This window comes from Blennius ocellaris (genome assembly GCF_963422515.1).
Source record: "Blennius ocellaris genome assembly, chromosome: 13".
In the NCBI taxonomy this organism is placed as follows: Eukaryota; Metazoa; Chordata; class Actinopteri; order Blenniiformes; family Blenniidae; genus Blennius; species Blennius ocellaris.
Window position 1 is genome coordinate 18,639,633 of NC_137662.1, and position 116,541 is coordinate 18,756,173.

At 39.3% G+C, this 116,541-nt stretch overlaps 1 protein-coding gene across 1 annotated transcript; it reads left to right on the plus strand.

Moving 5' to 3' along the window:
* Nucleotides 1–58,735: 58,735 nt before the first annotated feature.
* Nucleotides 58,736–112,032, plus strand: LOC308138140 (VPS10 domain-containing receptor SorCS3-like; the record flags this gene model as incomplete). Its single annotated transcript, XM_080507122.1, has 27 exons — nucleotides 58,736–59,431; nucleotides 79,144–79,211; nucleotides 84,156–84,255; nucleotides 84,431–84,589; nucleotides 84,779–84,852; nucleotides 85,728–85,792; nucleotides 87,351–87,469; nucleotides 90,276–90,365; nucleotides 90,580–90,759; nucleotides 91,641–91,787; nucleotides 92,692–92,794; nucleotides 94,303–94,379; nucleotides 94,474–94,565; nucleotides 95,395–95,502; nucleotides 95,777–95,894; nucleotides 96,031–96,164; nucleotides 96,778–96,891; nucleotides 98,367–98,538; nucleotides 100,414–100,600; nucleotides 100,955–101,088; nucleotides 101,475–101,598; nucleotides 101,914–102,026; nucleotides 102,286–102,420; nucleotides 104,247–104,346; nucleotides 105,274–105,379; nucleotides 105,473–105,633; nucleotides 111,968–112,032. 27 exons carry the CDS (start codon nucleotides 58,736–58,738, stop codon nucleotides 112,030–112,032), a joined length of 3,741 nt encoding a protein of 1,246 aa, XP_080363248.1.
* Between the last annotated feature and the right edge of the window lie 4,509 nt (nucleotides 112,033–116,541).

Sequence of the window (116,541 nt, forward strand, 5' to 3'; positions counted from 1 at the left end):
ATAGGACACACACTGTATACTCCAACAGAACAGACTGACACCTCCTCCTACAGTAGATTATTTGTAGATGGGCGCCTGGCAGGCAGCAGCTGCCTGGTGGGGTGGGCTGGCGTGGGGCCTCCGCGGACATCTTGACAGCCTGGTTTCAGGCAGCCATGTGCACTCTTGCTCTCTTCGGCGATGATCCATGTTGAACAAAAACACCATTCAACTCAGAGATTGGATCCTGGCCCCAGAGCCATATGCAAAACATTACAAAGCAACACAAGAGCATCATATGATCCTCAAACAGGGGAGGGGGTGTTAGCAGGGAAGGAACCCCACCCAGCGGGCACGTATCTGAGGTGAAATCAAGTTGTCACATAGTATTACTAAGTGACAGTGAGTGATATAAGCGCAATGCCAGAGAGGGGTTTATTGATCATGAGTTTGTTATTAGGTAAGCTGTACTGATAAGGGATGACCGCCGTTTATCAAATAATGCTTGAATCTATTTTTTTGTGTGCATACAAAGAGATTTATTTTGAGTTACATATATATTTGCAATGAGCTGTCAGTGTGCATTTATGCATTGCCAAACATGACAACATAAACAGACCTTGAGCTGTTAAACAAGTCAAATCTGTATCCCGTGTTTCCTCTATGGTTCATTATTGTTTTCACAAGTAGAGCTTATCAGGTCATATTGATCTTTTTTTTTTTTTTTTGCTCTTTTATGCAGAGTTGTCCAGAAGCCTCAGCTGTATAAAAGCTAGGGGTTGTATATCTAACAAGAGAAGCATCATAGAATTACGAACTTGGTTTTGCTCTCATTTAGTCCGACATTCAGCAGTGTGCAGCGATCCAGAGACTGTGGAACTGAAGGCTCATCATCACCGAGATGATGATGTGTTCAGGGCCCTGTGAGACTATAGATCAACTCTGTAAGTAGTAACCATCTTATTGTAGCCTGTAATAAAAACAAGCGCAGCATTCATTCAGCGCTCTCCTTATAAAATAGCAACCGACTTCAAATGAAATATTAAAAGCAGTTATAAGTATTATCAAATATCTACTTTTCCCATAAAGCTCCGGGTGGCTGAGGAAGAATGTCACGTGTGCAAAATGATAAATATATATACAGTATATATTAAAAAAAAATGCTCAGTAGGTTAATTTAGACAGTTGTGCCAATACACAAAGTGTATTCCATGCCACTGAGGGTAGAAGTATACATATAACCTCAGGACAGATATAGGTAATACCTTCAAAATAATGAGAGCAAATATATTTCTCAAAACAAGATCATTATGTTGATCATGCTCATCACTTTTTCTGCCTGCTGACATGCTAAGAGATTGTCACTCTTAAAAGTATCAGTGCTCTCCCCACTGCACGATGCCAGACATGTCTGAGTTGGTCTCTATTATGACTTCAGTCTGATTTCCAGTGAGGGGCAGTTTGGCTGTTTCTTCTGTATGATATGTCCAATCCTTATTCATTGTGGATGGCGGCCATGCTGTTTTTCAATCAAATGAAGTTGATGATGTTTGGCCATGGCATTGGGCCCTGGGACAAGGGTTGTGGACAAGCGCATTGCCAGGATGATCCCCACACTATACAATCTTCTAAGCAGCTCCCTTATGCTGGACTTTGTGGTTGGCAGGCACACGCAGCCCCCCAGTACCTCCACCATCAGTTTACTTGCCAGCTGAGCGCACTCAGTCTGGCAAAGTGATGTGAGCTACCATGCCACTAGGACTGGGAATGCAACGACCAGGCCTAAATCCAGGGGTGGGACTTGGTAATCCCACTTGGGCCGGGGTAGACCTTCTGTTGTGTTCCAATAGAGTGAGGCATTTGAGAATTGTGTCAGTCCCCTCCTTGACTGCTGACCTTGGAAGATCCAACCAGGAGCACATGGGTCTGAAGAGCATATCTCTGGAAATCCCTCAACTTACCATATCCCAACTGCAAAAGCAGAGCAGTTTGTTGACTTTGTTTTATTTTGTGCTTTTGTGTTTCTGACGTCTGCCTTGTGTATTGCAATCAATTTTCAACACGATTCACTGCTAAATTCACTCTTATTATTGTTGTCAATCAACTTGCACATCTGCAGAAGAGCTATTGAATGCAACCACAGCGCACATGTGTCAGTACTACATTTCAAAAAGCTTTTGTTTTTCTTGTTGGCAAAGAGATACAAATATGCTAAAATCATTGTATTCTGGAGGCTGTTTTCAAAGTGGCCTTTTCAGAGAATCATAAAACATTTCTTATCTAAACAAACGTACATGCAACAAACCTCCTGTTTGAAAATATTGCATAAACAGAGCCTTAGAGATCAGATTTTTCTCACTTGCCTGAGTCTCAAGCTTTTGACAACAAGTTTACAATATATTGCACACTCCTTGACTGGACCACTCAACGTTTCCCCCCTTCAGAAGTCCATAAGAGGACCCAACATGTTCAGAGATTATATTTGTTGAAGAGGTTTTGAGTGCCTGAGATGAGCAGGGTACAGAAATACCTGGACTTTTCTCTCCATGTTGCCTATTCTACACCATGATGACCAAACAGGAAAGTCAATGGCACTGAGGCTGATTATTCAGAGTTTTTTTTATCATTTAAGTGACTCTATTGTTCACTGTTATGTTCACTAGTATTAGTATCCATGTTTGTTTTTTTCTTAAAGTTCTGATTTTACAATGGCTGTTTCCTTGGAAACATCTTTTATGTGTATGCAATTTTAATCTCAAATAAAAATAGAATGTGACAGGATGATTTCAGTTGTACATTAAAGACCAGCATTGGCTTGTCATTCTGTTTTGGGTTGGTCTTATTAAGTTAAACATTGAGTTCAGGTAAGTGAAGAAGAAATGAGCCAGCGACTCACTCACTTAACAGGGTTAGATTTCAAATGGCAATTTCAATTCTAATTTTGATATAAAAGGCAGTTTATGTCATGGATTGTTATACAGAGTCCTACTCCTGCAATATCAACTATACGTGACTAGGCATACAATTTTGAGACAATGTAGAAGGAATGAGAATGATAGTGAGATCGACCTTGTGTAATGATAGAGCCATTCATTTGAAGTTTGCAGAAGATGGATTTTCTTTTAAATAAAAGACCATCTGAAGTCTTTCAGTCCAATCTTGAAATAAAGAAACCCTGGCCGCCTCTTCAAAGCAGGAACATTTTGTTACCTGTGAGTATTATTGAGTGCGTAGAGTGTCTGATGACGCTTTCAGGATTTCAAGTAATTTTCTGGGCGAATAACAATTAACATGACTGCATCGGGACCAATCTGGACAAAGTGCTGGAATTCCAGTGAGGACGCAGCTACACCAAAATGACAGTGTTTTGTTTTGTTTTATTCCATTGTCAACAGGCATTGGTGCACTCAGTAGGATTCTCACTCCTTTGTGTGGGATGTGAAGTAGTGCATTTTATCAATTTGAGTGCGTCTCCAACATCACTTCTATTTGTAGAAGTGTATCATTGTTTGTCTTCTAAAAACACTAAATATTGCTTGGATGATTTCTCCTAAGGCTTCTAATTTGTACATTCAGCACATGTGGAGTTAAGGAAAGTTGCTGAAAATCATTGAAGAGTTCACAAATGATCTGTGGCCTTAAGTACTTCGGTTCTTTATTGCAATCCTTTTGTTAATTGTCAGTGGTTAATAGCATATATTTTAAGGGCTCATCACAGCTACAATCAAAGGATGAGGCTTAACCTGGTGTTCTAGTGGGTGCAAATCGAGATTTGAACAGTTGCTGCCAACTTTAGGAAACACTTTATCTTCTTTATCATGTTGGGAATAATTGTTTAACAAGAAATCTGTGATCATGTGCTCATCCACGACTTAATTTGTACTTCACAGACTTTAAAAAAATATCTGACCTTTTTGATTCAGGACTCAGCTTCCCTCAGGGTGAATGAACAGAGGATGGCACAATTTACCAACACAAAGCGACAAAAAAAGCCCATCACATTCCTCCAACAACCTGGTGCATTTTTTTAATTGCACTTAAGAAAATATTCTCTCTGTTTTCCTTGGGGAATTTGTTGGGAATGGCACCACTCGCCAGACCAGAATAAGGCAATGGAGTGCTGTAAGAGAGGAAATAATGACAAACTCAGGAAAAATATTTTGCTCCGCCTAATGAATTATTCCATTCAGTAAATTGTGAGACAGCAGGGCTAAGTCACTCGGTCACAGTCCAAAGTTATATTTCTGCATGTGTAGTGACAGTAAATATATTTTCCTGAAAGCTGGACTTGAAGGGAATAAAAAAGATAAATAACAGTGCCTGCACATTCACAGTTGCAATAATTGGATTTTTTTTTTATTATAATAAGGTCCCTCTTTTGACTTTACGCTCTTCAACATTATTATTTACTTCGTTTCCAGGACTGTCTTTTAGCCAATGTTTGTTACTGCTCCCTGTAGTAAATAGAAGCCACCATGCCAGACAGCCGGCTCTATAAATCCTGAAAATGGAAACGCATATTTGAAAGTAAGACATAAATCAAACACATTTTCTGAGCTGTTAATAAGCAGATGTTGAAAAAAAGTTAACTTAGATTTATTTTATTAGTACATGCTTTGAGCCTGTTTGTCATGTGATGGCAGAATAGCATAATTTTCACCATGTGAAAAATTAGAGGACCAACGTCCCAAATGTTTGTGGGAGTTAGCTGACGACAGCCTCTGAATTCTGTGTTCACACCTGAACTAAAGTAAAGTAAAGTAAAGTAAAGTAAAGTAAACTAACTAGCTAAAATAGACAGTGACACACGCATATTCACACCTACATGCAATCTATAGTCACCCCTTAATATCAACAAATGTTCTTGGGCTATAAAAAGGAATCAAACCTCAATAAGACAGTCATAAATCAGGGATATTCTGTTCGTGAGGGGAAGGCACCACAATGTCACGTTGTTGTTCATGCTTAAAAATAATATAACTATTCTTCTTTTCAAGCGACAATTTCTAGCCGTAAGGAGTCATATGAAACTCTTTTTTTTTTTGTGAATGCACAACGGCTTTGTTATACATTGAGCTTTTCTCATGTGTCTTGTCTGTGAGTTCATCTGTGTTGGTTGTGTTCCTGTGTTCTTCTAAGCCCCTCGTGCTCCAGACCTTTCTCTGTTTGGATTTTTGCTTCGATGGCATGGTGTTGTTGGCTGCTTGCTCCATTTCCCCTTTCACCAGTGATTCTAACAAAGAAAGCTCCTCAGTGATCCCTGACATTCTACTTGATTAGTCAGCCATTTGCTGCTACATCTGATGTGTTTTCTATGTTCAATCCAGTCTTTTCGATTAAATTTTATTTTTATAGTGTAAGATTCAACACGGTTATCTCAAGACGCTTTTGGAGAGAAAAACACAATTAGTCCATGACCTAGATTGTATTTTTCTGAACATCCATGATGGAATCTGATCCCTGTGACATCAAAAACAAATACAGGAATAAGCAAATAATATGAACAATATATCCCTTGAAAGAAAAAAAACATTTGTTTTAAATTGAAAGTTTTGATTATATTTTCTTTTACATTCACAAGATTCAATTTTATCAAGCTAAGTTGTTTACTGTTTCATAAAAGTTACACCAATGCATATTAATCCTAGTATGTCTGTATGACACACATTTATATTCCTCCAGTATCTCCTGACTGTGAGCGTTTAGAATGATTACTTGTTTTTTTTGTTTTTTTCAAGCCATGCATGTTTGCTATCATGTGATAATCAATAACCCAATACACTCGTTATGGAGCATTTATTGAAGCTTGTGAAAACAGCATTTGAAAGCAGGTCTTCCATCATTTTCATTACTATGGAGAGTTCAGATGATTACAATTGATCTTCCTCCAGGGAGGATAAAATCCAACCGCATGGAGAGGGAAAAATAGAATCCTTATAATTACAGAGCCAGGATTTCCATGGCTCAAGCTTTGGGCCGGGTTGATTTTCATCACTTTTCCATTGTTCAATCCTGTACAGTTTCCCACACAAATATGAAAGAATTCATGCAGGGGGAAAATCTTGTATAATGTATGCTGACCTAGAAAACATGCATATTAAAATGGCAACTAATTTCTCAGTAACAGATAATGGAAGAGCTCAGCAGACAGTGCTGAAGAACAGAGCGTTAACTAATTAGTCCTATATATTTCTGAGAATGTTCTTTTTTTTCTTCTTCCTGCCACTTCCGATATCTGCTGGAGCTGTGGTTTGAATTCAAGCACATCCACCCTACAGATGTTCCCATCTGCTCAGTTTGTGCTTCACTTGGTGCAACAAAGCAAATCAGATGAATTCAGTACAGCATTTCTTTTTCTTTTTTCTTCTTTCCATTGTTCTCCTCAAACAGCGTCTACACGGCTGAGAAGGTATACTGAGTAGGTGCGCTAATAATGCAAGGCCAGGTAAAGTCTCACGGCCCATTATTCCTGCTGCTTGCTGTTGTGGTTTAATTGCATAATGAGGGTAAGGCCTCATATAACCTTTGTGGAGTGCAAAAATTACATTTCCTAAGCGCCTTTTTCCTGCTTGGGATCCAAACCACTGAACATACGAGTCTTGCTTCAGTATGAAGAAAATGGTGTTGTGCTGCACAGCTGTTTATAGTATTTCAGCCATTGTTAACCCCGTATTGTAAACTGTTTAAACCTTTGTTAATATAGAGCCTGTAAAGCATAGCTCAGCCTGCAAACATGCTGGAATGTCAACTGAAGCATAAATACAGCAAGTTTATAATGAAATATGACATTTACGTATAATCAATAATTATTTAAGGGGTCCCTCCAGCTTTGGCCTCATGCATAATTAAAGCACTTTACATAAATTCTTAAAGACATAATGACAATAAAGGACACTCCATGGACACTCTCTATCTCCATATGCTTATGAGGTGCAACGTATTGATCTTCTAGTGCTGCTCAGGGTGTGTTTTATGGAGGCGCGAGCATATGGTGCATTGGAGAGCTTACGGCTGCAATTCACTGAGGAATTTCCCCCGCAAAAGTAAACTGAAACTGAGCTTATGTTTTGTTTATTGCACAAGTAAAATGACAGCTATTGAGGGCGGGAAAAACATTCAGTCACATAATCCAGCACAGTTCAGTGTCTGGACAGCACAAATGAACTCAGTAAAAATTCAGGAAAATGTCTCATTAGATTTTTGTCATTTCTTGTGTATGAGTGGATATTGTAGCCTGAGGGTGATTGGAGATTGAAAATACTTTGTCGTGATGTCATCTCAAGAGGATATAAATATTGGGAAATATTAAACAGAATTTAATTTGCCATTAGTCATTGATTTACTGAGTACACAATAAATCTCAGGTTTTTGTCCTTCAAATAGCACTTGCCAAAGCTGTAACATTGTTGGAGCTCCTCTTTATCCTACTCCAGATATTTATTACTGCTTTTTTGCAGCTTTTATTAAGATTTTAATCTGTTCTAGTTTTGTGTTGTTGAGGCATCTTTCACATGCATATGGATTCTTTCCATCACAAAGTCATTTTGAAGAGTGGTGTGGTTCGAATCCTCCAAAACAATGAGAGTATTATGAGCTTTACTGAAATGTGTTTAATGTGAACTATAAAATACATTTTAAGCTGTAAATTAAAATTTCTGGTGTAACATGTTTTTATGACTCAAAGCTAAACAGATTCATCTACTCAATCGATTTAATAAATATTTTTGCAACAAATTTGAAAATACTAAAATTAGACAATAGAGCCTTCATGGAAGAGACATGTTTCACACTGAATTTTTTTATTTTTTTTAAAAACCCAGCCTGAGAGATTGACTTCAAAGTTAGAGTCTGCAGAAGTTCCTCGTGAGAATTAAGGTGAGACCTGTAAAGCCTGTTTGATCTGGCCCAGAAACCGATGGTGTTTATTGAATTTTTCATAGAGTACATGCCTCACTGGTGAGGGCAAGTGCTGACACAGTTTGGTCCTCTTTTATCGAACCAGCCAGAGATTAACTTTGGGGACCAGGGGTCTCTGTTTGTCAGTTTTCAATTTTTTTAAAATTCTTACATAGAAATGTATGAAAAGGCACTAATAGATTTTCAGGTGTTCAACTAAACAAAAGATGATCACTTGAGTATGAAGAAACTACTGCAGCATTTATTTCATCAGCCCCATATTGTATATACCAGTATATAAAACTTGGATGAATCAACGCTCCGAAAGTGAAAGAAGGTGTTGTACTAAGAGCAAAAAGTGTGTTTGTGTTGTACTCTGGCTTCTTATAACCAACTCAAATCTGATTGAATTATCAGTGGTGTAGTAGTTTACATTTTCAGCTCACATTGAATTATAGTCCCAGTTGGAGTCTCTGTTTATGTAGAGGGTTTTTTTTCTAGGTCATTTGTTTTTCTCTCCCCGAGTTCTAAAACATGTGTTTGAGGTTATTTGGTGACTCTAAATTACGTGTAGGTGTGAATGGATTTCTGTCTCTCTGTTTGTTTGCCTGCGATAGTCTTGCCACCTGTCATTCATAGTTGGCGAGAATCCGCTGTATCAAACAAATTAAATCAGCTTTAATGAATTGGATAAAGTAATCCAGTAACCAAGTCCAACTGACCTGCTTCATTTACTTTGAGACTCATTGACGATATGTGATTGTTTCTTCACAAATACACAATTCTCAAATATTTTCAGATCTCATTATGCTAAACTAAAAGTTAGAACAACTCAAAGTCTATTGCCACAATTACCTTTCTTTTTCATTGCAAGTTAAAACGTGCACATAGATTTAGGACTCAATCTCAGTCTTTTTTGTTCATTGTATAGAATGTATAGCTGATTATTTGTAGAAGAAAATGTGAATGTTTCATGGTAATCAGGTGTGCTTGTTAGTACTGTAGCAGCACTGTCCAGATTAAATTTACAATGGGATATTTGTGTCCAACATTTATATGTTCTCCATGTGTCTGTTCAGTGACATTCTTCCTCCATAATTAGAGACAGGCCTATTAGATTTGATTGTAGACTTTAAATGAATTAAGTCTTTCTGTTCCAGCGTTTTGGGGCCTATCTTTTACCCACTGTAAGCTGGGGTCAATTCCAGCCGTTGAGATACTTCTATTACTTGTGATGTTTCTATTCTAATAATTCATATTTCTTTTAGACATAATGCTGATGTATTTCAGCAGAAACGGTGCTAAAACTTTGAGTTCCTTTTCAAATTCTCAGGGAAACACCCGAGAGCGTGAAGCTTCGCCGTGCTGTGCTGTTCTGAGTAATGCAGTGAATTTCACTGAGACTTTCAGTAATTCCTCTTGAGGTAATCCCCAGATTTAATGCCATCTGGTGAGAATCTCAGAGGTTTGGCAGCAAGATGTAACTCGGAAAACCTTTTGAATTTTTGACCTTCCCTTTTTTCAGATTTATTGTTCAGTTTACGTTCATTTCTGAGGAAAACAAGCCGCAGTTTGCCAGATAATGTTCTTGACTACGGCTGCGGAGTGATGGTTGGCAGAACATTTTCTGTCACAACAGTTTATTTTTGACACAGAAAAACCAAAAGATTTTGGAAATGAAAAAGGCATTGAGTGTTGTCTTAAGTGTCCCAGTAGAGGAAATGCAAGATTTCCACATTTGGCTTAATTTATTTCAACAATTTGACAAACATTCTAAACCAAGGACAAAAAAGCAAACCCAGCATTTCTCCTAGAGTATAATGACATTTCCATCAAATGTATAGTTTTACAGTAGTACAGAATGATAAATCGGGAATTGTTAAACATTTCTGAACAGTGTTAACACAAAAAGTGTTTTTTTTTTGCATATAGCGAGCATTTATAGAAGAAAGACTCCCGCTTTGTTTTTCCCCGTGAATAAATGCAGCAACAGTCAGCTTGTGTAACAGGTAAACAAATGCAACAGCAGCCTGTAAACGTACAGAGCGGCTCTCAGGCGGTAGCATCTTATTTCACAGATGGTTTAAATAGTAAGACCACTCGGGTGACATACTGAGAGGACACAAATTGCAGCACCGCAGTCTTTCCGCTCCCCCATAAATCACAGCGGGACTGAGCGGGGAGGGAGAGCAATGACGGAGAGGCTAATGGAGCAAGAAGCACAGACATGTCATCTTTCAGACAGGTTTACAAAGCATTTGGTATACAAAGTTGAGACTTCCGTCCACACACACTTTTCTGGAACTTGCTGGCAAACCTACCTGGACAAACTGACTGGAAACTAACTTTGTGAGTTTAAAATGTCTACTTGTTGGGAAGGGGAGGATACTGAAAATGCTGCAGCAGGAAATCTCTTGATGACTTGGACAGTTATAGCTCAACAATGTTTGATCACTGTTACCAGTTCTTTCACTTAAACTGTAAATTATTTATTATTAATTATTATTTATTTATTGAAAATAGGTTAAAACAGAAAGATTTGAAATCCATGGAAGTGTGTTTTTTCCTAAGAAATGCAAAGCTGATTATCAGCACTAAAAAGGTAATTCTATTCTATTCTATTCTATTCTATTCTATTCTATTCTATTCTATTCTATTCTATAAACTATTCTCGAGATGTTATTGTTCGTTTGCTCTGTACCAACATAATATTGTCGTCGTGGCAGCTCTCTTATTTAGTAAAATATAGCATCTGACAACACAAGCTGGAAAACAAAATGTTGAACATTTAACAAAATACTTCTACTTTGCCGGTAAATTGTTGCTCAATGCTGTGCTAGTTAACACTCTAGTCGAGGTTAATTGGTGTCTATAAAATTGCCTGGAGGTGTGAATGTCTGTGTGTGAGATTGTTTGTCTCTCTCTGTGATGGACTGGCAACATGTCCAGGGTGTATCCATCTTCATCCTGAGTCAGTTGGGGTCGGCTCCAGTTGGATGGATGAATCTTCATTAAATCTCACTTTACACTTCTTCTTTGTCTTCAACTGCTCCTTTCATACTTGCATTTCTTTACTCGAGTTACTTCTACTTTTTACATGCCATATTAGATGCTGGTTGCATTATATTGATATTATAGGATATCAGCACACCGCAAACAATTAAACCTCCATATTTAAAGTTCTGAGAAAGAAAAGATGGAATTTTGTTGCTATAGAAATCTCTAAAGCGTCTTTTAAATCCAAAGCATCCTTCATGACTGCACTCCTCTATTATTACACTTTCCTGCAGATCCAGGATGAACTGATGCTTATATTTTCAAAGTCACTGCGTAACAAGATGAATGACACTTCACTCCAGAGTATTGATTCCTCCGCGCCACAAACAGATGCTCCGTCATTGGCTGTGACTCACAATCATATTAGGCTGACAACAAGGCGAAGGCCACAATGCAACTGAATGACAGTTCTTCTCTTGATACAAATTACTTCACTTTTCTTTACTGTCATCCTCTTCCTCTGTTGGAACACACACACACACACACACACACACACACACACACACACACACACACACACACACACACACACACACACACACACACACCTCAACAACTGACAACTTTTGCAAAATATTAAATTGTCAGTTAATAATTAAAAATGCGATAAGGAAAAAATATTCATACTGCATGATGTGTTGATTTGTATTATGTGTGTCCCGTATGTGGGCATGTGACGTTCCACTGTTGTGTCTATTATGGGTGATAATTTGAAGCCGCATGACGGCGTGCAGACTGCCTGATCCAGATTTCCACTTTTGTTCCGCCTGTTGTTTCGATGCTCTCCAAACAGATGCTCCATCAAATCTCTTCATACTTGGCTGAGCAATGGGAGTTACGCACTGTCACTTCATGGCCTCTATTCAGAGACACCCAACGTATAGACTGTCATTCACTATGATAGCTTTCAGGGGTGCCTGTAATGTGTGTGTGTGTGTGTGTGTGTGTGTGTGTGTGTGTGTGTGTGTGTGCGCGCACGCTCGTTTGCCCATGAACAGATGCCAGTAAGCTTTCTTCTTTTTTTTCTTTCTTTTAATTTGCATGTCCCAGAACAACTCTTTATTTGGAAGTTTATTGTAAATCCAGCCTGCCAGTTTGTGTATGTTTATTCACATCTGGTCTTTATCCGAAAGTGACGGCAGGGCAGAGCATTAAGCTCATATTGAAGTGTTCTGTGACCTCACCTGCATTTGTCAAAAATGCTGCTGTACTTCAGCCGGTCATTAGGCTCAGGGTGGGCTTTGCTGATCAATGCCCGTCACTTTACAAGACAGGCCAGCAGCTGCCGTGAAATGTGATCGCCTTTGTGGGTTGCTTGGCTCTCGCTAATAAGGCTAATAAGAGGCTGAGCTGACGAGCATCTGAGCGTCATGTGGAAAGTCAGGATCTTTGCTCGGAGGAGTTGCATGAACATGTAAAGACTCTCACTGGGGGAGGCCACAAGCTCTGCTCCAGATCCCACCTGATCCCACCATCCCACCTGAGATGAACAGCCTTTAATGAAAGCAGGTCAGAGCTCCTACTGTGTTTACATGAAAACTTCCTGTTGCGTGAAGAGTAGTCCAAGTGCCTGTTCATCGTCATCCTTACCTCACAGTTTGCAAATGTTTCTGGCCAAGTGACCTCCCTTTCAATCTTCCATTATTTACATGCTCTGTACATTACATGTGGGAACGGGAAGCATGCGCATCTGCTCAGCAGTCTGTAAAACAGATTTTAATGTAAAGTGGACTAAAAGCAACATTATGTACGGTTCACTGAGAGGAGTAACGTCTCACCGTGGTCTCCTGTGAGGATGTCGCAGAAGTCCTCTTACTTTATATCAGCTTGTTCCAGGCTTTCATCCAAAATATATGATAGGGGCACTGCAGGGAACAGCGGGACGGGAAGTCTTTATCAAACAAGAGACCTGATTTGTCACAGAATCCATGATAAGATAATTGTGCTGAACATTAAAATAGGTGCAGCTTGTTTAGAGGTTCTTGTACGACAATTCCACTTTACGTCTCTTGTAGCAACAAAAACCTATATGTTTTAAAGATGCTTTTAACTTGATTTTATGACACCATAGTTGTTAATACATGACCTTCTGCTTGGCACGAATGATGCATTTTGACATTCAAGAGCAGTAAAGAAAATAAAAACTTATCTGTAATTTTTTTTGCCAGGATATTTGATGAGTTTCCCTAAAGTTACCCCAAAATGCATGCAAATTAAACCATGTTAAATGGAGTCCAAGTCTCCATGAAGCTTCCACAGAATTATTTTGAAATAAGCTTTTTTTCCCCCCTAATTTATATCCAACAAAGTGGGTAGTTTTAGCCTAGGTGCATGAAAGCATTTAATATGAATTATAGACAGAGTTTAACGTGTACGTCATATGTTGTGTGAGTCAAATAATGAGTAAAAGAGATTTATCCCCTGTTGAGAGAAAAATTGAACTGAAAATAAGACATTTTTAGGATTATTTTTTTACAAATTTCAACAAATTTGACTGAAAATAAATTTCATATTCAAGAGTTTATAGTCCCCCTTATATAATTTCCCTTGTTTACATGCTTCAATAACACCACAGGTTTAAAATGTTCTCTTTTAAATGTTTTTTCATGAGGGACCTTTGAGGCAGATTCAGCAGAAGAACTCATGTGGGAGCCAGTTGGAGTCATATGATCCCACATTATTGTTTATATTAAAAAAAAACAAAACAAGAATATTGTAGAAAGAAATATGTGGAAGATAAAATTATTATTTAAGATAATAAAAGGCATGTTTTTATTACTGATGTCATTGTGAGAGTTATACAGAAAGTTGATTAAAAAAAAAAAAAATTACGGTAAGTTGAATAAAAACAACGTAAAACTTGTGACTATTTGAAAAAGAATTCAGATTCGAAGCACAAGAAGAGTTGTGCTTTGTATTGCTTATGGATCCCAACAGCTGTTAACAATAATATTTTATATTAGCGGGAAAATATGAGAAAGTCTGGCATTGAACCAAAATTACTTCTTGCTGTGACACAAACCAACATGTGTGCAGGGAATATTAAAAACCCCTGATCTGACGGGTTCAACCCACAAGCTTTTTGTAGTCTCCTTTGAAAACTGATGCATGTTTTTGCACCTGAGCCCCACGTTTTCCATCAGGATCCCACACACTCTGTTCTTTGGATTTAAACCTCAGAATAACATTATTTCTGTTTTCATTTTTCATGAGCGTATCCTCGTGATCGCCGCACATATTCAAAGGTTTATTTGTTTTTACATTCAGTTCAGAGGGGGTTGAACTTTTAGAAGCACTGCAGACATTTGTAATGACTCAGTGACTCACTTACCAGCAGGCAACTGCTTGTTAAAAGATTAATACATTATGAGACGATGATAAACCCTGAAACATTTAACAGTACATGTAGTAGAAGTGGAAAAGAGTCATGAAATAAGAATTTCAGCAGTCTGTTACTACAAAGAGTGAAGTCTTCCATGAGGACACAATTTTATACCCAAGTCATAAAGGTTTTGTGGTATATTACAAGGTTTTAAGGCTTTTTTCCCTCTGTTTTCCTATGAACAGGTGGTGGACGGGAAGAAGACATGTTGTAAATCTGGGCACCAATGTGAATTTAGCCACATTTTAGATTAAAGTCGGATAACTGTGAGGCTATTCCAGTTAGCCATATGTCACACAGAGTCTGAGAGTGTTGAAGCCTTAAAGGGGCACTATGTAAAATGTAGTCGGTCCCCCTCCTGTGCACTGGGTGGTAGTGTTGAATTACTTAAGCACCAGCCTGTTCTTGGCTTCTGGAGTTTTGGCTCTTCTTCAGGTGCCGTGGTCCAGATTGGGTCCAGTGGTTGGTCTCAGCCAAAGGACTTTCAGTTCGTGTCTGGTCTGCATGTTCTCCCCATACATGCATGGGCCTTTGTCACATACTCTGGTTTTAATGTCATGGCAGCATGGTGGTGTTGTGTCAGCAATCTTACAAGACTGGGCTTGGTGTCCTGTCTGTGCGATTTTCATGTTCTCCCCGTGCATGTGTGAACTTTCAGAGGCTAGTTTGTGACTCTAAATTGCATGTCGGTGTAACTGTCTGTCCGTGTGATGGACTGGTGGCCAGTCCAGGATGTACAGTACCTGCCTTCAATCATTGCCAGTTTGGATCGACTCCAACGTCCCACAACCCTAAATTGGGTGAGGCAGTGTTGAAGATGGATGGATGGATGACATTGTGACTGTTGCTTTGACTCATTCTGCTTATTGTTTGAAGCTACATTGATTCACAATAAAGTATTGCATATTGAACCATTACACTAAATTAATCCCCTGACCTTATGTTTGCCATTAAAATTTTCAATACAATTCAATGTGACGAATATATTTTCTCTCATAAACAGTTGTCTCACAGATAACAATAACAGCTAGCTTGAGTATGAACCAAACCACGAAAGGCAAACCTCCTGGAGCTTTGAGAGTTGAGCAAGAGTGCGCTTTACTTTCTTTTCTCCCCCCCCCCCCCAACTCTCTAATCTAATGAACAAAAGCTGCATTATATTCTGAGAGTTAATTCACAGGGCAATGAATATATTTTGATTTGACAATCCTTTAATGACGCAAAATGAAAAAAATCGTACTATATCATAAGTCTGAGCAGCGGCCAAATGAATTAGTAGGAAAAATGCACAGCGGGAAGGACGCCTGCCTTACATTTCTCTCCACTGCGTCTGCACTCATGACACAGTCTGTCTTCAACACATCTGTCTTTACTCACACTGTAAAGCTGACATCATCTCCACACATGCAAACCCACACAGACACATACACACACGCACGCACGCACACACGCACGCACGCGCGCACACACACACGCACACACACACACACACACACACACACGGCCTCTACCTCACAGAGCCAGCAGAGGCTTCTCAAGCACTGGGATCTGATATAAGAGGGTAAATAAATCAAAATCAACAACAGGCATCTGCTTAGGACAACTGACAGGATCCAGGATGCAGCCCCAAAGCAGACACAGTGAAGGTCAGTGAAAAAAAAAAGAAAAAAAGAAAGTGAAATACAATATTGTCTCTATCTTTCGGGACCATTTTTTTTTTTTTTAGCCTTGCTGGGTTTTTTTTTTTTTTTTTTGTTCCTTCATACATGAATCACACTAATTAGCGTTATAGGCTAGATCACCAAGGACGCAGAGGAGATCATGGTTGAGATATTGCACTCTGTTGTCAAGGAAACTGGTCAGCATCCAGGCAGCCTTGGAAGCTCAGAGTAAAGTGCTGACCACCACATACAGACAGAGAGACACAGAGGCAGAGTCCTCAACCTCTGCTTCATATCATTTGTTTCCGGGCGTAGCTCTTTAAATCCCGCCCATTTTTCATTTCTGCCGCCTCTGTACCATTATAACCCAGATGAAAGATGAAGACAGTGCTGATATAACAATGATATGCAGATTTTGTTGTATTTTGAAGGAAATCTTCATAACATACAATAACTTCCATTGGCATTCTTCATTGTCAGAGGAACAAAACTCATAAATAGGGATTTTTTTTGCACCCTAAGAATAGCCTCAGGCTGAGAATATATTAACCCGATGGACTGAAAGCAACAAGACAAAGGACAAACGGTGTGAAAGAGATCTGATGACTTTAAATCGTGAAAATGAGCACAACTCAATATACTCAAATATATAGACCAAAATTACAAACTCCACCCAAACTAAGGGAAATCAATTTAGCAAGAAAACATAAAGCTATATTTTAATGGCTTAGAGATGGAAAAAAGTGGCGTGAAAGAGGGTCAACTGACATTAATTTTTGCTCGCTCATCGAATTTGTTGATTTCCATTGTACAGCACACTGTGATTGTAGCAGCTGAGTCAGAATTTTGAAAGTCATGCAAAACCTATGAAATCTTGAAATCGGAATCGATAGCGAAATGAAAGTGAACGAAGTGAATTGAATGAAAACCAAGTAGCACACTGCTTAAAATCATGATAAACAATGTAAAAGCAAAACACATTAAAGCATGATTCAAATCAAAAAAGGGTAGGAGTGGGCTGCAACCGATCACGTTTGACTGTGAGTAAAAGGCAGAGTGCATCCTGGAGAGCCCCCCTCCACAGGACAAACACCGAGAGACACTCGTCTGCACTCACATTTACACCTCCGGGCAATTTTACATGCCATTAACTAACCTCAAACACATGTTTTTGGCCTGTGGAAACAAACCTGAGATCACCTGGAGAAAACCCATGCATGCACAGGGGGAATATGGAAATATCCACTCATAAAGTTCATACTAGATCCTGGGATATTTTCCCACTAAATAATCACAACTTCACCATACAGCTACTCAAATGCAAAGCAAAGCAATCTAAAATCAAACTGCAAAGCACTCGTCAGTCACAATGCTAAATCAATACATTAGCAAATACAACAGTTGTATTACCTGTTGCAAGAATCTGGGGATGATGGTGCTTTGTTTTCCCTGCAAAAGAACATTGTCTGTTACATGTGTGACAGGGAGTGTAAGAAATGGTCTTTTTCCCGGGGAAAATGGACGCCGCTGTGATATTCCTGCCATTATGCAGCCACTTTAAGGATAAGATACTGCTGAGAGGAGAGTGGGTCTATAGAATTATTCATGATTGCTGCATGTGTCTTCACAGGCTCACATCTGTGAAAGAAACTGCGACACATAATAATGTCAGCCGAGTAAACACACCACAATAAGGGTGATTAGTTTCCTCGCACTGGAATCGAGCCTCTGCTTTAAATCTCTTTTTGAGGGGGGGATGTGTATTTAGGATCTGAAAAGTGTGTCAGAGTGTTGAGTCTTTGTAGGTGGAATTCATAATTGACTCCAATTTCACTGTGTCAGTGAATGAGATTTTGCTCCCTCTGGAAGGCAATTAAACAATGGACCCTGCATTCCCGGGCCTGCCAATATTCTGACAGTTCTCCTCTATCAACATGCAACTATCTAATACCAATTAGTTTCTGTCCTTTCAAATACATGCAAATTAAAGTTGCAGCAAATTAACTGGCTTTCCAGCTTATCCCAGGCACTGAAGTGTGGACCCACTGTGCTATATCTTTTAGTTTGTCATTAATTCAACCTGCCGTCAATGTCAGTTCATTCTCAGGGGTAATATGATGGGAAGGGGATTAACCTGACCCAAGTCGTAATATCTGATTCAGCTGACACTGATGTAGCTGTTTATCTTTTTCTATGCGACTGGAAAAAATACAAATTTCTCTCCATCAGCAGAGGAGGAAGCAGGTGAGACAGCCACAGAGAAAGAGAGAGAGAGAGAGAGGGAGAGATGGACAGAGGCAGAGTCTTGCTGTGAATGCTACAATATAGTAAAGCATCTTCTGTGATAATAATCAGTTTGTATTTAATGTAACTTGCTCCCAATGATCTAGCCCCCTCTAGTGTGTGAAGAAATGATCACGTAGGAGCCTCCTGCCTCAAAGGTCCTCCTCATCCATGTCCCACACAGATACACTGTTTCAGTGTGTTATCCACATATTGCAGCATGTTTAAACGGCAACCAAAATGAATAAAACCTTGTCTTGATATCAGATTGCATCTTAGCATCGTGCTTCCCCATCTCCCTTCCTGCCCAGTCATATTCTGCCCTCAGCACCTAGAAGTCTCTGCTGGACCCCCCCCCCCCCTCCATGTTGCATACATTCAGGCCTTTTGATCAGCCACTTTTTCCTCTTTCATCACAAAAAATAGACTCCCTTTAAACCACTAGGGGGCACTATGAAACAACTCAGCCATTAGCGAATTAGCAGGGGAGTCATGAGGGGTGGTTATGTCTCAGGCAGTTGCTGTTTATGGCTGTGTTACTGAAAATGAAATCCAAAACAAACAGGTCTGTTTGGTACATTTCCCCCACCCCTCCCTCATTCTCCCCCTGCCAATTTGCCCTCATACCACTTTCTATTCCGTTCTTTTTTCTTTCTCCCTCTTTTATTTCATTTTTTCACCCCCCTCAACCAACCAGTGGTTATGTTGTCTGAAATATGCTAATCTGCTATGCACCGGCAACTCCCTGGGTGAAGATCACTTATTAAAAGCATAGTTGGGAGGGTTTATGCAAATTGAGTCAAATCAAAGCAAGCTTTCCCCTGGTTGGTTACCCCTCCGCATACATTGTGAATTTGAAACCAATATCTCATTCCTGATATTTCTTTTTTTTTTGTGTGAAGCCTGTGCCACTTCCACATCAACTCTGAGCTCTCATCTTTGAGTGTTTAATGTTGAATTCATGTTTCTTCGTTGTTTTTCGGAGGGGTTTATTCTGCAAAAGGCTTTGCAGCAGACAAACAGTTTCCTTGTCTGCAAAAAGGGAGAAGTTTCATTTCCGTTGAGTGGATTGACAGATTTGTTAGAAGGAAAAGATGGATAATATCCGCTGCGGCCAAAGGCTGCCGTGAAGTAGTCTGACACAGACACTGATTAAGCCTCTTGAGATCTGAGGGGATTGTGGGTCTTAGTTGAGAAAGAAAAAGAGGAAGAGAGGAGCGAGCAGCCTAAAGAACAAAACTGCAAATTGGATGAGATGCAAGTGTCCTGTGGGTGCGTGCAATGTGGCTTTTTGTGTAACTTGTTGTTCAGGTTAGGCCGACAATCAGTCTTGCTTCCTTAAGTCCCGACCATTAGGTGAAGGAGCGAAGGGATAAGCAGATCTCAGATCAACAAGCAGCACTGATGTCTGATTCCTCAACGACAGTCAGGAGGAGCCATATTTTCAGAATCAGCTGGGCACAGTTTTGTCTACAGTGATGAAGTACCTAATTGGACCTCTTGACATGCATGTGGGTATATGTTTATGGCACTGTAATGCAAACACCCCTGGTCTTTAAAATAACCCCTGGCCTTTAGCTCACCTTGTGCTCTGCTCATTTACAGTGCAGAGATGAGTGCTCGATGTTCCATATTTATAATTTGTCAGTAAATTAAGTAAAAAAGAGCAGAAGTCTTGACCTCAGCTCCAGGTAAATATGCACACTGTGCAGTCTTGTGTTGGGTGCTAAATATAATCAGCAAGTGTCCCTATTATGGGTTGGTGGTGGTCGCCTCACAGGGAATTTTCAGCTTAAAGAGGCAAATAAAAAGGTTATTAGGAACATCAATGATTACTCAACTGTTCACTGCATCCAAGCAGCAAGATTGATTAAATAGATTGAATGTTTTTCCATGCTTTGAGAGGCACCGCTGCACATTTTGCTGGTGTTTCCTGATGACTCCGTATAGAGCAGACAGTAAGGATTTTTATTTTTTTACATTTTTCAAATCATCTTTTGTCCTGTCATCTTGAATGTAATCTGTGAAGAGGACAACCTGTGAAAACACATGTGGCTCAGTAACAACTGTAACATCCATAATTCCCCTGCCAGGTGTATTTTACATGGTTTTTGAACAGATATGTGATGTTTTTAATGAGGTATACCTTGAATGATATCATGCCAAATCATATTAGAAGTGAAGCATGCTTCCTTGAGAGCACATCAAAACTCTTTTCCACAATATACATTTGTGCGATATCTGAAATCATTTAGAAAAAAATCGACATAATAGTAACTTCTAGGTCTTTTTTTATTGTCTGCTGTAGCAATACAAAGAAAACACAGGCAGTAGTAGCATGTGTGTGATGTCTCTAGAAGTTGCTTCTGTGCAGACGTATTCAGTGAGACAGCTGCGTTCCTCCATGTCTTTGTGGGTCAGTTCAATAAGGGTTGGACTATAAGGGAATCACTTGAGCACATTTCAGCATTTAACCCGAGCATAAACCCCATCAGCGCTGCAGAAGCAGCTGTGGATGATTCCTTAATCCAAGCAGACACTGAGAGAGGGATTCATAAAGACAGAAAGGCTTCCAACGGCATCCTCCCTACTGCTCACCAGCAGGGATGAAATTCCCTAATGTCAATGCAGAGGGGTTTGTCGGCTGCAAAGTCTAATTGCAATATTAATCAATTATGGAGAATAAAAAGCTAATTTTTATGCCTACCATGTGCGGCTGGCACGCCGGTTTCCTGTATTCTTTATTCACTGGATCGTGTGAGGGTTTGTGCTTCATTGTACAGCGGAATGAAATTATTCCACTTTACTTTGATATTTGCATATTCACTCAAAAACACTTACGCCATACCACAGTGAATGCACCATACAAGTATAGTTTATTGAATGTTTGCTGGACTCCTGTTGATATAGTTACACAGAATCAGCCCTGCATTAATGGTGAGCACAGTTCAATAATGTCTCAGTCTGGATGAAAGCAGGCCCCCATAAAAAACCATCAGAGGGCAATCGATGTGCTTTCATCCCCAGGACGGAAATTGCACTCATATGGCTCAGACTCTATGAAGGTCCCCCCATCCAAAGCCAAATCATTAACATCAAACTTGCAGGAAAGAAATCAAAATGTCACTCCGCTCTGCAATCTCTAGGCAGATGAGTATTGCTTCTATTTCTTATACAATTTCACTCTCCCCATATCTACCCCTAGCATAGCCTACTGTAGGCCTATTTCCTCCAGCATGATTTGACTATATTGAATATTGAAGAGTGGGAGAACGTTTTCTGAAGAATTATAGAACAAACACTGCCACAAATACAATACTAAACCTTCAGACTTCATGAATTAAATGAAGTGTTCTTCAAAATTCTTTCTTAGGGTCAATTCTTTATCAGGCAAGTGAACGTACCTTGACCTGGTTTCTTCTTTAGTCCTTAAAATGAAGTGTTATTAGCAATTTATAGCACATATGACTCATTGCAAATAATGTGGGGCACTAGTATACAGCACTGTATAGGATGACGTTACGGGCTTGTGAAAGCCTGTAAGAATGTAAGAATTTGATCCTATTTAGAAACTGTACATAATAAAAATGCAATTTGGTTAAACTTTTTTTTCCATAAATATTTTAGCATATATAAATAACAAGCATTGGTGTTTATTGACTTGTCTGAAAAGAAAATCTTGCAAAAGCATCTAAGGGTGAATATTGTACATTCTTGTTTGAAGTTTAGTTATTCAAGAGTTTTGATATCGAGAATAAAAAAACATTCATGGAGCTATATTGCACATAGAATCGACAACGCAACGTCACAAGTCAAACACATATGGAAAGATCTTTTAAAATCTGACTACACACTTTTGCATTTATCACACTTGAATCAATTTTTTCACTATCAGCTGGGCCAATGTTTTCCTGGTTTTTTTTCTCCTTACCAAAATGGAGAAACTGTCGAGTTTTAATGTAGCACTATCTGTACTCATATTGGTTTAGCGCAGTGATGGAAACATAAAGTACAATGTTTATCACAATGTACACACTCAGTCAGATTATGGGAAACATGCCAAATTGATCTTTTAATGCAACAAAATGATCAGGAATCATTGTAATTAGTAGTTATAATTAAAACTGAGTGATGCTCCTCGAGAGACAAGCTGGACAAATAACACTACGAGTTGGGCAATCCTGATTTATTTAATGTAGTTAAGCAATGTACAATTAGCCATAATTAAAGTGTTATTATATCTTCATTTTATCCTCATGTTGATATTGAATGATGCTTATTGACCCTGGCAGCCACACCTAGCAAGTGATGCCATCGTACACACACACACACACACACACACACACACCACACATGCACGGCTGATTTCTCCACTGCTGCTTAAAGAAAACTGAGAAATATCCCCAGAAAGATTTAACACACATTAGAAAAAAAAAACTTTTCTTCAGAAAAACAGAAGAAAAGTAGAAGCAGAAGAATTTCAATCTAATTGGGATGTTTTTAATGGTGTGAACTGTCCATTTCACTGGGCTTGGTGGTAGAAATCCTGTCTGCAAATATTTGCAAACTGAAGCGCGGGGTGGAAACCAGTAGAGGCAATTAAGTGTGTGTTTGAGCCTTGATCATTATGTAACACTGGAGTTGATTTCAATATTTGTTTAAAACATTAGGCGAAGCTGGTTTTGTGAAGAACTAAAGTAGCATGTTACTTTAAAGCTCAATTCATGACTTTTGGCATCGCCATGCGAGTGACTGAATACTAACATGGATTTAATTAGGCAGTTACTCACAACTTCTGTCACACTTGTTAAACAATTATAAAGCTGATGTTTCCCTTTATCTTTCTCATTGAGTCTTTGCTTTGGTATTAACCAAATCGGTTATTAGTTCAACAAAATCTTGTTTGCTGGCAAGAAATTATTCTAGATTTACCTTAATCCTGACAGAAAACGGCGCAAAACCTGTTCTATTTGTCGGCACAATGAGTAGCGGAAGCTCTGAACAGGAGTCAACAGTAAAGCCACGACCCATATACTCTGATGTTCATCCCACAAATGCATGTGCCTTACAAATGTGGCAAAGTTAAAATGGGAATAATCTGGGGTTATAACAGCATAACATTCATTTCTAAGAAGCATTGTTGCAACAAGAGAAATGAGTGCTATTTCTGTGAGTTAGCCATTGTCAATGAGCTGCCAGCTTTTTCAAGTTTTTCTTCAAGATGCTCATAGAAAAATCTTGCAAAAGTAACCTGTCAACAGACAAAATGGTGGTAACCGTCAAAGTTGGATTGTTTTTGTTTCTACTCATAAACAATTCTCTGAGCACTGAAATTGTTTACAGTCAGATCTTTAATTGTACCGCAATACATTTATGAGGTCATTGTCTGCTGATTCAAAGCACAGGCAGACCAAAGAATATGCAAATATACTGGAAACGCTGTGATATGTTCAAACGGTGCATTAAAGCACAGAAGCTTCACTTTTGCCTTCATCCTTTTGATCATCTGGAACTCGTGTTTCGTCTCAATGTAAGCCAAGGCCCTCCACGATACACCCTGCAAAACACAAAAATATATGCTACATTCTCTCTTCCATCCTCTCATTCTTACTATTTCCATCTCTGCAGCATCGAGATGATTTCAACCCCCTGAAACTCATTTCACCGCCTGCTTATGGAGAAAATGCTCGGTGCGTGTTTGAAAGACAATTGCTTGCATTTATCGACGCTCGCAGTGGTGACATCGTACACGTTGCAGAGCCAATAGGAACGTGATATTGTTGCAAAAGCAATTAGGGACCCAGAAACAATACTGGTTCACTGTAGTACTAAATTGAAATAATGCAAGGCAGATGACGTGTAATTGCTGTAATTACATTTTAATGACACTTCTGTAATCATGCTATAGCTGGGCTTTTTTTTCTTTCAGCATTATCGATCATGATTGCCATAAGCCCTTGTCCTCAGCCCAAACATGCATCCCACTGAAGGTTTTTGTGAAAATTGTTGTTATGGTAGTTTCAGCTTTAGAACTCGACAAAATGAGGGATTGAACATAGATCACTCGCTATTACTAAAATCTGTGAAATTTTGCAAAGGCCAAAAGAGCCACTTTTCCTAGACGGTTACCTAGACCGCTGCCACTGCCGACCTTTCTGTTTGCCAATTTCTACAAGTCATAGCAGGAAAAACACGAGTGCATTAATGATGGCCGGGCTCCCCAGAGAGGAAGGTTCAGCAATTGTGCATGTTGGTTTGCTGTCATGTTGTATTGGGACACTTAATGGAACTGCGCCATCATTAATTCTCCCCCGTGCTCTCCCCACTTTGACAAGCCGAAAGGTCTGCGGGTAAAAAAACGTGTGCAGCTCAGGCTTGACCCTGGCTTCTTTAAGAACGGCAGGACAGTTCAGTGTGGAAGGTGAGCCTTGATTCATGGCAAAGAAGCAGACAGATAAAAGTCAGACGGATGTAGGATACACATTATATAAATGGAGGGCCCTTTTTTTTTTTTTTTTTTTCTAATGACAGGCACATTTTCAAAGAGTAGTTTGGATTATTTGAAGTGGGCTTGTGTGAGACACCTATTGATCGTCACGGTCCTACATTTGGTATATCGAGGTCAGCCCATTCTCTTTCTGAAGAAACAGGAACCTGGAGGGCTGAATAAAAGCAAAGATATCCATTTCTGAGCACATACATTTTCGACAAAAAAAAAAGAAACACACAATGTAGAATATACATATAGCCATAGGTAGCTATATAGATATATAGATATATAGATACAGATGCATTTTGTGCATGTTTATATGAAAATATCCTGCTGCTTGCACTACTGCTGTGTATTCTATATTTGCACATTTTCCCATCATGTTCTTCAATGTATTGCACTAAATGAAAGAAATTTGACAATGAGGAGGGTTCGAAGAATTATGCTCCTAAATGTGTAACACTATTCAATCACATGTTTGATTTGTCGTAAGCCTAACATTGCTTATTTGAAAGAAATTTACCAATGTTAGTTACTTGCTCAGATAAAGGGGTCATAACATGTTTTAGCTGTCATACAAACAATTGTATGTTTAGAAATGGACTGAGACCCCAGGAGGAGCAAGTTTCCATCAGCTAACAAACGAATTCTGGTGAGGTTTTGATTGAAATCGCAGACCGGTGTGCTGTGACAGGTGTCGCCTCTGCTGGCTCCTGTCTTTGGTGCCGAGCGCACAGGAGGAATTTCTGCAGCTGCTGTAACGCTGTTATACATTTTATAAGTGATCCTGATGGTAAAAATAACACCCGGAGTGTGCTGGTGTGGAGGTTGTGGGACTCCTGCTGTATCATGAAAACAGAAAAAAAAAAGTTTGAGTTGTCTTTGGACTGTTTACATCATTTCACAATCACAATCTGATTGATTTTTATTTTTTATCAAGAAAATAAAGACTGTTGAGCTGTTATTCTTGGCTTTGCAGAATGTATAAACATATTTCTAAAGAATAAATGAAATGTAACAATAGATAAGGGATTTGAGCTGTAATTGCACATAGAGCCTTGTGTAGATTGGATGGGCAGCTTGAGATTGAGATTGAGGCACCTTGACAATAGAAGCTTTTTTTTTTTGTCTCTTTGTTAATGAATTTTGTTGAGTGTGTGTCTCTTTCCGGACGTCACATGATGTGTGGGGTTAGGAGAGTCTATTAAGATACAGCTGCTCTGCTCGAGCAGTGAAAAAGTCTCTGAGGTGAGTGGGTGTGGTCTGTGGAAGCCATCTTCACCCCTCCACTGCAGCTCTTTCTCATCGTCTAATTTGACCTTTATTTCAATGATAAACGTGTCCAGTTTAAAGTAATGCAAAATAGTGAAGACCAATCACCATTCCTAAAATGTGAATGAAGCTGAAGTGTTTCTATGGGGCTTGTAATATTTCACATTGGGATAGCACAGCCCTTATTGTGGGGGAAATGCAACAGTTTAAATAACAACAGTTTAAATAATGCGTCATTTTAGTTCACAGCATCCTGATATTGCTGTTACCTTGAGCTAATAACATATCTTTTTATATTAGATGTTTGTTTGTTCGTCTACATTTCCCCCCCCAACATGTGAGAGTACCAGTGTTTTATAGTGGTGTTTGTAACAGCCATGTAACAATGATAAATAACATAATAATGCCCAATAGTGTGATAATTCGGGCCTTTTTTAATGTAATAAAGTCCTTAATGTAATAACTTACAGTGTAATCAGATATTATCAATCAATTGTTGAAGTGGCATTTTAAAAAATACATTAAAAAGAAATAACAACAAGAATTAATGTTATAATACATAAATAGGGCAGTGGTTCAATAAAATAAAAAAAAAAACATTTTTGGCAGGCTTTATGAAGTTATACTAATAAAAAATAGGTATGGTGAATAAAATAGTCATCATATCCTTTCATTAATGACCATACTATGCATGGTTGTTGAAAAAATGCATTATTTTATGATTTACTGGCCAGTTATGTAATTTATTATAAAGTCACATGAAGATGACAATAAACTGTGGCAGACATAGAAAATGGGGAAAAAAACAACAACTATTCATTTGTTTTTGTTTTTTTTCGTTTCAAATTCGCATTTGATTGGATAAAGTTGTCATTCTTGTCTCAGGTTTCTTCCGATTTGTTGTTGGAACTTCTGAATGTTGAATTTCTGAGTGTCATCCGTATTGATCTCAACACATTACTCGCAAATCACCTATTATCTATTCTCAAACATTGTCAGATTTTTAATCTGCTTGTCAACACACGTGTTTCGCTTCCAGTAACAGGGAATCATCTCAGAAAGGCGTCTTTTTCAGAAATCCAATTTCCTTAGCTTCTAAATTTAGCCTGCTTTGCTCTGAAACTGTATGAAAAATATGGGGTGGGGGTGTAAAGGCAAAGTAAGGCAGGTTTCTCCATTTTATGTTGTAACAAATGAAAGTGAAATATACCTTTGAGCACCCAGAACTCATATGATTAGTCTGCAATCTATTGGCCGTGGTTTGTGTATTTCAGTTTTAAATGACTCAAGTTGAGATTTGTCATTCTAACGGTGCCTATCAATTCAACAGTACCAAAGAAAGAAATCATAGAAAAGAAACCACACAAAAAAAAAAAACAGGAGCTTTTTTGTGTTGCTACAGTGAGAATACATTTCATAACATAACTGCATTAGTTTACAGTTTAATTGAGTGCATATCAGACAAATACAGCAAAGGGAACAACAAATATAAAATGTTTTTTTCTATGAATGACAGTGGAACAAATGTACAAAGTGAAATAAAACACAATCACTTAAAGTGTGTCACAACAGTACTTAATCTCTGGAGAAAGGTATAGCAAGTCTACATACACGGCCTGAACCCATCAAGAAACTTTTCCAGTGTAGAGAAATGCTGAGAAAGTGCTCAGTACATTAATTTTGAAGCTTTGCTGATAGTGGATGTTTCTGTGAGAAATCTGGCTTCACTGCAATGTTTTGGGAAAACAAACATTAAGGAAGGGGCCTAAAGCTTTCTTTAGAATCAATCAAGAGGTCTCCAAGAAAAAAAAAAGAGTTTGGAAACCTCTTGTTTACTGTAATCTTAACTTGTTTTACTATACTTTAATATAATTAAAGTATAGTAGAAGCATATAGAAGCATTCTGGGGGAAAGCCTCCAAGTGCCCCATTTCACAGTTATTATTTACATGTATTTACAAATCACACCTTAAATGATGCATGAGTGTGAACGCACCTCTTTATTTAATTTTCAGAACTGCGTCATGTTGGGAAGTTCCCTTTAATCTGAGGTAGAATTTGCAGCTTTTATCATGCCAGGGACATGGCTCTCAAGGCTCATGGATAGAAATTTCAAGTGAGTTTAAGCTCATGTGTTACTGCAATACTAGCCCCTGTCGTATATAAAAGGAGTGGTTCAATATCAACACAACTTGGACACACACACACACACACACACACACACACACACACACACACACACACACACACACACACACACACACACACACACACACACACACACACACACACACACAGAAAACACACATATTGTCTCACAAACACACAAGCTCATCAGGGACCGGGACACAATCGCTTTTTGACATGAATGGGTGGTGACATGTCCTTATTTCCAGAGCTGAAGCTTTCCCCCAAACTGTGAGATGAACCGAATGGAAATGGCGCGGCGTCGGCTGGTGCAGGCGACACAGCTGCCTCGGTCAATAGGCCAGAGCTGCTCAGGAGCGGACGGCACAGGCAATGGAGCCGGATCAAACGGCTTGATCTGTAAAGGGCCTGACTCGAGACACAAATTGACTATGGGTGCAGGAGAGAGCACCTCTCGGCCAGTCGGATAACTTTCACAGTTCATAGACACAGCGTGAGGGACGTATTTTTGGAAGCCTGCCACAGTCATTAAACGTGGGCTATTTCTGTATTCTTCCCATGTATCTGTTGAAGATCTGTCACTGTGGCTCTGATAACATGAGAGGCAGAATCACCTTTGCCCCCGACGCTCGCCCATGTTGGCGACGGAGGGACTTATGCTATTAGACACCACAGGAAAGGGTTTCACTCTTGTTACACTCCTGACTGCTGATTGAACACCCCGGCGCTATCTGTTACCAGGAGAGTGGTCTGCTGCCTGCGGTGCTTCTTGTGGTAGTAGATTATTTGCTTTCTCTCAGATGGATGTACTTTACATGACATTAAACAGAAGCAATATGAGATCTGCCCGGTACAAACTCATGCAGGCTCCCTCCCTCCCTTTTGAATAGCGTGGGAGAGTTTCATGCGTGATTAATCTCGTAAATCTAACATCTTATAATCAGTGATTTTTATTTTAAGGAGATATGATGTGGAATTAATGGTTGCATGCACTTAAATAAAAACAGATAATGTTGTTTACACATGTTTCAAATTGGCAATCATGTCATTGGAAATGAAAATTAGACCCGCTTCCAGATCTGGCTGGCACTCTGGGCCGCAAAGTGTTTGTTATGTCTTGAGAGGGAGTAAATAAAGAGCCTAATGTGTTCTGGTGCGCACATCTAAATAAGACTTGTCAAGAGAACATAATCTTCTTCCCATGATGCCTTGTATATTGTGATGCCTTGGCTTGTTTGTTTTGCATTCAAAGAACTGCTTTGAGAGGGAAATGATAGTGATATTTTCTCGTCAAATGTAATGACTCCCCATTTGAAAATCTTAAAAGTCTGCAACGGCGGCACTTTGTGCATCCAAATAAGCTTCAAGGGCCTGGACTGCCTTTATTCACCAGAGGCATATGCTGTTCATGATTGCAAAATAATGTGAAGTATAGATCAGTTCAGCATCAAAGACAAAGACCCAGATCTAATATACGCAAGCATTTTTATATGCCGTTCCCTAAACATATTGAAATTTCATAAAATGATGAAGGACATATAAAAGTATGTATAAAAAGACCTGAATTTTTCATGTGAGAGAAAGGTTATGCAGTCTGATGATAATAATTAAGAGGAGGGCTAAACATGTTTATCCTTGATTCTGATTTCATTACCTGCGGACATCTAGTTGGTCGTCGACTATTTGAGCAATGGTCTGAGAATCAAGCTGCCGATACTGAGAGAGCACAGCAGAGGCAATTTGTTCATCAACCTCTTCACCCCATTTCTCAGGATGGATGAAGAGGAGTGTGATTGATTAGGTCTGAATTGTGAAAGAAATAGCGGGGGCGCAAAGAAAGTAGAACATAATTTGGGATCTAAGAAATCAGTTGTGTCATGAAAAAGACAGTGAACCAGTGCAGGAGAAATTAATGCAAACGCACTGAGACAGGCTGTTGTGTACACAGACACTGCAAACCTGTATCATCCCACAACTGAAAGTCAATCTTTTTTTTTTGGGGGGGGGGGGGGGGGGGGTGCAGCTTTTCACAGGAAAACTGTATTGAATGGAATTGTCTTGTGTTACAATACATTTTCCCTCCTGAGTCAGGTGTTGCAGCAACAGCCCAATAACTTATCATTAAAACCACCTCAAGTATAAGGAAACACAATAATCAAATTAAAAGCATCAGCCAACATTCAGCTATGCAGTCATGGAGTCATTGATAGAAAATACTTTTTAATTTACAAATGAGCATGTAACTTTGATTCAGAAAGGTCAGATAAAGTCTGCACTGCAGTTTAAGGGTCACAGTTACATGATGGTGAAACAAAGAGCTCAATGATAAAAAATAAAAAAAATGGATGCTTTAATATAAGTAAGAGACAGATAAGAGGAAAAATTAAATATGAACAAAGATAGATAATTCATCTTTAATTGCAGTTTATTGTATGAAGTGTTACCCGTAATGTTGCGTATTATAAAGGTGGTTTTGAGAGAAACAAATACATGAAAGGTTTTAGCTTCTGTTAGCTTGAATCAATACACATAATTTTATACTGAATCGTTTTAATGTCAAATGAATTAATAAACAGTGGAACAAAAATCTAAAATGTCCCTGCATTATCTTAAAGGATTCTTAATATTTTTTATATTTTTTCCCCCTGATATTTAAACCTCAATATGTTTTATCAAGTTAGTGATAAAAGTTTACTTTTTGGTTCAAAATGCATCTCGCTGGTTAAAATTATGGTCAGTGTCTTCCCATTTTGTTGATTCTTTCGCTTCTTTTTTAAAGAAATCTTTTCCTCTCTATCTTGTTCCGCTCCAGCCATAATTACACTTGCTGGAAATCCAATTTGAGGCTGTATTTCACACACTGCAGTTTAGTGTTTTTGCTCTCTATGTAATTACTGGCACCTCCAACACCTGTATTGAAAACATCTTACGTCGCTACAATTCTGTTGTATTAATGTGGGGACGATTAAAACGTAGTCATCTCACGGCACTTATAGCATTAATGTGTAATGTAAAGGAAAAAAATTGTATGTGCATTTGCTTTAATATTTAGCTTAATTTGGATTGTGTCTTTACATTCTTAAGACGCTTGTGCGCTTGGCGGCCAGACGACTTGCTGGAAACACGATGCAGGTACATTGAATGAAGTTGATATGCAGCACATGGTGGCAAATAGTGTTTACGCATACTTCAGGTACAGGGTGACATCAACACTCATTTGGATTGGCTTTACAGGCAACCTGATGGCAGCAAGTCCAATATTTATTCTGCTTATAGTTCAGCTTTGCTTTGCAGTAAGTCCTGTGGGAAATATCAGGTTCTTTAGCTGCTAACTGCCTCGCCGGCAAGAGGCAAACTTTGTCTCTCAGTTGTGCAGGGCTGCACCCGTAGTGTACAATGAGTTTATCAGAGCTTCGGCTCTGACGCGGCTGCAGCAGAAAGAAACTAATCAACAATGAAGCAAAGTGTAGAAACTTAAAAGAGTGAGGTTAAATATACCTTTCGGATTACTTTGCAAGCTTTTCTTTTAGGCCACGTCACTGGTCAAGGTGCTAATGAGAGGCTCAAAAATAAAAACATGCACCACCAAGTTTGGTTTGAATTTAGATTTTTATGACTATTTAATCCATCCATCTTCTTTACCCCATTATAAGATTTAGAGTCGCCAAAGTCCATCCCAGCTGATACATTCACACAGTGTTTAGAGTTATGGTTGAACTTAAAACCCATACGTGTAAGAACATGCAAACTCTGCTCAAACCCACCGTGAGCAAAGAATGTAAACAGATACCCCTCCATGAAGTCCTGGCATCGTTAGGTGCAGCACCAGATTAAAAAACACATTGTGCGAGTTCCAAAACCGTGGTTACAGCTGCAGAAGTTATTCTGAACATCTGACAGTAAGTAGACATCACTTATTTAAGTAACATTTGTTTTATTAAACAAAGTGTAACACATATAAACTTTATTGTTTGCAGACAGATTCTTGCTGTGCTTTTTCCGAGGTGAATTTGTCTCCTCAAATGTAAAATTCATAGGATGCTGTGTGCGGTGTTCTTTGTGCCGTGTCACATGGGTCCAAAGTACCTGCAGAGTCACCGTATAGCATGCTGGCTGTGAGAGTACCCCATGCAGCTCTTGTTGAGTGTGTGAACTTCTTTCTTTCATGTAGAGGAGGCATTACAAACACTTTACCATTTTAAAGTGGCAGCCTGTATTTTGACCAAAGTAAGACAGACCAGTGTGCAGCAATGCAATGCAACAGATTTGCGTCTCGCAGTGACAAAAGGCGACAGATTTTCTTGTTATCCGTGGTTGTTTTGTGTTTGTTTCATTCCAGACAATGAGTTCATCTGTTTCCGTGTTTAAATGAAAACCAAACTTAATTGTGTTTTTGATGAATTCAGATTCGGCCTAGCAAGCTACTCCAAGGTGACTAAAGATTAAAAATAAAAAAAAGAGCAGAAAGCAAAACGCACACCTACTGTATTGCAATAAGCTGAAGACCCGGAGGCAATAAATCAATAAAAGAAAGCTTCTGATAAATTTACTCCAACTTTCAGCTGCCGTTTATTCCAAGTGTCTAAGCTCAAAATGAAGATATAAACTCAAAGCCATAAGAACCCAGAGGAGAATTTGAGGGCTTCACAACAATCCTTCCTCATTAGTCGTATAAATCAGTTTCTTACTCGGAGATTACTGGATTCTGACCTGTTTGTCCCAAATTCCCCCTTAAGTGAAATGATGAGCAAATGAGAAATTGATCTGAGACAAATGATCTCCCCCAGTTTGAACCGGCCACGCACCGCTCATGTCATGTGAGAGCAGCTCACCACTTGGCTGTTGTAAATGAGCTGAACCCACCACATTCCCTTTTAAATCTTGTGTTTTGTTGTTTTGTTTTGTGAGCAGTGGCATATTGTTTTTGGAGTGTATTAACACCATTGTGAAATATTAGACTGTATTAATGTTTGCTACGTATGGGTTCCGTGTCCAATAGTCATGTCTAATCAATTTTTAAGATTTCCAAGGTTCCTGTTTTGAAAGGTTTTGGAATTTATACCAAATAGCTTGACAATGTGCAGTTTACCAGATGGGTTTGATAAAAATCCAGTTGATACCAGTGACAAAGTTTAGTAGTTTTGATATTTTAGATATATTAGATATGTTTAGATATATATAGATATTTTGGGATATCTGTGGTTTTTCAGATGATCTTTTTTATCACTTTTACTTGCTACGCTGACACTTTTCAACTCTTCACATGCTGACAATTGACGCATTACTTGTTTCTTCCACGTATAGGGAGATTACCATGAAAGGATCAAGCCTCAATACTTAAGCTGCAGAAGATGACAATTTAAAGTTTCAGATTACATCAATGATTGAATGCCAAGCTCTCCTGTTTCTGTTTCCACAATAGTGTTTCATATACAATCCAGCTATGTTACAACATTTTTCTGTAGAATATAGAAACTTATTTGGTTTTTGACTTAAAACTGTGATCCAAGTTGAAATATTGACGGTAATGAAAATGGTCTATAATCCATGATGACACGGTAAAGTGTAACAAACTCAATTGTTATACTTTGTTATTGTTATACTGGTACTGTCTTCCTTATACCCAAGTATAGACATTTAATTTGTACTTTTATTGAATACCCACGTAAAGCAAAGAAACATTTTATTTATATTAATAAGTTAACAAAAATACGTATCCAGATAATTTGATGTATATGTGAGCAAGAAAAAAAACATCTGACTTTACTTACACAAATCTGATCTATGGTGATGCAAGCACAAACAGAATGTGAAATGCGTGCTTAAGAGAATAGAAACATCTTTTTTATTTGTTAAATGTTGATTAATGTTACGAAACCAGAAAATCATACAAAAAACTCAAAATAAATGTAATTTGAAATGCAAGTAAAGTGCTGCAGTTTAAGAACAGTTGTGGATTTGTACACTGCACTGGAGCAAAATGCAATGTGCAACAACAAACCCAAAAAATTCACATGTTGGAAAAATAAGACTGCTAGTAATACTAAGTCTTTTCTTCTGTAATCCAATATCTCCCAATTTCAGAATTGCACAAGTAACACCAAAAAACATACATATGTATATAAAAAAAAAGAAAGTAAATGGAAGAAAAAGTTAAACCAGAACTTTCAAATCCGATAAACAATCATTTTACGTCTTGGATTTTTGGTTTAGCTTTTCTTCTAATATGAATTTTCCAGTTATTCATTTATTTATTCAGGGTATTATCAACATGCACCTCTGTGCCGGCAGCCAGTTCAAGTGAAGTGAACTTTGCCTTGTGAATTTCTGCTGCAACAAGACATTTCAGCATTGACCTCTGACTGTGCAGTGGGGAGACTGTCATGTGACTTTGATTTCACCTTCGTGTGCTGCTAATAAAAAAACAAAAAATGAAAAGCGGATTGCACACAGCAATGAGCCAGAAGTGGATGTGGCACACATGCCTCCTGTCCCATCAGCTTAAATGAAACAAAGCTTTCCGAGCTAACGAGCATGTTAACTGACCGTTAGCTACGCTCGTTAGCCCTCTGAGCATTATTTTCCCATTTCTATAACTTTTTATCGACAAAATTTTGGAGCAGAATGAGAGAGAGAGAGAGAGAGAGAGAGAGAGAGAGAGAGAGAGAGAGAGAGAGAGAGAGAGAGAACAGTATTTTTCCAGGAGCTGTTGAATTTGTGTGGCTTTAGCTGATTTCACCAGTGTAACCACAGTATTACTGCTATGACAGCCACCTCGAAAGAAATAAGTGTGCAGAATGTTATGTGTCACTGTTCTGCTTTCTATTATTAAACAAATCTGTCTTAACAAAATAAAAGAGCATCATACTTTTAAAGTGCATGGTTTTTTTATTTTCTTCTTTTTTTCCACTGTGTTACCTGAAGATCTGGAAACTGTTCCATAATTTATCAGGTCAGGGGGCTTTTTATTACGATTTCTTTTTTTTTTTTTTTCATATTATTATTATTATTCCTGGCTACATCTGTGACAGAAAGCAGCAGACTGTGAAAAATAAAGTCAAAGAGTTTGACAAAGTGCAGGCACTGTTTAATAACTTTTCTCCTTTCTTTTAATCTGAACGTGAATTTTTATGTTGTGAGCATCTCATATTCGAAGAGGGGATTGTTAATGACTCGTTAGGCACTCTGAGGAGTAAAAACTCTAAAAAAAAATAAATAAACGAGAGCCGTCATTGTGTGACGATGATGAATGGTTCCAAACAGGATTTTTAAAAGGTTTTGGTTAAACACTGTGACTCCATTTCTATAAGGTCTGTGAGCTTCTGTTGCACGTAATTAAAAGACCCTGACAGAGACCAACAGCTAATAAAAAAAAGAAAAGAAAACAACAATACTGTATTTTTTACTTTTAATAATTAAATTTCCCCGTACCCCTTTTTTTTTTTTTCCTGAAATTGGCAGGGCATGTGAATGAAATGACCAGGTTTGGTCGCAGCCACTCAATGATGAAAGGCGAAAAAAAAAAAAAAATCATTAATATAGCTGGTAAAGCAATTATGAAATATGTATGTGGAACACATTGCATCAGTGTGATGAAAGTCTGTCATTGTCCTCACTGCTGGTTTTAGCATTGACATTTTAATTGGTGATTTTCAGCTCTCATTCTGCACCAAAAATACTCTGACGACGGAGAAAGTTTCTAGGACATTTCAGAGAGAATGTTCGCTTCTAAGCCGGTCACATACACACCCATGCACACTGACACAAACACACACACTCACACTCTCACACGCGCACACACACACACACACACACAGCAGAGTCATTGAAATTGAGTAGTCTGACTGCGCCTTGTGTGGGCTCAGTGACAGCGTTGATTAAACATTAAGGAAGAGATATAATGCCATTTTACCATTGTGAGTTATCCAACCCCTTTGTACTATCATTTCATCTTTGCCCTTGAACTCAAACACATTGCCGACTGACAGGAAAGAAAGAATAATGATAATGAATTATGCATAAATGAGAACTTGAATTCATCTTTATCCAACTTCGGAAACTTGGTGCATTTGAGGACCCCTGAGTGTTATTTGTCATGCAGCTGACAGGAAACACCGCGGTTGGTGCGTGTAAAATGGTTCAGTGTCTCTGGCAAAATGAACAGTTTTGTGCAGCGTCGTGGACAGTAATCCTGATCCCTCCCATCTTTGGTGGGCATTAGTAGGTAAGAGATGGAAAAAAGAAAGTGAGCAATACTGGCGCTTCTTTTTCTTTCAGCTCCTTTTTCTTTTGGAGTAAAAGGACGGCATCAAATTATCTGCACATTGGTGTTGAAATACCTGGTCTGGTCGCATCCAGCATCTGTTTTGCTCAATATATGAAATGCAACAACATCCGGACACTTCCTTTCTTCCTTTTTGCCGAGTACTGTATGTCTCATATCTAATACTCTCAGATGCAGCAGCCGCTGAATTTTCTTTTCCTGCGAAACAGTAAAGTGACAACAGAGCCTGTGATTCCAGATGAAGTGTCTACTGAGATACAGAGGAGCAGCACACATTCAGAGAGCGGATAGGATTTCCAGCAGCAGAGGCGTCTCACCGATTGTTGTTTTGTCATAAGCTTGTCTGATCCATCTCAGTGTAGTCATAGTTAGTAAATAGAGGTCATAGACATCTTCTCCTATATATATCAATAATGCCGAAAGCATGAGCTTTAGATATACTTGGACAATCAGTAAAAAATTGCAGCCAAATACACTGATATATTCATAGCTTTATTCCCACCTAGGTTACACACTTATCACTTTCATTTTGGACAAGATATTGCTGTTGGGATATGTGTAATTTTCTCTGCAGGCCTTCACATTTCCTGGATATCTTATCATCAGCCAGTGCCCTTTGATATTATGAACTTTTGAGCATGATATGAAAGGCGGTTTTTGTTTTGTTTCTCATGAAGGTGCGCTGCGTAATTTGTGGGGTTTTCAGCGTGGTTTTTTGTTTTTTTTGTTTTTTTTTTTTTTTTACTGAATCCCTGCAAATGATTTCTGGGAAACTGTGCAGGGGCGACACGTGTACGGTTGGTTTGCAAGTTACAGATGAAGTGCTGTTATTCAGACATGTTGAGTTCTTCTTACATCTGCTCCCTGCAGTGTAATAGACTACCCGAGGCGGCTCTCAGCTAACCTGCCAAACTTGAGGTGAGAAAGTACAACTTTTTGGCTGTACCATTTACTTTGAAACAATCTGCTATTTGAGTCCCTTTCTGCTTTTTATTATTACAGAAACCACAAGCTTGTACTTGTCTTGTGTCCAGAATGGAGACAAGCAGATAATACACGGATACCATAACACCACTACTTTTTTAGGAAAGCTTCAGTAACTTTTCTTATTGGTAAAGCATAGTGAGACTTACTGTACTTAACTTGACCTCACATGTTACTCATACTCATATCGCATAAACAGGCACAGAGCTCCCATGCTGCACTCTCTCTCTCTCTCTCTCTCTCTCTCTCTCTCTCTCTCTCTCTCTCTCTCTCTCTCTCTCTCTCTGTCTCTCTCTCTCGCTCTCTCTTTCTATGAAACTTTTGTTGTATTAAAAAAAAAAGATCTACCTGTTACCATTTCGCGAAGCTCCTGTCCTGTAGAAACACTACAATAACACAGATCCCAGAGTCTACTAAAAAGAGTAACTACTAATTGTAATGTTTTACTATTTTTTATCAACATTGTTGGGCTCATCTTGCATTATATTCTTAACCCTCTACCTTCAATATCGGAATGATCACTTTCTAACTTGATAATCAGCATGCTGAGATGCTTTCCGGGTGTTCAGAGGTCATTCTTACTTCTTTGTTAAAGCCAGCAGGTTTTAATTTTTTTAAATGAGTGTTTTTCTTTCCCCCTTTCATTATTCTGAAATCCAAGCCATGACTTTAGCTTTGTAAATAAACCAAACAACGCCTTAAGAGCTTTCCTGCCTCCATGTGCGTGTTTTCGGAACCACTTAGCCGGTCATTACAGTTGTTAAGAATGGGGATGAACAAACATCCTGAGAACTTAATTGTCTCCGGGCCACTGGAATCTATTTTTTTCTACATTAGAAAATAAAAGCTTCATAAAAAAAAAGCAAATCCATCAATACTGTACTCCTCAACATCAGGTAAAATTATGACTATAATTGTATCTGTTCTCAGATATATGTGTGTTTTTCAATGTTGGATCAGTGTACTGTAGCTTTCAGAAAACTGCTAAATATATTGTTAACAGTATCGTCTCTGTCTTTGGTGTTCGTGCTGTTTACAAGTGGGAAACTGGTAATTGTGGTCACTCCACCTTGAGATTAAGAGCTGTCACATTTTGATTACACTTTTGTGAAATCCTATTTGTAGCACAGAAAAAAAAAGTTTTCTCTCCAAGAAAAATAAGCCAAACAAGAGCGGGATGAAATTATCACAGGCTAAATGTTCAGCTTTGGTAAATGGGACGCTCTCGTTTTTGTAATTGCACCTGCACACGCGCACAAACAAAACCCATGAATCTTGTTAGTTAAGAATCTGTGTTATTCTCCCTGATGCTGTAGCAAATTGTCCCTCTGACCCAGTATTGTTTTAAGTGGCATCATTAGCCTAAATGCCCTGTGTATTTATCTGTGTTGTAAAGTTACGGATCCTTTAATAGAAAACAGCCATTTCATAACTTTGAAAGTGATTATACTTTTAAGTATTTTGTTGAAGCATATGCAGCTATTTTAATTCACTTGCGCACGGGGAGGTACTCTGCATCCAAGCTGCACTTGATGAAGGTGCTATCACCATCAATGAAAGCAATAATTATCACAACAACACATACATAAGTCCTCTATTAGATTAGGACCCACTTTAATAGACTCCCTGCAAGTGTGGGAGTGGCGGTTTAATGTAATTGGTAACGAGATGACACGGCGAGGTAGGAGTCACAAAGAATGAACCAGATTTATACTGTAGCTCAGCCATTTTTTCTCTCCCTCCCTGTCTCCTGCTGAAGCTTTATTTGACCACTCTAATCGCTCCTGTCCTGTGATCTCACAAGTGTGTCATATAAATGGCTGGCGCATTCTGTTTATTTTTCCCATCCATAATACATAGGGTATCTAAATCCTGCTGGCGTGTGCAGGAAATGGTGGGAGAGGGTGAGAAAGAAGGGGGGAAGATCAAGATAGAGAGCGAGAGAGGGAGAGAGAGAGAGAGACAGAGAGAGAGAGAGAGGGAGAGAGGGAGAGAGGTGGCTTTCTCTTGGTGCGAGGCATAAAGGCTCAGAACAAAGTGGCAGAAATACATACACATAAGCCGACAAGAGCCGGAGAGGCCACGCACTGTGGTCCGCTGGTTGAGAAGTGGTGATTTGAGAGTTTGGAGCTTAGAAAAGCTTCAGGCCGAGTTTTATCCGCTCCTCTTTCAGTCGGTATTCAGAATCAGCCCCCTAACTATTGACTGATGCTCACCTGACTGCAAGGTCACCCCCCCAAAATAAAATAAGAAAAAAAACCCCACAAAAAACCCAAAACAACATATTTTAATTTGGCTGTCTGGAAAGAACAAATTGCTCTCTTGTGTAACCTTTATCTTTCTTTATCCAACAGACGTGGAACGATTGCTTTCTTTGTCCGGCACAATTCGGAGAATGGCACCGACATTTCCATACACTCACTGGTTCATTTGCACAGCAGATCTTCGAGCTGGAGTCGTTTAGAGGCATAGCACAGTGTATCAGATGAAAATAAACAAGGGGAAGAATATGTTGTCCCGGCGTACAATCAGCAGACACAGCCCCCGCCATTTCTGTTTAGCTAGGATTTATAGATTGAAGTCAGTAAATTCAGTGACGGGTGTTGCACATAAATCTGTCTCCCAATCATACATACATACATACATACATACACCAAGGCTTTTCCCTATACATCCATTACTTTAACTGCAAGTAACCGAATCAATAAAAATGCAGGCATTTTTGTAATTACTGTATCAACATTTTTATGAGATTTTAAAACATTAAACAAGGTTATTTCTGTTTTTCTACCTTCTGTGTACCTCCAGTATTAGACAAAAGCCAAGTAAGTCAGGTCTTCAACACGAAGATGGTTTTACTGTATTACTGGAAGAGATATTACTGTTCTCTTTTATTTACACAGGCATTGGGAATCAGCTGCCGACCGCTTGTTATGAAGCAAAATTGGTTCTAAATATTGCAGCTTTAATAACATACAGAAACTACACAAACAAAACACAAGATGTGATGAGCAAAATGTTCCCCAGTCCTTAAAGCCGATTTACACAATTGACTTATTCCTCTATTTATTTTGTTTTGACTGATAGCCAAAGCTGCTAAACATTTTCCTTCTTGTTTCTGATCTATTCTCTTCTGCTGCTCCTCTTTACGGGGGTCGCCACAAGTAATTGTGCAAGTAATTGCAACTTACACAATGAATTTCCATAGTTTTTACACCAGGTCCTGCTTTAGAACCTGAATCCTCTCAACTCAAAGTCAAGCCTCAACCCAATGAAGCACCAAGGGATTTATTTCATTTCATTTTATTTTATTCAGCTCTTTTCTATTCTACCCACAGGAAAACAGATAGATTAAAAAGACTGAAAGAAATACTACTTCTTTTCCCTGCACATTCAAACCACTTTATGTTCATTGATAGTTTTAAGAATTAGGGTCAAATCCTGTGTGTAGTTTGCTTATAATGCTAACAACAGAATAAACTTTGAATTGGAGCCTTGTTGCAGACTGTGCAGGGGACCCATGCTTCTTCTGTATGTGATTAATATTTGACCAGTGCACATTATCATGCCTTGTAGTGGGTGCATACTGTTGGTTATCATGTTAAACATGTGCGTTAAGCTTTTTTCTTTTTTTCATTGGCTGAAAACAAATCCCCTCTCTTTCCACAAACTAGCCGACAGCCTGACGAACTGCCCTGCAGTTGATTGTTTAGCTGCCTACTTCTTCACTCATCTGCACTCATATATATATATATGCAGCAGCCCATGAATATTTCAGCCTTTAACCCACAGCTAGACAATATCAGTGGAACATGAGTGTCATCTGTTTCAGAGAGATTATTAAAAGAAAAATTTGCCTTGCGTCCTCCGAATGACTCACAACAAATACAAACAAAATCCTATTCTATTGTTTTCTGGGCCTCTTTTTTTTCCCCAGAAGGATTTTAATTTATTTTTTTCCCTTAATTTATTTTACATTCTGTGTCTTGCAGCAGAGCTTTATGCATAAGCTGCTGCTCAGAAAATGTGTCTCCTCTTGGTTCACTGCTGGTATTGCAGAGCAAAGCCAGGATAAACAGGTGCCCGTTTTGAGATTATTCAGTGTCGGGGAAACATTTGGAGCTGAACTGCACACTTCTCTACCTTCTACAGAGTTCATAGAAAGTACAAAACATGTATTTTTACCCAGCGCATCAAATTAAACGCCGTACAGTGGCATGAACTGAAAAGAAACAGCCAAACACACAAAAAAGTAATTTTGCTTTTCTGATCCCAGGTTTGTCCAAAGGTATTATCCTTGATTTGATAAAGCTGTCAAAAGTGTCATGAAACGATGGTTCGAGACAGCAGAAGATCAAAGCACGTCTTTCTAATATCTGCCTTTAAGTAGTACAAGCATTCAGGAACTGCGTTCCGCAGAACTAAGTAATTACACCTGCCAAGTGTTATTCAAAAAAAGTAATGCTTTCCACCAGTTTCTCAGCCCCCTAAAACCCAATCTAGGCTGCTTGAATGACAGCAGTGCAAAAACTGTGGAAAAAGGAAAAATGAGAGTGACTGAACTGGAATAGAAGTGTCGTGGGGAGAAGATGGATTCCTGTGCTCTCAGTGGAAAGCTGTCATAACAGTCCTCAGCAGCTGTTCTGGGAGCAGCTAGGAGTCGCTGGAAATATGTCACACACACCTCCACTCCTCTGTACAGGCCCAGGCAGTAGTCCCACCTAACTGTGCCACATTTCCATCTCATTGTGGTGAAAGCCACCCAACAGAGAGCGAGGGGAACCGGGGCACGGGGGGCGGGGGGGTGGGGGGTAGGGGGGATCCTTTAATTTAGTCTCACAAGAAAGCTTTATGCCCCCATCCGTCCCATCCCACAAGAGAAGGAGTGCTCAGCGTGAAGACCTGCAGACGTACATCGGCCTCTCGCATCGCTCCCCTCCGTGTCTCCATCAGATCTGCCGTGATGCAGAGTGACTGCGTAATGGGAATGAACATACACCCTCGTTGCTGGTATCCTGCTCTGGAACCATCGAGTGCTGTAACCGGTATGTTTCCCTCTCAAAACAGAGTAGAAAAAATGTACAGCATTAGAGTTAACAGCAGCGAGCAGTCAGGGGATCCGGAGAGTAAAAGTCATGTCATGGCTGATAAGACTCAGCCCCTGGCCCTACAGGAGGCAGTTTAAACTTTGGAAATTATGAATGCCCACCAGACTCTTATATCATGTTTGTACTCTCAGCCTGGAAAGCTCTGTGCCACTAATTCTTTTTGCTCTAGTGGTTTGCAATGACAATGTTGGCACTTTTGTTGAAACACCAAATTAAATGTGATCCTTCGCTTATTCATGAGGGTTTGTTTTTATTAATTTATTTTTACTGTTATCTCACTGGTTAAGGTTTTAAGTTCAACATATTCAAGAGGAGGATCCAAATAGGTGTCTAATGAAGCCGTTACAGATGCTTCAGGCAAATAAGCTGCAGACAAGAAATAATAGCGCTGGATTCTTGCAGGGCACGCTGGTGATGCTGAAGTCTTGTGAAGCGATGGTTTTCAGTGTTGATGTGCCTCTGTGTGGTGGCACCACATATAATTGTTTCATGTAACTCACTATTAAATGTATTGTTGGCAAAATGGAAGAGTTAAAACTACGAAATACATTTTCACACTAAATATTAAGACATAGATGATATTTGAGCTTAAAGACCTCATTTACTCATGCATCCCAGATGTATATAAAAGCTTCCAACTTTCACCTAGAAATACAGCTTGAGACAAGTTGACAGTGGCACAATGTGAGAAAAAAAAAGCGTCACGATGTGGTTAAACCTCAATGAAGTTGTACCTGGTTAATTCCTGTTGTAAAAGTTAAGACCACGAGTTGCAGAACTCTCCCAATTTGAGTATATTGATTACTCTGTTTTTCCTGTGATGAACTGGTGACTTGTACAATGTATAATCTGCCCGGCCCTAAGTGTAACAAAGCAGTATAAATGATGGATGTATAGAAGAAGACCCTGGCGGCGTGTTCTCTGTGTGTGCAAGTGTGACGTTCCCTCAGTCATTCTGTCTTTCCTCCACAACCCAAAGACGTGTTGATTGGTAACCTGACTTGCCTGCAGATTTGAAAGACTTTTGTATGACTCTTTGTCTTTGCGGTTACCCTGTGATGGACTGGCTACTTGTCCAGGGTTGAACCCCACCATTATCCAGTTGTCAGTTGTGATGAAGAGTGAATATGAATTGATAAGTGGAAGTAAGTGTTGGCACTCTCCATTTCTCCTCAAGGAAATACCAGACCGCTCCTTTGTATCACCATGTTTATCACTTCCTTTGTCCTCACGCTGTTTGTCACTGGATGGATCTTCAAACACCTCAGTGAAATTATATCACATTGTCAGAGCTACGTGACTGAATCAAAACAACCTAAAATACAATAAGTTGGTCTGTAAAGCTGAATCACATGGTAAATATATATTTTAATTGGCTGTAATCATTTGAGCCTCATTATAAGTACAATGATGAAAAGCCTCTTTGTACAAGTCTGTAAGGGAATTAAGGATTTCTTTGCATCAGGATTTTTTTTTTGATTCTCAGATATTATTCAGCATTTTTACAACTTATTTAATAAGTAAATGTGGCACCACAAATAAATACACAAATATAACTTCAATAATCTTTATGTATTTGGTCCTTCAGGCTATAGAGCAAGAAAATTATGTTACATTTGTCACTTATAATCAATAAACTCAATAAAATCTCTCATTATACTTCCCACCACGTAGTTTGTTATAATCACTCTAATATTTTACAGACTGTTAAACTAACTCAGCAGTATTGTAAATCAGACAGATTAGTTGAATCATTATGCTGGAAATTATCACACAAAACAATGTTTAATCCTTCTACAAAGTCTGTATTCTGTGTGTTGACAAAACATTTGGAGTTTGAACTTTAGGTAGAATTTCACATAATCTACCTCATATTAGGTGTTTCCAATGAGAATTATTATGACTCCGCTGGAGGACACACGCACACTGTTTCTCCACATTCTAATTAAAGGCCTTGCATCCATTGAAGGACACTGCTGTGTCCTTCCAAAGACCTGAAGGCGAGCCAGAACCTGTTTCCTCTCCCAAATGAAGCATTTCTAGCAGATACTAAACTAATGGTGCATCCGGGCGACGCTCACCAAGTGGAAAAGGTGAAAGATTGTCCCGAGCAGGTGTCCTTGAGTGAAGCCATGATCCCAGACTGCCCAGTGTGAATTGACAGTTCTTGATTTTTACTGACTTTACAAGTGAACAAGAATTGCAGCAATGTGTTACCTGACACTTACAAGTGCATCCTAAACAATTAGAAAATCAATGCAAAGTAAATCGTTTCTTCCATTTTTTTTAATCAACAGAAACATAGAATGCTAAAATGACTAATAAGCAAACATCACAATGTTTTGTAATTAATCTAAAATAATGAAAGTTTAATGGTTTTCCAATTAACTGAATTGTGTTTTATTGTGTCAACATTTATTTGAGGTGCACCTGTATTGTAGCTGCAGTAGCATACAATCCCTTGAGTCTGAGCTGACTATAGATTAAGAAGATAATACAAGGTTGTTTTTTCATATGAGAGCAGTCCTCACTTGTTTTATTCAACACAATTTGTTGCAAACATGAATATAAGGTCAACTTCTATGAACAGGCTTGTGATTTCATGAGCATCAGGCTGCCCTAATGCTGTTATTTTATCAGTCACTCACTCAGTTCCATGAGTTAACTCTGATCTTAATGTAGAGGAGTAAGATGAATACGAATCATAATGTAAAAGGTCATTTACCAAAATATTTTATTAGCTGCAGAGTATAGAAACCTCCCAAATGCAGAGTAACTTTGCAGTTGATACATTTTCACGGGAAGAGAACAGGATAGAATTGAATATGAAAACACGCCACAATTCATTCCTTGAGGCCACACAGTGTTTGGAGAACCCCGGTTTGTTTTTGTACAGACGCGTGACTGCTGATAATCAAAGTGTCAGCAAAATGCTGTGCTTAATATTCAGAAGTAATAATGTATCTGTTTGTGTTTGCTGCCCGCTTTTGAAAAGTACCTGTCCAAAACAAGTCAGGCATGGTGAACCGCTTGCATGCTTTTTCTGCTTGGCTAAGTTTACGGAACGACTGTGATTTGAGTTTGATGTTGCAGGAGACAACTGGGACTTGGACGTAAACCTTCGTAGCATATACCTTGAACCAGCACTATATACTGTTAAAAAAAAATTTTTTTTTGTTTTTTCTTTCCAGGCCCCACAGCTTCTCCTATCCTCACACAAACATTGCATTTCTTTGACTGTGAGCGTAATCCAAGCAGCAATTACATTTCTCAGGACATAAACAGCAAAACAAATTAACTCCTGAACATCAGACTGACATATAATTGTCAGTCATTCTCGAAACAATTACCAGTCTGCAATAATTGCCTCAAATGCTCTGGAAGGGTTTTTCATCAGAATTTAGACTCTGGCTGCAGGGATTTTAGTGAATGAGCTTCACAACTGATGCTGGGAGATGCAATCTGATACATGTTCATCGACCAATTCTTCCCAAAGATGGTAAAGGGACCCAGCCATCTAAGCGTTTACGGAAACGCAGATCATGTTAAGTTACCAATGCAATAATATGCCTTGAACAACTTTTAATAATCTAAACCCCCATATCCCAACTATGACTGTTATAATGTTGTAAAATGAACAGGGTAATGTTAAGTTTTTGTGCAGCCTATTCTCAGTTTGCATTGTTTATTTATTCATGTGGCAGCCATATCGCTTTTGTTCCTCAGAGCCTGGCAGCCTCTTTTACTTTGATTTCAATTCAGACCTTGTGATATCTGAGACTATATCAGCAGTTCGAGGCACAGGGGAAGGTGTTAGAAATGTGCTTGTTATAGTCCATTTTCGGAAGTATTTAGTTATTTCACCATGCCAGACGTCACTGACCTGTGCCGCCGGTGGTTTATTATTACGTCATCCGCAGTTCTACTGTCACAATGTGATTGCCTTTCCCTAACTGCTTTAGTAAGTCTCCTAATACCGTTCCTGAACACTGTAGCGTCATCCACGAGGTTAAGGAAAAGTGGATAGGAAAGGCGACAGGAGGGACTTTTTGGAAGCACCCAGAGTGTGTTTAAACCACTGGGTTGAGTAGTATTTGTGTTTAGCACTGTATATAGAGCAGTTTAACTTTAGCAGTTGAAGTTTTTTTTCTGTTCTAAAAAGTAGGAATGTAGGTTAGAAAATTGTCTCTTGTTTCCCTTTTTCCTTTCTTTGTTGGGTAAATTTAGCGACAATTGGTGTATTTTTGTGTGCTGTTTTGGGCACATCTCACATCAAAAGAAAAATAAAATGCTTTCTTTGTATCAAAAACCATGTGACTGGCCTTTCTTGGGAGTGGGACGAGCAGAGAGTCAAATCATAGACAAAACAACAGAGATAAGCCCACTACCACACGAAAGTCAACATCTCAGCTATAATTTAGTCATTCAATATACCAGTAATAAATACTTTGTCAGGAAACATGATATCAGTGATTTCTTTTATATTTCTGGTGACTCATGCAGTCCTGTATCATAATTTGCAAATTAACATTTCAGCCTGAACTGACCAGTCTCCATCATTACATGCCTGCTTTGTTTTTTTTTTTGTTGTTTTTTTTAGATTTACTCTGGGAGAAACACTGTTAAAAGTGAGAAGGTTTAGTACAACCTCCTCACCCCTTATATCTGCATGGTTTCATTGTGAGATTTATGGCAGAGCCTGTAAATGCGACAGCGCGGTATTCCAATTGAAAAGCAACACAAAAATAAATAAATAAACAACATAAAGCAACAGCAGTGACTATTAAGTGAGTCCCACGGCATGCAGTTGCATATGCCAGATGGGATAATGATGGAGATGCAACAAGTTAAAGTGATGACTGCTGGATTAACACTGACACGTTAATTTATTGTTATATATTTCCTGAAACACTTCAATTACATAAAAAACATAAAACAATATTTTTGTGCCTGATTTTAGTGTTTCGCTGCCTTTAAACGAATCATGTCATGTTACCAAGCTGGTGAATTACTGACCATGACGTGAACAAATAAACATGCATGCAATAGAGGGCAGGCATGCATGTGCTGATTACACAGGCTTTGGAACGAGGGGCATATATGACTTTATTAGCACCAGAGGTCAGATTATACAGTGTTATTGTTTAACATGCCCACATCCTTTACTTAGCAATAGATGTCATCATCTTCTATTGCTTCCATTAACATTGTTGTCGTCAAAGTCATTGCTGATATCAAAGAACGTGGTGACATCTTTATAGCTGCTGCCCACAGCTACAAAGCAACGAGGATTTAGAAAAGCATTATTTCTGGAGACGCCAATACATGAAGCCTTCGCTGAGCTTAGTGCGGTGGAAAGATCCGGATGTAAAGTTTCATATAGAGCAAGATGGCAAGTGAACAAAATCCTCAAATAAATCAATATAGAAGAAATATTGATAATTTATTAACAAATGTTTGGCCCAAATTAAGAATGTAATTAACTGAACTGGCTCATAGACCTGCAGAAAAAAAACATGGGACAACAGCCATTGTTAATGCAGAGTCCTTCAAAGAACAAGTACTTTAGTAACCTGACGAGGAAGTCGTAGCACCCTTGTGACAAGCCCCGTAAAAAAGAACTACACTTCTGATTGTGGAAGGTTGTTGAGCTTGAGAATCGCAGCAATTAGAAACCGATTTTTACAAGTTTTGATGTGTAATTACAATAACCCAATGTCAAAAGCTAATAACCCTCAAGTGCCCCTCAAGTACAGACCTTTAGCATGATTATCAACTCCAATCTGTTATCTTGATTTCTGAGTTTTAAGTGGGACTTTATGCAAACCCCTTTGAGTCAAGATCATTTGCGAAACTGTGACTAGAAATACCACAAAAAGGGGTTGTTTTTGTGTACTTAATGACATGTTTTACATCATACATAAAACTGTGAACATTCATTCAGCCTAATGTTAACTACAGACCTTTTTTAGGCTTTTAACTGAAGATCCTTTTAAACAACTCATCGACTTCAGAATGAGGCAAATTGAAGTGCTGAAATACAAAGTTATTTTCAGGTTATACGACTCATTGCTCCACACTTTCTTCAGGCAGAAGTAACACAGTCAGGAAGTGTAATCTGACACTGCTGGAAAACCACAAATATAGTAAGTCTGCAAAAGAGACTGCACAACAAAAGTGGAAAAAAATGCAACTAAATGACCGTCGGTTTCATTTTCATTCATTCATTCGCGTTAATTTCTGGTTTTCTCGTTTTTAAAAGATTGAGTTCAAATTTGATCCAGTTTCATTTTACTTTTAAAGGGTTCAACATATAGTTAACGGAACCATCGGTGATAGTTTTATACGGGTAGCTTTTGGTGAGAAGAAAGTGAGTTTCTAAGTTAAGACTATGAACGTTTTTTTGTATTCTCCTCAATATTGAAAATGTTTTTTTCTTCTTGTTGTTAATTTATTATTGAAGAGAATGCTTTCATCTACAATTAATCTGTTGTGAGGCAACCTGTTTCAGTCAGTGGCTGAAAATGTCAGTCTTTCCAGGATGTTGTGGCCTTTCTCTGTAATAATTTCCATCAAGAAATCAAGAGTTTACAGTCATTTTCTCCAAAATTGCAATGTAATTTTCTCAGCTTAATGGGATTCTCAGGGGAACATTTCAAGGCAGGGAGTGAACATTTCAAAAAGGCCTTTTGTTATTTCAACTACTGCTAAAAAGTGAGCCATGTAATCACTTGTGCTCCTTCTTTTTTGAAGATCATATAATGCATTGTATAATTACATTGTCCTTAAAAAGGGAAGGCAATTTGTAATAATCACAACAGTATGTAACCATTGCATTACAACTCCAATTTAAACAATTATAATAACGTCAGAATTACCAAACTGTCTTGAAATCTCACACATCCTGGACAATTCAGACCTTCTAGAAAAATGACACTTTCGAAAATTTGGATCTCTGAAGGCCATTGTTGAGCTAGTCTGTGTCTTTATAAAACCAAATATTTCACTTAAGAACATGCTTTTTTTTTTTTTTTACTTCCCGGCCGCAATTTTAAAGTAAGTCATATAAATGGGAATCATCTATCTGGAGAAAAACACTGTCGTCTAACTGGTGATCGTCTATCTGGGATGACACCTTCCCACAAGCCTAGAACTCAAAATTATATAGAATATAGAAAAAAATTCTATAAGTCACAAACTTTTGCATCTCGCATAACTTCGAGGTTTTAGGAATGGCGTTTTGATGGGGAGAAATTTGGAAAATTGCAAGTCCCACAAATGTTGCATCATTTGAATATTCTATCGAGTACACTATGGTTGAATAATAAATGTAACCCACTCATCAGCAGTCTAATAAACTCCTGGCCCATCCGCTCCTCTTTTGCAGACTGTAGTGCGGCTGTGTGGCGGGTTACTTCAATTCTGTAAAAGTTTGCTGCGCTTACTCCCACATGTTCGCAGCTACAATTCAACTTGTGCTCTCAGCAAACTGCAGCAGCTTGCCGCTACCGCGCTGCTTTTTCGCCTGAAAATGCGCAATCAAGAGTGATTTGTTGGCTGATCCTGGCTTCATGGTTAAATCGTTACTTCAAGCGGTGATCATTTCACAATGTGACTGACACGGATGCTTTTTTGCATGTATTTTCTAGCACATTAAACTGGTTTTTAGTGATGTGGTTGTTTGAGGGATTGTGATCTGACTTTGAAACATTAATGTTGAGTGAGTTTTTGCTCTCAGATTTTAAAGATGGGATTGCTAAATATCTCTTGTACCGCCCACCTGTTGCAGAGGAGCTTCTTGAAAGAACAAGCGGACTTGTTTTTATTCCTGGTCGCCTTTGTATCTGTTTAACGATTGATGGAGATGAGGTGAGAGAATAAAGTGAAGTGGTGAGTGAGACAACCAATTACTTGTCGTGTAATTACTTTTCCAATGAGACATTTTTCAAAAAACACTCATAATTATGCCCAATTGGAATGATGTGCAAAATAGAGATAAAACTCAAAAGTAAAGGACATTATGCTTGAAAATCACCACTGTCGAGGTTCAAAATGATTCAAATTGCCACACAGGAGTTGGATTTATAAAGTAATGTGGAAGAAAATGACATGCTGTGAGCTGCATGTCTCCACCGAGATTGCATAATTTGTCAAAAAACAAAAACATGTCATTGGAATGATTTGAAAATGTAATAATCCCATCACAAAATGAGCAGGCTGAGAGTGAATGTTCAATAGCATGAACTGAACATAATCCAAGACTCACGCAGCCATATTTTATCTGTGTGGGGAATGACTCGCATTGTGCCACAGAAGATACAGAAGCTTGAGCAGGGATATTTTCAGGAGGGAGTGTATTTGTTCAGTTTTCATTTTCATTTGTCCCCTCTTGCATATCTTCACGGGTGTGTGTTTAGCGCAGTCCTGGCCGTGCTGTGTGTGTGTGTGTGTGTGTGTGTGTGTGTGTGTGTGTGTGTGTGTGTGTGTGTGTGTGTGTGTGTGTGTGTGTGTGTGTGTGTGTGTGTGTGTGTGTGTGTGTGTGTGTGCACAATACATCTTCATATAGGCCTCTGCATGCAACATAGAGGTTTTGACAGATCGAAAACCAAAATCATTTCTCACATCACGCCACACTGGGCAGTGTAGATTTTTGATTAACAGCTGTAATCGAACTTGAGCCCCTCTCTCTGAGCTATTTCCCCTTGGCTGTCCAAAAAAGAACCACGTTGGATTTCGAGCTGTCTCAGACTTCAAAAGGGGGTGAGATGGGAAAGAAGCGAGGAAGTGCAAGCGGAGGCACATAGACACAGAGAGGGTGGGGTTGGTTCGAAGGGTGGGAATGTACTTGAAAGGGAGACAGGGAAACAAAAAGATGTGTGATTATATGTGCGTGTGTCTGTGTGTGTGCGTGCATGGGTGCTTTGTTTTTGTGCAGTGAGAGGAAAAGGGCTGTTGGTGGTAAGCAATTGTCAGCCAATAGACCTCCCCAAAAAGTAGGAGAGCAGAGGACGTATCACCTTTGGCCAAGTTCTAAAGCGCCCATTTAAAAAAATCTCAGAAAAGTTGCAGAGGGTTTTAAGCAGTATCGACTTTCCTCTCAGTCTGCGAGGAAAGCCTAAAGGAAAACCCGCTCAAAGTCCAAGTGAGCCCACACAGCTGATGTGCAAATGTGGGACAAAAATCCATAGCGGAGAAGACATTTCTTTCCCCTGGCTTCTCTGTTGTCAGCATAAAATATAACAGGACAGTAAACTGATACTACTTGTTTACGATGCTGGAGCAGAGAAGATGCCAAGGATAAGTGTGTGTGTGTGTGTGTGTGTGTGTGTGTGTGTGTGTGTGTGTGTGTGTGTGTGTGTGTGTGTGTGTGTGTGTGTGTGTGTGTGTGTGTGTGTGTGTGTGTGTGTGTGTGTGTGTGTGTGTGTGCGTGTGTGTGTGTGTGTTTGTTTTTTTTTATCAGTTGTCATTCCAAACACGTACGGGTGCTGTTTAATTTGCCATGTTACACCACAATAAATCTGCCCCAACATCATACTAATGCTAACAAGAGAGAGGGGGATTTGGATGAACTTGTGTCAAGCTGATTTTTATCACTTTTCTGATCTAATCTACTTCTCTTGCTGTTGTTGTATGCCATCCAGTCATGCTGGAACTAACTTAAACAACAACAACAACAAAATCCCACTCGATATTCAACTCCACCCAAGTGAGCAGTATGTTACTCCCACAAGACCATCTGACATAAAAACGCCTGGAAGCCAGGAACCACAAAACCCAGCTTGGGAGCATGTGATGATGTCTTTCCTTAACTCCAACATCAAAAATGATGTTCATATAAAAATTAAATCAGCTGTACTCAAACTTCTGCACCAAGACAGATTAAAAAAAAAAAAAACCTTCTGAAAAACCTTCTGAACTTTAGGAAGAGGAGTTAATTTGACTTCTCAATACATTATGATGCAAATAACCATAATTTGGCTCCACTGTCTATAGAAGTCTTCATTACATATGACCATGCATATGTATAAAGGCTGTCATTTTATTTCTTTCTGTCTGATATTAACAGCAAAGGAGACCCCACTGTCACCTCACGCTGTCAGCTCACTGTGAACCCAAGGTCAAATGTGGGTGTGATTTACTCTGATCCCTCATCATAATCAAATTTTTATGTTATGTCTGCACTTTGTGGCCCTCAACTACAGGAAATGTTGGTATCATGGATTGTATACTCTTTGAGAGGTGCTTGGTTGTGAAGTAGGGAACTGGGTGTGTCTGTAATTGATAAAGATATTGGAGAGCAAGTCACTTGCTCTCCTGATGTAATGGTGCTCAGATCACCATCACAGTTGCGTTATTTGTCAGTTGTACTACACATTTTCACTCATAGAGAACTGAAATGGCAGTTCCCTCTCACACAACAGTTTAAAAAATAGAAATTCCACTTATTATACAGATTTAGAAATCTGTTTTCTATTGAATAAACAATTTATACACATCCCGTGTACATTCTTTAATTTTGAGTTTTCTATAGATCACTGTTGAATGTAGTTGGCGTCTTTTTATTCATCAAACACGTGGTACAATGTATGGCTCAGCAGCGTAAATATTTAATTATTTGACCAAGTGTGTGTCAGCAATTCACTGTCGTGCTTAGTCTGCAGCCGTCTTTTATGGATGGATCAACAGCAATAGACACAAATAGGAGGGGAATTATTCAGAAGGGTGTGACCCCATGGGACCGAACAGACTCTACCCTTGTGGCTTCTGCATTTACCTGTTCAGCTTATATAATAAATGCATCAGTCTTCTACAAGCATTTTATCTCTGTTTGGGTAGCAGGGTTCCTACACAGTCCAAACACTAGGACACAATCATGCTGATAATTTAGAGTCACTAACTTATTGACAACAATACTTGTTTGGAGAAAGCGGCAGTACCTAGAGAAAACCCACACAGGCACGGAAGAACATGCAAACTCAACTGAAAAACACTGGCTTCGAGGTGAGTCCTTGTATTCATGCTGTTTATTTGTTTTTGTGATACAGATTTATGGGAATCATTTTTAATTAAATTAATCTGCTGGTTTGAAAAGCATCAAAAGCACATCTGAAAGAGTTCAGATGTAAATTTGTCTTGCTCAATTCACCTTTTGATAATAATAATATTTTAAAAAAAAATTGCCTAGTTTTCTCGAGGAGAAAGATCAGGTATTTTCAAAGTGGGTGAAAGAATTTCTGTTTTAGTGTTTTGCTCCCTGGTGGCAATAAACAAACATGTTCATTAAGAATGAACAGAGCGGCTTCATAATTGTATAATTATAATTGTTGACCATAATTGCTGGACAGAGTATGTTGACATATTCAAGCCAAGAGGATTCAAAACATTACTTGGAACCCATACAGTTCGCTAACACATATTCGCCGAGAAGTAGTTCAATAGAGAACAGAATTCATTTATTCATATTTCCTAACATCTTGTGTCTGTTCAGGGTTTGTTTGAAGGTTGTCACTCCAACACATGGCTGACAGAGACAGACAGTCACACGGGCTCGGGATGTCAGTTTCAAGCAATGGATTCTACCAAGGCTGGATGTGGGAGCAGAAGTGAGACATGCAAACCCAGTGCAGAAAACTGGAGACAGAAATGACAGCACCATTCACCCAGGCACTGTGCACTTCTTGTTAACGGATCATCCTATTATTTTAATGACATGGGTATCAATTTTTGTGGTTTTTGTCATTAATTCTAATGGTGATCTTAACTTTGTGCTCAGTGACATAATTGATTGGCTGTGATAACATTGCTCAGGGCTAAAAACACTATCAGGTTTATTCAACTTTTAAAGATATATTAGGATAAACAGGAGAGAACAACTCTTTAATGTCAAACTAAGAGAACAGAGTTAGCAGGGTTGAACAACCCTGTCTCCTGGAAATTATCTGTATGCGGGAATAATTTGTTTCCCCAATTTTGTTTTAAGAAGAAACACAACAGCTGCAGGGGTTTTGTGTCATGGCAACCTTCCTTCCCCATTAGTTTTATTATTTTTCCTGCAGCTACAGTCGTTCACACATGTGAGAAGGAGTTCAGGGTTGATGACAGGTATGTAAAGCTTTCACATAATAGACTAGGGTTTGTAGCATTTTAAAAACATTTGAAGAAATATGTGAAGGACTTTTGCCATTATGCACATTTTCTATATGAGTTTTATCAAAGTTTGGATCACAAGTAACTTCAGCTGTTCCCAGTCTCTCACTGAGCTAACACACAGGGAGATAACCTCAAATTTTTGCCTCTAATTACATAGAACTGCAGTTTTTCTTTTCCAACCCATTGCTGTTAGCATGTAAAACATATCAGAGAATATCGTTATCATATGTGCCACTGTTGTCAATGTTCTTAGGGTTTATAATGAATAAACAACAATTAAAATGCCTTATTACTGATATCAGCTCAACACCTCAGAGTTTTAAATATGTTCATTCATATTTCAACTTGATTTGGGGAATTAAAAGTCCAATTTTTCCCCCCCTCATGCTATATTTGTATGGTCATCAAATTGTATGGAGGACATCCTCTAGGAGTACAACAGGTCACAAGTGATGCCTTGTTCCTCTAAATGTTTGAGAAAGAAAAATCAGGATAAAAGAAATAGGTGGAAATGGGTATTATAGAGTATTTTCTACTAAATCCATAAGTGTAACTGTTGTAATAGTGCCAGCATGAAAAGACTTGCCAGATCTCAAAGGCTGATAACTCTAATATCTTATGAAGTGGAAAAACATCAACAAATCTCGCATTCAAGCACAAATTACTTCTTGGCGAGGCAACCTGGGCTGGAGGTTTGCAATGTGGTTCAAGCTTTGAAAAGGGGGATTTATCCTGCTACACTACTCCAGCTACAAATCATGGGAATTACTGAATATTACTGCGAGTTTCTAAACCAGCCTCACACCCCGAGGTAGCCAGTTTACCATCTCCATAAATATACCAAGTAGGTAAACTATGGTGATTTGCACTGTGTTGAGTTGGAAGCACCCTCTGTTCGTGAATGTTGGTCAAAGATTTGCAGGAAGGACGAAAGAGATTAGAATTGGCCCAGGACATTTGAGAGATCCCTGCAAAGCAAAACATCTCTGCTGTGTGTTACAGATGAACCTACAGCTTGAAGAGATCAAGTAGATTGTATTGATATCCTGACAGGCTTGTTGCTGCCTCCATCCTGTACAGAAGACGAGTGAAGAACAAAGACATCAAAGAGGTAATAGCAATACAGGGATTCACCAATGAGGAGAGCTGTGTTTTCGGTGACAGGGTGCAGTTTATTGCACTAGCAAACTGTCCTAAACTACTCCTCCCACTGTGATTTTAAAATGCCTTTCTTTCATCTAGACGATGAAGGAGGTACAAAATAAGTGTTTTGCCATCTGCAATAAAAAGGAAGTTTCTCGTTTTAATGGCATGGGTATAGCCGAGCGGGGAGTGCACCTTGCTGTTCATCTCCTGCATACGAGTGTGAGCTGTCTGGGTGATGGCCATTATGGTTCCTACTACTGCCTGTGCGTCCTCTCCGCCGGGATCACTGAAGTGTTGGAACTAACAAGCTTGGGATGCAGACAGCGGATGCACAAATGGGATTTTGTCCTGAAAGCTTTTGAGTTTGCTCCCTGTCTTCGGAAGACGCAGGAGAGAGGGTGGCAACGTTTGCGGGGACTGTCTTGAGTTATGCGCCAACAGAAATGAGATGATTACATCTGATAATCTCGCTAATGATCTACACTGGGGAGGGGAGCACATAAAATTGAATGAGCTACATCGATGTACACAGTTTCAGCCTCATCCTCTCATCTGTTTTTTTCCCTCTCATTCTCTTTCATTGGAGCTCCGATTTAAGCAGACTGCGAGATGTTCTCCACCCAGGAAGATATGCAATATTCCTTGTCATAGTTTAAGCACACGCACAGGATGTGGGGCAGAGACACAAACAGACAGACACTTTAAAACTGTGCCCCAAGATATTTCTTCATATAAACACAAATGCCTGTCTCTTCTTCTGTCTTATCCACCCCCCCTCTGCCATCCAGATACACATGCACACACAGAAAGCAGCAGAGAGTGAATCCGCACATTGCTCGCGGCCCCAAGGTTAGTACAGATTAAAAGATGTGTCATTGATGGAAAAGGCTCCTCCTCCCTCCCTGGCCTGTCACAGTGTGTTTAGGAACAACCCACTTCATTTTCGCAGCATAATGGGTAAACAGAGTGTGATCAGTCCAATTACCCCCTCATTGCAGAGGCGTTCTGGCGGGAATGGCCTGTAGAGCGAGTTAGCTTTCTGGCACGCGCGGTAGAGTTGCAACAGTAACACCTGCTGCCCGGAGCCCTCACTTGTATGAATCTCAATTTGTTTGTACAGCCATGCCAAAATACGGTGACCAAGAAGCGAAACCTTTGAGGAGGATGGCATTGATGGTCAAACTCATGATTCCTGTTTTATTTTTGTTTTTGCTGTCTGCACATGTGTGCAAGCAGGTTCAGAAGGGGGTGTTCTTGTGTCATCATCACGCCTTCAACTGGATTGTTTTATTCTTTACTGTGCAGCTTTCAAGGACTGAAAATTTTCTTATTCCCCCTCTGCACTACATTTTACAGCTGAGGAGATGCATGATTTTGCCATGGAGACCTAAACTACAGTACAGAAACAAGCAGTAGCCCTGAACATGAATTCTGAATAATGTCCATAATATAATTCTACCTGTTTTTAAGTGATATCCACCCTCAGAAACAGAAAGGTTGGATTTTTACAGTTTGTTTTATAGCCAACAGGACTGTTTGACATATTAGTGCAAGTATAAATGTCAGTGAATATTTTCAGGATCTACAATAATTTTACCTGCACAAGAAGCAGTAATTGTTTTCATTTTTTCCAGTATAGAACATACAATGCCATATCTGCTGATTGTCATTGTACTAATTAGTCTTTGAGACTGGAGAAGTTCTTTTGTTCATTGTTTGCCCCTTTGGCAGCTATTTGACTTTTTTGTATTAGTTTATTCTAATAACTTTCTGAAAAGCTTAAAAAATATTGACACAGAGTTTTTAGCAAGAACTGACAGAGAGCTCTGTCAGCAGGAAGTAGGAATTGCCTTTTGGGATTCATTTGGCTCTACTAATTGAAACTTATACCTTTGAAATGGCATATTGATTTGGCTGAAGCTCAATTTTTCCAAATATGCGCTGTAAAAATGAATGAATAACAGAAATTGTGGCAGTGCATACAGTTTCTTCTTTTCTAAAGGAGTTTGCGAATTGTTGCCTCTGTGGCGCCACAAAGTCATGAAGATGATGCCAAACATATTATTGTGGGACTTCAAAGTATCTTTGTTTCCTGGCCTATTGTGCAGTAGAATGCCTGAGGCAGTTTGTGTTGGTGGCCTAATTAAAAAAAAAAAAAAAAGCTCAGTGTCACTAGGTATACAGTGTTTTGTTTTGTTTTGTTTTGTTGTTTTTTTTCTGTTTTCAAAGAAGTCAACATCACTACAGTACAGCACTCCACCTTGAAATAATATCTGTTTGAAATCTATGTCTTTATCAGTAAGTGCAGGTGACTTTTCTACCTGATGGGCGCACGCGTGTGCGCGACTGTGCAGATGACAGGTGAACCCAGCGTTGATTGATGCAGGTAAATGATGTTTACCCTGAGGTTTCAGAGGAAAGGAAGAAAAAGAAAAACCTTGCCACATAGTGAACACAGTAGTGCAAAGCACAAATTACTTTTGCTGTCAGCGGTTCCGACTCAATCAAGCGCTGTTTTCGGACAACTTTTTTATAGGTTTACATAAACACCCTGTGTTACTTAATAAAAAACCTCCGTCGCGTCAGACACAAAAATGAAAATCCTGAAATATGTCAGAATGATTTCGAGTATTTATTTATTTATTTATTTTCCCCCCCATTCCAGGCGTCCTCATGAACAATGAGCTCTCACCGCTCCTGCAGTCACTCTCCGTCGCGCGTTTTCCTGATGCGCAGCGCCTCTCCAACTGCTCCCTCACTTTGACAAATTCCTGGACGTGAGCGGGTCTGCTGAACGGCTGCTTGCTGCTGAAGATGATCCCCTGAATATTTTAGAAGTTGAGCAGCCCTGCCACACTTCCCCCCCGCTGGTTGACGATCAGATTGGAAGAACACAATGGGACTTTTCTCATTTTGGAGTTTTTCTCTTTTGGCTTTCGTGTCGCTCTTCCCCTTTCACCCCAAGTTTGTGGCTCAAGCGGAAATAACTTTTCCCAGAACAATAGACAGATTTTATCGCCTGGAGGTAACGCCATTGGAGGCAGATGTCACCCCAGTGACAAAGGAGTTGAAAATCTCACACGAAGCCGACAATAACACGAAAGTTTTACGCGCGTTTGAGAAGAGGGTGTCCGGTGCTCTGAAAACGAACAATGGCCAGCAAGTGGGGAATGAAACACAGAGTGGAAGTGATGCACCGATCAACATCGAACCAAACATCCGTGGCGATATCCAGATACCCGTTCAAAAGTATGGCACCATATTTGAGGAGAGCCGAGAACGACCCACAGCCAAGATAGTATCAGAAAACACATTTTCTGTCAGAGGGAAAAGGGAGGAAAGGAGTGTGAGCGCAACATACAACGATAACGTGGAAAGGAGTATAAGTGGAGAAGCGCAGTCCAGGGAGATGTTTGTGGAGACTGTCCAGGGTGTTTCCAACCCCCGAGCCGAGTATCGGCGCTCTGGGGAGGAAGCCCGAGGGTCTAACCAGAGACAAAGTGAACCACACCTGGACACTTCTACTTTTGCTCTTTCGGGAGACTCGGCACACAACCAGGCAATGGTGCACTGGTCCGGGCACAACAGCAGTGTGAGTTTCAGTTTAAACATACCTTCTTCAAGATTCCACAGAACACGAATATGTCCCACAGAGTAATCCTTTTTTATTTTTTTCTTTGCTTGAGATGCAAATTTGAAACGTGATACGGATTTCCATGACACATTTTTACGCACAGCTGTTTCAGTGCGCACGGAGGTATTTCTATACCGCAAATGAATAATTATGGTCTAAAACACGATTTAAGTTAATCGTACATTTGTTCTTTTTAGATTTATATTTTTTTTTCTCTGGTTGCCTTGCAAATGTCGCGAATGTATGCGCACTGTGCGCCTTTTGGATCGTACGCCTGATGGATGTGACTGCGCACTTGCAGGATTCCCTCTCACCTACTTCAGCTAGAATAGAGTCACTAATTTCAACAAACTGTTAGTCTCTTGAACTTTCAATTAAGAGCCCCCCCCCCCCCCCCCCCCCCAGGTAAATTTGATGCGACACTGAGCTGTGAGAAGGGGCAAGCATTTTGGCAGCTATCACAAGGCATAAATTATTTATGGGGTAATCAAGTAATGCCTCACAGGAAGGTGTAGTGGCCACAACTTAAAACGAATTCTGTCCAACTTGGCCCTTAATGTAATGCAGAGGTGACACTAAGTGACCTTTCAGCAAATTAAACAAGCTTTTGTCATTGACATTTAGCTCACACTTAGCAGTTGTCCAATTTTCTGGGTGAATGCAATGTTGCAGTATGCTTGTTTTTGAATATGATTCCAAGCTTTATACTCTGAAATTGCCTAATGAGAATGTGCACAACTTAAATGGGTGACTGGACATAGCAGTAACCATCCAGGCTTGTTCATTGTTCATCTAAAACACACACACACACACACACACACACACACACACACACACACACACACACACACACACACACACACACACACACACACACACACACACACACACACACACACACACACACACACACACACACACACACACACACACACACACACACACACACACACACACAGCTGCATGCTCAGGTTGTGGTTGCACAACATTTTACCATCACAAAGACAAAACCATGGAGATTTTATCTTATTTTACATACACAGCATGCACAAATGTTTGCAAGCAGCAGCATTTATCAGGTACAGAGATCTTAAAACTACAAAGAGCCCCTTTCAAAAAAAAAAAAAAAAAAGCTGCTCTGCATTTTTACTTCAGGTAATTTAGATCACCTTAGTTCACTGGGCAAAAGGGTGTGAGGCAGGAACATTAATCTCCGGCCACATCTAAAGATTTCAGTGTCCCAGAAAACCTGCAAATATTCTTTTATTACGCAGAAATGCAGGTATATTGTACCAGGTGAATTATATAATAGAGCCTCTAATTGTATGTTACATACTCTGATTTGCGCTGCTTGTCATAGTTATAGAGGCATCACAGATGAGAGCCATGTGGATCAGTCCAGAAATGCACCTTGTAAAATCTTATTTGGGAGATGTATCGTGAAATATGCCTTTGGTATGAGACGTCTTCACCAACGATGGCCTTTTGTACTGCAGGACACTGTTCACTGGATCATCACTGATGGGCTTGTCACTGCAGCCAGTCAACATTTGAGATTTATACAGTCTGAACTCCTGTCCGTGCTCCCAAAAGTACGAGTGAAACTGCAGAGCATAAATTGATGGCATTTTACGACTAGATGTTAGAGCTTCGGCTGTATTAGATGTAAATGACTGATAATAAATCCAATCTTAAAGGGACATTTGAAGGGAAATTACTTCATTCTTGTGGTGTAGGGTAGTTCTATCAAATATTCACTTCAAGACTTTGCCTGCGATCTGGCCAAGATGTAGAATCCCACAGGGAGTAAAATGAGGAAAGAGGTAGAAGGTGACGGTGAAACTGCCAGTGGAGGAACTCCTGAGTTTGGATTTGATAAAGAAATGAATTGGGTAAAACCTCAAATCTGTTTAAAGATCCATCCCTCAACTATTATTCAATTTTGGTGATTGTCAGAGACATCAAAGCCTCAAGTCATAGCTCTCTGATCTGACGGCAGGAGAGATAACATTGATTGGACTTGACCATGGGAATAAAACATACATGCTACACAAATTCATTTTTAAATCCATGCTTCTTAACTACATGTGGTATTGATTTGCTGTGCATGTCTCTTGCTCCTCCAATCTGTTGTGAATCTGAATGGGCATGGTAATATGAAGTGGCCTGCTTTGTCATAATGTGTGCTCTGAATATGTGCAAAACAGAAATTAAAGTGATTAAAATACTTCTAAATATTGGCTGGGGGGTGTCCTGTCATGGCAAAATAATATTTAATTCAATTTTTTTTTTGCCTCACATGGGCGCTCAAGCTGTGGTATGACTATGCCGGTAATCTTTTTAGGCAGATATTGCGGCATGTCGTAGACTCAAGGGATGCAGAAACACCCCACCCCCCTGGAGGCAAAAGTCTTAGTGTGCAAGCCAGCTGGTGGTCAGGGAGCTATCGGCAGCCAAATGATTTTTAGACTCCTGACTGACCATTTTCACAAGCTCCTCACACACGACTGACCAAAACTGGGACAGTGTGTTGAAGCTGAGGACGGTAATGAGGTCTTTATCGACTACACATCTCATGAGGTTCCAGTGCAGAATGACACTGTGATTTGTGTAAATAAAGCCTGCATACCACGAAGTAATGTCTGCCCATCCTCACTGGCCTGCTATTAGTAGAGGGGGAAGACACTGATGAGGCCAGATGTTCTTCTTGGCCACACAGTCAATCTACTTGTTTTTTGTTTTTTTGTTATTTCTTCCAGTGTGGCAATAGTCAAACCAATAAGTCAGCTTGGTATAACGTTGTCTTTTTTGCCGTGACGGACTGGAAACGAGAAAGACCCTCTGGGCCATGTTGTTGGCGTGCTTAATCAGAATGAGGCCATTATTGTTGCACATAATCTCATTGGTATAAATAGATAATAAAAAAGAGGAAATGGCACTGCCCTGGGGGACACCTGTGTTAAAAACCGGTTCATTAGACAGACAGTCTTTCCATTTAACATGCCAGAGCTGGCTGCACAGAAACTCCTTGATCCATAAAATCAAATGGAATTTGTTCCCAATTCACAAAGGCATTTGACCAGAGTTTGAGGCGAATTACAGGATGATGAAAAGTACATTAAAAAGCTGTCACCGTTCTAGTGCTTTGAATGCAACAAATGAGAACATTGCAATATGTGGTTTCTTTACTTGTGGGGTCCCTCCTTTGACATTTACTAACATGCATGCATTATATTTACTGTATACATTTTTTTTAAATTTCACCATCATGATTTATGATAAAGTCACAGAAATTAAACCAACCATGTCACTTTCAGTCAAAGGTGCACCCATGTGACCATGTGAAGCTCTCTGTATGTTTTATCCACCCCATAGTTGCAACCCCAAGGGATTCTGATCCATGCTACGTTTCATTTTCTCTCATTGTGAACAAATTACTTGTTGCTGTGCCAGAATTTTTGGAGACTTTTGAGCATTAGGGAATTTCTCTATTTTTATTTAGTGACTTGTCTCCTAATGTTTTTGTTTGTTGTTTTTGTATACCGATATGGATGTAAAAGTTGCAGCCCCAAACCACAAATGAACAGCAAAATATATCTTTTACTTCTTCCTACCAAGAGCTTTTTCGGTGTCTACCTGTTTGTTCCTGGAGGTGTCAGTACCACTCGCCTCTTCATTAATCCAGCCCGTCTCAAGCCTTTAGGGGTGCACTGTCCACTGATGTGATTGTAAGTTGCTGATTGAAACTGCAGCAATCCTTTGTACTGCATAAGAGGGCTTGAGTCAAGCTCCCAGAGCAGGCAGAGTTAATGGTGCTGACCATAAGCCTGAGTGAGTGACGCGTTTTCTCATGTGTTGCAGTTAACCGCAGTTTGAAATGTATTGCTGGCACAGGTTGTTCTGGTTCACTGGAGATTGTTGTGGTTGTGTAGTCTTCACGTTCAGCCATCCGTCATGTTACTTTTGCAATGGGAGTGGCATGAGATGGGGGCTGTGACAGGCCAGAGGCTTTAACAGCTCCTGGTATTGTAACTTTGGCTAAAACAGTAAAGCCAGAGGTTCAGGACTTTATTCTGGTGCCTCTGTCAGATATAATGAACTTAGGAAGCCAAGAATAGCTTCATCATCAACGCGAGGCAATACATTCAGTTCACACCAACATGTGGTTTGGTTAGCCACAATCAGAGTTGTGATCACATAAGCAGGAGTGAATCTCCACAGCTCTTTAAACCACTGAATCAAACACCATGATCACTGATAAAGCCAAAAAACACATCTTATCTCATAACAAACGCTCATGTTTGGCTCCTGAGAGTGCACTCAATATGTGGGATGCATAAGAAAGGGGTTGTTGTGTAAACTAGAGCAGCTTTGCCAACAGTTGAATTATTGTGGCCACTTGACTTATTCGGTGTCAGGTTTGCAGGGTGTTCCTAGTCTGCAGTGTGAGATAGAACGAACTGTCTGATCTGAGGTGATTCCACTGAGCAGTGTACAGCACTTACAGGCTCTGTTGTCAACACCTTGGTGCCAGATAACACACAGCACGTTCAGATGTCTTGGTAAGTCAACGACCTGGCGAACCACTGCTGATGTAATAGCACACAAACAAATGACGCCATGCAAAGGTGGGACGTACGCTGCAATGGTTTCCTCTCCAACAATCACTAGAAAAGCAAAAATGTGAATTATGCAAATTCCTATGAAGGTAACATACTGGATCATGTGTGTAGTCTCTGTCTACTTCCAAACCAAGTAATAATAGCTGGACAGCAGCTGCCAGTCATTAAAAAACAGTCAAGTTATTTCATTAAAGGTGTGTCTTCAAATCAATTTCAGCTCACGACTGATGTACGAAATCTGCTTTGTGTTCTCAGTTATGCATAAAAATTCCATGTCCTCACGTACTCACATTTGTATGTAAGTGAAGCCAAATTATCTCAAATCCGCTGCCGCCTGAGTATGTGTGGTAGTGACAGGGGTCATAGAGCCGTAACATTAAGGTCACATCCATAACTCGTACTTAACGCAGCTGTCAATCAGAGCCACAACACTTTTTGTATTATTCAATAACGACTCTCAGGTGAAGGCATAAGGAATGACCAGTATGTTAATAAAATAGCTAAACTCAGCTAGTGTCTAGAAAATAGTTTAGTAGAAGGACTATTTACTTAAGATATGTTATTTGCGATTGATAATTATCAGTACAACAAACTACAGAAGGTGACAACATGTTTGGAATTCACACCCTGAGTCCCGTCTTTTACTACATGATCTGAACAGTAACTTCGCCATAGCATTGACTAAGTGAGTTTTCATATCAGTGGTCAAATAGCAAACATGAACATTTATTGCCGTTACTATCAGAAAAAGTAGATAAATTCCAGCCAAAATATATTAAACCTTTGATAATGGACTTGATATTAACCAAACATAATGTACCAGAACTGTTCAAAGTAACTTATACATACCAAACTGTGATGTATTTACATTTAGTTGTTATTTATTACATTTAGTTGTTATTACTACCCTCACCAGCAGTATGACGTGCTTTGATTTCACGACTATGTACTCTTCTTTCACATTCAACTTATTCTCTGAAAGCCACACACTAACTATCCATTATTTAATGACATATATATCAACATCCCTGCATATCAACACTTGTTACCATAGCTATTGGTTGATCACTAAATATATCCTATACAGGGCTATGAATGTCTTATTTTCAGCTTCAGACCTGTAACCATGCAGCAGGCAGGAGTTTGTTGAAGAAATATTCTGGATTGGCCATTTTTGATCATATGCCAAGAAAGAAGTGCTCACATTGTTATTTAATTTTTCTCTTTGCCTTAGTTTTATTTTATGGCACACAGGATACAAGTTCCACCCTCTATGAAGTAATAATTCAGTGAAATCCCAGTTTTTACTCCTCAAATGACATGCATATGTGCCCTTTTTGTCATGAATCATTTGTGCTTGGGGACCATAATGCATCACACCAACATATCCTCTCAGCTCTTCCTCAGCACTTCCACTTCCTCTCAGATTGCATTTTAAGCAGCAAATAAAGGCCCACCATCCACTGTATGTACAAGCCCACTACCACTCCTTTATTTCTTTCACTTTATCTCTCAGACCTTTTAACATGCACGCACGCACACACACACACACACACACACACACACACACACACACACACACACACACACACACACACACACACACACACACACACACGCACACACACACACACACACACACACACACACACACACACGCACACAGAGTGATATTTCAACTTTAATCAAAGAGACGAAGCGGGTGCAGAGTTGTATTTGACAGGTTTGCATGTGATTAATTAGTTTAATAAGTGTCGCAGTGAGGTAGACACATACTATAACTGTGATTAGGTTATGAAAACAAATTTATGCATTTTTTGATTGGGAAAATAATAAAATTGAAATTCAGATTGGGAGGCAAGTTTATTAATCATCATGGAGATACAAGCAATACCACTACATGAAACAAGTTTTGATTCCTAAAGGTCACCGCTAATTTTATCTTCATTTTCATCACTGTTAATGTTAGTCAAAACCGAGAGATTCCAATTTGGTAATGTTGAATTCAGAGACTTGCTCCGCCTTTGTTCGCAGCAGCACAGCGCCGACTATCATGTTTAAGGATGACTGGTATCGCTCGGGTGGCAGTCGGCTTAAATAATGGTTCGACTTGGCACTTTACAGTGACAGAAATGTATTAGTAGCGGGGGGAAAATGGTTTTTGCTATCTAGCGAGATACAAAAGACCCAACCTAAAGCACCACACGCACTGTGCAATCAATGGAGATGATGGAAAACTTCCAAACGCAAAATGACACATTTGGAAAAAAAAGGAGAATACTCACTCAGTGGGTATCCTCTAACAAATCCTCTAAAATGACTGGCTGCTTTCACTCTGTATGACAACAAGCACACATAAAAAAATTAAAAAAAACACCCCAAAAGAATGACAACAGATTATTTTCACAATTGAACACAGTGTAAACAATCAAATAAATTGAGATTGAGATATAACGACATTAAAATTCAAATCCTGGCCAAAGTTAGACTTTGGCCAGACAAACCCCACAGAAGTACTTTTCACATTTTTTACTTCACTAAAAGTAGAAGTACTAAACTAACTTTTACAATCGTAAAGTTCTGAAAAGGAAAAACTCCAAATTATTTTTTTCCCATCTTCATTTAAACTCAATCAAGTCTAAATTCTTGCTCTGCTGTTATCTTTTCAAATTTTACAACAGTCAGCTTAGTTAAGGTACTACTTTGATATATTCAAGAAGAAAACACACCGGTAAAATTATTTACGGATGAAAGTAGAAAAAAGGTTGTCAGGAAGAAGGAAGAATTTGACTTGGAAGTGAATCAGCATTTTGTATCATGTCTGCTTTTAATTTCAGAGGAGTTGGTCATGACAGATGGGTTAAACTTTAAAATTTAATTTCCATTAGAAAACACAGTCGTTGCATTATGTTTGATCAAAAATAAAGATTAAAAGATTAATTAAAAGCATCCAAATAGACTGTGATATATGACTGCAAGTGTAGGGGATAATTATACGCAATAAATACAGAGCATTCATTGACACACCTGAGGTTATCCCAGGATGCTTATCTTAAAGTCAGTTTAAAACACTCCTGTGTGCCCTTAACCCATGATGAAACCTGTTGAAGAGCATCACACTCTTCTAAATCATATATAATTCACAATTTATAGCTTAAGAAGGTTTGTTGGATACATTTGTGACTGAATCTCTATAAAAGATTGGCGCTATGTTATTTATCATCTCTGTCCTGCTACATAATCCAGAAAGTACCTTCAATAGAGCTAAAAGCATTGCTCATATGTTTTTAAATGTACTATTGTTCACTCATGCACAGTTTTCCACAGTTAAACCTATTTTTGGAATGAATTGGCTAAACTAACTGGAAAGACAAGAAGCTTTATGAGAGCATACAACAATGGCAACTTTGTCAATATTTTGCAAAAATAAAAGTAATCATGCAATACCTGATCATCATAAATGTGTAGTTTTTAACCAAAAAAATACAACAGGAAAACACGTAGAAGAGACCAAATGGAGTTTTGTTACTTTCCCGATAAGGGCTTAACAAGGCATAAAGCTTTATTATACACAGCTTGATTTTCAAGCCCATTTGGAATTAGTCTCCTATTGTGAAACTGTAGAAGTTCATCTATGTTGCTGGTGTTTTTCTCTCTCTTTACTCAAGGCCTTTTCTCCACGACTGAGAGGATTTTCGAGGTGTGAGGCATGAAAAATTAGAGCTATACAGTTAAAGGCCGAGTCATTAATTCTACTAAGTTCTGCTCTGTATGATATAGTCCTTGAAAAATGTGAGTTGGGGGGGGGGGGGGGATCTGCATGTTATACGGTTTAAGATAAACTAATGTTCCTGTTCTGCTTCAGCCGGGTTCCTGCACTTCTTTATGCCTGATAATAGTGATTCTTTCAACACAGTGATAATGGGTAAAGGTAAAAAGGCTGAATTATATACACAGGCAAAATAAAGCTGCCACATTTAAAATAAAAGAGAACTATGTGCACTCGTTTACATTTAATTTAGCCCTTGTGGGTCACTCATCCGAGTTTTAAAGAGCAGGAAATAAAGATATTTGGTTTTACATTTTGGGAGTAAAAGTAAAGGATACATGAAAAGTCTTCTGCCAAGTCTTTGTGCTCACTGACAGCATGCTGATTATATTGAAAACCCGTGCAAATTGTCATCATTGGGATTATCATGAGAAAATAAATTATACCAGCAACTAAATGAAATCTCATTACAGTAACCATTTCACACATCCTCTAAAGCCAAAGCCAGTAGATTTTAATTCCTGATTTCACACTGTGAAATCACACTTTTCTGATCGACGCACTCTTATTTGTCAAACTGTGATGATCACAATATTAAAATGAGCATCTTAACAGTTTTTATTTGATTTGATTTGATTATTTTTTTTTTTTAACTGAATATATGTTTAACCCACCCTTTCCACACTGGGCTAATTTAATTCCCCTCACATCAGATTGTGCTTCTGTTGCCCACAAAACATGACTCTTTATGACATGCAGATGTTCTGCAGACAGCCACCATTAGGATGCTGCAACACGAATCAGCCACTCGCCGTAATTAGCATGTTTGAAAAGTGGGTCCCCATACATGAGTTTAAACACCGTTAAATTTGATTGTTTTTAAGAAGCAAATAAATAATTAACCAGTGCAAACAACCAAATCGCTCAGATTGTCACATTATCCACAATTCATGTTGAAGGACGTCATCGCAGCCGCAATTATTCAATCAGCTCAAATTGAGTCAACGCGAGAAACAAAATGGTTAATGGTGTTGGCGGAACTATCAACCATGTGCTCTGGAAATTATATTTGATGAGGAATAATTTGTAGGAACATGTTTTAAAGGAATCACAGGGTTGTTTTGATCATGTCTTTATCATATACCGGTAATGCCTGCAATGAGGAAAACTCAGGACATAATTTGATGCTCTACATGTGTTTTCATACAGTTCCCACATATACAGGGATTTATGTATTCAACTGAATCACACTAAAATGGAGGCTGTTGTGTTTGGGAGATGACGGTCCGGCTTAAACATGATAAAGTGCTCTCTTCCAAACCTTCACTAAAAAACAAAACAAAAAAAAGCTAATTGTATGGGCGACTAAAGGATGTAAAGCTCAGCTCGTTAAAATATCCACCATGACTTTTGCAAAGCATTTTCCATTCAATGCAGCAATAAACCTTGTCTTTCTCTCACATTCCAGCTCCGTTTTTAAATATGAATGCAATGTTTAAACGAGCTCTTAATTCAGTTATCCATTTTTTATGTAGCAAAACTCTTTCAAGTCGTAGAAAGCTATCTCTATAATTACATTCACTCTAACAGGTGAGTTCTAATTTGAGCATTCGTAAGCTCTCGCAAAGATTTAATCATGAAACTAGAACTTTCAGTCACATTTATCTCGGGGACTAAATTTAGCAACTTCACAGTTTGTCTAAAGATACCAACTTAATGACAGTCACATAATATATGGGTGAGTATCTCTATTAAACATGAATGTTTTTGTCAGCTTCACTTCTGCAAACACGATTGTATTTAATCTCTTTATTCCCACTCAGTACTTCTGTTGAATTGAACTTGATAGGATTTAGAAAAAAAAAAATATGATACCATGTTTGAACATTTGCAATGTACACATGAAAATGTGGCCAGAGACTAGTAGGGGGGAGGATCACACTCACAGCCGCTTTTGTATATTGCTGAGAGTGGGTGTGTCCGCTAGGGTTTGAATTCACTGCAATAATTTGATAAATCAGGTTGGGAACTGCTGAAAGAGTATGACTCAGGTACTTCAATGCAAACAGCACATTATTATAGGACGGTAGGCGTCTGAAGGACAGTAATAACTGCACAGTGTATTTATTTTCAAGTAAATTCAGTTATATTTTTCATTATTTTGGAGATTACCAAGCTTAGTGAAATACATTTGTGCTCAGTTTTACACTTAGCAACAGATTTCACAATGTAGAATTGACAAATTCTGGAATCTGTGATGCACATAGGTGGTTTGAATTCTTGTCTTTATTGAGAAAATGTTCCTAGTTGAAGTTTGGGTTGGATTTGGATGATTTTGCTATTGGTGTACACGTTTTCTGTGAGCCCTATCGTTGTGTGTCACAGTCCAAAAACATACATCTGAGGCTAATTACGGAGTCTAAATTGCCTGTAGGTGTGTGTGTGTGTGGTTGTGTGTCTGTGTGTGCCTGGATGGTGAACTGGCCAGGGTGTAACCTATTATCAGCTTGAAGTATCTCCACCGTCCAGCAAATGTCCTGCAAATCATGCTGGATAAGGATACAGAGAAGACAAATATATGATTTTAACTATCTATTTCTGTGATTTGAAAATGCAAAATACCATTAATAAAAATATCTATTTTTGCATGATTTTGTCCTATATAGGGTTAATGCACTGACATGTTATATATCCAGTTAGTTTCCTGTCATAGGTGCGGTTAATAAATGAAGAGGGACATGGCCTGTTTCACTCGACTGCTTGTAAAACTTTTTACTTCAAAAATGATTCAAGAAAAAAACAAAAAACAAACAGAATATGGCAGAACATCCCAAAACAAAACTTACCCTTAATTAAATTAGAAGTAACCCAACTGTGCAGAAAACCGCCGACCGCCACTCTCCAACCGCCTCGCCATCGCTTCAGTTTAGTGCAGGAACGTCGCACCGAACGCAGTCGCAGTTCCCTCAGACGCATTCCCGCTAAAACAAACATATCATATATAAAAGTGATTTCCATGTCAAACAAACCTTAACAAGTTGCCAGACGCTGCCTGTATGAAAAATGCAAATAAGTGACGGGGAAGAAAGACGAAATGAGGATATGTGGGACACATTTAGCTTGTGATCTGAGTCTCACAGCATTGTTGGCAGTGAAGGGGGTCATTTTAGGTGGAGGGCTTCTCGCTTCCAAAATCTCAATTTGGACTCACTACCGCCTTTGGCTGCGACTCAGACCACCCCGGGCAGAAGCCAAGCCATTAGGAGCCAAAGCTGTGAAGGAACAGAGGAGACGAGAAGAAATGTCTCAATGACATTAGCTTGAGACTTACTTCTCTAAAATGGAAGCCAGTTTCCAAACTCATCAAAAAAAAAAAGAATTATACGCAATTAGATTTCATAATTATTCACTCTGCCACATTTTCAATCTTGGTTGTGCTTCATGTCTTAATGAAACACAGGATTTATCACCAACAAGAGAAGTGTAGTCATGCTATTGTACCTCCAACCTCTGAACTCCAAATATGAGTAATCACTAAAGCACAGCTCCAAAAAAAAAGAAGGAAGAAAAAAAGGCTGCCAGGGAAAAATGTTAATGTTGTATTTTTGGCTCTCCACACTACTTACAATGCATCAAATTAATTTCAAATTGCAATGAATGTGACTAAAACTTTGTCAGATGTGTCAAAACATTTAAATGTCGTCTAAAATTGCCATCAAATTTGTCCTTGAATGCTGCGTTTCTTGTTTTCCACCTTTTTAGGAGGCACAACAACATGAAAACAAAAGAACGGAAGAGAAAACGGCCAGGCAGCACTTTATATTTCCATACCGACTCCATCAAAGAATGTTTCCTGACTTTTTACTGCATGTTTCTTTAAAAACAAAACAAACATAAAGCAGACCAATCAAAATCCTATTTCTTACTGAGGGCAAACAGATTATTCTGTCTTGTTGGTTGCAGGAAAACGCACATGGTCCCACAAAAAAAAAAAAAAAATCCTCACAATAGAGCTGTATTTGAACTGAAACCCCTTTTATATTCAGTCCATTTCATTAATTTCCTCTCCATAATGGCCTGAATTGATTGGTGAAACCTCTCAAGCTCGGAAGCATCAGGGTTATATGACCAAAGCTCAGGACTCGGGTGGATAGGCAAACATACAGAGAGCAGACTAATGCACAAGGGACATTTCGCTGGGATTTACTTGATGAAAGCAGCGTCCCCCGGAGTATGTTTTCACCTGCAAAAGTACAAACAATCAATTGGGTCCACAGATAAGATGGGGACGGAGTAAGGCCTCTCTTTGACCGCACCATTTCTCTTAAAAGACATTTGTCTCTCTGCTAAGTGCTCTGCTTGGGAGACGTCCTCACAGAGCCACAATCAAGATGTTGTGTTTTTCTCCCTCCACCCACTTGCAGTGCATCTTGATTTTGCCCTCGCTGCTGTCAAGCCTTAAAGAAATTTATGCAAATTTGGAACCAATACTGTGTTTCTTTTCTCTGCAGGTGTTTGCGTCAGATAATTTCTAATGGATGCATGAATATATTAATCTTTAATCTTAGGGAGGAAAAGTGGAATAACAATTTATGACTATCATGCTGGAGATGTTGTGACACTTAAGTGTTCAGCTCATTTCGATATACAGATTACTTCCTGCATCTGCATCGGTACGAGATTTTAAGCATGTTTGTCTGAATCCCACTTGGCTCAACAGAGGAGACAATACAATCAGTTTTTATCTGACTTGAATGGCGATCTTTTCCCCTCATGGCACAGGAGATGAACATTAACGTTGATAGTCGGGCGACAGACCTGAAATGTGTTTCGGCGTGGGAAGGAGATCTGAGACATTAATTAGATAGTTGACTTAAGGAAAGCACAGTGTTTGTCAAATTGCTCAAATGACTCTTTCTTGCCCTTGGCTTCTGTCTCCCTTCCCTTAATGAAGTTGAGAATGTAATGAGCTTAACGACAAATGAAACAGGTTTTTATTTTTGTGTCCTCAGGATTGCATCTGCGTTAACAGGCCAGTGAATCGCAGTGTAGTGAGGTGAACAATGGCATTCCAGCTTGCTCCTCCCGCACTGATATGCCAGCTTTTGGTGCCTGGTAATGGCCAGGATGCATTAGTGGGTGTCCATGGATCAGTGTTATTAGGTAGACTTGGCTCATCCGATCCCGTTCTACTTTTTTTTTTTTTTATCCCGCCTCTCATCTCTCAGACCACATCCTCTACTTTATATGTAAAACTGTAATGGTGGGCAGTAAATTTGTGGGTAACTCTTGTACACTGACAAGTTAAATATGAATATATTATGTAAAAAGTGGATATTATCTGAAGAAAATAATAGTCTTTCATATACAGAATCTAGAAATCTCTTATTTTGCGAAGTGTTTGTGTGAATGCGTCTTTCCTGTTCATCATATCTGCGAGAATGTATTTCTGACCTTTTTTTCACATTGTTTCATTGCACACTTTTCTGAATGTAGTTTTTAAAGGTAGTCCATAGGTAGGACCTGCAAGAGCAAATAAATAGTCATCCTGCAATTCAAAGACTGTGTGTGAAATCATTATAGTCCTTTATAGCACCCTTTTGCAACATTAGCAAATAATGTGCTTTTAAAAGTTGCAATAAGCATAAGTGCTTACAGTGTTTTAAATTTAGTGGTCCTCTGTGAAAAATGTTGCATTTTTTTGAGTTGTTACAGCTTTACTGAAGACCTGTTACTTACTTTATGAAAGGATCTTCACACCTATAATTTTACTGTAACTCTGCTTTTGATTGTGGCAGTTTGGCAGTTTGATTGTAGATGAAGACTTTGTTGGAACTCTCAGAAGGAATTAAAGTTCAAAGAAGAAAAGTGAAAAGAGGGGCAAAAATATCTAAATCTTTTCCATTATATTTTATTATAACTGTATTTTAAACTTAGCTTTAAGATAAAACCTTCCCCTCATACCTCCATATGTGTCTGAAATTACCTAATTGTCAACTAAGAAAGTAAAACCTGTTGATGGAGTTTGATTAATATTGACCCTGATATCAGTTATACCATTCTGCAGTATCTGTTTTTATTGGTTAGTCTTGTCTAAAATTAACATTTAAGACATTTTACAACAACATCGTGCCAAAAGGCACTTTGGTTACCTTTTGGTTTTTTAAATGTGCTTTATAAATAAAGCTTGATTGATTGATTGATTGCTATTTATGACACTATACTTTTATTGGCTCTGTAATTTGAGCAGTGCAAAAGTAAATGATTACAAACTGTTGATTCAACAACAAAAAACATTGTAATTTACTCCAGTGGTGGAAGATACACAAGGGTTGTACTTAAGTACAAATACTGCTGCCATTAACATTTTTTAATGGTACTCAATCATGAGTTCAGTGACTACTGTTAAATACTCAAGTAAAAATTATAGTAATAGAAATTACTTTTTAAGCAAATTAGATTTACTCTGAACCCCTATAGTGTGATAACCTGCATGTTGCTTTTCGTTTGCTCATGCTTTGAATGAACAAGTAGCTTGTTGAGTGATTGAATGGAGGTGGCGATTCCCCAAAAGCACAAAAATGAATGATGCCATGCAAGTTATCAAATCTATCGAAACTTTACAGCAAACTAGTTTACATTTGGATAAAAAACAAAGGAAAATAAAATCTGGAATTAAAAATCTAATCTGTTGGAAAAACAACAAAAGAGAGCCAAAAACGACCGCAAGATTGTTGAACAAGATTGTTGAAACAGTTAAAACAAGCACAACGCAAACATTTCCAGAAGTTGTGAATCACAATGCTCATTGAATATTAATTATTCTTATAAACTCTCTGGAAGACACGCCTGATATTCCATATATTCCATATCTGATATTCCATATCTGCCTCGACATGTGGGCGCACACCATGTCAAGTTTGTGCTTGCTTTTATAATGTCAAGTCTTTTGTCGATCAAGAATTTGATTTTAAAGTATATAGAAAGGAAACTACTTATTTCGGAAACAAATGTAGATACAAAGCATTGGTTTTATATTTATATATTTCTAATTATAAAAGTCGATCACCTGGAGTTAGTTATGTTTGTGGTCTTAATTATAGGTGACATTGAATAATACACAAAGTGCCACTAGTAAATTATTTCTTGATTAGAGTGATGAGATTATGTGTGATTCACTGCCACTCCTCAGGAAAAACAACACAATAAGAATGAAGGAAGGAAGTCTGTATTTGATAGAGATATTCGAAACATTGCAATTTGGAAGTAAATCAGTGATTAGAACACTTGATTATCCCATTTTAAATAGTGCCACATTTGAAAGAATGTTTCAGCTCCACTGTTGATCCCGCAAATGCATGTAGAAGCAACATTACAACAACAGAAATCATCCACCAAACAAAAATGTCCTCCCTTTTTCCTCTCACACTTTAACAAGCTTTTGTTGGAAACATTTGTATTCCAGCTTTGAACTGTAAACAGTTCGGTGAGATCTGCAGGTACAGAAAAAAAAGAAAAGCTGTCACACAAAAGCTTGTCGAATTACATTTGACTGAACCACTTGATGGATTCAAAGCCTTCCTACATCCTCCTTTTCTCTTTTTCTACTCTGATAAGATCGCAGATGTGACCTCCTCACAGCTGCCAGAGAAAGGTGGCACATTTGGTCAAAAACAGGTTAGAAAAGTTAAGTTTCTCTCTCTCTCTATGTCTCTCTCTCTCTCTCTCTCTCTCTCTCTCTCTCTCTCTCTCTCTCTCTCTCTCTCTCTCGCTCTCTCTCTCTCTCTCTCTCTCTCTCTCTCTGTCTTCTCAAGAAATGTCTTTAATTAGTGAAGTCACATTTCAGCGGGTTGTCATAAATTTTGATAGTGTGGTTAGACTCAGAGGAACGAACATAGACGGGTTAATCCCGGGAGACGGCTCTCTCTGTGTAAGCATGTGTTTACCCCACAGTACTACACACAAAAGCGTATGTGTATTCATGAGAATGTAAATGCGTATCATTTTTGGTGGTGAACTTCTCACAGGTTAAAGGTAAGTACGGTAAAACAGAGTCAAGGCTTCTCAGCTTCAGCCATTTTATTGTTTGGAGCCTTACATCATTCACTGCTATCAACTTTGGTGGTCCCTTGGAAATTAATTTAGCTCATTCTGTCATCCCCTCTGGTTAAGTTCAAAAACAGAGGCAGATCGACATGAAAGTGGCTGCATTCTTCACGTTGCTTAAGATTGTTCCTGCTTGCCGTGATGTGTCGCTCGTTCGTGGGAAAAAGAAACATTGTGGAGGTGTGATGTTTAGAGCACGGGTTCATTTTCTTCCCTTGGCTACCCAATTAAACAGAGCCAATATTTGAGGGGTGCCGTCTTAACGATGCCATACTGGGGGGTGAATAAGCAACAGGTTTCATTTGAAGCCGGGTACTAGAAAGCACAATATCACTCGGCCCATGTGCAGCAACAGTGTATTCCATTTTATTAATAACCATATTGCAGTACAGTATGCGGAGATGATTCATATCTAAATTGCGAGCCGTGTTGAAAATCTCCTGCCCACCATCACGCCGTTGAGATGCCTCTCACGTCCCACAGAGACACCCTAAAATTTGAGCTTTTTTCTCTAAAATTAAAAAAAAAAAAATCGAATTGATATGGGCTTTGTGCAGACATGATCTGGCCCAACAGCTTGTGTCTGTGACCATATGCGCCGCATGGCTGAGCGCCTGTGCAAGTGGAGTGCGCAGACCTGACACATTTGCGTCGAGCTGATACAGTACATCACGTTGACATTATGGTTTTAACACCTGTGTTGCCATGGAGGCAGGTTTTATTTTTTTCCCCCTCAGCTGTCGGAAGGGGTCAAAGTCTTAACACAATCCAAACAGCCCTGCATGCGATGTCTGTTAACATTTTCTTCTATAGCGCGTGAAATACGCTTGATTTAAAACAAAATACCTGGAAAGCTGGTTCTAGAAGGACGGCATGCTGAATAGCGTGATCGAGTGCAAGTAAAGAAGAAGTGAAAAAGAAAAAAGAAAGGGACAAGAATAGAACGTTAGGATAAAAGGATGACTAAACCCAACTCCTCTGAGGGTGAGAGCCAATCTGAAAAATGATTGGTTGACTTTCCCGGGGCAAAGCTCTCTTTGCTCACATCAATAAAACATAAACATGAATAAATGCACTGCTTTTGGCCTTCCAGGGCCCTTACTTAATTTCATGTATGCAAGTGAGCGATGATATGCATGGAGAATTGTATTTACCTAGAAGGCTCAAAATAATTCTGGAAGCCATTTTGTGTTTGTTTGTTCCCAGTATTTACATAAAAGCAAGGCTGCACCATAAACTCTTAGACTTTTGCGTCGAACGCGGCTTTTATTTGTTGGGATCTCGCTGGGTAAGTCACACATCTGGCGTGCTCTGCCTACCGGTGTCTGCATTTCCATGTATAGTAGCTGCTCCCTTTCGACTTGAGCCAGAAATGCACATCCTATCAATAATGTTGAAGACGTGGGGGCACATTGTCTCCAGTGATGTACTCTTGATGTATCCACTTAGGGACAAATCATCCAAACAGTCATCTGCCTCACTAGTCTGTTGGTCCCCGAGGTGGATCATCACTGACCCGATTCACTGGGTCAGCTTTTGTTAATGAGCCAACCACACAAACACGTTGACAACAGTTAAAGGGAAAGCTCCTCGTGGCAATAACAGCTCGAATGCCGAGAGGCATTTGCGTCCAACTTTTGTTAGTTGGGGCTACTTTTCCAGCTTAAAAAACCCCCAAACAAAACATATTTAGCTCAATTTGTGTGCACTTGATGAAATGGGGGTGCACATGCAAATTGGTATAAGTGATTGAAACCCACAAAACTGTTCACTCATTCAATTAATTTGCTGCGGTGGATATTTGAATCCCTCTGGTAACAAATGAACTACCTCTAGTTTGACACTGATAAAATCAATTCAAGATTCAATTTACCTCTTAGTATTTATAATGTCCCATGACACAGAGCCATTGTTGGTACCAAACGAGAACCGAGGAGACAAACGATCAACAGTTTGGCAGAGTTTTTCTCTCGTATCTATTTTTCAAAGCAGGCAATTAGGCCGAACATCACAGCCATTTAACTAAGTCTGTACTCCAAATTGATTCCGACTCTAGCGTTGGACCTTGCAGACATGGTGCATTTAGTTATGCAAATGCTTATCTCTCTGTGTGATTGGTTAATTAACCTGTAATGCAGATAGTCCCAGCCATGCACAGTGGCCGTTTGATGGCTAAATTGTGGGTCAATTGGGTTTTTAACATTTTCAAAGCAGACTTACAGGCGTGTCTTTGTTCCACCGAGTCTTGTGTGGCTTTTCACGGTTTAATGACTCGTTCCACGGGTCCCCTAAGGTTAATGTGTTTAAACTGACTGTAATTGAGCTTTTGACCCATCTTTCACTGTTTTCTTTTTTGAAAATCATCATATTATGTCATGTTTCTGCTCCTTGATTGTTATTCTCCACTCTTCCTTCTTCCTTTCTTCATGCATTGCCCCAAACTCTCCACCCTGCCCCTCTTTCCATCATGAGTTATGAGCGTCCCCATGGGAAGTCATTTATAATGCCATTGGAGTGACAATAATGCGTTTGCACACGATTTCACTCTGCCCTCTGTGTCTTGGCAGGCTTTTATTGGCCACTTTTTTTGTTCCCCAAGAAGCACATTGTCCAAGCATCTACAGCGAACATGCAAAATCATTCAGCCCAAAACCAGAGCTGCAGTCTCCTGCCATTATCAAAATAAGAGATGTGACATGTGCCATTAAAGCCATTTAAATATAGATTTGTTGATGCCGTTACAGCAAACAAGTTCATTATTGTGAGTGTGAAATCAATAGAGAAAGAAAAGAGGAAATTGAGATAGTGGTGCAAAGTAGCTTCTGACTGCATTTCTTTTCATTGTTCACTGAACAATTATGTTCATATTTTTGCTGTCAAGTAGGTATCATTCCACATGAGATACAGACACAACTCTTGACAGCCCACATGGATTTTTAAAGAAAAATCCTCCCACCAGTAGACTGACATCCCCCTGACAACATGAGGATCACTTGTCACTGGGATAACATACTGTACGAGGCTTATTTTCGTATTTGTAAAGAAATAAAGCAGACATGTTGTACTCATTCCACGTCATTAGGTGTAGACAGGTAATGTGTGCACTTATGCACAAGCTTTTTGATGCAGACTTTAGCACCTAATGAAATGTGTCTGTTGCTGTTATGTTGCAGGTGATCTTGATTTTGACAAAGCTGTATGACTTCAACCTGGGGGCCGTTACCGAGAGCTCGCTCTGGAGGTGAGTCCCCCCCCCCCCCCCCCCCCATTGCACCTAAATTAGGGCAACTATGAGGGCCATGGATATGTCATCCACATTACCAGGGCCACATTTTGACCATGCACTTTGACCAGTATGAAGTTACAAGAGAATTATACCTCCTTATTTAATGTAAAGATCTGACCTCATGTTTCAGAATTAGACATTTCCACCCTAATGTGTATTTAGATTTAGACTGAATATGTAGTGTAAATCTGATAATATTGCACCTTGTCCTACCATCACCTGTTTGATGATTGATTTTTGAACATTGGCCTGCAAGCCGCCGGCTTCATGTCTTTAATATAAGTAGAAAGGTTACCACATCACTGTGCGAACTTTATAAAAATGCAAAAGCACAAGCCCAAAAACAATAAGAGTAATATATTCATAGATGGTGCTGTATACTGTAAGTGTGATTTATAGTGCTCTCTCTGGCTGGGATATGAACAATCAAGTTTCAGTGGAAACCAATATGAAGTATGTTTAATAAAGCGATCTGAAAGTAGTTTAGATTGAACCCTCCCCGTGCCCATAAATAACAAAAATAACACCACGACAACTTTTTTTTTAGAACTCCAACCTATTTTCTGTCTATCAACACATAAAAAAGCTTTTCAAGAGCTTTTCTTAAAGAAAAACCGGAAGGCAGTTTTAAGGGATTCTTTTTTTGGACCTGTTACATTTTTCCTTCTGACCTAGAAACTTTTTGATGGACTTTTTGATTGATTGTCATCTGTAACCTTTTGTTTCAGAAGCAATTGACATGCAATTGCCACTATATAGCTGTAGTTATTTGCTTCAGTATGTATTGAGAGATGACTTACAGTGCGCTGTCAGGTCATAAATAAGAATAGAATTCATTAAGGGTTATACCATAGAGCCTAATCCAGCTACTGATATGCCTTTTCTCTCACCTCTTCCATTGCCTGCAAAGAACTCATTTCACTCCGAAATGCACGTGAAAGGGAGACCATCAGTCCACCAAGCATGGAGTTTCAAATTAATATCAGTTTCACCAGAGGCGCCACCGAGATTTACACCCGACTTGACACATTTTGAAATCCCATATTGTGTACAGGAGGTCTTCCATCATCAAGGTGTCTGCTTAACAATGGCACCAGGAGTAAATTAGAGTATACCTCAGGGGGGAGTGCAAAGGCTCTTAGCACGAGTATTAGAAAAGCAGAGATTTGAATGTTATGAAAAGGAAAAGGAGTAAATGATTTCTGTGATAATGTAATAAATGATTTATGGCTACAGCTGCTGGGCCTCTGTTGGTGGCAAAATGCAGCGAGCCGATCAATGAGTGACTTGCAGAAGCAATCTAAACACATCAAGTCTCTTTTGTGTTTCCAGATGACTACACCCCCCCCCCCAAAAAAAAAAAATCTCTACAATATAATAACGTCCTTTAAGAGGCTTTTAAATCTGCTCCACAATAGGAGACAGATCTGCCAACCAAACGGTGTGTTTAAGCATACATACAAATGTGTTTAAGGGGAAGTCTTTGAAAACAATGTCAACAGCAATTGGGATGATTCAAGTTAATGCACAGACAATGATCGCAGACACTGGGTGCCTATCCAATTATACAGGGAAATTACATTTGGAGGCACTCGGATAGAACTGAGAGCGAGGACTAGGTGTTGGTGGTGAGGTGAAATATGAAGATTGAGATGACAAACACATCTACCCTTGTCACGGGAGGCAGCTATGTGGAGTGCAGGTACTTTACCATGTTATGACACGTCCACATGTCTTGTTTTATTTAAACACGAGTCCCTTAATTAATGACACCAAGGAGAGGATGAATTACTGTCATATATTTTTCCTATTTTCAATGTCTTTTATAACATATTTCACCTTAAATTCCATTTAGATAATTTGTTGCACTGCAGCAAATGTACACTGCACTTCAGTCTTTTCCCGCTGAGAGGGAAGCCGACTAAAAAAGGATGACACTAAATATCTAAATCAGTTGAAAGCAGAGAGAACAAAAGTCTATTCTCGCTGTAATTTAAGATAAAAAGCTATATGAAAGGGGATTTCACCCTGCACTTAAAAGGATGTCTTCAAAATTCTTCGCTCACAGCCTTGAATGTATGAACATCTTTCCACATGAAAGCGGAGTAATTCCTTATATACTGAAAGCTTATAATATTTTCATCCCTCCAAAGGATGTTATATTCAACCACGATGGACATGCTTAACGATTTTATCCCTTTGACTACAAATTCACTTGATTCACTTATGTTGCTGTTGACCATTTTGCCAAAAAGACCTCACCAGACCTTAATTTTCTTCCTCAGAGGTAGCCACTGGTTTCATTGCATATCGGTGTAGCATGAAAATCAGCCTGCAAACACTAGTAGGGTCTCAGCTGACATGTGAAGAATGAATGTTTGGTGTGTGTGCACGATGTGTTTCTGGCAGCTGCGGTTGCTGCTGTTGTTGAAGCAGGAACGACATAATTAATATGCCAACCTTTAAAATGCGAAAATTGAACAAACTTGGCTTATGCGTCTCCTGATAGCAATAATTTCTTGTCTTGTGAGCATTAGAGCTTGTTACACTTTCGACGCAGCAGCAGGGCTTTGAATTAGCCCCAGTGCGAAAATAAGCACGCTTAAATCTTTGCTAAATGCTAAAGGTACCTTGTGGAGTTTTTTGTAAACATTCTCGGCACGAGGCGTGACGTACCTTCCTGAAGCATGAAAAGCCAATTGCAAGCTTCATCTACTCCGTGAAGTATTTGCAGAGGTTCTTTTTTTAGATGTGTTTCCAAAGTTGGACTCATCCTGCAAACATAACATTGATAAGCAGGCTTCTTACTATCCATTTCTTTCTTTTTTTTTTTTTTTTGGGTGGGGAGGTGGGGTGGGGGGCAACAGCTGGGAATATCCCAGAGATTTTGTACCGAGAGGGAAACTCATCACTGAGGAAAATGCATTAATCTATCATTATTACTGCACCGCGACAAGTGGTGTACATGCGCACCACAACTGTATCGTCTATAATCAGTTACAGTGACATGTGCCCACCCCATTTATTCATATGCATGTACGCCCTCTGGCTAGTCATGTGTCACATGACAACAGTGAATGGACTGATCTTATGTAGCTTACTTTCACCAATTCAGCCGCCTAAAAGTGCTTTAAACTGGTCCTCACACTACTGAAGCCAGCTACAGTGCAATGTGCTTGAGCTCCACTGGGAGGAATTCGGGGTTCGGTGTCCAAACACACGCCGACACGGGGACAGAAGGGGTTAAACATGAACGGCGGACCTGCATGACATTAGGTAAATGTGCGATAATCTGGCGCATTGTGGTAACAATGGGATTTGCAATAAATTTAAACACTTATGTCCACAATGTCATTCTCTGTGCTTTGGGATTTGTTCTTCCAATTAACAGTGATCCTTCTCTTGCAACTAATTCACACTGGTTGCAGACTGGACCATGGTTTTTTTTGTCTATTTTTTAACAACAACCTGTTGCTTTTCTTGCTTTTGAACTTTTTTCTTTTTCTTTTTTTGTGCTTTTGGCTTCCCTGCCCTGTAGCCTTCAGACAAGAAATAATTAAAGCTGTTAGTTTTGTAATGATAATGGTTTGTTTCTAATCTGTTAATGACACAATTTCTTTTATTTAACCATGATTAAGCCTACTTTTGTTGATCATGAATGCAAAAGTGCAAGGAAACAATATCCATCACATTTCAATCAGCATTATATAATATGTTTTTTGCACATGTTGATATTATGATAATTGTAAATTTGTGGGATTGAAGCAAATTAATTTTTTTTTAATGTCGTACAACAACCTAAAACAACCTCAAATGTATTCATTAATCCCAGAGGGAAAACCTTTTCATGTGGCTCAGAATAATTGAGCATTGAGCAGTGATTTGCATATTTATTTGTTCATGAAGACATCATTTTTAATAGTAATTTGATGTCATTTCTATGCACATTTTATTTATTTCCATGCTATCTATTGAAGTGAATCACTGTTTATTCTGGGAATAGGCAACTTGGATCATGGTCGTCACCAGATACATTTCATTTTCCTAATTATGACCAAGCACCTCCAGCCAAGGGATATACTGAACATATGGCTGCAAATATTTATTTAAACTTTATGTGAATGCTGTAATTTATAATTTAGCATAGTGTTTACTTTAGAAATGATGTTGAAATTTGGATCTTTCAAAATTTGACAGACCACCAGTTGCCTATGTGTGGTTTGGACTGTGGCATAACTTCACAATTTGCTGAGTTTTTCTCTTTATATTTTGATTTTCACTAAGATTGGCATGTATTACTGGTTCAATACTGTTTTTTCAAAATGTGCATAGATTCCTTTCACATCAGAGTCAAGCTTTAGTGAGCCAAATGAGGACTCATGAAAAGATTTCTCTGTAGTGGTCAGTCAGAATTTCTCTTTGACAGTGATGGTTTTTATCCAACTGTTTATAAAACACATTTCAGCTCTGCCACGCTGACTGCTTAAAAGGTCTGCTTCTTTATCCATCTGCCACCCACTGCCTATTTTACACATTTGCTCCTTTTTTTAATAATTTGATCACATACTGGAGACAGACTAATGGACTAATGATGACACACTTTTTTTTAATTCTTCCAGTGTAACACATTTCTTAACACAGTCACAAGAGCAACAGAAACACATTAGCATGAGGCTAGTGTCTGAGTTGTTTTTCATCCCTTAAAGCAAAAGGCAGCCTGAATGGTAGAAAATCAATCTGAAAATGTATGATATGCTCCGGAGAGGCAGTCTTGTAAAGAAGAAGTGATCAGCAGTTAATGGGCTAAAACATGCCAAGGCCGCTGCTATGGTGCTTAAAAATCTGTCTCTAATGGATTTTTGTCTTCCAACATGCCACGATGTTTTGTTTTGTGTCTAGATCAACGGATTACGGCAGTACCTACAGCAAGCTCAATGACAAAGTGGGTTCAAGGACGGTTTTAAGCTACCTGTACGTCTGTCCTACCAACAAACAGAAGGTTGGCATTTCTCTGCTGCTTTTGTCCCCCCGTCTGATCTCTCAGAAGTTTAGTCCTGACATCAAATTACAGTTTCTTAAAATTGCAGCCAAATGACAGTATCGCTGTCTCTCAGCGTCGCTCTTTCCTTTCCTCTTCTAATACTATATCCCTCGTCTGGCCCTCTGTACTTTAGATAATGATGCTTAGCGACCCAGAGGTAGAGAGCGCTGTTCTCATCAGTTCAGATGAAGGGGCAAGCTTTGAGAAGCATCCCATTAACTTCAACATCCTGAGCCTGCTCTTCCACCCTGCACAGGAGAACTGGATACTGGCATACAGTCATGACAGCAAGGTAACTTCTGAGTGAATGCTCAATGAAATGAACTTTTTGAGTGAAAATAACTTCACATATGACCCTGAATACATTAGCGCTTCTTGATTTTGCGTTTTCCATGTGGTTCAGATGTGAATCTGCTCGTTACCAATGTCTCCCTCCTGAAACTTTAACCGTGATGAAGACTGTCCTAATTTTGTCTTGCAGCTGTACAGTTCAATGGACTTTGGGAGGAAATGGCAGCTCGTTCACGACAACGTGATGCCAGGCCGATTCTACTGGTAGGATCACATGCGTCATACTTCCGAGCCGTTTGCTGTGATTGATTGTAATTTGCATAATGATAGTGTTCATGACCCTTTGCTGTCACAGGGAAACTCTGACCTCTTGTCAAAAGCAGATCCCTCCCTCAGTGGCAGTCAAGCAGAAAAATGATTACATGCACATCACGTACACCTGAAGGAATATTGTGTGTTATTTTTTCTTTTTTTCTCTTCATAACACTAACATGACATGCTGTTTTTGTTGTCGCTGTCATTTAGTAATCTTGACTGCATGGGCAGAAGGCTTGAATATTGATGCAAACCCGTTTATCCCTGTTTGTCATGGTATGTGTCAAACCAAGTGTGCTTTTCAGCTGGAAAGGAAAGGACAATGGTTCTAGGACACTCTCTCCACATGCACGGACAGTGTGACGCTCGATGAATAAGATAAGCGCAGTGGGTATAGCAGCACCCGAAACAATGAATTATCTGTGCTCCTGAATACGCTTCCTTCATGCACATTATACCAAATAGTTATTTTTCAAACTGTTGTTGCAGCCACCTACAATTTCATAACAACACACATTTGCCATGGTAGATATTTATGGGGACAGCGGATGTTTTGTCACCCCCTCTCCTTTGTTGTTTCCCTTGTTGATGCCTTGGTGAATTGAGATTAATTGCTGCTGGTGGCGCAGATTCCACACTGACTGATTTACAGGATGATAAAAACATATTGTTACGTGTTTCTCAGGACAGGGACGTCCATCTGCAGCTGTGAAACTGCCTCCCTCTCTTTTCTGTTTTAATCTCTTTTCTTCTTCTTCTTCTTCCCCACCACCCTCCTTTTGTTTCTGCCCCACTCCTCCTCCCCTCCCCCCCGTACTTTCAAGGGCGGTGATGGGACTGGACAGAGAATCAGATGTTGTGCACATCGAGACGCGCATCGCGAAAGGCCGTGAGTGCAGCACTCCTCTCTGTTACAGTAGCAGGACCCACAGGACCCCTTTGCCTCTCATTTAGAGTGAGGTCACGGGCAAGATGAGACTTGTTCTGCTGTTCATATCGGTCCCTGATGTCTAGTAAAGCAGCAAAGGTGTCTACTGGCAAAAATGGAGAGTTTTAGCGAGCTGATAGATGGTTCCTCCCCTTAATCTATCCCCTGTGCTTCATAGACAAACCTCCACTCTCCCTTTCCAAACGGCATGGTGCGTTCTGTCAAACCAATTACAGGAGATTCTGTTGCTGGAAAAAGATACTCGTATTCCTCCTGTGGTGAGAAAATCTGTGTCTGAATTAGCATACAAACTTGCACAATGACATGTTGAACTTTTTGTCGCAGCTTTAGTCTGGAATCTGAACTCATTTTGATTTTAAAAGTGCTGGCTGAGTAGCACCAGTGGTTGAATATTCCTGAAGATTAAAGCAGTAGTAACAGTGAACCTGGTGTGGATTTAGCAAATATACTGTTCTGCTGCTCCAATAAATTGTTGTACTTTGATCAATAGTGGGGAGTAACAAAATATTTACTTTTCCTTACAGTATTTAAGTTGACTTTGAAGAGATGTGTACTTTATTCATGTGGCATCAGTGGTTGACTCGTTTATTATTTTACTATTATTTACTATGTATTCATAAATTACTCAAATGGCAGAAGCCACCTTTATAGTTCTGAAATACAGCTGTACAACAAATTACCATGTATTTATCACAAAAAAACACAGATTCAGATCAGGCTTGTCAGAGTAAGGCAATGCTTCTTCTGTTTAGACGGACATAGTAATTGCTCTCTTTTCAAGTCTCTCAAATTACGGTAATGAGAAAATATGAAATCATTTTCTAAAGGTGTGATTCCAGATTTGACTACATATCAGATTGTAGTTGTGAAAAGCAATAAAACAGTAGCAAATAACACTCGTCCAATTTAAATACATGTTAATAGTCACTTGAAAACCAATGAAAATAAGTCATTTTTATAACGTTATGAAGCTACAGAAGACACTCACTTTAATGATGTTGTACTTTTTACTCCTGAAATGTTTATAACACTTGTCACTTCGTCCAACTTCAACAGATAATAATTCTTATTATAGTAAAGGATCAAATCAACTGACAGGACAACTGAAGCGACAGATGAATTCAACAGAGAGGAAATTACAACAATGTGGAAATGTGGAAAATAATTACGTTTTAAGTTTTTCTGCGATAAATGTATTCCTACCATTGAACACAGTACAACTGTACTTAAATTGTGTGTGTGTGTGTGTGTGTGTGTGTGTGTGTGTGTGTGTGTGTGTGTGTGTGTGTGTGTGTGTATGTGTGTGTGTGTGTGTGTGTGTGTGTGTGCGTGCGTGCGTGCGTCATCACAGTGGATTATCTTTCACTTTTTGTGTTTGTACATTTTAATTTAACTTGTTTTGATCTAGTATTTATATTCATATGTGGGGTATTTTTGCTCCCTGGATCTGGAGCACTTTTTCCACCTCTGCTTCTGATTGAGTTTTTCTTTCTTTTAGGTGCTCAGTATGTGAAGTGCAGAGCGCAACGATGCAGTGAAGGCAACCGACAGTACCTGTTCCCCGGACACGTAGACACCAACTCGCTAGTTGTGCAGGATGAATATGTTTTCACTCAGGTTAGCATAGCAGTACATGACTTCTCTTAATCACACCAAGGCATTCGTCATCATTTCATGCAAAGGCTGCTGTCTCTGTAAACTTTGCTTTTCTTGTTTATTTTTCTTTTTACTTATTATATTTCTTTTTTCACCTCTTTCTTTTCAAGCTCTCTTGTGCACCCAATTCATGCTTTTCCATCAAAATCCATATAATGGCTTTCCTCGCCACACCTGTTCCCCCGCTGGCCCGATGTGCGTTTTGATTATGTTTTGTCTCGTTCATGTCAAAGCACGCTCAGTATTTGAGTTTCCGCACAGACATACTTCATGTCTGAAAAATGTGTTAGTTTGCTGAGAGCACATGGCAAAGGAACTGTGAATAGACAGGTTGGTGCTCTGATTACAATTCACTCTGACTTTGACTCCAATTAGACAGCCGCAGTCAAGGTCATTATTAGAAATTTAATTTTCAAATGCCCTCCACTGTCATTGATTTCCATCCATAGCTAAGTAATTTTCTCTGCACCGGTCAGGCTTGATGCATTTGGTCATCCTTGTTTGACTGCAGTTGCATTTTAGGAAAATAAACTGATAGTTTTCCTGGGCTACACACTTTCATTTTGAATAAACACCCTAAATGTTTGGTGTTGGGTTTTTCTTAATTTATTTATCCAGAGATTTAATCTTTTGATATGCTATGATGTTGCAGCAGCGATACTTTAGCGGTGACCCAGTTTCACTTTCAACACACTTAATCCACAGACTCGGTTGGAATGGCTACGATGTAAGACTGTAAATGTATGAAAAAAATATATCTCAGTGTGATTCAGAAATGGTGATTTGATAAAAAATTCCCAAATTGCATTTAGCAGAGATGAGATTGACCGCCGAGGCGCAGGCGGACATGTGGAAGATGCCGGTTGAAAATAACTGGACACACATAGAGTGTCTGCACGGAGCTGAGGTGGCACAGATGACTTTCTTGTGACTTTCATTGCTCGGGGCAGTTGGATTTAACTTGACAAAGAGTAATGAGGTTATCGATTGGGCTACAACGAAATAAGCAGTCTTCAACACCTCCAAAGTCTCTTGGGAAAGAAGGAACAGCCAAGTGCAACATCCTCAAAAATGTGGCCTGGGAAAATGCAGCTCATTGATTTTCGATAGATTATTCCATTAGAGCCCTAATGTAGTGTGTTGGGGGACAAACACCATCCTTCTAGTTGATTAGAAAATAAGCAATCAAGTAGTGTTGGCCTGCCTGTAAGTGGATGGGAAAGTGGTAGTGCATTAGGATCTTCAAGACGCACTGTAGATAAAGCCAACACAATTTGCACTGCCTCTCAGCTTTAGACTAATTGAGATAATGATAATAATTTCTGTTGTGACCGTGATTTCAGGCTGCTTTTCACACTGCAGAGGGGAGAGTAAAATTGTGAGCTTTTTTTTTTATCAAGTCAGCCGTGCATTGTGAATTAAAATGCTTGCTCCGGGAGATTCTTCTGGTCCCCATTTCACAATGAGGCTGCGTTTGGGATGCAGGCCAATTCACAGGTATTATTGTGCAAAGCTCAAGACATTTTGATACGTATTGTTATCAAAATACAGTCAACAAGGCTTCTAATTGAATCCTGACCAAGTATATATTGTGCAAAAAAAGTTTTAAGTATCAATCTACTGAAACTGTGCTTAATTCACCAACATGAGAGAATAACCAACCTACTGAGTCATTTTAAAACAGTACATGTGTTCCAGGAAAAAAAAAAGGCATATTTCAATATATTTAAAGAAAAATAAATAACCAAAGACATTATATTTGTGCATTAACAGATCAGCATGATATCATGACCACTGGTGGGTGTGTTAAGGTCTTTTTAAAATTTATTTTAATACTATGAATATAAGTATACCGTAAAGAATACATGGCATTGTACAGTAAACTTGCACCCTATTATAATCCCTCCATTTGGAGCAAATCCACACTAAATATGGGGGAAGGACTCAGTAATTATACATAGAATATAAATGTTTACAAATTGTAGAGGCCATCCTGAGGAGCACAGATATATTTACTTGCACATCTGAAACCACTGCCAGTGTGAAAGTAAATTATTAGACCAACGCACTACCAAAGCCAAACACCTAATAATTAAAAGGCGAGCCTGATAAAAGGCATGCCTGTGTCGGCCGAGCCAACAAACAAGCTACTGTGGCTCAAACTGTTGCAGACGTTAATGCTGCACCATATAGGAAGCTATCAGAATACACAGAGTATCAATGCTTTTTGCATACGTGGCAGCAAAAGATCAACATATTAGACCGATTGGGGTTTACAGTGTGCATGGAGGAAGGCACCACAAAGAAATCATAAACACAAATTGTGACACACGAAGTAGTCCAGTTGTTCAATATACAGAATCTGTCCATATGATTGACGTTGTTATGAGTTGATAATATTCTAAGATGATTATTACGTGATTATCTGATGCTCTCAGATATCCATCATGTTCAGGCTGATGAGCAGAGAAGCTTTTAGTCTTTGCTATCACTCACACAGTTGCAGTTGTCATATTTACCATTGGGGCTGCAAATTTTAACCAAGTGGCCACAATATAATTGCATATTCAGCTTCAGCACAGCTCAGCATGTCCCGTACGAACATCCCTCTCCATTTTGTGTCATCACAGTCTACCTCGGCCTCCATGTAAGAGACAACCATGGCCACAGCACAACATGAAATCAAAATCCAGAATACACACGGAAAACTTTCAACATGTCGTCTGATTAGACAGTGATTCAATTTCTTTGACTTTATATTTTGTAGGTAACCAAGTCAGGACGAGCCAGTTACTTCGTCTCCTACATGAGAGAAACCTTCAGGAGGATGAAATTACCTAAGTATTGTCTGCCGAAGGTAAGAAACAAAGACACCAGAAGACAGTCTGATTTAGATTTGTTGCTTTTGTTGTTGATGAGATATACAACTCTTGTTTGTAGGGAAATGTCACACTGTATCTCTTTCTGTAGCTGCAGCTCCCTTTTGTTTGCTGGCTTGTAGCTGTCATTCAGCCCCCCCACCCCCACCCCCTCAACCCCCCACCCCACCCCTCTCTTATTCTCCCCTGCAGGACATGCATATCATCAGTACAGACGAGAAGCAGGTATTCGCTGCCGTCCAGGAGTGGAATCAGAACAACACTTATAGCCTGTATATCTCCGACTCCCCCGGGGTCTACTTTATCCTTTCATTAGAGAATCTGCGAACCAGCCGAGGACCTGCCGGCAACCTCCTGGTCGACTTTTATAAGGTGTGTAGTTAGCCTTGTTCTCGGACTGCTGCTGTCATTGCACCTCTAATTCCCCTCCCTCCTACAACACACTCACTGAAAACATCTGTCAATATACCGAGCTGTGATTATAATTACAGCTGTACTTCATTGATTGGGACTTTTCACAATAAATGCCATAACAGTTATGTGACCGTGTAAAACCCAGGTATTTGCTTTTTAAGTGATTTTAGTTCACTACTTTTATTCACTGGTAAAGATTTAAGATTTTACCTGCAATGTGTCGGAGTATCTTATAAAATGTAATACAGGAAAATCCATTGAATGTCAATAAAATAAACATAATACCAAAGCCAATGGTGAGTTTTTCAGTAGTGTTGTATATGATTTGGCACATTTTTGCTGAGAATACTATATTTCCGATCACTTTAAAGGTTTAATTATTATAATCAATTTGAGCCATAGCAACCGCAGCAGAGATGTAGTGTTGATAAATATTGATCTGTTGTTTTACAAAATTTCTTGTGGTTTTACAAAGTTTCTTACAAAATGTCACAGACAATGGTGGATAATTCTATTCTATTCTATTCTATTCTATTCTATTCTATTCTATCTAGTCTGCAGTTTTCAGTCGTGTTGAATTGTGTTATATATTCTTCCCCTTTCATGTATGTTGATAGAGTTGATAGAATATGAGAAAACACCTTCATGGATTTCATTGCAGTCAAACACTGATATTTCAACAAAATTGATGTGTAGTTTCAACACAATTTGTCAAAGATCTTTACTTTGCTCATCTTGCTGACGCCTATTTATCCTCTGCCATATTTGTGGATTAATTTCATGAATTAGATGTGAAAATTGCTCATATAATAATGCATCTTTGCTGTTTTCCTTCATAGGTTGAGGGGATTAATGGCATGTACCTCGCCAACAAACTGGTAGATAATCTCATCAAGACTTTCATCACATACAACAAGGGACAAACGTGGGCCTTGCTGCCAGCTCCAGCCACTGATGTGGCTGGAAATAACCTTCACTGCATTCTGGTGAGCTTGTGCCTTTGGGCAGGACTGAATGGATGCCTTCATTCATGCAAAATTAAGCTTGTGACATATATCATTCATCAAATGTTTCAACCTCATCAGCCGCGCTTCGGATGTTCTCGGATTCAGAGCCATGTTTTGCCTGCCAGGTGCCGGCTTCGGCATCGGCTCGTCTTTCCAGCCTTCTAAATGACCGAAGAGATGCTTGGCTGGAGGATTCTTATTATCAGTGTACGGCACAGGGTGTCACCGCGTTAAGTTTCAGGGGTCCAGACTTTCCATTAACCTCTGTGATTTCAATTTACTACTGGTAGTCACGCCGGACTAATGAATGTTAGATTACTCTGCATTACATTAGGTGGCTTTATTGTTATTCAGTAGGTATTATATTCACCTAATCCAGCCAGTATGTTCAGTAGAGTCTGAAATCATGTATATCCTTCAGGTAATGGTAGGTTACAAACTTTCACTGTGTCGTACACGACCGGTCTGCTCCCGTCTGCTTTCTGAACCTCGCCAACCTCAGCGCTTTGAAAAGCGTTATTGATGTTTTTCTGCATGCTTTAGTCAGAGAGATGAGTGAAATGATTTGAATCAATTTCGCCAGTTTTATCAGTGCATCTTGGAGAATTTTAATTACATGCCTTGTTTGCTTTAGAATGAAACAATTCAAATGCCCTCTGTGTCCTCTCAGCCATTTTCTCATTTTTTTTTCTTTCTTTTTTCTGGCAGAGAAGATGAGAAGAACAAAGTATCTTTGTTTTATAAATGGTCTCTGAAAATGTTCGCACTTTTCTCTCAATGGGAAGAATGGTTTGAAAGCATAGCTAATTATAATTGCCTCTGTTGAGATCTGCGATACATACTGTTTCAACTTGTGCTGTATTGGAATCCGTTTTGTTGACAGCCATTTTGCTCACTGCATCTTCACCTGGAGATGTCTGAAAATCCCTACACTTCCGGACCCATCACCAGCAAGAAGTCTGTACCAGGAATCATCGTGGCTACAGGTACACTTCCCTATTAGAAGGGATGAGACTGTAGTTTGGTAGTCAGTTATAGTTTGCAGTTACTTTTTAGTTAGTTTACGTGATTTACACAAGTAAGTAAAGTAGGTTTACAGTGAGTCAAACCAGACAAAGTGACAAAAGACCTCAAATCTAAAAGGGCATTGATATTCAGATGCCAAACCAGCAAGTTATTAGACCTATCACATAATCAATGAAAACATTGGCAGGTACGAGGTAAAAATAGAAGGTGGAGTTTTTTTTAATTACTATTCTCATCTACTTCTCATAATCATAATTCCTGTTTTTGAGATTTAAAACATTTCAAAATGTAAGACCACAAAGCAGGAAAATAGAGCTTTGCCCACATTTACTAGTTATTGTATTGGCCCAGAGAACATATGAGTCACGATGTGTGTCACACATTTACTAACATGAACTTCTTAGTTCCGTCAAAAACACACTATTGTAATGAATAACTAACAGAGGTTGAATGGTATCTTGGAAAAGAAAGCAGAAGCAATCACTCATTATGCATTGTTTGGCTATTTTAGAGCCATGAGATCTAAATAAATCCAGGCATCTTAATCACAAGAGGCTAAGAATTAAGCGTGTCATCAGTGATGAAAACAAAAGCAGAACAGAAAAAAAAAAGTAAAACAAAATGTGTGAAGATCCTGTAACAATGTGATCACTAAATAAATTATGCAAACATTTTTTAATTTTAAATTTTACCACATTACTACTACTCACAACGCAGCTTGGACACATCTTTCAAAAGCAATAACATTACTTTACCTGTGAATGAAAACCAAAAGTCATTTTTGGGGAAAGTTATTCCTGCATTACTTTGTCGTGACACAATAACTGAGCACTCTCTTTGATTGATGTTCAGCTGTTAGTTGAAGGAAGATGCTCTATATCCTAAATGTTATTCTTTGGAGAAAAGGCTTTATATACAAGGAAAAGAAGCATCAACAGAGCAGCTGAGATAACTACAATCCCACAACCATCAGCAGACAAGTCTTTTAAAAGCATGCTAAAGGCATTGCAAGGATATTAATGCTTCGCAGCTACTGGGGGCAAAAGCAAATATTGATGTTACTTATAAGTGGACATCTTTCATGTGGATGTCAACATCACTCAGAAGGACTATTTAAGCAACAATTTCCTCCTTCAGCAGACAGGAGTTTAGTTAAATAGTAAGTTACAACAGTTATTTTGTTGATCAGTTACTGCCATCAGTAGTGGTGTTACAGTAACGCGTTACTCTATAACGTGCTAGTCCCAACATTGCTTGTTTCTTCCCTCTTTCTGTCATTGAAAACAGATGTGGTTACCTCATCTCATATTTTGGGGTGAGATGATCAGGTTGCAATAAGTCATAAATCAGTTTTCCAGGCGAATGAGAACACGTGCTAATTTATGAAATTATAGGTGTGTAGTGGAGTCTTTGCTATGTAAATACATGCCGACTGAAATCACTCATGTTTTGTTCTTTTTGTACTCAGGGAATATTGGAACACAGCTGTCCTCCAGCAACCTAGGGATGTTCATAACATCCGACGCGGGAAATAGCTGGAGACAGGTGAGACGCGTCTATACGCTGTGTTTACCTTAAAGACATCTTGTATTCATGCCGGAGAAATGAGTGGAGCAAATCAGTTCTTTTCTCTTTGCAGATTTTTGATGAAGAGCACAATATTTGGTTTCTTGACAATGGAGGGGCTTTGCTGGCTGTTTTACACGCAGTAACACCAATTCGACACTTATGGTAGGTGTTGCTCATCTAGCAACTGCTGACACTGTAATTACCATAGCCAGGCGCTGTAGGTGGTGGACTTGTAGTGCGAAATTACCTGTCCGCACTTTCGTTTTTTTTTTTTTTTTGGGGGGGGGGTGGTTTGAAGCCGCATATGATTACATTTAATGTTTTGAAATGCTGATGGGCCAAGTTTGCATGATTATTGTATCGACAATGCAGCTTCAGAACCGTCAGAGTGATTTCCAACAGAGGAGTGTGTTGAAGCTTTGTACTCTTGGTTGGATATGATGGTTTGAGTGCTTTTATGTAAATGAGTGAGAAGCAGGGTGGAAATATGAGACTGAGAATGCGCTCATAAGTCCCTCATACTGTTGAAGCTTTGTAACACCATCTACTTTCATGTCCCTGCACACTACAGCCCTGTCAAAAGTGATTAAGCTCAGACAAAGGTGATTTGAAACCCGCCCAAATCTATTTCTAATGCTACAACCTGAGTCATATCTCTCTCTTTTTTTTTTTTCTGTTGTGTTGTCACCTTCAAAAAAATTTACTTGGGCCCAAGGAACATTTGTTCTATTGTTCAGCCTGTTGTCGAGATAATTTTTCACATTGAAGAGAATTCAAGGCGCTTCATTTTTCAGCTGCAGTCAAAGCTAAACGACCTCAAATCTTTTGCCATATTTCTTTCTGCCTTGCGTTTCATTGTTTAACCTGTGTGCTTGTGAGGTTTAATGTTATAGGAACAAAAGACCAACATATTCATTCACTGTGTGTGGGTAAACAAGAATAGATAGAAATCCATACATTGACATTTGTTTTCTTTGTTTTTTTAATGCAGGATCAGTCTCGATGAGGGGAAGAAATGGGACCGCCACACTTTTTCCTTAGCCCCTCTGTATGTGGATGGAGTTTTAATGGAACCAGAATCTGACAATCACATCATCACGTAAGCAGAGACACACAGGTACAGTCCGGGAGGAATAAAACAAATATCAGGCTTGACGAATTAGTGCCTCTGTTGATGTAAACAAAGAAAGGTCCGATGGATTTTCCCCAGCGGCTCCCAACACTTCATCAGAGGAAACGCTGTCCCGTCTGTCAGCCAAAATGACAGATTTCAGATGTGCAGGTGCTGCCTGTCGCATCAGAAATCTGTACATCTGCGTCGCCACTTATTCTCTGCTGACATTTGCTTTTCTTCCAAATGAATCCTGGTGTAGGTTTTTTGGACACTTCAGCCATCGGTCAGAGTGGCAACTGATTAAGATCGACTACAAGGGTCTGTTCAGCAGAAGATGCATGGATGGAGATTATCAGACGTGGTATCTGCACAACAAGGTAACAGGAATCACATTTGATGTATTGCTAACTTCAAGAGATGCATCTTATAAGATAGATCTTTTGTTTCAGCGTCTTTTTGTTAATGCCCTATGTTGGGTTTTTTTGCTCTAATCTATTTTTTTCTGTCTGGTAGGGCGAGCTGTGTGTCATGGGTGAGAAGCAGATATATATGAAGCGCAGGCCGGGTAACCGCTGCATGTTGTCCCAGGACTACTCCAGAATTTATTCCTCAGAGCCCTGTCCCTGCACAGCATACGATTTTGAATGGTAATGATTTATTCTCCACATTTTCTATGCTTGGATTGTACCATTCCTCACGCTTTTTTTTTTCCTCCCCAGTGTCCCCCAGTTTTGTTCATTACACATTTACCAAACAGCCCCTCCACTGTGAACATGTAATTCAATTGTGCGTAATTAGAGCCGCTCGTCGACGTTTGTAATAAAACACTCCAGCATCAATTTGCAGAACTTCATACGCCTTAATATCCATCTTCTATCGCAAATTTACTGGATAGCCAATATGACTGCATTCATCCAATCTAATTATAGTTTGAAAAATGCAGAGGGGACTTGAAAAAGTTTTCATCATGCTACTGTAATCTGCATAATGTCAAGTGACTTATTAGAATTCAATTAATAATAAATCGTTAAATGAATTTTAAATATCTTTTTTTTTTCCAGCAGTTTGAAATTCTGTTTGATCCCGCTTGTCTGACAATGTCTCTGGTTGTGGTCTTGAATTATGCCGCGAACCTCCAACCGCAAAGCATTTGCCCCACTACAAAAGCTTGTCAGAGCCAGATTATTTTGAGTAGCAGCGTTTATCATTTCATGAAGTGTTGTTGTGATTTGTTGTTTTATTTTTTTTTCCTCCTGGCAGTGATTACGGGTGGGAACGCCAGACGAATGGGAAGTGTTCCCCTGCTTTTTGGTTTAATCCAAATGGTGTTGCTAAAAGCTGCAGCAGCAGCCAAACCTTCCTTAATAGCACAGGGTAAGTGGCCCCCAATGTTCAGTCCATCACTAAACAATATTATTCCATTCCACCTTGTTTGTCATGGTGTTCTGAATTTCAACAGAAAATGCTACTTCACTGCCTCTTGCATCGGAAATAAACCACAGAGAGCTGAAAAATGTAACCCACACTGCGCTCCAATTCTGTAATACAGAGTTATGCACAGCAGCTTTTGGCTATGCAGCTCAAGTTCAAACGGGCTAAAAAGTGACAAAATTAAGGAAACTCAGTGAAGCGTGTGTGGATGCTAAATCTGTGTGTTGTTGATGGACACTCTTGGTCCTACAGTGAACTGCAGAAATGATATTGAAGAGCTGCTTACAAGTTAAAAATATTAACGGCAGTGGTGACACCTTCAGGAACACTTAAAAAAAAGTGTTAAATGTTTCTTTTTTTTCTGTTTTTAAATAAATTAATTCCGAGGTATATTTGACTGACTGGCACCAGTCTTGTCTCTATGTTTGTGCACTTGCTGGTTGCTTCATCAGGTTATCTGATCCAACAGTACTCTTCTGTAAATTATACAGTTGTTGTGTTCGTATTCCTCATAAATGTATTATTGAGGTTGTTCATTGCTGTGGTGTTGCTGGGTTGTATTAAATCAACGGGGGCTTTTAATAATTCTGTCCCTCCATTAACATATCTGAGAGGGGCAGAATTTTAAAAACTAATTTCAATATAATGCACTCTAGAACGACATGGACACCCACTACAAACTCGTTAATATAAAAAAACAAATCAGGTTTCTTTTAAATTCATGGCAGAGCAGTGTTTTTGTCCTAGATTGTATGACATTATAATGGCGCTTCTAGTAAAGTATAGAACATGATGAGCCTTAACAATAGTTTAACCTGTCTGATAATGTATACGTAGATGCTGTAGTTGTTCGCATGCTCACCTCACAGCAAGAACATCAGCTGTAGGTTTTTGTTTTTCCTCTCACATTACAAAAACATGCATTTAAGATTAAATGGTGAAACTAAATTGCCCTGTGACGGATTGACCCCTGTGCAGGGGATATTCTGCCGGTAGTCAACCGCTCTGTGTTAGATAATATAGCAGCTCCTCTGTTGGCCCGGACCACCCAGATCATTAGCCTTCACTGCACAGCTGCATCAGTGAGCCACGGTCAGTCATGATCCTGCCACTTGTTCACTGCTTTTAGTTCCCTGGACCATTTATGATTGATACTGACAACTGCAGAATGGGAACAAATAACAACAGGTTCAGTTTTCGAGAATGCTCCAATCCAGCCGTCTTGGCTCTTGTCAAAACCGCTCAAATTCTTACACCTGTCTATTTTTCTGCTTCGAACACAGCAAATGATCAGTGACGACCAAGCTCGATAAGATACAAGATAATCCATGTCATTGACTTCGCCTGTCTTCGTGTTATTGCTGATTTCTGTGTAGCTCATTTGTATTTTTTTTTTTATTTACATTATCACTTGAAAGGTATCGTAAGGTTTTGTCCAATAACTGTAAGGAAGGTGGAAAGAACCTGTACTCGCCCAAGAGGGAGGCCTGTCGTCCAAGACCTCCACGAGGACTCCGGCTGACCACCGGTCAGGGAGAGCTCAGCGCTGCCGTCGGGAGCAACGTCACCTTCATGGTGTATCTTGATGATGTGAGTCACTTACAAGCCACTGGTGTTTTTTGTTTTTTTTTCCTTCAAAGAAAAGAAAAACTGATGTAATTTTAGCTGCTTTAACCCATTAAGTCCTGGAGTAACAGAAATGCAGTGCTTGCCTTTCAAGCCTGGTTCGACACCAGCATGTATACACGGCACTTTAAGAGCCACGGCCACTGAAGTGCTCTTTGAACTGCAAAGTGCATGTGAAAAAGGGGTGAAATTGTTTTTCATCCACTTCTAAACGACACCCTGAATCAAGGATTTGATCATGTGTTTAATAGAATTTGAAGTCATATACAGAAGTCCATTACAGTGTGTCCTGTAATAGTAAATGTGCTTCATTTGAACATATTTTTCATCGTACAAAATGTTGTGTAAGTACCAGTAAAGCAAGAAAAAAGTAATCAACAACAGTGCATTGATAGATACAAACAATGCCTCAGGTCTTTACGGGTTAAAAGGTCCATTTAGTTGAGTATTTATGTACACTGCTTTAAATATGTTTGCATTAAAATTGCTAGTGAGCAACGAGAAAGTTTGGTGAGCAATGGAAAGTATTACATCTCGTTCTGCAGGGACAAAGATACTATACATTGATTTGTAGAACCATCAGCAATCAGAGATTTCTCGTCAGTCTCTTTTTAAATCGTATAATTAAAAATTTGCTGGTGACACAAATTTGAAGTCTTTGCAAAGATTTCTTCTTCTGCAAACGGTGGCGATCTCTGTCACATTTTAACGCAATGTTTCTATCATGTATTGAGATATTGATCCCAAACCACTGATTGTACAGCGAATGTCTCACATTTGCGAAATTAGCACCACGTGTGGAAATCAAAACACAGAAGAAACGAATGAATATTTTTTTCTTCTAAGATGAAAGAAGTTCTTAAAAATCAAACATTTTAATCTATTTTTACTAATACCTCGTGTTTATTCTGTAAGCAGATAGAAACAGTGTCACTACCCAGGAATAATCTGATCACAGCTGTAACTATTGTTTTCTAAAGGAGTCAGAAAACTGCTGAGCTGGTGGTTTAGTCCAATGTAATTTTTCACTGCTTGTGAGCACCATCTGCCCTACGCTCACTTGAACTGTTGCAGGAATGTTTCTCTAAAATCTGGATAGATAAAAACAAAGTTATGACAGAAAAGGTTTGGAACTCAAACAATCTAAAGAAAGACTAAAGTCATTTCTTTAGCCTAAATGACTCAAGTCACATCCGATATGTTGTCTACTATCAGAAAAAGACACAGTCCTGCAATCAGTTAAAGTATGTTATACAAGGACACATGAATACTCAGGTGCCAAATCGAGAGGATTTTGTTTTTGTCTTAGGACTCCCAAAAGGTGAAGTTCATGTTACCAAAACTCCTAAATAATCAAAGATGTTGTACAGAAACAAACCAAGGTTATTTTACTGGAGGCTTCTTGTGCTGAGCACCCTCTTTTGTCCCCTTACACCAAACATAGCAAAATTACAAATTTACCTGAGCGTGTTTCCCACCCATCCCCTAATGGTAAAATGGCATAATAATATTATTCCACCCATTTTTCTTCTCAGTTACTTGTCTATATTTATTTAGTTTTGCATGATTATGACTAGAAATAAAGTCCCACACGTTCTTATTTTCGGACTTTTATGACCTCCTTCACCCCTGCAACTCTCTTTCCACTTTTCCTCTCTTGAATATCTGTCTCTTTCCATTCACACACATCCATAAAGTGTTTGTGACACCGCTCATAAGACGTCTCTGGCGCCGACACTTTCGTGGCGGCCTGAGCTTTCTTCGCTCGGCTGTGGTCTGACTGAAGCGTCCTGACCTAAGCCATAATGACAGATACTGTGTCATACCTGCTGTCCACAGGGAGACTCGCAGAGGACGAGCATCCAGCTCGACTTCGGGGATGGCATCAAGATCACGTACTCTAACCTGAGCAGGACTGATGATGGCATCAGGCACATCTACAGAGCGACTGGGATTTACCGAGTGACAGCCTCTGCGGAAAACAGCCAGGGATCTGACAGCAGCACGCTGTTTTTACACATCACCAGTACGTGAATGAGAAACATCGTTACAGATTCTTGTGGCAGTGCATATATGCTCCCCTCTTTCATGGGTCGTCACATTCCCACTCTGGTGAATTTCATTTCAGTCATGGTTGTGTTACTTTTATGCACTTTCGCCCCGGAAAATGCAAAAGCACACACCTGAAGCTAAATGTACAACAGCTGCGGGCTCAGTTCTCCTCACTCTTTGCTGCGTGCATTTAATTGATGCATGTATGGATATATACTTGTGTGTGTGTGTGTGTGTGCGTGCGTGCGTGCGTGCGTGCGTGCGTGCGTGCGTGCGTGCGTGCGTGCGTGCGTGCGTGCGTGCGTGCGTGCGTGTGTTGTTGCCTCAGGTCCAGTGGAGCGCATGTATCTCTCCGCTCCGATTGTAGCCATCAGGGGGAAGGAGGCTAATCTCACTGCGTTGGTTTGGCCGAGTCACACCAGAACTTTGACCTTCTTCTGGTGGTTTGACAACAGCTCCGAGGTGAGAAGCTTCTCCTCCTCCTCTCGCTGTTTCTCCACACATACACACTTTTTTTTTGTCCTGTTTACTTCCATCGTCTTCTATTTCCCCACTCTTCTCCTGATGTCCTTGTGTTGTTGTTTACAATCCAAAAGTGTAAATCTACAGAGCTTTCACACAAATCATGTAAAATGGTAGCTGCACGTGCGTGGCCTGTGTCTTTCTGGATGATGCGGCTTGGATGACTGGTCATATTTATTTATCACGTTGATTGTGTTCACTGCAGCAGCCTCCTTCTCATTATACAGTGTGTCAAGGGCTGCTTGTACATTGTTTTCTGTATTCAACTGAGAGGATGCGGGTTTTTCCTGTGCAATTCTTTTTGTTTTTCTTTTTCTGTACTCTAGCCGATTGTAACCTTGGAGGGAAGCATCTCGCACACATTTCAGAAAGTGGGAAAAAACAAGGTCACGGTCCAGGTTGCTTCTGGGAGCACTGTGATGCAGGATTCCAAAGATATAACTGTTAAAGGTGGGCAGGGGAGACCGTCTTCAAAGCACTTTAATTGGGGAGACGCATGTTGCATGAATATGCAGGATGATATCTTGAGGAGAAGCGTGCGCGGCGCCTCTAGGCCAGCACCGCACACTGTGCTACGTTGATGTCAACGTGGACTCATCTAATGAATAAAGTGTCACGGTGTGCGAACACGAAGTCTCAAGGAGCAATTAACTTCACAGCGCATGTTGGCAAATGAAAAAAGACAAAACTGAACATCAGATTAATCAAAAACTAAACTGGAAGCAGCGTCGGCTCATAACAGATATCTCTTCACCTCTCCGCCAGAGTTCTTCAGGTCACTGCTGTTGTCGTTTTCGCCTGTGCTTGATGAACACAATCCTGACATCCCCGAGTGGCGAGAGGACATCGGCCGTGTGGTGCGGACAGCTCTGTCACAGGTACACCAAGTCCCGGGAGATCTTTCCTGCCGCCAACATCGAATACAGGTCACTTTTTAAGGTCATTACTATTTTATACCTGCACACAGTAATGACTCGGCAGTCCTGATGGTCCACGTGAGATCTCCCTCAATTTATCTACAATGACAGACACCACACAGTCATATGCTGTCAACTGGAGCATATGCCATAACAGTGAATCTGAGTTTCAGCCTTAGAAGTTCAAACTCCTCTATAACTGTCTGTTGTGTTGCAGCAGGTGTCAGGGGTTTCTGAAGATCAGCTGATGGTGTCTCTTTACCCGGGACTCCCGACCACAGCAGAGCTCTTTATCCTGCCCGATGAACACACGTCTATTGAGCACAAGAGGAGGAATGAGGAAGCTCTTGGCTCGGTACGACCCACAATATATAGAAATGTGTTTGTGTCCAGCTGACTGTCTTGTGTGTTTATTCCTTTAAATAAAGAATAAGAGAAAAGCTGCTTGAATCATATCTATCTAGAAATAATTACCTACAACATCGAGAAAAGAACAAACTAAGCTGCACTCCATATTCTTTTCACATTTTACCTAATTTACGGTACTCTGGACAAATCTTGAATCCATCACAGTGCAAACACGGAGACACACAGTCAATTTAGAGACTGGTATTCACCCCACAGACAACCATGGGCATGTATTGGAAAGTGGGAATTAAACCAAGGAAACAGTGCTCTACACTACACCATCATGTGATTTAGTGTAATTTATTTTATTTTAATTCTTCTTTTGTTTTGCCAAACATTCAGCACTTAAACCTATTAGGTGCTTTGAAGGTCTGCAGCTACCTAATTTAATGAAGCACACACTGGACACAAAAGAGAAAACATACAATAAAAGAATAATGGTTTTATGACTGTAAACCATGCAGAGTCAGGCTGTCACACAGAGGTGGAAGACAGTGGTGCTTTCAGTTGCTCCGAGCAGTTTAAAAGCAAGTCAGTCAACTTTGGATGTCGCACTTGAAACATTTAGAGATGAAAAAAAAAAAAAAAGAACAATTAGAACAATAATAAAAATTGAACAGTATAGAAACACTGCTATAAGACATGTTTATGATATTATATCTGTTGTAATATTGCTCAAATGAGAATCTTCCATAATCTATATCTATGGTTCTACAATACCATGTCATCCAAAAATAATGTAGCTTAAATAAGAACAATGTTTAAAGCATGGAATCTGTGACTATCATTAGTGCACTGAATGTGGCACTACTTGCCTTATAAAGTTTTTATTTTAACTGATGTTAGGGAGAAATTATGGATTTTATTTTTCCTGCATGATTACTTTCTTTCACTCCAGCACTAATTTCAACCTACACGGATGAAAAAAAACCTGACAGAGAAAGAGACACCATTTTTTTTCCAATCATGCACAAAGTGACAAAAATGACATCTTCCCCCATAAAAAAAATAATATAACTCAAACTAGAGCAGATAAGGGATGGATAGACTAGACCTTGAAGAAAAAATTAATGTGACTGTGTCTTTTTCTGGGAGAATCAGTGATAACAGCCAAAAGTGATCCATTTAACGATGATGACGAAACACATTATTCATCTGTGACCCTGTTTAAGTTGGAGGAAATGGCCGATGGAGATGTTTTTCAAAGTGCTGCTTTTCACTCTCATGATCTCACTATATGTCAGAGCAGTAGTCGTGGTCATTCATCCCGAATTTGTTCAAATTTCTTTGCTACAGTTGGTGATGAAATTGATCTTACCTTGACTCATGTACTTTAAAGTTTTTGGCTTATTTTAAGAAATTGAAAGTATCTTTACTAAGAAATGTACAGACATCAACTAATGGTAATTTAACAGAAACTGAATGAAAAAGCTTCTTCTGTTAATCCTTCTAACCACCTCCTCATTTTCGTTTTTAAGGGCACCTACCCGCAAACAAAACAAAAACTATGACTAATACAACACATTATGCATGTCTCCTTTTGTACAATCAGAATCAAGTTGAATGTGTGATGTTTTACTCAGTAAAATGGCATCAATCAAATTTCCTTAAACTCTAGAGCAGAGAAGCCTCTTCTCCACATTGTTAAATTCATACTCTAGCAGCTAAGTATAAATTAATGGTTTATGAATAAGTGAGGGGATCATAAAATGCTATTAACTCATTGCATTCTCTGTTTTGTTCTTTGTCCTTTTTTTTACTTTATGACAACAGATAGCAGATATTTTTGTCACTGCCCTGAACCAAGGTCTGATCCAGTTCGAACTGAAAGCAGACATTCGTATTATTGTGTACATGACTCAGCAAACCTTGGGTAAGTTTTTGTTTCTTAATCCTATTACCCCCCCCCCCCCCCGCCCCTACCACCACCACCACCATTTCCAGAAGTTGTACTTAAAATCCCTTTGCAGGTACATAAAACAAAACAACCAAATAGGCCTTAGGCCTAATGTATGCCAGTTAAGTACAGCTTGTCTTCCAATCTGCAGTGCATTTGTTCTGCTTGCCGATGTGGGAAAGATAAAACAAGTCTTTCTTAGAATAGTTTGACATTGAGTTTTACTTAAGAGCTGAAAGAAAACAAAAAAAAAACAAGACAAAGAGACTGTGTTTCCGGACTAAGATTTATACAATATTGTAAATCACAGGTTTCACACATCCTTCAGAGCGTGCCAGTTTTGTACCTGAGGCTGTGAGACAGCAGCTCTCTTTGAAACCAGCCGATCAATGACATGATTGACGAAGGAGTCGTTTGGTATGCGCTGAGGAAATTGGCAGGGTCACCGGGTCATTAGCATATCGCGAAAACGTGTCGATCAACCCCATCTGGCTTTACCCTTTTCATCCACCGATGGATCAGTCTTCATTTGTGTCTGCATACAAAGGTCCGGGTTGCCTTTAAAATGATCCGGAAAGGTCATAGACTTCATAGGCTTCTCTGTGAAGGAGAGAAAGATGGGCGGCCAGGGGAAATACTTTGAATATTGCATCTCAGCATTTAAAATGCCATGACTATGCATAGGCTGCTACGTGTGTGACGGACCCCTGGGAGGAGCCGCGGACCTCCTAAAGGTTCGCTTTAGCGCCCTGAGGGGATAATGTGCAGAGAACAACTTTTGAAATGTACCAGCGGTTGTTACATGGCGCGGGGGTAATGAAAGTAATGTCCTTTGAATAACACACAAGGTAAATTATTTATGACATTTGTCTTGGTCGCTCATTTGATGTGTTTGCGCTGCAGCACCACTTGTGGACTCCAACGCCATCCACAGCGGGTCGGCCATGCTGATGCTGCTCAGCGTGGTGTTTGTTGGTTTAGCAGCATTCTTCATCTACAAATTCAAAAGGTGCGTTACCTCCGAAGGCTGAGCAGAAACTATATTGATTTCACCTGTAAATCACAAACTAATCATTTTTTATTGCACTGCTGCGTCCTTCAGGAAAATCCCCTGGATCCACGTTCAGACTGAGGACAGCCATGAGAAGGAGCCCGAAGTGATGAGTACAGTCGGGCAGAATGACACCATGTCCAAGGTGAAGCTCAGCGAGTTTCCCTCCCCGAAAGAACTCATGGAGAAAGAGATGGAGGCCAGGAACAGAGGTACTCATTCATTACTTTACCACCATCCAAGGTGATTTGTTGTCACACTGCTGTGTTGAAAGACGCATCCAAAACAGACCAAAAATTAACTTTGGATAAAATCAAGATTTTAACAAGATTTTCAACCCCTTAAAATTAAAATACTATGGAGTACCCTGAGTGGCCATAGAGAGGGAAAAAAAACAACCCGAGGGAACGAGATTGTTTAATTCGTGGCCACAAGATGGTAACTCGTCGTCGCAAATTCCCTCACATTATATTGTAGCGATGGTGGAGCCAGTGGTTGTAATTGAACTGTTGTGCTGCGGTGCACCTGTGCGGTGTCGTACAAAGTCAGCTGCGTCATCGTAATATCATTTTAAGTAACTTCACTTCCAGGTCTTGTATCGCATTATGACTGCAGGCTGAGGTCTGCATGAGGCTGGGTTGCGTGCTATTTTCTACCTGACCGCACTTCTTTATAATGAAGCTATACTCATGCTTCATCAGTACTACAAAACACTCAAAGTGCATGGTACTATAAATGAAAGCTTGAATTTCGAAGCCATAATATGAGCCTTTTAATGGCACTTCATCGAAAGAGAACCTTCATTGTTATCGATACACCTCCATTCCTCCCGGACGTTGAAGCATTTGATTCAGGCACATCCAGAAATAAAGTGAAAGGAGCAGAAATTCACAATCTAATGCCAAAATGTTGAAAAATATGACCCAAGGTCAAAGAAGGGGTACATGATTCAGAGCTGCTGAGATTTATATCCTCACTTTTTGGACCAAGATGAGCGTTACATGTTTGTAATTCACATGGTTTAGTTAGAAAACACCAATATCTAATGTGGTCTGCATCATTTGATGTCAAAGCATCCGTAACAGCAAATACGATGGGGATGGAGGCGACAATCATGGGAAAAAAATATTAGATTTTTATTTTTTTCTCTGTGGCCACTCCGAGGCTCCGGAAAATACATACAAAAATAAGTAAAAACAACAAAAAAACTGACGCAGTGGACTAAAACATCTAGATCATCTGTGACATCTCTTGATTCACTGCACACATGATAGGGTGGCTGTGTAGGGCTGTGGGATGCTGTATAGAACATGTTTTGACATTTTGTCCTCAAAGTCACAGTGTTGTAATTAGAAAATAGTGTGGGGATTTTGAAAAGAGACGGACGGGGCAGATCATCTCTAAAACTGCAGCTTTGCAGGGTGTCCCCACTCTGGAGTGATCAGTATCAATCAAAAGTGGCCAAGGGGAAAGTGATGAAACAGCAACAGGGTCATGAGGAGCTAAACCTCTGTGATGCATGTGAGGAGAGAAGACTGACCTACCAGATTTAATCCAACAACGCAACAACCGAGCTGCCATAGCTCGAAATGCTGCAAAAGCTGTACGTGTCAGAGTATCGCAGATTGTGCAGCATAAGGGGGGATTTTCGAAGTATTGGGTATGTAATATTATGGCTGTTTGCTAAATGTTGCTCATTAGAAGCAAAGTAGAAAGGAGCTCATCATGCTGAGGGTTCGGTTGAAGAAGGCCCCACAAAATACCAGAACACACCGAGTTGTCCAGCTGTTGTTCAGCGCACCAACATTTCTGTCGTTGTGATAGCCGATGATATGAGTCTATTTGAATTCAAGATTATTATTCGTTAGTTTCCTGATTCTCTCAGATATCCATCATGTGCAGGCAGTCAGTAAATGCTTGGCTGGCAGCCGTGCAAAGAGACGCGTCCAGTCTTCACTGTCATTCACCCAGTTCCCACCGCAACTGTCAAATGGCCAAAAAAATTATCCACCTGGCTGGTTTTATATAATCAACTGGGCAGCCACCCAGATGCAGCCTATGTAGAAGAAACTCTGAGCTGTAGCTTGGCGGCATTACGTTTTGTAACTCCATTTATGCAGTATACTTCTTGTCCATGTAAGACATTGCGGAATTGAATCTTGGTTTATGCACAAAAATGCAATTACACGAAAGGTGCACTTTAATGGAAAGGTATCAAAGTAAAATGCAATATGTCACAGCAAAATGTAGCAGTCAAGATACATAGTGGAATGTGGAAATAGTTAATGATATAAACAATCTGCCGAAAGCAGTGTATTACTGCAGCATTACAAAGTTTTAATGCCAAAGAAAAGTTAAATGCTGAATATTAATATCTTTGAACAGCACTGCTTCATTAATACAGGATTTAAAGGATGACTGTCACTGCAAGAGGCGGAAACTGATTAACATTTTATTGCCCCCAAAATACACTACCGAGCATCTCAATGCATTTTCCACCGTGTTTGGTGTCGACACAGTGCACAATGACATTGTTCCAGCCCTCCTTTTTCTTAAATGGCTCCTCTTTGAGGGAGGCTACCGAGCCGCACATTGAAGTGCAGCACACGTCTGAGGTGCCGGAACATCTTTATCACTGCGGTGTGTCATATTTTTGCAAATTGCACGTCACGAGCACAACTGCAGCATCTGCACGGAAACCAGATATCACAGTGACAAGTAAACTTTTTGATTGCTATGCCTGACATCCGTTGTGATGTCTTTGGGATGAGTATTATTCAGTCCCTGCAGACACCGTGGACTATTTGACAAAAGTAGCATTGCGGCGCTCCTGACATAGACATGTGGGCTGCAGGCCTTTTTTCTGGTCACTCAGCACTTTGGCTTTTCTTCATTTCTCAGCTGTTTCTACCTTTCCTGGTCTTTGCTGATCTGAAACAAATTAAGCCCCTTTTGGTTGCTTTCAGAAGTGTTTATTTACAAAAGGGGCAGAGCAGTGCGGGGTCTGTGATCCGAGTCTTGGTAGATTAATCGAATAGACACAACCTGCTGTATAAAGATTAGATTAATACTTGTCAGCTTGGTCACATTTTTCACCCATTGAGATTTTGGCTGAGATACAGATGTTGCTCCAAACTGCAGCGTTTTGTATCCAGCTTCAGCTATTTTAAAAGAGCAGAATTTAATGTGTTTCAGAATATAAAGTCAATGGAAATTAGAATATATAATAAAATTGTTATTTTGGCAAAGTATTCTTTCCTCTTCGTTCATTATTTTGTGCATCTCGTAACTAAGATTGACAATAAAGTTGAGACATTGAACCTATTTAAAGAATATTTTAGGCCATAAATGGTAACATTAGTAACTTTGGTAATTTTTAAGATTTCCAGATCATTTTATTTTGAAATAGTCTAAAATTGTATGTATTCTTTATTAGGTTTAAACCATATTTTTTCCCAATCTTCATTAACATCCTGAAGTTTTTAAGTTGAAAGAGTTTTTAAGTATTTTTTTTCATTGTTGCCCTTAAAAGGTTTGCTGGATTGGAACTGGAATAAACACAGTAACTCTGATGAATGTTTTCAATTTTCCAGTTTTTTTTTTCTTTTCTTTTTTGATCCAGCCTGTGGGAAACATGCCCCCTACTGAAGGAGAAAAGCATTAACTAGTTCTAATTTAATTAATGTCTGGGTTCAGTGACTTTATGTCTCCTCATTTTGGGCCAAATAGCTTTATGAGCTCTAAGAAGAAGAAGAATCTGCTAGTTGTCGCTGCGCTGCCGGGGCAATTAAGCAAAATTACAGTCTGATCTCAGAAAGCTTATAACAAAAAAATAATGACTTGAACATTTCAAGCAGAACTCAACAGACTAAAACGAAAATTTCCGTGTAGGTTTAGTAAAAGATCACCGTTTGATTTATGTGGATGCCGAGTTATTAAAATGACACCTCACATGGACTCCAGTTTTATTACGAGCAGAAATTTACAGTGGAGCTGAAGTAAGGATTAATTAAGCTGCGGAAGAGACTCGGGCGTCTGAACGATAAATCGCACCAGGCAGGAAGTTGTCAGGATAGATCTTCTTAACAATCAAAGTGGTGAGTCAAGAAAACGTTCAGTTTTCTGATTAGCATCATCACTCTCAATATCCATGCACCGTGAAGACGAAGTAAACTTCTTTAAGATGAAGCCAGGTCAATATTATGCTTCTAAGTCTGCCGAATAGCCAGTTTAGGAACATCAAATAAGTTTTGTAAATACTTAAAAAAAAAACGGTTGACATTCAGTTACAAAAGCAAACACATATTATCAATGTTGGAACTTAGTAAATAGCATCTCAGTTATGATGACAGCATCAGTTATCAATATTGATGCCGCTTGTTGGATTGAATGATTGAAAATTAAAAAAAGAAAAAAGAAAAAAGAAAAGAAAAATAACCAAGACATGTGCCAAGAAGCATTCTTGTAACAAAGAAATAACCTACCAAACACAAGTGTCCTTACTTTTCATGCAGTTTATGGACACTCATAAGATATACTGACATCTTTTGGCTTGTTGTACATTTATCTGTGTCTAATAATTGTTTAGAAAACGGTAAAGCAATATCAAAAGCCAAAGTCTGGAACAAACTCAGTCTACGTTGAAGCACTTTCACTGGTAATACGTAAACAAACTAAAGTGTAAACACTCTGACTTTGTTTTAAATTGTCCCTTATCTTGTACACAGTGACAGATGTTATGCATTAATAATTACCATTGCTTTTTGTGGGTAATTATTGGGTGGCGGTAATTAATCATTTGTATTCCCCACAGGGTGAAATGAGGTTGCTCTTATTGTTGAACCTACACAGAATTAATATCTGAATTTATAGTTGCCCTGAGATTTATGTTCATCATTTAGATGCCCAGTCCACAACTTCCTCATTTTCATTTAATTTCACTGTTTTCAAAGCTTTCTTTTTGGCAACCCGCTGTTCTCGACCTTCATAGCAGGAAAGACACAATTGCAAACAAGTAGATACACATGATGTAGCATTCAGTAGCTATCAATAAGCTAAATATTTACAGGTATAGAGTGTAGATATCCAAAACAATGTTTAAAGAGAGTGAATACTGGTGGACGCTACCTGCAATCCATCCTGTGTGCAGTGAAACAAGACCACATTTATTAATAATGCTACATTGTAACATGTTGGCCATTAAAAAAACAAAAAAGAAAAACGGTACACACAGAAACTAGTTGTTGCAGTCATCCATCCATCTTCCATATAGCGATATCTAATTCAGGATTGGAGGGGCTGGAGCATATCCTACGTGACTATGGGTGAAGGAACGGCACAAAACAGGCAAATACAGAGAGAAAAACCGCCACACATTCCCATTGACACCCAAGGGCAATTCAGAGTCACCAATTAGCCTCAAAAGCATGTTTTTGGACTGTGAGAGAAAACTGGACTAGAAGAAAACCAGGGAAAGCATGCAAAGTCCACATTGAAACCACAATTCTTACTATGAGGTAAAAGCGGTCACCTGAACACCACTGTGCAGCTATTCGTGTTGCTCCTTTGGCATCTAAAGTGGCCAACAGTATAGATCCTATAAATCGAGCTAAAATGGAGCAAAATCAGAAAACAAATTTGAAATGAGCACAAAAATTCTCCAGGGGAACTTGTCTTCTGTGTACAACCACTCTGGAAGGTTGTATATGTTTGGAAAAATAATTATTTTGAACTCTAATTATTATGTTTGTGAGTCGTTAAAGTTAAAGGATTCCACTTTTGCTTTGATTTGTAGACTCTGCTGAGTTTTACAAGCGAAACACTGCATTTAACCTTTCATATCATTTTAATATTACCCCCCCCCCCCCCCCCCCCCCCCACCCACCCCCCCCATCTCACTCTACAAATTGTAATTTTGAAACAGACCACAGGGATCTTCGCTTTAAAACATGCTTCTTGTAAAGGCAATTTAAATCTCATAAATCATTACTTCTTTCACAAACCTGAGCTGACAGCCGGATCTTTACTTTGATGGATTTACTGCCATGTTATTAGTTATATGGGTGAACATGAAATTAGCTTCACGCTGCTCTCCACAAATGGCTGAATCGAGGCTACTGACACAGTTGAGACGTTATAAGTTCCACCTTTGAAAAAGCCAGTGTTTGCACAATCTCAATGACCCCACTTGTCATGGCGATCCTATCTTATCTGCCCCTTCCATCGCCAGCTCAGCCCGGCACCGACAGGCTGCTGCTCCTTTGGTGTGACAACAGGCAGCTTTTCAGCCAAAATGCATGGGTGATGAATTTGTAATTAAGTGTAAATGGCCCTACAAGTCATTTGATCTTCAAGTGAGAACGATTAGGGAGGACTGGATTTAACTTTGGTCGATGTTAAAAGCTCCTGCGTCACTCCCAAATGTCATCCGAGTGTCAAGTAGATAAAGCCAAAATATCCGATGGCAGCAGATTGTGACTGTTCATGTGATCTCAGCTGATTGCCTCTGTATTTACACCATGTTGTGATTTGTCGCCCTGTTTCCAGGAGGAATGGGAAGAAATATGGAGAGAATTGTAACCAGGGAATTTCCCAACTGTACTAATGTTTAAGACATGAGCTCTGTTACTGAGTAAGTACAGATTGTTGTGTTTCAATTGTGCTGAAGTAGTTTGCAATGTTGGCATTGTTCTTTTTCTTATTTTTCTTTCCTTTCAATTACTTATTTCACGCTAATAGCTGCTATTGTTCAAAGTCATGTTTCTTAATTCACATGGATAGAGTAGACATCTAGTTTACAATACTTGATAAGGATCAATCCACTGAGCCAGACTGCGGGGCCTCTAGTTTCAGGGCTGTGAACTGCTGAAATTAGCTGATAACAGCACAAAATGTCCAAATAGCATCAAGACTCCCGAGCTGTTTTTTACCACTGCCATGGATCTGACATCACTAATAGGGGTATTACATGAATATTCAGATGATGACGTGCATTGTTAATTTCATTTTTTACTCCATTTGACACATCTCCATGGCTCCTCATTTGGATAATAGAGATAAGAAGCACTCAAATGAAGAATCCCAGGAGCTTTTGACTGTATCATGATGTAGAACAGTGGTTCACAATCCGGGGTCCGGGACACCCTTGAGATCATGAGCAGTCCCAGGGCTTTGCCTGCTCTGAGATTGTTTGCACATGTCAGAGAAAATTATAATAACTTCAATCTAGAGCAGATTTGGGAAACAATACATTACTTTTATGTTTTTGTTTGTTTGTGAGGGTGGGTGTGTCCCTCAGCGTTTGGCTTCGCTGTGATGTTTTAGCAAATCAAGGATAGAAGAAGCCTTCCTTAAAGGCAATTTAGAGACGCTTCGAAGAAATAAAGTTGGGAACCACTGCTTCAGAAAACAGCCCGAGAAAAATACTGATATAATGTACATAAAAGGAGTAATATCTGTATCCAGATTTAAAAAAACAACTGGTTTTATTGTACTTCATGAATTCAGAATTGTCCTATCATAACTTGTTATGAGGATATCTGCCCTCCGAGGGATATTATGTTGATAATATACAGGATTTTAAATGATCAATATAATAAAAAAATGTCTGTTTCCTTTATCTGAGAGTACTTGTCTAAAATGTTTTCCTCCCACTTTAATAATTGCCACTTCCACCCGAATTGCTAAAAGCTATGAAATCTGACAAGTGTAAAGTTTTTAGTTCACATTAGATAACTTTCCTTTCTTTCCACGGTGAAAGGATAATACAACCGATGCAACAAAGAGCTGTGGGTTAAATCTCTAAGACCGGTTGGAGCAGCCTGAGTGTAATTCTTGTCTTTAGAGCCGACTGCAACACGAGCAGTTTCAAATGATGCCGTCATTTCTTTTTTTTAAAGATCTCTAATCGATGATGTGCATCGTGATCTGCAGAGAAAAAAAAATGTGGGAAAGGTGAAATCTCATTGTGTTCACCTCTGAAAGGGAGAAGAGCAGACAATGTTGCAAACAATCATAAAGTGATGAATACAAATGCTGCCTCAGGTCTGAATAGTTCAGACAGAATACAAATGGCTCTGCCTCTATATGACAGAAATCAAATAAAGACAATGTCGGGAGTTGTGTTGTTACAGATTTTTCCAAGTATGTTCTGAATTAATATTTACTGCCCTAAAACTAGATGTCCAGACTCAAGATGTAAATATGATATATGGCATCATCGAAAATGTATTACAATGTTCACATGAGAGTGTTAGGATTCGATCTGTACGATATTGCAGCGCTTTCAATGACTGTTTCTTAGATGATGGTTCCCATCATGAAAGTCTGTTTTTTTTTTTTTTTTTAAGTGGACATTTTGACAACTTGTATATAGGAATAAGAAGGAAAATTTCACTCTTGTACACTAACTTCATCATACGTCATTGTAAAGTCAGCCAACAACTGTGTGCCCACAACTTTAAAGTGTCACAACATGTATGTCCTCTTTTTTTAATTTTTTTTATTCTATTCAATATTATTTTCTACAGTAGCATGCCCTAATTATCTGTGATGGAGAACTATAAAAGACCATATTGGGGTGAGCCAGTACTGTATATGTACCATGGTGATTTTAAAGTTTACTTGGCACTTGAAACTAATTACAAAACACCGTGTCTGATAGTCTAGTGGTGCAAATTGCTCAAACGTTGTGCATGATATAATCTATGATATTGTTCCTTTTTGGTTGGTTATATACAAATTGTCTTGTTTTCAATCACATTTCTTACTGTGAACAAATTGCCATTTTGAAATTGTTCAAAAATAAATGTATTTTTATAAGAAATCGCATTTGTTCCTATTTTATTGCATTTTTTACTTACTGTCTGGGTCGTGGTGGAGAGTGAACGATTGCATAATGATCACACGCCAATCTGCCTGATGAATGAATAAATGTGTGTTTTCATTATTCAGATTCAACATTGCCACAGTCCTCCTATCTGAGCCACAGGTGCCCCGCAGCAGCCAAGCATCAGCCTCAGCATACTGCTTTTAATGATCCCACAGAGGCTCTGAAGTCACCTTTAATAGGAGGAAGTGTGATAACACCCATGTGAAGGTTCCCATCTGACATTTATACTGAGCTTCATTCTGCCTCACTCAGTCTATCACTCACGTTGCCCATTACTGATGGTTTCTGTTTAATGGAGACAATTACTGAGGCTGTTGTGAAGTGATGAGACACAGATGATTTTGTGAAGAACCGTGGGTATTAGTGTTGCTGCTTGTCTGCCTCCTGGCCTCAAATAAAGCATCTGAATATCACACACGGCGAGGTCGGAGGACAATCCTGAGCGGTTGATTGGCTGAAACGTGTCTTTTCTATACACACACACACACACACACACACACACACACACACACACACACACACACACACACACACACACACGACTGCAGCACTCAGGCCCTCGCTCCCCTGTTTTGCATTTTGTTTGCCACTTCAACAGCTCCGTATCACACACCAATCTTCATCACCGCGGCAGCCATCAACGCCCCGAGAGTCTTATTCTCGCTCCTGCTCTCAGTCTGAATTAACACCAAGGCCTTTTCTCTAACTGCCCTGGGATGTACGGCGGCCCACAATCAAATTGAACGGTGACAATCACTAATGGATGATTCGCTGCAGCCAGACACTGTAATGTAGCACTCAATGAAAGGAAACATGCTCATCAATTTCACACTGTGGCTAACACAATATTGCTGTGGGTTATTGTTGTGGGACATTTTTCATTCAAGGTGCTACCCAGACTGGGAAAAATCTTCCTTGTTGACTGTGTGTGTGTGTGTGTGTGTGTGTGTGTGTGTGTGTGTGTGTGTGTGTGTGTGTGTGTGTGTGTGTGTGTGTGTGTGGGGGGGGGGGGGGGGGGGTGTGTGTGTGTGTGTGTGTGTGTGTGTGTGTGTGAGTGCAAGTTGATTTCCTGGCGAGGGGATAATTAATTTGTTGCACAGTGGGAGAGGCAAGGAACCAGCCCATTAGAATCACTCCAGGCTACTTGGTGCTTTTCATTGTCCCCCTCTCACTCAGCGCTGTTGCATCATGCAAAATAGCTGCACTGAAACTTTGAGCATGCTAAAGCAACACTTGTTAGGGAAACAAAGCAGAAAAAGGCAACTGATACTAGACTGCCAATATGCATTTCCATAAAAAAAAAAAAAAAATCAACACCAGCTGAAGTGAAAGCATATTCTTTACAAGAAGTAGTGGACTGAACATCACAGTTCAAACATCAAAAATAAACTGTTTATGTTTTTTTGGGGAATGACTGAAACAACCAGCCACACTGCTTTATTCCGCAACCATGTTTACTTCTGCAAGATCAAATGAAAAACACAGTAACAACCCACTGAGCAATCACATCACTTGTAATGGATGACTTGTCTAGCCTCTTGATAAACAGAAAATACCGCAGTTCACATTTCTAACATCTTTTTTTTTTTCTTCTAATTGTAAGTAGCCGGAAAGAGGAGGAAAAACAAAAAAGAAACATCATGCAAATATGTCCACAATCATATTCACAAGTTAATTATCGGGACTTGAAAATCTTTGTTGAATAACAAGCACACAATTTAAAAAAAAAAAAAAAAAAAAACTCTTCTGATGATCATGTGAAGAAAGAGAGTTTGTCTGAACACGAGTTTATTTATGCTTCAGGCTCAGTCGGAGGGAAGAGGTATGGAGAAGCCTGTAGTCAATTTGTCTTACTGACATATGATGCTGACAACACTTAAAAAGAAAAGTTTGATGAAGAAGAACTTCAGTACTTATCCCAAAGAGACAGCAGCTGACCAAAGCTGTGTGCGTAGGCTGAGCCTTGTTGACAGGAGATACGTCTTCTCTATCTCTGTGTCCCTTGCAGCGAAGGAGATGAACAAATCTGCAGCCTTTTTGTCCGCCGAGTCCTTGGGGGCAAACTTAGGAGAGGCTGCAGGCTCCTCTGCATCACTGTAAACTGAGGAAACGCCGTGTGTCGATGCTGCTGGTAACATCTCCGCAGATAAAACACTCCAGAATAAATAAAATGAGTTATAGCGCAACTTAAAGAAGAAGAAAAAAAAATGCATTCAAAACCTGCTGTAGG